General features: G+C 35.7%; 6 protein-coding genes, 3 long non-coding RNA genes and 1 pseudogene across 11 annotated transcripts; 6 read left to right on the top strand and 4 right to left on the bottom strand.

Annotated features, from left to right (window-relative positions):
- Positions 1-2807: 2807 nt before the first annotated feature.
- On the top strand, positions 2808-7311 carry LOC125207386 (calcium-dependent protein kinase 18-like). Its single transcript, XM_048106702.2, has 12 exons — positions 2808-3533; positions 4102-4232; positions 4321-4362; positions 4476-4587; positions 4677-4755; positions 4983-5152; positions 5373-5499; positions 5739-5854; positions 5940-6047; positions 6134-6196; positions 6298-6471; positions 6551-7311. Exons 1-12 carry the CDS (start codon positions 3138-3140, stop codon positions 6710-6712), a joined length of 1680 nt encoding a protein of 559 aa, XP_047962659.1. The 5' UTR covers positions 2808-3137; the 3' UTR covers positions 6713-7311.
- On the bottom strand, positions 7294-9633 carry LOC125207393 (Pentatricopeptide repeat (PPR) superfamily protein). 2 transcript variants are annotated; one of them, XM_048106716.2, is made up of 2 exons: positions 9405-9633; positions 7294-9016 (listed from the first exon to the last, which is right to left on the bottom strand). In XM_048106716.2, the coding sequence occupies exon 2, from the start codon at positions 8985-8987 to the stop codon at positions 7458-7460; it is 1530 nt and encodes a 509-aa protein (XP_047962673.1). In that variant the 5' UTR covers positions 8988-9016; positions 9405-9633; the 3' UTR covers positions 7294-7457. The 2 variants fall into 2 exon arrangements, with proteins under 2 accessions (XP_047962673.1, XP_088920503.1); XM_089064377.1 differs by lacking the exon at positions 9405-9633 and having other exon boundaries at positions 7294-8507; positions 8606-8766.
- A 5635-nt stretch (positions 9634-15268) lies between these two features.
- LOC125203080 (transcription repressor KAN1-like) lies at positions 15269-18680 on the bottom strand. Of its 2 annotated transcripts, none has more exons than XM_048101357.2 (6): positions 17809-18680; positions 17645-17721; positions 17265-17310; positions 17001-17166; positions 15784-15910; positions 15269-15661 (listed from the first exon to the last, which is right to left on the bottom strand). In XM_048101357.2, the coding sequence occupies exons 1-6, from the start codon at positions 18392-18394 to the stop codon at positions 15548-15550; spliced, it is 1116 nt and encodes a 371-aa protein (XP_047957314.1). In that variant the 5' UTR covers positions 18395-18680; the 3' UTR covers positions 15269-15547. The 2 variants fall into 2 exon arrangements, with proteins under 2 accessions (XP_047957314.1, XP_047957324.1); XM_048101367.2 differs by having other exon boundaries at positions 15784-15880; positions 17809-18678.
- Positions 18681-32909: 14229 nt separating this feature from the next.
- On the top strand, positions 32910-34262 carry LOC125187097 (beta-D-glucosyl crocetin beta-1,6-glucosyltransferase pseudogene; annotated as a pseudogene).
- Positions 34263-35488: 1226 nt separating this feature from the next.
- LOC125187091 (PHD finger protein MALE MEIOCYTE DEATH 1-like) lies at positions 35489-42710 on the bottom strand. The gene is made up of 7 exons (XM_048083608.2): positions 42679-42710; positions 42325-42501; positions 41679-42273; positions 41291-41399; positions 39475-39750; positions 39118-39361; positions 35489-37096 (listed from the first exon to the last, which is right to left on the bottom strand). The coding sequence occupies exons 1-7, from the start codon at positions 42708-42710 to the stop codon at positions 35551-35553; spliced, it is 2979 nt and encodes a 992-aa protein (XP_047939565.2). The 3' UTR covers positions 35489-35550.
- Positions 42711-43873: 1163 nt separating this feature from the next.
- Positions 43874-45441, top strand: LOC125206604 (uncharacterized). The gene is made up of 2 exons (XR_007173914.2): positions 43874-45055; positions 45117-45441. It is a non-coding gene; the product is annotated as an uncharacterized LOC125206604 (long non-coding RNA).
- Positions 45442-51379: 5938 nt separating this feature from the next.
- LOC125187073 (putative helicase MAGATAMA 3) lies at positions 51380-54273 on the top strand. Its single transcript, XM_089064843.1, has 5 exons — positions 51380-51490; positions 51569-52105; positions 52195-53340; positions 53431-53755; positions 53825-54273. The coding sequence occupies exons 1-5, from the start codon at positions 51380-51382 to the stop codon at positions 54271-54273; spliced, it is 2568 nt and encodes an 855-aa protein (XP_088920969.1).
- Positions 54274-67245: 12972 nt separating this feature from the next.
- Positions 67246-69136, bottom strand: LOC148931611 (uncharacterized). The gene is made up of 2 exons (XR_016135486.1): positions 68874-69136; positions 67246-67584 (listed from the first exon to the last, which is right to left on the bottom strand). It is a non-coding gene; the product is annotated as an uncharacterized LOC148931611 (long non-coding RNA).
- Positions 69137-73345: 4209 nt separating this feature from the next.
- Positions 73346-75092, top strand: LOC148931610 (uncharacterized). Its single transcript, XR_016135087.1, has 2 exons — positions 73346-73718; positions 74734-75092. It is a non-coding gene; the product is annotated as an uncharacterized LOC148931610 (long non-coding RNA).
- Positions 75093-84560: 9468 nt separating this feature from the next.
- Positions 84561-86535, top strand: LOC125206140 (protein FAR1-RELATED SEQUENCE 5-like). The gene is made up of 3 exons (XM_089064842.1): positions 84561-84961; positions 85102-85849; positions 86011-86535. The coding sequence occupies exons 1-3, from the start codon at positions 84561-84563 to the stop codon at positions 86533-86535; spliced, it is 1674 nt and encodes a 557-aa protein (XP_088920968.1).
- The last annotated feature ends 35361 nt before the right edge of the window (positions 86536-121896 follow it).

The raw sequence follows: 121896 nt of genomic DNA, 5'->3' as shown, positions 1-121896 counted from the left end.
AACCTAATTAAATTAAAGTATAGATTATTGAATTAGTTAGCCTTTCACTTTATTTCGAACTTGATTCAAAATAGGTATACTATATATTGAGTAAGAGTTTAATTATGCATATACGATTAATTGTACATTTATCAACTTTTCGCAATAATAACAGCGTATGAACATACATGTATTCAAAGCAACCACCGGCACACGTATATGGATTTCATTAAAAATTTTATTACTAGTACTATAATTAAAGAGGTGAAAAACTTTGTAATGTGAACTGAAAAATAAAGTACTCCCCCATCTCTATCTCCATGAGACTTTGACACAAACAGACACAGTAGTGGGAAAACTAATTCTGAACCCACAAGTAATTTTATTATTTCCAATTATTAATACTTGACCACCAAAGCTACAACACTGTTCTTAAAAAACAGTAATTAACACTGATCCAACTTCAATAATACTCCTCTATTACTTTTAGTTTGTGAAACTGATCACTCCAATAATAAAGTAGCAAATCCAATCATTTCAATGTCAGCTTGATTATACCTTACAATTCAAAACTAACTAATGTTAGAATATGATGAATTTATTTTTGGTTTGTCACTACATAAACTCAAATATTATGTAAGTAGTCAGTGTGATGACAAATCCTTATAGGAGTAACCTATAGATTCCATCATATAATCCATTGATGATGGGAATGATTTTTGTTCTTTTTATACTAGTGTTGTATAATACTTACTTCATCCATTATTAGGAGTCCCATTTATGGGCATCATAGATTTAGAGATGTTAAGAAAATTGAATGAAAAAAAATTAGTGGAATAAGGATTCCACTTGTATATATTAGTTTTAAATAAAATGTAAGTGAAAAGAGTTAATGGAAAGTGTTACTATTTATGGTAAAAGTGAACCAAGACTTTTATTCGCGGACAGACTAAAATAGAGATATGAGACTTCTATTTGCGGACATGGGGAGTATTTATTTGTGTTTGTGACAATATCCTCCCTTAAATCCTTCAAAGTGAATCTTAAAGTAGTTGGATTCTTTTATGATTGTATTGGACTAACTCTCTATTGAACTACCCAAATTTAAAATTTAGATATAATGTTGGGTTAGTTGAATGTTGTACACAATAAACCTGCTCTAATACGATAATAAAAATATATAAAATATTATTCTAAACCAATTATATGAAAAAAAGGAAGGATCCATAAAACTTACTTTTATGTTTGAATTATGGACACCTTATGCATACTTGCCTTTGATTTATTATCATATCTCAAACATATCTTATAGAAACTCTAGATTGTACTCTGAAAATGACTGTGGCAGTTAGTTCACACACTTAAATAATAATTGATGAAAACACAGTCAATGATACTCCCTTGTCTTGTTTGAATCCATCACCAATTTGAACGCATTTATACCATTTTACCAATCATAACAATGCTAAAAAATTTCTCTGTCTAAAAAAATGTTAATGCTAGCTACTTGTCACAGCGCATATTTGAATTTTCGCATAGATGAATAATTGAATAATAAAAATTCTTAGAAACTTCAGCGCATTAATAATTCATATATTCGTAGTAATTAACAAAGACTGTGAAGTTGACATAGTCACTAATCACTACGCAAAACCAAAAACGAACTAATTTAAAATTCAAAGTTGATGAAAACAAAAGATATAAATAGAAATTGATTTTCATATATTCTACAGTTGTTAAGCGATAAAATCTGATTCAAGTCTCCTGCTTACTCAAATGATTAGTAACAATTTAATGCTACATGCAGAATTTAAAAATTATTTAAAGTTCAACTGTTATGCTCGATTAAACAGGTATTTTACAAATTAGCTTATAAGCTCCATTCAACACTAAGTATATCAAACTTAATTAGAGCTCGAGTTCGAGTAAAATTAACTAATTAACTCAACACGATTATTAGAGAACATTGTCCACGTACTATTTTTTTCTATTCTATGTTGATGATATTGTTATGGGTTAATTACAGTGTCTATCTCAACCTTTTAGCATATTTTCAAATCTATTTTAGTTTTTGAAAAATATCAGTTTTATATTAAATTTTTTTTATTAAATCTATTGCTTGATTCAGTTTCCGGTATCACAATTTGTCGAAGGCTTATCACATGAGAGAATATACAAATAAAATTTTAACACAGTATGTCATCCATGATGGCTGAAAATTGAGTCTATTGTATTTCATAAAAACTGAGATAGATTTGCAGATATTGTAAAAAAGTTGGGATCGAAATTATGTTATATAGTTTAATAAATAGTTTGCGGTGATAAATAATACTAACACGCTTTTACCATATAACATGAAACATATATAACATTACTCATTACTCAATTTGTAAATCATTTATTTCCCACACAAGAACATGTTTGATTTACTTGATATATGTAACAAATCGATCTAAAATCAACTTTTAATGATCGAACGATCTAGATTTGAATCATTCAATTTAACACTACATTACCCATTTTATTTCCAACAAATTAAATTTTATTAAAGCACGTTGCAGATCTTATTAGAATTCGAGAATACGAATAATCTAATCTATCGTACAACAATAGGCTTAAATAGTTGACCAGAATGTCAGACTCTTCATTTTATAAATTTCGAAATTCATTTCGGAAATGAAATTGGTTATGGAATTTTAGTCAAAAACACATGCAAAAAAAGAAAAGAAAAGAAAATTCGAGTAATATTTTTCTCAATTAATAATAACAGCAATATTTGTGGCATCATAGATCATATCTTTATAAGCAGGCAACTAAAATTAATGAAGGTTAGAAAGGAGGGGAGCTTTAGGGTAATCCCCTTCTCTCTCATCCCTCTCTCTCCTAACCAAACCAAAAGTCTGTTTGACCATTGCCTTTCTTCATCTCCTTCTTCCCTTCTTCCTCCTCTCTGCTTTAATCTTTCCTCTTATAATAAATTATGTCTCATCATTTCAGATTATATTTCCTCCAATATATATTCCTTCCTTTTTGCTCAATTCATCCACCATGTCCATGTCTGTGTCTGTCTGATCATCGCCCCTGATCTTCCCATTTTTCAATATTCATAATTTTGAGATAAAGTTGGAATCTTTGGGCTTTTCTTCCGTTTTTGAGAAATGGGTAGCTGTTTTTCAACCTCAAAAGTTAGTGGTTCCAATAGCAACACCGCTACCACCACCACCACCACCACTGCGGTCAACAACCGCGCCACCGCAAGCGCTCCGGCGAGGAAGCAGGAGAGCTCCCACAATAATCATAATCAGAAGAAGGCAAGAGAGAATCACAAGAGTCAGCAGCAGAAGCCTTCTCACCATAATCTCAAGAATTCTTCCAAGAGGCCAAGTGGGGTGATTCCATGTGGTAAAAGAACAGATTTTGGATATGACAAGGATTTTGACATGAGGTATTCGATTGGGAAATTGTTGGGACACGGTCAATTTGGTTATACATATGTTGCGATTGATAAGTCCAATGGAGATCGTGTTGCTGTAAAGAAGATAGATAAGGGCAAGGTAAGATTTTTCGATACATTTTTTCTAGTTTGCTAAGCTATGTTTCTGTGTATTTATAGGAAGTTTTGAGTCATGCTTAATTCTTTAATATTATTAAATTGATTTATTGGAATTATTATGAGAGTGGGAATCTTGTTTTCCTGTTTGAGGATTGTGGAAGTTCGAGTTTTAAGTCATCCTACACTCTATAATGATGCAAGATTCAGCAAGAATCTTTTGGTTGCACTTTTCATTCACTGTGTGTTTTTGGATGTGAGTGGAATCACATGAGTGTATATGATCGATTGCCTTTGCTCTCTTGTTAAGCTAACATTTGAATGAAGAAAAGAATAGTGTAGGCCAATGGATAAATTCCGTTTCTAGACAGTCTGTTGTTGTACAAGTCTATTTTCTACATATGTTTTCCTACCCGGCCTTTTATGGAATGAATGTTTGTGTGTATATAGCATTGATTTGGGGCAGATGGCTTTCTTGCGAAATCTTAAGCATAAGGGATACGAGGTGTTCGGCTAATGGAAACCTATAAGCTGTGTAGCTAACACTTTCTTGAATACATATACATGACTAGATGGTTCTTCCGATTGCTGTCGAAGATGTCAAGCGGGAGGTCAAGATATTGAAGGCGTTGACTGGCCATGAGAACGTGGTTCACTTCTATAATGCTTTTGAGGATGATTCATATGTATACATAGTGATGGAGTAAGTTTGTACTCAAAACTTAAGTTTTCTGGATTGATCTGTTTGCAATCGAGATGTTGTTGACGTATTACCAACTTTGGTCGTTTAGGTTATGTGAGGGCGGAGAGCTGCTGGACCGTATCCTGTCAAAGTAAGCACTCCACAAGTTCTGCAATATCTTTCTTGTTGATTGTATTTGTTGAATGGGATTTTTGCTTTGCCTGAAGCATTTTCTGGTACTTAAAAAGCTTATTACTCTAACAGAAAGGAAAGCCGTTACACGGAGAAAGATGCAGCCATTGTCGTAAGGCAGATGCTAAAAGTTGCAGCTGAGTGCCATTTACATGGTTTTGTACACCGTGACATGAAGCCAGAGGTATGTGCTAGCGTTTTCATTGTTTTTTGTCAAGACAGTTCTTGACTGATGTCCTAATCTCTTTCTTTTTTTTTTTTCCTTTCCTGCAGAATTTTTTATTTAAGTCTCCGAATGAGGATTCACATCTTAAGGCCACAGATTTTGGTCTCTCGGACATCATTAGACCAGGTATGACTACTAGATCCCAGTCCTGAATATTACGAAGAACCTACTATTGTACTACCTAGATCACCACTTCATATTTGAAACTCCATTTTAAACAATCTACGTTTATTATTTTTTTTCCGGAGCGAATCCATCCACAAAGTGTTACTATATTCTATGTGAATTGTAAATCTATGGAGATTCTTTGAATTATTTTCTCACTCATCAGATTCCCTTCAAATTTCTATCAGGAAAGAAATTCCAAGACATTGTTGGCAGTGCATATTATGTAGCTCCAGAGGTATTAAAACGTAAGTCCGGTCCCGAGTCAGATGTATGGAGCATTGGTGTAATTACTTACATCTTGCTCTGTGGACGGCGGCCTTTCTGGGACAAAACCGAGGATGGCATATTTAAGGAGGTGGAATACTTGTCTTTTTCACTCACTCCATAATCTGGATTATATGATCCATTTTTTCGGTGGATATGAGCATAAACTTGAATTTATGGGCACATCAACTCGATTTCATTAATTCCCTGCTCTACTTTAATGACACGAAAAATGATGATACATGCATGATTTTTGGCTCCCGACAGTCCGCTTTGTTATATACTTACGACTGTGTCTTTCATGTTTATAGGTTCTGAGGAACAAGCCTGACTTTCGGCGTAAACCATGGCCCAAGATTAGCAATCCTGCAAAAGATTTTGTCAAGAAGTTGCTAGTAAAAAATCCTCAAGCACGACTTACTGCAGCCCAGGCCTTGTGTATGTCCTACGCCTCCCGTTTATCTTTATAGCTAGTAATTAATTGCTTCAGCTGTGGATGTAGCATTTAGAGCGTTTCCCATATCTACTATAACTCTTTATATTCTAATATTAATATCATTGTTAAACAACCAATTATGTAAAGGTTTCTATTAATGTGAACATCAAATGTTGTTTCTTAACGGGGTTATAACAAGCGTACACTTTGGGTCAGTATATTGATGCTTTAGCTTCTGCAGCACATCCATGGGTTCGAGAAGGAGGTGAAGCCTCAGAGATTCCTTTAGACATCTCTGTTTTATCTAACATGCGGCAATTTGTGAAATACAGTCGATTCAAGCAGTTTGCTCTTCGGGTTAGCCACTCTTTATGCTAGTGAGTAGTGGGTAGTAAAAGATAAAAAGATGAAGCTTCATTAATTGTGAATTTTAATGTGCCAGGCGTTGGCTAGCACGCTCGATGAAGAGGAGTTATCTGATATTCGAGATCAGTTTGATGCGATTGATGTGGATAAAAACGGTGTCATCAGTCTCGAGGAAATGAGACAGGTTAGTTGCTTGTTGGTGATTTTGCTAGACTGAAATTGCTTTGCTTATTTGCAGTGTAGTATTTACCTTATTATACGTGTTTACAGGCCATGGAGAAGGATCTTCCTTGGAAAATGAAGGACTCGAGAGTTCTTGAAATCCTTCAAGCGGTATGTCCTGTGCTCTGCCTCGTTTGTCGTGTCAGTATGGCTCGAGTTTTTATTCGTGCAGTTCTGATTTCTGATTGCTGTTGTCTGTTTCTGTCGAGCAGATTGATAGCAACACTGATGGACTTGTAGATTTCTCAGAGTTCGTTGCAGCCACCGTACACGTCCACCAGCTGGAGGAGCACAACACGGAGAAATGGAATCACAGGTCGCAGGCGGCTTTTGAGAAATTCGACGTTGATAGAGATGGATACATTACTCCAGAGGAGCTTCAAATGGTTCGTACATCCCCAAACCCCCTCCTTTTGATCTTTCAACTTATTGAAACCAAACTTATATTCTTCGATGGCTCCACAGCACACGTGTTTAAGGGGTTCGCTTGAGCCGTTGCTGGAAGAAGCAGACATTGACAAAGACGGCAAGATCAGCTTGTCCGAGTTCCGCAGGCTTCTAAGAACTGCTAGCCTGACCGGTGTGGCAAGCCCGTCTGCAGCTCGAACTACTGCGCTGAAGATGTAGCGGGCTGATGAGTCATGTATAGGTTCCTCCATTCTGCTGCAATTTTCATTGGGAGACTGCTCGTTTTTCATCATCTCCGTCGTCGTCGTCGTCGTTGTCCCTTGCCTAAGTTGTGGTAGTAAGAGCAGCCCACATTATTTCGGCAACGATGTGGACGGTTTGATATGCCTGTAAATGATATGGTGCTGCCGATGTTGTTGTCTGCTTTTATGTAAGATGTATGTCCATCGATGAAAATTTGTCGCCTTTTACCCTTATATCGGAGAACAGCCAAATTTAGACTTGATAGGCGGTGGCGGATTCATGATGTTTGAGTTGAGCTGGCGACACGGTGGAGTTGTCAACGTTGCGCCAGAGCAATCGGTGTCGTGTCGTTTTGTTGTCGAGCCATGTTATTGAGCAATTACTATGCTAATCATCTAGATGATTTAGAGCCCTAACCGATGCTCTTGATGTTTGTCTATAAAAATTGGAAGCATTACTACTACTTTCGAATGTATCTTTGTTATATATTCCACGCACTTATGAAATGTGGACAAGCTGAAACTGCTGCTATTTTTGAATGAAGAGACAAGCTACCATTGTTCAAGAGGTATAAACATCTGTTTATATTTAGAACTTTGCTAAATTACAACTGATGTATAGTTTAATTCTAAATTACAACTATTTTCTCTCATAACTCTACTTGCCATCAATAATTCTGACAACTAGAAAATTTGATGCAACATCATGGGAAATACAAGCCTTACTTTAGAAGTTGATCAAGTAGTTCAAATGCAGGCAGTAGCTTCCTCTCTCTACAGATTAAATCAATCAGAACACTCCATGTAAGAGGATCTGGCTTTAACCCCCTCTCCACCAACCCAAACAACAGCCTAACAGCGTCGTTCACCTTTCCTGCGTTGCAAAGACTAACTAATAACTCATTTGACGTGCCAACATGGGGCACGAAACCCCTGTGCAGCATCAGAGCCAGCAAATCCACCGCCTTCTCCAGTTCTCTTTCTTTGCACAGAGAATTCAAAACGATCCTATAACTAGCCTTATTAAGATAAACACCATCGTTGGGAAGCCTCTCGAGCATGTTAAGAGCCTCAATATATCTGTGTTCCCTACACAATCCACCAAGAATGACGTTAAACGTTACCTCATCTGCCTTGCATTCGTTTTCTTTCATCTCCTTAAGCAGCTCTATAGCTTCGTTAGTTTTGCTGGACCTACACAACCAATTAATCAAAGTGGTGTACACAACAGTATCGGGACTCAGCCCTGTATCTTTCATCTCATTCAACACTCCCTTTGCTTCCTCAAGCTTACCATCCTTACAGTACCCGTTCATTAAGGATGAGTAGTTGAATATATTGGGATTGCATCCATTTTTCTTCATAAAATCCATTATTTTCTTGGCTCTATCTGTTTTCTGTCCACGACAAAATCCATTTATCAGAGCATTATAAGTCAATGCATCCGGCACTATCTGATGCTTAGACACCATTTCCTCGAATAACTGAATTGCGTCTTCTAACCTGCCACTCGTACAAAGACCATCAATCACAGTTGAGTAGGTTATCAAATTTGGTGCAGAAACTTCAGACTTCTCCATCTCTTTCATCACTACAAAAGCAGATTCAATATCCCCTTTCTTGCAGTGATGTTTGACCACAATATTGAAGATACACGTGTTCGGCTTCAAGTGGAAGTCTTTCTGAGTACTCAGGAGAAACTTCCTTGCCAAATCAGTTTCATTTGCATCAACCAGAAGGTTAAGACATGTACTGATGGCTCTCAGGGACGGCTGCGAACGTACAATAGGCATAATAGAGTGAAACATTTCAAGCACTCTCTCATGCTTGGATGCTTTAGAGAAATGTTTCATGAGATTAAGGAATATACCTTCATGGAATCTACACGTCTCATAGGTCATCCGATGAAGAACTCCATCAAGGGCCTGATATTTCTTGCACTGGGCAAGCTTATGAAGAATTATCCCATAGGTGGAATTGTTATGCTGAAAACCCCTTTGTGCTGATGCTTTATTAAAGATTTCCAACGCGTCTTCTGGGCTTTTCTCACGTTTAATGAAGTTGATGACGGACTCATGGGAAATGTACTTGCTTTTCCTAGTAAATACTGTTTGTGTAGCTGTAGTTTCAGAAGGGGCATCTACTCCGTCTGGGGCAACCTTTGGGTTTTGGAGAGGAGAGATAAACTTAGCCGAAGATGACAAGGGTTCAACAGATAATAAGCGGCGGCTCTTTCCGGAAACAACATTCATTATATCATCCGCATAAATCACTGGATCTCCTATTATATCATTCAGAGAAGTTGCAAACATGATAAGTACAAACATCATAAAGATCTTATAAGCTGCCAGTTTCTACTACTTTCTAGGGCTATGTTAGAGCTTATAATAAGAAAAGATTGTGATTTTTCAATACTTTTGTATAACAATTAATACATAAAGCAGCAAAATCTAATTGTGAGAGTTCAAAAGATCATATTTTCAAAAATCATACCAACATTCTACAATATTTAGAACATTCTAAACTCAATCAAACGCAGAAAACTTATAAATGAGTTCATAGATTCAAGCACAGCATAAATTTATTAAGCAGTAGACAAGGTCAGACATTGAATTAGTTCACTGAAATTTGGAAATAGATGAAAACAACACAAACACTGCAAAACTTACAAAAGTAGCGCCGGACGGCCACGAGAATTTATCCTTCCCGCTCGCCTCCCCCTTCTTCCGGTTTCCCTTTTTCTGTTTCTGTGGTAATTTAGAATCCTATGGCTCACCTATTGCCGGCAGAAGTGAGAAATCGAGCTCCGGCAACATTCTGGTGGAAGAGAGAGAGCTTGTAGAGGTAATGCAAGGTTTGTATAGAGAGATGAAAATTGAAAATGAAACAAAGCAATCTGAAACAAATTTGGGGATGTTTCGATTTTTGGCAGAGGGGTAAATAGGTCATTTTGCCAACAATTCAGCCATTACTTGTATCTGGGCAAAATTGAACCAAATAGTGTGGGCCTGCTCATTTACATGGGCCTGAACGCATGAATTTGCTCAGTTTTCAGCCCATAACTGGCTGTAGTTTACTTGATTTAATTGTTTCATAATGTGATATTTAGGTTATGGTAATTGATTATAAAAATTCGTTTGGGCTTATTTTATTGTTATTGGGTTGCTATTTAATCTACAATTGGTCCATGGTTTTCATCTATTTGGGCTGTTTCAATATGAGATTCTAAGTTATTTCATACTCCATTCATTTTAATTTATTTGGCCTGTAGTTTTATTTCTTATATTTGGGAGGCTTTTTTTTGGCCTGATTTTATTTAACATAATTTATATAAGAGTATTATGAGAAAATGATCTATTTATTAAACCCTAGCACGAATCTTTTCGATTTTAGTCTCATATTTGTTAGGTTTTCACCAATATTTGAAACTCATTTAGAAATAAGCCGGTGGTATGGATCTGAAAACTGTTTTTTTAATAAAATTTGCGTACTAATTATGGAGATTTATAGAGTAGTATAATTCGTTGTCGTTATCCCCTCCGTTCACTATTAGGAGTCTCATTTGAGTTCGGTACGGGTTTTAAGAAATATAAAGGAAAGTGGGTGAAAAAAGATAGTGGAATGTGAGACTCATTTTTATATACTCCCTCCGTCCCAAGATAAGCGACTCACATTCCTTTTTGGGACATCCCAAGATAAGTGAGTCATTTCCTTTTTTGTATTCTATCTCTTACTTTTTTCTCTCCACTTTATTAACTCTCTTACTTCATTCACTTTCCACTTTACTAACAAAACCTCATTTCCTTAAATCTCGTGCCGAAAAATTTGTGCTCACTTATCTTGAGACAGAGGGAGTATTAGTTTTATAATAGATTATGAGTAGAATGAGTTAGTGGAAAGTGAGGTGTAACTACCATTTATAGTAAAAGTGAACCGAAACTCCTAATAAAGGACGGACTAAAATGGTAAACCGGGATTCCTAATGGCGGACGAAGGGAGTATATAGCTTTATTTTTGGTCCAAAATTAGTCCATTACTTTATTTGTGTCAATATTATTTCAATTTATATATGATTCTTTTCAAATTTAAAATAATGTTAGTATGTTAATTCTTATTAATTATTATTAATAAAACTATTAAATTCAAAGAAAGGTTATCTGCATTATTTTCAATGCAGATAATTTGTTATAAATTTAATTATATATCAAAAATTTTAATGGTAAAGTAAGAGAGAAGAGAAAAAAGCAAGAGAGAAGGGAAAAAATGTAAGAGAAAAGTAATGTTAGTGGAATGTGAGGTTCATATTATTAGTAAGAGAAAAAAGGAAAAAAAGTAAGAGAGAAATAGTGTTAGTGGAAATGTGAGTATTGTAATGTGACGTATGTACTGAAGTACGGTACGTTATACCGAAATGTCGGTAACAAAATTTGGTACTCCAGGTACCTTACTTCAGTACATATGTCACGTTCGACAATGCAGCTCTAAGAGTGATCCACTTGATACATCCATTCGACAACCATTTCAGTTTTGATAGTGTTCCACTTGAGAAACCTGGTAGTATTGATAGTGATTTATACGAGAGCGAATGCGTACTCAAATATGATGATATACAAATAAAGTGTGCATTTTCATTTTTCATTCGAAAAGGGGGCTCAAGTAAGTAAGATCACTTGAACCCCGAATCTACGCACATGGAATTATTATTTATATATCATTAACTATTTATTTTATTTTGCTATCTAGCTTTGTCATATCCGTAGGAATTCCCGCTGAGGCGAAACAGATGTGTGATATTATAGAACATGAGATATCTCGATTGGTTTTGTTTGGAAAGCATATTGACAGGCCTTGTTGATATCCCGAACTTCATTTAGAGAAAACAGTTCGCATAAAAAATTGCTTCGTGGTCAACGAGATTCGAATTTTGATTGAGCGTGATGTAGTGGGAGACAAAACTCAAATACGTCCAGTTTAAAGACATCAACCTAAGTATAGTGGGTTCGACAGATTAAAGATAAAAGGAACAGATTCGGTGATTATACCAAATCAAGGACAAGCATGTAGATATTTTATTGTGTCTTGATTGAATTTGTGTAGGTTTTTGTGTAGTTTGTTGAGGTTGTGGAAATGTTTTTTTTTTTATCCAACACACAACCCTTGAAATGAGTATTCAACGCAAACAGAATTCGAATTTCAAATTCAATTATTCTAGATTCATACACGACAATGATACAACACGAGATTAGTTGTAAATATGAAAATCATGATGGAAAATGAGAAATTAACTACACGAAAGTAGGTGACGTGTCGTCTGGATATGAATATTGATATAAACATGTCGAACTCACCTATCTCATTTTACGTTTTAATGTACTCTTGTAGATGGTCTAACTCATTCGAATTCAGATTTTATTATAAAACTAATATATAAAAGTAAGATCCACTTTCTACTCACTTTTTTGAGTCGTTTTCTGTTACATTTCTTTCAAGTCGCTTTCTATTAGGGGTTCGAAGGCGGTGTGGAAGTCATGAAAATCAAAAGAGTAAGTGAGGGTGCGGTTAGAAGAGGATATCATTAAATTTTGTTACCTCCATTTCGGTATAACGTACCGTAATTCAGTACATACGTCACATTATGCTGTGGGGTCCATATTATTTGAATGGGCACCATTTTTCGTGGACAACTAAAAATGACAAATGTGCCCTATTTTTTGTGGACGGAAGGAGTATTTAGTTGTTTTCAGAGTTTGAATACTCATCGAAGCCAATTATCATGCACAACATAACATAGTGCTATTTAAATTTTAATATTTTTTTATTAAAAATAATTACTTAAATATATATTTCCCGCGTTCCAAATAGTTGAGTTAATTTTTCATTTTAGAATGTTCCACTATAATAAAGTAGTGTTTTCTTAATTTTCGCGTCGAAAGAATATGACTTTACTACAACAGAACAGAGGGATTATTATTTATCTCATTTATTCCGACCCACGATTATCAATTTTTGGATCCGCCATTGCTTACAAGTCATGTACATCAGAGGCGGACCCACTAAGGGCCATGGGGGTCCCTTGGAACCCCCACTCAATTTGGATGTTACTGTATATGTAGTATTCATAATAAGACTGGCAAATGAATACATAGCTCAGTTGGTCAATTCGTCGGCCAAGTTACAAGGATGTTCACAGGTTCGAATTCTTGTGGTGGTGGCGAATATATATGTTGACTTTTGCGATTTTCTCAGAGCTAGGCAACTAAATAGATTTATTTATCCATTAATTTATTCATGGTTCTTTACTTTCTCATAGCTAGATTAATATATTTATGTTTTTTCTAGTTATATAAGTTTTGTTTTTTTTTAATTTGTAAAAAATTATTATTGTAACATTACAAAGTAGTAATTTTTATAATTTAAAAATAAAAACATTTATTTAGTTACATTAATAACCATATATATTCATATTATTTAATTTTAAAATTATGTTTTTTATTTAAATTTATATTCTTCAATTATTTCGACGTTGACACTATCTTCGTACGTATTTTAACTTATATTTCTCATTTTCAAATTATTTATCTCACGTCATCCGTATTGTCCATGTCGTGATTGTTTCTGGCCTTATTGATACTAAAAATACACAACTTGATAACGTTAGTTTGGGACCCCCAGTGTTAAAATCCTGCGTCCGCCACTGATGTACATATAAATGCGCAAATATCCCAGCCCAACTTTACCTACAAAAGAGAAGAAGAGATTCAGTACCAGTACCAGTTCCAATTCCAGATACAATAGGCGCAGAGCTAATCATAAAAAATCAATACACAGATTAAGGAAGAAACTCACAAACAGATTAAATAAGCAATAACAAAACGGAAGAGAAACAAAAAAAATTGGTAAAGGAGAGTGATGCCCTTTCACCTCAAACATTTGGGGCCATTGTGGAATATGATAGCTCCAAATCTAAATAGAATGAACATAAGAGGGCGCACTATTTCGTTTTATTTTCAGGATCTTTTGATTTGGGCCTCTTCTGTTCCCAAAGTTTATTCTGGTTGTCTACAGCACATTGGGCCCATCTTAAATTAGGAAAAAGAAAACATAGTATTTCAAAGAAAATCGTCAATTAAATAACAACTTATCGTCGACTTCCGATTTACACATAATTTACAAAATTAGCTGATTAAATCATGACTTGAACATTTTCGTAATTGTCTCATAACTTAAAATTTGCGGCGAGTATGTGGCATTACTTTGTCATATGACATTTATGTGGCATTATTTAATGACATTACATTCTAATGTTGTCCTGCAGAATTAAAAAAAATATGATCGAACCATTTTTGTCTTGTGAAAAAAAGCCCTAAATCTGAAAATGATGGAATGGTTGAGACAATGTTGTTTTAAATAAACGTCGTTTATGTTCACGTACGACAATACGGACATCCATGTCACCATATAATTGTTGGAAATTTAAGTTATTAGACAATTGCAAAAGTGGTATATAAGTTACAGTATTATTTAATTAGCTAACTTTGTAAGTTGTGGGATAAACTAGAAGTCAACTAAAAGTTGTGATTTACTCATTCAAAAATTTCCCTAGTATTTTCTACCAAAACACTTCGAATAGAATATAGGTTTTATAAATAATTTAATTTTGAGTTTTTAGTGCATAGCAACTATTTGAAATGTAAAGTTGCCAAAAAAAATCATAAACTTTGTTAAGGATGTATTCGATGTAAGTGCATCGCACGGAAGATTACATGACGAAAATAAAGTTGGCATAGCAAATCTAGATATCTAAACAACTTTATTTTATACTACTAAAAGCAAAATACAATTCATGAGATGAGATGCCAATATCGACTTCTTCTTCTTCTTCTCCCATCTCCCCATATCTTCGGCTCTTCCGGGTTCAAAATGGTAGAAATGAATCAAATGAGGTTTTAGGAAACGAAGACGACGAGGTTTCTATCGCTAGTCATACAATCCAGAATCGCAACTTGAAGCATGTGAGAGAGAGGGGGATGAGATTTTGAGGGTGTAAAATTGGATTTTAATTGTAAATCCTAAAGAAGCGAAATGACGTCGCCGTTTGATGAAACGATCGACGAGTCCACCTTAACATCCCGACGAGCATCAAATCAAATTCGGCAACTCATTGAATTTGTGGTAAATTGGCACCCATTACAACATTCATGATCAATTGTTTTGGCCAACTCTCAAGTTCATAGAAAAAGCACTTATTTTGAATAACTAATCGTCAATAATCCTTTAAATTTGAAGAACATGACATGTATAGCGTTTTTAAATCGATTTTGCATTCATAGTTGTGAAATTAGTAATTACTAACAAAACACTATACATAGGTAGCTAAAAATGCCTTATAAGTATTGATTTTAGTAAATATATATTCCCATCGTATTTTAATTATTTCATCAACAAAAACTATGTATATATAGTATCATCATTTTCTGCATACGATCACAAAGTACATTCGCTGGAGAAACATAAGTTGAATCGAATGTGAACATACAAAAATAAGCATTTTAATCTTATACCCAACCTCCAAACCAGCCAGAGGGAAAAAAAGGAAAGAAAGAAGAATGTCAAGTTAGATAAACCTAAAAATATATTTAACAAAAGAAAATTAAAATATTCTAAGAAAACCAGAATCACTTCATCCTCTTGATCTGCGATCCTACTGCCTAGCTCTTCATATACGCAATATATCGCCTTCTCAAATTTCAGTCGAAGGATCAATATATATGCATTTCAAAATGGAGATAAAAAAACAAGCTGCCTAATTTTGCTATTTTTCATCCCAATTCTGTCTGTTCAACCCCAATGTGAACTCTAGGCTCGGGCTCTTGTAACTTTCGTTCCCCGGCATCTCGTAGCTCTTTGGACACGAAGTTTCACTCTCCTGAAAATCATAGATATTGGTACAAGTGAGCTAATAGTCCTTTTTCCAAGCATTATTTTTTAGGACAAATAGTAATATGGTTGAAAACCCTTAAATTTTGAAGAAGAGATGAAACAATTTACCTCTATCAAAGGACAAACATTTGCATCAGATGGAAAGGAGGATGATCGTACCATGCCATGTGATTCACCAACACTATTGTTTTGTGCCCAACATTCCCTATTATTGATAACATTTAGATAACTGCATCTTTATAATAGTAAAAAAAAAGAGAAATTTATTAATTATTCATTATTTAAGAAACTACAAAAGTTCCACTAATTAAAATACAATGCTTCCACCCCAACTATTGCAAGACCTATAATTAAAAGATTTATGTTCTATGTGAGGGTAAATGTTACATACGTATAAGAAAGTATACAATATTTAATTTGCATGGATAGCATAAGAAACAAAAGGTATTCCATAAATTAAGATCCAATAAATAATTAATTTAGTTTATTTGCTGAATTTAATCTAATACTAATATTTATAGTCAACTTAGCTCCACATACCTATGTCAAATCATTTATTTTTATTTTCATCGTTATGGTCAATACTCAGAATGTGTCAGCCATTAATTTGTTAATTTTGACTGATAGTTGAATATGAAAGTGGAAAGTTTTGGATGGGTTGGTAAATTTGTTCCCCAAAATCAGACTTTGGAGATGTGAAAATTCAAACTGCTATATAGGGAAACTCTATATCACTAAAATGGTTAATAAACAATTCAAAAACAACCATTTATCTGCAAGGAAACCTACAATCTAGAAAAAAAATCAGAATCACTAGACAATATTCTAATGTACAATTCATCCAGTGCATGGTTTGAAAAATGCAAATATATTTGAAAATTTATAAAAAATGAAGAGAAAAAAATATTATAAGTCAAAGCACTGCTCCTGTTTTGGTTGTATATGTACAGATTTTTACCTCGTGAAGAGAATAAGAACAAAGAATTAAAATAAAACTTTATGAACAGAATGAAAGAAATAATTCAAACTAGAAAAAGAAAAAGCAGTACAGCAGCTAGCTGTGGAATTGCTTTCTTTTATCTTAATTCTGGCTTTTGATATTGGTGTTTTCTGACCTTTTCTTTCAGTATCCCATCACCCAATCCATGATCAGTATTAAATTTAAATCTCCCCAGAAATAAAGATTATACATAAACACATTCCTAAAGAAAAGAATCACCACAAAAGCAAAAGCTGCCAAAATTAATTAAGAAATAAAAAAAAACCCTTTTATTAATTCTTCACAAAATTGTTCACAATTAAGTTACCATGCAAAATTAGCATACCTGGAAGAGTTGCTCCACAATGTAGTAGCCGTGGTGGAAGGATAGTCACCATCTCGAGGCGAAGATTCGTCGGAGGCGGGCCCTCGTTGATCCATGAAAAGGCGAAGCCCGGCCGCGTCGCTGCTACCGCCGCCGATGGTGGAGAGATCGTCCTCGCCGGAGCAATCTACGTGGCATTAATTTGTTTAATTAAAAGATGGATAATGAGAAAACAGTTAAATGGGTAAGTAAAATTGGGGCTTTGCAATCCGAATTATAATGTACCTGAGGAAGCTGCAGGTCTGTCAGTGGTTTTAACAGTTCGATACATCTGCATAGAAGCAATTTATGAGAATTGGAAATTTAAATCAAATCAGCAGCATTAATAAAAGTTGAAGCATGAAAAAAGTAGTTAGTGAGTGAGTACTATTGTTTCTCTCTCTACTATATTATTGACAAATTATGACTTTGTCACTCTCCTTCTTCTTCTTCTTGTTTCGAGCCCCAAGGCTTCTTTCCTTCCCCATTCATTCATTCAGTCTGCATTCCTCGGCTACTGTGCCGGAGCAACAGACGGACTCTCTTTGTGTAATTATTTTTCTATTCTTTTCCCCATAGCTGCCTAACTAATCACTATTACCACTATTTTTAATTAATAGCTCTACCTGCAAATGGCTCTTCACATGAGCTAGAGTGAGATCCTTCACATCCATCAGCTCAAGCACCGACTTCGGCGTCGCCCCTACATCCAATCGCAACCAATTAATCCAAAACCTAAAATCCAGATTTCAAAGAAAAATGAAGAGATTAAAATGAATTTGTGGTTTACTTTCATGGCCGCCGAGGAGCTCGACTGCATGAACGAACCGCGCGTGGAGGGTGCTCGTCCAGCGCATCCGCGGGGCCCTCATGCTCCTCTTGGCCGGCAGCCTCGGGAGGAACCTCGATCTCACAATCGAGGAAGCCTCGTGGTGGTGTAGCTGAGGATGGTAAGACGGAGAAGTCGTCCCATTGTAAATCCCACTATACCTCCCTCCCCCGGCCCCGCCCCCAATCCTGTACCCAGGAAGCGAGGGCGGGGCGCTGGGGTGTCCGAGGAACTGCATCTGATGATGATGATGATGATCCAAACTGAAAGAAGGAGGCATTTGGTAGAAGCACATCTTTGGATCCTTTCCTTCGAGGGGAAGGAACGGGAAGGGGCGGTTCGGGTAGACCGGGATGCCCTTGATGGGCCTGAGGCCGTCGATCTGATTCAGGTAAGGGTTTTGCTGCTGTTGATCTTGCTGGTGCTGGTGCTGCTGCTGCCCCAACGAGAGCTCTGAGCCCTTGGATCTCGATGAGTTGGGCGGGCTGATTTGGAGCGATAGATCCGGAGAAGATGAGGCCTCCATGAATAATCCTTCCAAAGGCATATTTTGTTATGACCTAGGTTTTCGATACAAGAAGGCTCTCTATCTCATTTATCGAAAATCAAAAGATTTGTGTGAAAGTAGTGAAGAGACAATTGTTGGAGAGAGTTCAAAAATGAGAAAAGAAGAGGAAAAGGAGTGGTGAAAGGAGGAGAATAAGAGGGGAATTCCAGAAATGAATGGAAAGGAGGAAGGAGGGGATGGATTTTGTGTCTGTGTAATTCCTCGAGAGTATATCTTGGAAAATGACACTAGAAGAGAGAGAGAGAGAGAGAGGTGTCTGTGTAATTCACTAGTCAAAACACGCAATGGTGGCAATGAATGAATGAGAGATAAGATGGAATAAGAAAAATAATTAAATTAAAAAAAAATGTTTGATGAAATTGAAAATTTATTTTCCCCGTAGACGACGGGTTAAAAAATCTTGAAACAGAAAGTTACCACTCTTCCATGAGTCACTTTCTCTCTTACCCAATACAGACATAGACATACGGACACAAAAAAATACACACACGAACACACATTATTGTTTCTTTTCTGTGTTAAAAAACTCAGCTTGGATGCTTATTAAAGAAATCCTATTTTCGTGTTACCCATGGCCATGGGCCCTATTTCACATCAATTTTACTTACTCTCTTTTAGCCTAAATTACACTCTTTTCTCATCAAATGAAACACCATCCTAATTTATTACTCCCTAGCTACTTTTCAACTTCTTCCAGTTTTTTTAACTATTTATTCTTTTCACTTCATTGTATTGTGATGCCATCACATGTCTTTGCTCTTATTTGTGCTTTCTCCTTTGCAACTAAAATGTCTAGTAGGAATAGATATTGCTATAGCTTTAGGTGCTGCAAATTTAGTCACACATGCATTTATAAACTTTTATACTGCCACATAAAATATGTTGTAGTACTACTAGTTTTCAAACTCAAAAATGTTAATAGAGTTTTATCCTAAAATCAAATGGTAACAGTAGAAGTGGTCCAACTTATATAGTGGTTCAGTAGGTTGGATATCAGCCCTCTATCGAACTGATCCAAATTTAAAATCTTACTCCCTCCGTCCAACTTTAGGAGTCTCGGTTCAGTTCGGCACGAATTTTAAGAAATATAAAGGAAAGTTAATGAAAAAAGATGGTGAAATGTAAGTCCTACTTTTATATATTAGTTTTATAATAAAATGTGAGTGGAATGTGGGGCCTATTACCAATTATGGAATATTCCAACCGGGACTCCTAAAGTGGGACACCCAAAAGTAGTAAACCGGGACTCCTAAAGTGGGACGGAGGGAGTGTTATTTTTAGTTGCAGTCTAGATATATATACTACTAGATCAATCATTTTTTCGGTTTCAGTTAGATATATTGTTGAATTAGTTAAACATGGCCACAGTCGGCAACCCGTTTTAATACTATAATAGATCCATAAGTTCTATTATAATATTACTGGTGATAGAGGGATTGGTCCATACAACTTATGTATATAGCTATTGAGCTAAGAGGATGTATATCATGTCGAATTAACTATTGAGGTGAGACATTACCAACTCAGATACGAAATAGCTAGGATATTATTATAACATGCGTGATGACCAGCTTAAATCAATTAGTTATTAAGAACCCTGGATATGAATGAATAAAATATTGGAAGGTCATAATTAAGCTGCAGCATGTATATAGTTATTATAGTGTATAATTATTAGTATAATTTGTTATACAGAGAGAGGAGAGAGAGAGAGAGAGCATTGGCATTGACTTGTGTGAACGAGGGGAGACCCACAAATTAAAGGTTTGTTTGTTTGGTAGTGATGGTGTGGAATTAGCAACCACAATAAACCCACATTACCTTCTAATTCTCGAATTCTTACATACTCCCAAATATTCCCTTCTAATCTTTCAACAACTTTGTCTGCCATCTTAGGTTTTATTATGTCTTCACTCCATGATCAATACATATCAAATTGCTGTTTTAATTATGCCATGAATTTTGCAAAACCCTAGGTTGAATCTATAATATTTAATTAATACTACTAATATTTGTATTTTTAAAATATATATATTGCATGCAGTATTAATGGTGTAGGGGTCTTTGTATTGAATAGTGAATGCTTTGCACCTAGCTAGTCTATCAATGATTATTGAATGATGAGGTTATGGATGTGCTTTATGTACATTGGGAACAGCGTCTTCTTCATTTATCTCACTCATTTATATTCATATCTTTGTTTTGGATATTAGCCATCGTGTTTTTCTATTATATTTTCTTCAAACATTGCCTTTTATGAATTCTGTCTTTTAGCTCTACGGAGATTTGAGCTCCATCTTTCCCCAATTAATTCCCCAAAGTGTTTATATTTTTTTAAATTTTTTTATGGACAAGGAGTAGTATTTAAATGTTTCAATGGGCATGAGTTTTAAAAAAAGTAATAAAAATTGAGTTGAAAAGATAAGTGGAGAGTGGATCTACTTTTATTATATTAATTTTATAACAAAATTGTGACTTGGAATGAGTTAGTGGAATATGAGGTCCACTACCAAAAATGGTAAAAAGTGAAATGTGACAAATTTTGTGGAACGAACAGAAATGGAAAAATATAACAAAATTTAAGGGGACAAAGGTAGTAATAATTAACTAAAGATAATAGGTGACTTAAATTAATTACTAGACATTGTAACTTTAAACATGAGAAATAAATTAAATTAATTTAAATGGGAGTCCAGATTACACTTGTAATTTGGATTTGAACGGACAATCAATATTTGGAAATGTGTAAGAAGGTATATGTCAGTACAGATGCCGAGTTCTTGGAGGAAGATAATGTGAAAAACCATAAGCTTAGAAGTGTGATAGCTAATAACTAAGATGCTTCAGTGTTCCAGAAATCAAATAATGTATCACAAGAACAATTTGCACCAACTACGTCAATTTATGTACCTAAGAATGTGGAGCCACATCGTAGTGGAAGGTATCTAGAGTACTTGATATAGGTCCATTGATCTAGTAGTCTTCTAACTTGGTTTCTGATTAGAATGAGCATGATCCCTAGAACCACGAGAATGCAGTGATTGATTCAGATAGTCATTGGGAATAGACGATGAAATCCAAACTACAATTTATGATAGATAAGGATGTTTATGATTTTGAGATCTAACATGTTGAGAGCTCGCTGGGAGCAAGTAGATCTACAAGTGTAAACCTGGACCTATCGGGATTGTAAAAGTCATCAAGACGAGATTATTGAAAAATAATTATATCCTAGACATTCTCTTAGGCCGGTCTGAATCTAAATAGAAAGTTTAATGATTCTTACTTCGAGCGAATTATGAGATTATCTTCACTTTTGGTGTATAATTAACTATATATTCAACAAGTCCAATTTAAATGTTTTTAATTAGTCCTAATTTTTTTCATTAAATGGTATCCATAAAGTGAATTATGAATTACAAATTTAGAAGGAATATATATTCAGATATTACTATTAGTTTTCAATGTGAAGAAGCATGTAAGAATTATTTAATAATTTGTGATCACTTGACACGTCAATTTTATGAATCAATATTCACAATAGGGAGTAGTTATTAAGGAATGGCACGTGAGTGTGTCTCTTAGTCTGTTAATCAAGTGGCCCAAAAAAAGAAATGCTAAGAAGATTCTTCTTGTGCTTGGTATATATTATGTCTTCAACTCAAATTGAGTTCACAATGACTTTTCCTCTAACAAGTTCAAGTTGATGGATTATGATATTAGTATCACACCAAACCAAATCGACACATGTCACACATCGATATATATTAATTAGTTAAGTTTCATTATTGTTTGATAAAAACAAACGATATAAGTATTTCTTGGAGAGATGATGCATATGCAAATCTATTGAATAATATGTTTAATTCATCTGTGTTTTAAATGTTAGGTTTTCATTTTTTTTCATTTCGGTTTTAAACTAAACATATTTTTAAATTTATTACACACTCGATAAATATGGACCTCGTTTTTTTTATTGTTATCATATCCAAACAGACACATCATATATATTGGTCAAATTTCATTATTGCTTGAAAAAAACGAACAGTATAAGATATTCTCATCAAAGTGGATGATTTTTTTTCTTTGTGTTTTGGATGCTAAGTTTTATTTTTCTTTTTGGTTTTGAACTAAATATGGAGTATAATCTTTTATCAAATAAGAAATACGATAAATGAGGACCTCGAAATATTTTAGTACTCTTTATTTGTCAAAAGTCTCTCATCCGTTAATCAAAAGAATAAGAGCACCACTCCTAAGTCCTAATTTTAATCATACAAATAATTATTTTTAACAAAATGTTTGCCGCTTATTATGATGAAGAGCTCACACAAGTTCTTGCAAAAAGGTTAGATGAAACATCATAACGTAATTATCTTTTATGGGACGTTTCATCTACAGTGACTTATTTCATTTTCTTGTAAAAAAAAAAAGAAATACATCACTTTAGTCAGGACAATCTAAAAAAAAATACGAATCACTTAAATGGGAACGAAGGGAGCGTTACATTATTTTCAGTTGCTTATTTTATTCGTCAACCTTTAGACTGTTTTCTAGATCCAGTTATATAAAATTGAGAGTCAATGTTGATTCTTAATGAAGTGGAAGTAGTATGAGAGTTACGTATGCAATATTAGGACACGAGCAAAATATACGCTATTACTTTTTGGTCTTTTGATATTTAAATAAACATGTTCCAACATCATATTAAGATAAGAATGTGAGTTCCTCAAATAGACATTCAACACATAATAATTTAAAGATTGCACATGAGGAAAGAAAGCTCTCGTCCTGTGATATAGGGATCTCATAATTAATTATAGTAGTATATTTTTCAAGGGGGTTTTAGCTTGTTTAACAAAAAACATATAGACATACAAAATTGATTATAGGTCTATTTTATGGGGTCAAAATAATTATAAATGTGAAAAGAACATACTATTATCGTCCTTGAACAGTCACTATTATCATGCATGTGCAACATTTTTCATTAGGTCCCTCAAAATGTTTTGTAATTCTCTATCCCAAGTCCCAGCTGTTGTCCTCAATCACGGTATCTGATTTATTTAGGGTTATTTTCCTATCTTAATTAATCTGAACATATTGGGATGCTTTAAAAAATAACTAGATCTTATGTGTTAACTTACAAATAATCTAGACCACACAATTTTAATATTTCATGACTATAAAATGCCAAATGTCATACATTTTAACCAAAAAATAAGAAAACAAGGCTCTATGAGTCATTTTGTCACAGATCTGGAAATAAATTCTCTCTCTTAAGATACCTCAAAATATTAAATTTCTTATAATTTTTTCAATATAATTTTTTTATTTACCATACCATATATCAAATTAAAAGGCAATTTCAAATTTCAAAATTATTCTACCGAAATCACAATTGTATATGCTCCAATGATTTTTTATAGTACAATCAATGTAACTTATAGATAGTAATTTGTACATGTACATACACAATTTGTGTTTATACTAAAAAAATCTATATACTATGTATTATAGAAAATCAGTACATATAACATGCTCAGTCTGTATGTAATTAATCTATATAAAATACTTCATTAATATTATTTGTTATAGGGGAGTGTTATATTGTTAATTCAATATTTAATTGTTAACTACAATTAAATAATAGCCATTGGATATTCAAATTAAGGGCCTAGATCATTAGCCCCGGAATGGTAATACGTTAAAAAAAACGTCAATAAGGGTATTAAGGTCAATTTACAACAAATTAGTTGTAACTAACTTTTTGAAAAATATCTCATAACTTTAAAACGCATCTGACTTTCTCGATTTAAATTATTTTTCCGCACAACATATATCAAATTAAAGATAATTTAATAAGGATTCTAACAAGATTTCACTTGTCTATGTTCCGATGTCAAAATTTAAAAAAATTACGAAAATTTTCAATTTTTCGTACGGCAACGAATGTCAACATGATATATAAAATATATGTTAATATAATACATGTAGAATGTCAATATACGCAATGTGTTAACATTCTCAAGGCATTGTGTTGACATTCTCAAAGCATTGTGTTGATGTTTTCGAAACACTACATTGACATTTTCATCTAAAACCCTAATTTGGTAGTTTTTTTTTACGTATGTTTTTCTATTTAATTAATAAAAATGAAAATTACACGTGGCATATTGTAGACCACAAGTTTTCGAAAATCTTATGGTCTTAAATTAGTTGTAGTTAACAATTAAATGATGAGTTGACAATTGATCACTCTCCATTAGTTATATATATCTAATCAGCGACGCTAGAAATGTCTAATAAATAAAAAAATATCTCATAGTTACTTAAAATTTGCACATTGCTTGCGAAAGGTTGGGAGGGAATAAAAAGGCATTGCCTTTGGCCATGTTGTAATATTGATTGTATTGAACTTGAGTTTCACAGTGAACATAAGTAGCTAAAGACATATTGTAGGATTCTTGGTGAAGATGTACTAATTTCATAAGTTTATATTCGACCGATTTCCCCTTTACCTTGCTCTTGTTGTTGCTTGGATTGTATCTTCTGCAGTTTTCATTCAATAGATTAACTACCTCTGAATGTGTTAATTAGGATCAATTAAATCAATCGGGAGATGAAATAATTAACCTAGAAAAAATTAATTCACACTTTAATCAATAGAACTCGGGAGAGTTGATTGAGGTTTCACGTGAGATCATTGGTTTTAATTGTTTTTGGGAGTTAGATGTTAGATATTTAAAGGAGACTTTGATCCTAACTTCTAATCTATGGATTTCTCACCTTCGGAGGGGGTTTAATCTAAGTGACCGACCCAATAACTCTAGGACACTTAAAGGCAACGGGAATTAATTGGATATAAGCTTGGAATTGTGCATCATATTTTTTAATTCTACATTTTCTCCATATTATAACATTGGATCCCAACCTTGCATTTTTGCTTCCTTTCGTGTTTTGTTGTAGCACGTATTTCTTAGGCTTTGTAGTTGGCTAGTGTTAGCTCTTCTTTTAATTTTTGTTTTATTAGGATGGTGTTAGGTTGCCTCTTACCGGCTCGAGCCTTTTTTATTAATAAAAAAAGTATAGTTAAAGTTCTTGGTAGAGTTAAGTTGACATAATTAGTCTATATGGGATACGATACTCTTACTTATCATCACTGCAATAATCCCGTACACTTATTATGGGTAGCTTGACTCAACTTATTTTTAACACAAGTAAACCCGCAAGTGTACGGGGCTAATGTAGCAAATAGTAAGCAAAGAATATCGTATCCACAGAGACAATCAGTGTCAATCTAATTACCACGAACCAACCTCAACTACTATCTAGATGAATCGGAAAGTTTTGATTTTTCTAAATCTACTTAAAAGCAATTAAAAACAACTAGATAACTAAAAACAAATAGGAGAAAATGGGTGTAGATCAAGGATGAGAAAAGTAGAATCCCACGGGATCGATAATAATTATCCTATGCTCAATTAACTTCCAAACTATGCTAACAAAGGGTCTCAAGGGTTATTAAGCTATCATTAAGGTAAAACTATATTTGCCCTAGAAGCATATAATTTGTATATTGCTACCTTGAACCGAAGTCTCCTTCCTAGAACTAAGGCAACAACTCCTAATAGCTCCTAAGATACTTAGCTTCATTCAAAGGCTCAAATCTCTCGATTATATTGGCAAAGACGTCAATTTCTTCTCTTTCAAATTAAACTACTCACTTCTCAGTTCTTGTAGTAAAATTCACATGCATTTATAAGGTGATCAGTCAAATAAATATATAAGCACAAAAGAAATCAAAATAATCACATGAGTCAAGACATAGAAAAAGGAAATCAATTAAACATAAGAATCATTGTATCTCCCCCGTAGAACTCTACGAAGGATTTAGCTACTCATGTTCAACACAAAAGTCAAAGAAATATTCAAAGAAATATTCAAAAACATTGTTTGAACAAGAATAAAATTAAAAGATGAACTCCTAGAATCGGATTGGGCGGATTGGAGGTCTCGTCTTCAATCTTGCGATGACTACTCGTCCTCTGCTCGTTCTTCTCTTCTTCCTAGGTGAAAAAGTGGTATTTCTGGGGTAGGAGGCGTGTAGAATATTGTAGGAGGCGTTCCATGCATGGTATATATAATTAGGGCTCGAATTTCCTTGTTTAGAAGAGTCGGCCAAACCTGGCGAGTCGCCAGGTTCGTTGCATGTTGAAGCTGGCGGGTCGCCAGCTGCTCTCGGCAATTCTGGGCAAAGGACCTGGCGAGTTGCCAGGTTGGTAATGATGCGAAGCTGGTGGTTTGCCAGCTTTGTGCTGCAATTTCGTCCTTTTTCCATCCCGATGCTTCCTTTCGCCATTTAAGCCCATTTTCGATCCTTTTTCTACACATTCTTCACAAGATGGTCAAAATACCAATATCATAGAGAAGTAGCTACAACCATGTCTCAAAATACGCAATATACAATCAAATCCAAGTAAAACTATCCTCTGAAACTATGTAAAATCCAAGTGAATCATAGCTTTTATAGTAAAATTAAAACGAGTCACAAAGAATCTAAGGTTCAATTCAAGGACAAAACTTGTTAAACTGAAATATGACTACATTCATCATCTTTTGGAGAATAAAACCTTGAAACTAGTAAAGACTCTTGGAAGTGAAATCTAGCAAGTATTTTTACTAACATGGTGACATCGAAAAACTCCTCAGACTCTTAACATTAACTTCTGCCCCAGCCCCAAAATTCTTGCTTCACCTCAGATAGCATCCATTGCAATTGTAAAGTGGACCATATTCTCGTTAGAAATTCTCAAATGAAATACTATCTATGGCTTTAATTATATTGTTTCTAGATATAGTTTGTAGAGACAAATTTGAGTAACCGATTTTTTATGTAATAGTGCGTTATTTTCCAAAACTTTTAGACATCATGTTTAAATCTAAATGCATGATCTAAGAGGATTAATTTCATTAGATTAATCATTATGATAAATGTTTTCCTTGATTAGTAATAGTAGTAGTAGTAAACGGCATAGGTAGAGATAAAAGAAGATGAAAAGACCCATTCCTCGAAAACTGAGTAATAAATGAAAGGGGGGCAGAAGGGTACACCACCTTTTTTGGCAGAACAGAAAAGATGGATATGTTTGGGAGATTGTAAATCATTTTGTAATCGATTGCTTCATGATTGAATCAAAGTCCACCCAATACACACATTATTAATTAAATATATTTATATATATGTATTTTAATACTTGCATACACAACACAACAGACGTACATGTGACTGAAAGAAAGAGAAAGAGAGAGAGAAACAAAATAAAGTGGTGGTGGTGACTGGTGACTCTGATGAAAGAAATAGAAATAAAGGCCTTTTCCAAAAGAAAGGCTTTCTTGCCTTTGCTTTTTGTAAGGACAAAAGTTAAGACCCCCTGTGGGATGGGGGTGGGTTGGAGTGGGGTAGGGTAGGGGTAGGAGGTGTTATCATGGCGCTATGATTATCAGAGAATAGAATTGTGGTTTCTTTGCACTTGTATTTATTGCCACTATGCGTAGGTTAAAACATCCTCATCTACCATGGTAACTAATACAGTAATACTACTCCTACTAGTCAAACACTACCAAAACCTATCAAAACAATTCTCGATGAAGACTATGATTTTATTAATTTGGGGTTGTTGAAGTCATACATATATGGAGTAATTTCTTAAACTTCAACTATTAGAAACATATACTACTATTGATCATGGATTCAATTTATTTGTAATATTTTTTTGGAATGACTAGTGTTAAAATAGTAAAATGTGGATACGTTATGTATTGTTATAAAAAGAGTGTCCTCAATTATGGATAATTGTTGCGGCCCCAATCATCCAATATAGAGAAATTAGAAAACGTGCAAGTAATGTATAGTGCAACCCCTACTCAGTGTCTTAATAATAAATCTATGAGGGCTTAGCCAAAACGAACAATATCATACTATGTGATTTCACATGTGCATAGACAAACCCTCACAGTAGCATCAAAGCCCTAGTTTGGATCGGGTTTTTGTGTGGTTCGAGGTTCGGTCGATTACTTGCACGTTGATCAATACATTGTAGTGGTTCAAACAAATCCATATCGTCAAATTCAAAATGTGCAATCAATATATAAGTGCAACCCCACAATTACTGTAATTAAATGTACTTACCTTGAAAAAGTTAACAAAAATGTGGCGAGGACAATTTCTTGCATCAAAATCAACCTGACATATTAGGTCTGCTAATGCTGAAAATTGATCTCCAAGATGGTTTTTCATTTATAGTTATGAATTAATAGTTCATAACTAAAGCATTAATAACTATATATATATATATAGCTTAAAATGTAACCTATCCTATAAAAGACATAAATATTGATACATAGCATCTGAAGTCCAAATATGAGAAGTTGGATAGATGAGATATTATGTCTGGAAATGGAGTGGTCGAAAATTGAATATAGGAATGATGGAAAAGGAAAAACAAATAAATGGAAGAGACACCTTAGGTGTGTGTATAAATGTGTGTAAGATGATGAGTTTTCACATCAAGGATGAGAGTAGAGAGAGATATTGTCCTTGACGAAAGTCGCTGACCGTATTGTCTACCCCGCATTTAAAGCGCGCTATTTGTGCTAATTGACAATTCATGCATTGTCGCTACTCTCACATACTACTTCCCTTTTTTTTATTTTTTTATTTATCAAAATTAATAATTTCTTCATTATTATTTTATCACCACCATGATTCTATAATTATTATGTTTATCTGTTTGTTACGATTTCAAATGTGTAACGTAATTAAGTGGAGCTATTCCTTTTTGGAGAGAGAAGATATTTATTCTCATGAAATGCAACCAAAATTACTTGCTAAATATGGAAAAAAGAAATTCAAAATTGCCAACGACCAAGTTGGCTTGCCGAAAAGCCTGTGAAAGTTAATGCATGATAACGATTACCACTAGCTAGCATATTTAATTTTGTGTTAATTTAATTCATTCTCCAATTGGAGTTAATCCAAGTTTTATCACTTTATTCCCAAGATATATGAAATGATGTTACACCATACATGGCAAAATAAAGAAAAAAAAAATGTACATTTATAAACAGTTTCGTTTAAATAAAAATGTTGGAGAAAGGAATAGGGTTTGATGGGGGAAAATACTTTACCTTATCCCTGCAAATTGATGCACAAATAATTCCACATAATTGATGAGACGTATCTATTGATATGTGGAGTAAAAGGTGAATCTCAAAATGCTACTAAAATCTTTGTTTTTATTACCTAACTACATATCTTTCATTTCTAAATAAATGATATATTTTCTTAGAATTGTTTTTTAAATAAGTACCTTTCGTAATCTATGTACTATACCTTTGGTATAACACGTTATAAAGTAATTAAGGAAAAAAAATATGGGAATGCATATAGAGGCACATCACAACACATGATTTAACTTTGTGGCAATGTTTATTCTTATTCTCCCACAGTTTTATAAGTGGACCCAAAATTCCAAAATTTGGTAAGATAATTAAAACATTGAAAAAGTAGGGTCTCTGTCAGCCTCAAATATTTATGTGACACAGTGTACAAGGGGATGTTTGGAAGAAAATCAGATAGGGCCAAATGAAGGAATTGAAATAAGATGTTGAAATTTGGATTTTGGGAGAGAGAAGAGAGAGAGGGATTAATATGTTCAGTGCTGCAATTCAGTATTGGCTGCCTTCTCGAATTTCTTTGGTACTTGATGTGTGTGCAGATATTTGGATTTTAGTCTGTAATTAATAGTAGAATTTAATGAAATTATTGCAATAACTAGAAAACAAAGAAAGAAAAATAAAAATCATCTCAACTGATTTCCAAACATTGCTGTTGGGCCTAATTTGGATGATCTGTCCACTTGATTAATTTGGTCCATCGTAGTGCAAATCCATGTCAGCTATAATGGCCCAATGCTGCTACAGATATACTCCACATAGAATTAGCCCACAAAATGTAAAACAGTAGTATTTCATTAATTAACTTTTGTCTAGTGGAGTAATTACTATTAAGGCAAATTATCACAAAATTATGAATTTTGGTCAAATTTTGGTCCACCCTTACAAATTTATAATCAACAATACAATCCATGAATTTTAATATTTTTAACAATTTGCCGAGTACAAAAACTTAGTTTTTCCTATTTATAATCTGTTGTAGATTTGACACATATTTTTCAAATTGGTGACTTAGTTGATTTATTTGTTATGAGTATGGAGAAAAATGATAAAATCCACATATGGTATTGTTTTCGTTAAATTTTTTGGATGTCACATTAAACATAATTTCACCAAGATAAGATCACGCGAAATTTGACAAAAATATTAAAATTCTTGATTTTTCGGTTGATTTTAAATGTTGCAAGGTGGACCACAGAATTTGGCAAAATTTCATAATTTTACCTCAATTTACCCATTATTAATTTATTATCTATAATCATGGTTAGTTATTCTAGCGGACAATAAGTATTATATCCGATACTTCGTTTTGTTATTGTCTTTTTAAAGTTAGTAAATAGTACTCCTCTATCTCAATTTAAGTGAGACGTTTCTATTTTAACACAAGAATTCAAGTAGTTGTGTTTAGTTTATTAAATTGTTAATAGTAAAGTAAGAGAGATAAATATGAAACATTTAGTTTATTCGGAGATTGGTCGGCCTAAAAGGAAGATTAATTTTTGGCTCGACATGCACATACAATTGTAATAATAAATGTGTTGTAATTATTTAGTTTTTCATGGTAGCAATCAGGCCTGTAAATTCGGGTATACGCAAGTACCCAAACCCGAAAATTCGGGTACCCAAACCCGAAATCTCAAAAATATCATACCCAATATCCGACCCGTATGTGAATTCGGGTACCCTAATACCCGATGCGGGTACCCGAACCCAACTAATCGGGTACCCATAAACCCAAAGTTATTATATTTCAAATTTATTCTTTTATATAAATTATATTGTGATGAGCATAGAAATTATTAAAAATAACACAATACTACTATACTATTTATTGACTATTATATTGTGATGAGCATAGAAATTATTAAAAATAACACAATACTACTAAACTTAATTCTAAATTTCTAATGTTTTTGCTTTCTCTAGATTATGATTCTATGACTATATATATATAATAGACATTAGACAAATAGTAACTACTTAATTATAAAATAAAAATTCTTTTGGCACAAATTGAAACATAAAAGAGATTAAAAATAAATTTTTAAGATATTATATGAACATGTAAATAAAATGGAGAAAGCATAACTATATATTTTCTAAAGATAACAAGTAAGAACATAAATATTTATCATAAATACATAATTAATCGGGTTTAATCGGGTATTAGTCGGGTACCCTAAACCCGAAAAATCCTAACATTGACTTCCCAAACCCATACCCAAACCTATACTTTCAGGTTTCAGGTACCTAAAACCCGTCGGATATTGGGTCGGGGTTGAGTATACCCGAAACCCGTGGATTAAGTTTTCAGCCCTAGTAGCAATGTGTTACCTAACGTACGATATCATTGTCGGTATTACAAAGAGGTTAACATTTACAAACATACTATCAAAAAACTTGATATGAATGTTGTACTAAGTACTTAATATGTTATCTTCTTATTTGAATTTAATATAGTTTAACGTAAGTATGTATCTCATGATTATCGGGCACGAGTTGGATTATGGGTTTTGAAAAGGCCCGATATGAGTTGGTTTTGAAAACGCACGATAAATCATAAATGACCTTTACACTAACATAATTGATTACGATTTTATTGCAAACAGTTACCATATCTTAGACAAAAATAGCATTATAATTTTCGGTTGGAGTGTCTAAATATGAAATTCCATTGACCATATCCACATAAAGATATATATATATATATGGATAAAACAAAGATTTTGTAAGATGTATATTTGCTAATAACGCAAGAATATTCCATCATTTATCGGAATATACCAAATGCCTTAACAACAAATAAAGTAGCAAATCATCCACTTAACTATAAAAAAATTCGTTTGCAGAATCCAATATATCCATAAATCAAATGTATCCCCAACCGCCAACACCCCCTCACCATGCATGCAATAAACACTAGTTCGTGACTCGTTCATCCTTAACCAAATGGTCAGAGGTTCGATCTTATTGAGTCCGCCGGTGGATACCTAATAACAGAAAAATATATATATTCCGTTATCTTAGTTACTACTATAATTTATAAACCTTCCATACACAAATGGATAACGAAAACTACCAAATCCCCCTCACAAAGAAAAAAAATATTCACACAAAGATAGAAATCAAATTAACATCATACCTCCCTAATTATAGAAACTCTCCAAATCCACTTATAAAAATGCAATGGCTCATTTCCACTTCCTTCATCAAAACCTCAACCATTTTCAACCTTGAGCTTTTTCATTCATTAACAAAAATGGAAAGCATTCACAATATCCTAATGTTCCCATGGCTGGCCCACGGCCACATCTCCCCTTACCTCGAGCTCGCCAAGCGCCTCTCGCGCCGCGGCTTCGTCGTCCACCTCTGCTCCACCGCCGCCAACTTCAAGTCCATCGAGGGCAGCCTCACCGCCTCCAATATCCGCCTCGTCGAGCTCCACCTCCCGGCCTCCTTCCTCCCGCGCCGCCTCCACACCACCAACGGCCTCCCGCCGCCGCTCATGCCGCGCCTCAAGCAGACGCTCGACGTCGCCCAGCCGGAGCTCCGCCGCGTCCTCGCCGACGTCCGCCCCGACATCCTCGTCTACGACTTCCTCCAGTCGTGGGCGCCGCTGGTGGCCGCGGCGCAAGGCGTCCCCGCGGTGGAGTTCATCACCAGCAGCGCCACCATGATGGCCTACCTCTTCCACTACTTCTCCACCCCGGCCGTGGACTTCCCGTTCGGGGAGATCTACTACCGGGACTACGAGATCCCCCACCGCGACCAGCTGCTCGTGGTGGACGAGAAGGTCAGGAGGAACGCGTTCGATGGCGTTGACCGGTCAAACAACGTCGTCTTGATCAAGGGTTTTAAGGAGATTGAGGCAAAGTATAGTGACTATTTGATGGAGTTGTTGGGGAAGAAAGTTGTGGCAGTTGGTGCCCTAGTTCAAGAAACTAGTGGTAATATTAGTTGTGAATTGGAAGAGGGCTCAAGTTTGATTAATTGGCTAGACAAAAAGGGGAAAAGGTCTACTATTTTTGTCTCTTTTGGGAGTGAGTTTTTTCTTGCTAAGGAGGATATGATGGAGCTTGCTCATGGTTTGGAGCTTTCCAACTTCAACTTCATTTGGGTGGTTAGGTTTCCAAAAGGGGAGGGTGTCGTTCTAGAAGATTCCTTGCCACTAGGGTTTCTTGAGAGGGTTAAGGGAAGGGGTTTGGTGGTGGAGGGGTGGGCCCCACAGGCTAAGATTCTAGGGCATGAGAGTGTTGGTGGTTTTGTGAGCCATTGTGGGTGTAGCTCAATGATGGAGAGCATGAAGTTTGGTGTGCCAATCATAGCTATGCCAATGCATCTTGATCAACCCCTCAATGCTAGGTTGGTTGAGCTGATTGGTGTGGGTGTGGAGGTGGTGAGGAACGGCCGAGGGGCGCTTGAGAGGGAGGTGATCGCGGAAGCCATACGCCACGTTGTGGTGGAGGAGGGCGGCGATAGGGTGCGGAAGAGTGCCAAGTGCATGAGCGAGAAGCTCGAGGCGAAAGGAGATCAAGAGATTGATGAGGTTGTGGAGGAGTTTCTCAAGCTTTGCAAGAAGAAGAACAAGAAGATCAATGGGTTTCATTGAAATTTTCATTGGTTTCGGAATAAGGGTTTTTTTTATCTCTTATTTTTCCTTTTTTTGATAGCCGCTGCATAGTTTTAAATTGCAGTTGGTAGTATTGTTTTTAGACACCATTAGCCGTAATTAATGTATTGCGCTTGGTGATATAAAAATTTTGGGAACAATAAGATTTGTCACATTGATAAATGATAATGCCTTCCTTCTTAAATTTACGCTTAATTTTCTCTTTTTCACTGAATCAAAACATCATTTCCAGTCAAGTATTCTCTTGCATACTTTTTTACACTTTAATAGGTGTGAATCTTGAAACTGCCCATTCTAATGGAATTAACGAAATGCATAAATTCCGACCGAAATGTAACTTATGGCTATGATTTCAATAGTAGATACAGAAACGTTTACAATGAATAAAGAATAGAATATTGTCTTTTCCATTTAAAAAGATTTAGTACTATATTTATGCTGTATATTAATTCCGTAAGATCTTCATCATACGGTAATGTATTTAATTACTTTTTAATACTTTTAAAATGAATCATATACTAATATACCTTGCGAAAATGTGTCAGTTTCCATATATAAATAAAGAAGATGAGCTTTTAGAGAAAAAAGAAGAGGGTGTCGCTAACAATGATTCGGATACAAAGTCCAATTATTTGATATTCCTTATTTTATTTAATGCAATAAAGTCGAGCATTATTATAAACTTTTTATCGAGTTTTTCTTGTGAGTTCATTCTTGAATCGCATAGAGTTATGAGGTCTGTATAAGTACTAGGATCGATTTCGTATCTTTATTCTTTATATAGTCCAATTATTTGATTCTCCTACTCATCTCTTTATCTTTCTTCATTTTTGTGTGTCAAAAATATCTTAATTCGAAAAACCTAGTCGCCAAAAATCTTAATTCGCCAACGCAACTACTAATCTTGCATCATAGAGTCATATCAATATATAGTGCTTAATTCAGATTAAACTAATCATTAGTTAGTTTACATATCATATTATCAATATTAATTATAATAGTTCAATTTGATTCATAAGGTATGTTTGTATTGTAAGGCAAGTAACTATATTTTTCTAATAGTGAGAAGACTGCATTGAATTTAGTCCATCTTATCATACTTTCTCCTGTAACTTTCTTGTTTATAATTGCTCAAAATTGTAAGATCAATCACAATGACTCTGATTTACAAATGCAATAGCTCTGTTTCAAAAGATATGAAACAAATATGTCAGTCTATACAATGTAGAATTTACACTGTACAACAAGTCACGGAGGAACAACCTACTCAGGCAAATGACTCTTCAACAAAGGAGCCCTCACACGACTCGTAGTCATTAGTCGAGCCACATGGTCTGTGCATCGTTACAAGTGAGGTACAACACGCCTCACACACGAACAGCCTTGGCACGGTCTCAGCTTCTCCGATGCCACAGCAGTGCGTGTGCTGCCACGCCTCACATATATCACAGGCAACCATCCTTTCCCCATCATCGTCTCTCGCCCCACACTTGCATCTTACAGTCCAGCTCTCTGTCCCGCCTTCGTATCTCAAGCTACTCTCCATGTCCGATCCATGTCCCTTCACATGAAGCTCCATCCCCGACTGAACGACCCCAAACAGGACTTCCCCATCCTCCACTTCTTCAAGCTCCAAAATGTCTGTCACTTGTAGCCTTTCCAGCACGCAGTATGTATCACGAAACGCATCCTCCACCGCCATCTTGAGATCACCTACTGTAGCATATAGTGGAACATCGACATGCTCCATAGCTGTGAATTCATAAGAGAGATCGGCTTTGAGATCAACCGAACTCAAAATCAGTATGCAAATGAACATCAATGACTCAGCATCATCATCCCTAAAAGGGAACTCCTTAACAAAGTGTTTACTGTGAAGAATTATCTGAGCAGCAGATTCCACAGATTCACACTCTGGATAGCCGAGTAACACATTCTTATATAGGTATGCGATGTCATTGTAGACGCTCCTCCCGGGACCAAGACAACATGTCCAAACCGGCTTCTCAATTTTTGAGGGGCAAAACAGTTTCTCATCATCACACTTGAGATCTTGAATCGTATACTCGAGCACCTTCGTGGATCTGTTCACTGAACGGCTCACAATGTGATCCCCGACAATGACATTGTTCATCGCCTTGAGGACGTGATCTATCAACCCCGTATCACCAATGTGGAGGCGTGCTGCATCACGCGCCTCTTGCCTAGTCATCCCGCTGCTGCCAGTGTTTTTTGCTGCTCGCTTCTCCTTCAGTGCTTCAGCAATGACCTCTGCAACGTGCTCGAGCCTTCTAACCGGCCATCTACTATCCATCTTCGCAGCAACATTGGAGAATTTTCTGCACTTTGTGGGCTTCTCCTTTCTGAACGAGCTGGTCGTGAGAGCAAGCTTAGTAGGGAACTTCGATGAACATCTTCTGATATGGGTAGTGACAGTGACTTTATTTCTCTCAGGCCATGATGCAACTGTGGTGGAATATCTTGTGGTTGGAGTTGTCGACTTTACCGTGAACATGAATCTGAACAAGTCTCTAACTGTAACCAAATTGTTCCCACCCATGTTTCTATAATACTGGATCATCTGCTGTAGATCAAAGCCTGCCTTCACACAACTGAATTTCTGAATTACTCTATCAAGCTCCAACGAGCTGAGCAGATTGATGGCACTTTCATAATTGTGCTCCTTTACACCGAAACTCCCATGGCAGAACCGGTAACCCCATTTACCAAACCAGGAGTGACCATAGGAAACTCCATGCAGCAACCGAAGCTCCATTTTGTGCTTCTTCGACAAATCCTCAACTGTAACTTGCCTACAAGAATAAGTAAATAGTCATTTTCTGTTTAGTTTCCTATAAGAGTGAGGTGTTTCATCCTAATCACTTTCAAATAATGAAGAATACATTCATCACGTATCACACAAGAGATTCATACAAAGTCACAGTTATATTTCAGTCTAACACTTGGAATACTATTGGTATCATTGTTGAAAGAGATTCAAGCATTTCATCACTTATCAAATGCAAATCAACTTAACATTTCAAACATCTCTGCAGTTACACCACCTTCATCCCAAATTATTCATTGTGTAAATGAAAGCAAGAGCGGTTTAAGATACCAAACAGTGTTAGTAGACATTCATAAATGAACATTGCCTTTAACTTAGCACATAACCAGAGGCGAGTGAACTATACATTCTGCAGACTCAACAGCCAAATCATTCTTTACGTGGACCTAAATAATCTATCAGAAGCTGTGATGATCGATCAAATTGTACAAAATACAAATATATAGTTCTAAGTATTTGCTTCCTATCAGTTTCCATCACTTAAATGAGCTATTCACACAAATCAAATCCTCATGGTTTCACACCTACTTCAATTGAAAAAAGCTCTCAATCATTCAGCTCAAACATCTCTTCATTATATCACCTTCATCCTAATTTAATCACTGTGTAAATGAAACCAAGAGCAGTTTAAAATCTCAAACAGTGACAGTAGACATTCATAAATGAATATCGCCTTAACCTTATCATATAACCAGAGGCGAGTGAACTATAAATTCTGCAGACTCAACAACCAAATCATTATTTACACGGACCTATATAATCTATCAGAAGCATTGGTGATCGATCAAATTGTACAAATATATATAGTTCTATCCTATCAGTTTCCATCACATAAAAGAGCAATTCATTCAAATCAAATCCTCATTGTTTCATACATACTTCATTTGAAAAACCCCCTCAAGCATTCAGCTCAAACATTATATCACCTTCACCCTAATTTATTCAGTTTGTAAATGAAAACAAGAGCAGTTTAAGATCTCAAACACTGTCAGTAGACATTCACAAATGAATATTGCCTTCAACTTATCACATAAGCAGAGGCGAGCGAAATATAAATTCTGCAGACTCAACAGCCAAATCATTCTTTAGCAGACCTAAGTAATCCATTAGAAGTTGTGATGATCGATCAAATTGCACAATTTATATTTCTAAATATTTGTTTCCTAACTGTTTCCATCACATAAAAGAGCAATTCACACAAATCAAATCCCTATGGTTTCACACCTACTTCAGTTGAAAAACCTCTCAAACATTCAGCTCAAACATCTATTCATTATATTACCTTCATCCTAATTTAATCACTGTGTAAATGAAAACAGGAGCAGTTTAAAATCTTAAACAGTGTCAATAGACATTCATAAATGAATATCGCCTTCAACTTATCACATAACCAGAGGCGAGTGAACTCTATAAATTCTGCAGACTCAACAGCAAAATCATTATCTACACAGACCTAAATAATCAATCAGAAGTTTTGATGATCGATCAAATAGTACAATTATATAGTTCTAAGTATCTGCTTCTTATTATTTTCCATCACATAAAAGAGCAATCGACACAAATCAAATCCTCATGTTGCACACCTGCATCATTTAAAAAAACCTCTCAAGCATTCAGCTCAAACATCTCTTCATTATATCACCTTCATCCTAATTTAATCACTGTGTAAATGAAAACAAGAGCAGTTTAAGATCTCAAACAGTGCCAGTAGACATTCATAAATGAATATCGCCTTCAACTTATCACATAACCAGAGGCAAGTGAACTATAACTTCTGCAGACTCAACAGCCTAATCATTCTTTAGCAGAGCTAAATAATCTAACACGCGTTGTGATGATCGATCAAATCGTACAATTATAGCTCTAAGTATTTTCCCCCTATCAGTTTCCATCACATAAAAGAGCAATCACACAAATCAAATCAGCTCAAACATCAATCATCATACTCAAAAGTTGAAAGCAGATAAAATTTGCAGAGAAGCTTACCTAACACTAAGAGTCATACAGATACGATCCCATAAATCCATTATCTCTCTACCACATATGAATTTGGAACCACCTTCAATCCCATTTATACAGATCAAATGGCCAAACCCATTGCAATGGATCAAGCCGTGCAAGAGGTGAGTTTGTAGATCAAAAACGCCTTCATCAATCGGATCATCCCACTCCTCGTTCGCCGGAATTATCAGGTGATATTTCCTCTTCGACACGAAGTGATGGCTCCATCCTACAACCACGAACGAGAAATCAATTGCAAAACACAGGAAATTCACAGAAAATCCCAAAATCCAAAAGAAATTTCAAGAAAATGAAGAATAGGGTTTCCAATTTCGCACTAACCAACCGAGCGGCAGTAATCGCAGAATGGCCGGTCAGAATCCTCTACCTTTTCTTCGACGGTGTAAAGGGGGATGACCGTGCCTTTACTCTCGTAGACCAGAAACGTGCGCCAAATCGGCATCCCGGCGAGGTCATGATCCTCGAGGGAGGCGCACTCTTGAAGGAAGCGGCGAATGTTGTCTCGGAAGGCACCGGTGAGAGAAATGGGGCAGCCGGGCTCTGCAAAGGTGTGGAAGCCGTAGAATTTGGGTGGAATTTTGGAGTGCGATTCGAAAACTGGAAAATCCATTGTGTTTCTGTGATCTCAAGATTACATTGATTGGGGGAATTTGTGAGAAGAAGGAGAAGAGAAAGGGGATTGATTGAGGGTTGAGGGTTTAACAGTTACTCTCAGCTGAAGTTTTTTCAAAATTCAGTTTTGGTTAACTGCTTCTTCCCGCGCACGCGGTTTGGATGTTTTTGTATGGTTTATTTAATTAGTTTACATTTTTTTTGAGAGAAATCGTAATGTGTTTGTATGGAGCGCAGAAAAAAAAAAATTCTGGCCACTTAAATGTCGTTTAATTTTTTTAAAATTGCCAAAATAAAAAAACTACTACTAGTATAAAATTTGGTCAATTCCATAAGTTTCAAAATTAACTACTAATATAGTAATATTATGATTTTGACATTTTTGCAATTACATGGTGAAAAATTAATATGGCCTACATATCTTAAATCAATGATACTCCCTCCGTCCCACATAATTTTACACAGTTTCACTTAACACGGGTTTTAAGAAATGTAATAGAAAGTGAGTTGAAAAAGTTGGTGGGATGTGAGTCCTACTTTTAAAATATTGGTTTTATAATAAAATGTGAGTAAGAATGAGTTAGTGGAATATGAGTTCAACTACCAAAAATGGTAAAAGTGAAATGGGTAAAATTATGTGGGACAGACTAAAATGGATATTGGGTAAAATTATGTGGGACGGAGGGAGTATAGTATAGTGCGCACATGTCTTGAAACAAATGACGTGGCAGACTAGGTGGTGAAAATGTACACTAGTGACTAGACGCTGTCATTTTTGTGGTGAAATTAAAAATAAAAACTAAAAAAAATTGCAAAATTTCTAGTATTATCGTATGCAATATGCATCTCTATCTCTCTACTCACTATTGAAGAAATTGCCTAAATAATGATGAAAATATTTTCAGTCCTACTAACTAGGGATGATGCGATGACAGCTCTGTGCAGTTAAAATTTAAATTAATCTTGAATCCAAAATCTAATTTTGAATTCAATTTAAATTTTGATCAAAATTAATGAAATGATTGAAATCTTAACTTCACTTTTCGAAATCAATTAAGTACAACAGTGTATTTTTGAAACTAATCCGCCATTAATTAGAATACAAATCAATTTTTGAAACTTCCTATCATCATCTAGTAAGCGCCATAGAAATTACCGACACAAAAGATCCAGACTCACAACCGATATTAAGCGTTGAGCATTGAAGTACAAAATTTTTCCAACTTAAAGAGTATTTTGTTTTAAGCGTTTCATCTAATTATGCAAATGAGTCCATTACTGTCAGTATCCATGTCAATTTTATGCAAAAATAATTCGATGTATAGTTAAATCAAAGAAAGATAGGAAATTTCAGATTTAATATGCATTTTATTTGTAGGGGTAAATTCTAAATCTAAACTTGTTCATTCGTTCTTTTATCTGCATTAATTAACTAAAATAACAGAAAAAATAGGCTAAGCATCAAGATTTTTAATATATAAACAAGCATCAAAGGTACTTCTAACAAAACCTAACTTCTGCGTACATGTATTAAACTTGATGTTCCACTGCCTAGGAGACTGTTTTAAACCATATAAGGCCTTTTTCAGTAAGCAGATATGATTGGGAAACTTGGGATCAACAAAGCCCCCAGGCTGTTTCATGTAAATATGCTTATCAAGATTACCATGCAAAAAGGCAGTCTTAACATCCATTTGCTTTAATTCCCAATCAAAATGAGCACACAAGGCAAGCATCATCATGACAGTAGTGAATTTAACAACAGGGGCAAAGATTTCTATGTAATCTACCCTCTCTTGTTGAGTAAAACCCTTTGCCACTAATCTGGCGTTGTACCTAAGGCCCTCCACCTCATTTTTCAGTTTATAAAGCCACCTGCAGTCAACCACAGATGCACCAGGAGGCAAAGGTACAAGAATCCAAGTGAGATTAATATTGAGGGAATGCATCTCCTCCAACATAGCTTTATGCCACTGACTCCAGAACTTAGATTTAGTAGCCTGCCTATAAGTTTGGGGTTCATCCCCATCAGATTCATATACATTGAAAACCAAATTTATAAGAGCAACTAAACCAACAAAGCCATCAAACCTAAAAGGTCTACTTACATTGACCCTTCTAGTTCTATCTCTAGATAACACATAATCCTGCAAATTAGTATTATCAATGGCATTCTGGATGCCACTAGGTCTGTGTATCACATTCTGGGCAGGAGCAGGGGAGGGATTTCTAACAGGGCTATCATGCACATTGTCAGTCACATTTTGGGCAGGCATATTATGAACAATATTTGGATTCCCTTCATCAGGAGTCTCATTAGGAGTATAGACTGGATAGGTGTTCCAAAATGGCTCTTCCACCTCACTTGGAGCATCACTAGGATGCTCCACTCCAGTGAGGGTATCAGTGGACTCCACCTCATTAAGAGGTTCATTATCCACATCTATAGGATCTGGGTTGCTTGTCAATCTTAAGCAGGGGAATTCATCTTCATTGAAGACTACATCCCTACTTATTATGACATTGAACCCAGGTTCATCTCTTAGCTAGACTCTATACCCTTTGACACCCTCAGGATAACCTAGAAAAACACTTTTCCTAGATCTAGGCTCAAGTTTATCAGACTTAGTATGCACAAAGGCAGTACAGCCAAAAACCTTTAGGTGGGAAAAGTTAAGAGGTTTTCCATAGAACACATATTCAGGACACTGACCAACCAGAGGCACAGAAGGAGACCTATTGTCACGACCGCACTTTCTAAGGATAGAAAGCTCGGTTGATCGCGACTAGGGGAGGATGAAAGACGCGGGGAAGAAAGGGGGAAAACGGTGGCACAACTGAACTTGAACTGAAATAACTTGGAATAATATATATCAGAATGCATAATACAAGGAGTGTAAACTCGACTTTTACATTGCAGCAGAAGAGTCAAGAGCAGATGACATCGTGTATGGAGACACGACGCATCCAAGTACTATTCTATCGAAGGATCTTCATTTGTCTGTGCTCAACACCGCCCGCCGTCATCACTGCTCAACCTGCACATTTTTAAGACATATGCAGGGCTGAGTACTTGGTGTACTCAGTGGACACGTGCCGAAATATATTTTACTGAAAAGAAAACTGGTTTTGTCAAGCCACTACTGAGTGAGCTCGGGGTTTTATCTTAAAAGGCCCGAGGACACTAAAAGCATTTCTATATAAAAACTGTGACTGTAGTCTATTTTTCCTGGAACAAATACCATATCTGAAACTGAGTGAATCGGGTATATATGGGCTGACCCCACTTAGAAACCCGCATTCACTAATTCCTGGTGAATCGAAATTCACGAACTCTTGGTCTAGTAGGGACGTCGCCCTTGCTAGACAAACAGATAGGCAAAGTTCAAAACAAAACTTGGCAAGACAAAACATACTGATAACTAAAATAGCTGAAAGCATTCGTACTGAAAATGTAAATAACTGAAAGCACATTCGTATAAGGCTCACGTAATATCATTTCACAATAGCACTTTTCATAAAAACTGTACTTTAAATATAAAGGCATCGTCGTATCTTAAATAGAAAGCCTACAATCATAGTGTAGGTTAGAAAAGCCCACCTCATTAGCTTAATTTCCTTAACCTGAATTTCTCGCTCTGATCTTAACTTGCGGAGATAGTCCTTTGTGAAAAACATAACATAACAACATACTAATTAGACTAGAGACAAAATCTCATTAGAATGCATGCCTCCTATTAAATTCTCAATATTCTTTCATTCATCTTTAGAGAATTTCTGGAAACTAGCATATTAATTAAATTTAGGATTTTAATTAATTGCGTTGCTTTACTAAAACTAAATCTTCCTTTGAGTTAATTATTTTGGGAAAGACTATTTTAATTTCTGTAAACTTTGGACATCGTCCCCTTCGTTCGATCTTTCGGCACTCCATAATAAAATAGCACCTCATTTTAATTTCCTTGGCCCATCCTCCTCCTCTCCTTCCTTTATTTACCTTGGCCCAATACACATTCACACTTCAGCCCAACATTAGTTAAATCATTTGGCCCAAATACATATACTCCCTAAATTCTATCGTATCTCTCCTTCTATTGCAGTCAAAATTTCCAAATAGAGGAAATCCCTAACTCCCTCCATTCTTTTCCCCAATCCGAGAAACCTAAATCCCCAATTTAGACTCCAGAGCCTCCATCGTTTTCTCTCTCTCATTCTCTGGCCGGCGTTCAAGGTCGCTAGCTATTCACGCCGGACTTTCTTTTCTCTCCCATGTCTCTCCACAGTCGACTGCTCTGCGACTCGCCGCTGCCTCGCCGACTGTCCGGCTGAGACACTGCGGCCTGCTGCCGCCGTCAACAGCTCGCGCCAGCCAACGAGCACCGTCCTCGTCGCTGCCATCCATGACCTCCGTCAGGCTCGTCATCGTGTAGCGCTCGGGGCAGCTTCTGTCCGAGAGCTTGAAAGCTGCTCGTTGCCGCCGGACAGCTTCTCTCTCTAAAGCTAAGTTCTTTTAACCCCCTTCATTACTTAGCATTTTGTTGGGACTTGGGCAGTAGCTATGTGACTAACGACTTGATTGTGGAGCTTAACTCACTGGAATGAGCTTGAGTTGTTTATCTTGTTATGTTAAGTGTTGCTTCTATGATTCCAAGAGTTGGAGCTTTACTGGGGCTTTACTAATCTGCAATTACCCTATGAGTTTGGCTAAGAAATGTTGATCCCTTGATTATTAAAGCTTGCTACTTGTTGTGAGGCTGAAATTAGTGTAGTTAACACTTGTGCTACTAAGTTCTTGTACTATGTTGTGATTGTTCTAAACATGATGCAAGATAAGGTGTTGGGGTGTGGAGGTGTTTACCTCTCGATATCATTGCTGCTTCGAGAAAATCCGCCTTTGGTCTCAGTTTTTCTCCCTCTCAAACTTGCTACTGCTTGTTCTTGGTTCTCACTAGAGTTGCTGAATTTTGAGATGTGTAGGAGGGTTGTTCAAAGGTGGTGTGGAGGGGATTTTATAGGCTGAGCTGTGTACTCGTGAGGCCTTAATTGGAGCTGTTGTATTCCTTTGTTCTCTTCCTGCAGCAATCCTCTTTATTATGATTCTGCAGCAAAACTTTAACTGAAAATTGGCTCCATATGGGTACCTAGTACGTAGCTATTAACTTCCATTGTTTGCTTGTGGCTGGTGAGAAAACAGGTGCTGCATTAGTGTGGAGGATTTGCAGGATTGACTTGCCCCTTTTGGGTAAGTCTTTGGTCTTCCAACTAAAGAGAGGTTGTCTCCTTCCTCATGGTAAGAGTTCCTTTTAATTTCTTTTGTTCTTTAGTAACTAAAGCTGGTCTCTACTTTGCAGGTTGGGAGAGGACTTGGGCTGCCAAGCTGCTGTCCGAGACGGGCTTGATGCCTCGGGCCCAACGGGCTGATCGGATAGGGCCAACTTATTGGGCTTAAAAAGGGCGTGATGCGGTTCACAAGATTAGGCCCATTGTTCATAGTCTTGTGATTATAGTCATGATCTTTCTTTCTCAAACTCATAAATTCATGCACTAAATTTTGTATAATCTGAAACATGTTCTTGATCCATTATTTATCTTGGGCTTAACTTCTCTTGTATTAAACGAAATTTGAAAATACTCTTGATCAATCTTAAATGTCCAATTCTCCTTTGATCGTCTTAACGATTATCTGTAAAAAAAATTTGTCTAGCCATTCGGCGTCTCTTCTATAAGATCTTAAAAGATGTCAAAAACTTGGGGTGTTACACCTATTTACCAAATAAGTTGCAGTTAATAAAGCCTCATCCCAAAACTTTTTAGACAATCCAGACTTAGAAAACATGCATCTCATTTTTTCAAGAAGAGTTCTGTTCATTCTCTCAGCAACCCCATTTTGCTGAGGGGTATAAGGCACAGTTTTATGTCTTTTTATTCCAAAACCATCACATAAGTCATCCATCTGATGATTACAAAATTCCAAGTCATTATTAGTTCTTATAGCCTTAATTTTCTTGCCAGTCTGAGTTCAATTAACACTTTCCAGGTTTTCAGTTTTTCAAACACATCTGATTTATGTCTCATCAAAAAACACCATACTTTTCTGGAAAAATCATCAATCACAGACAAGAAATAGACACATCCAGAGTGAGAAGACACAGAAGCAGGGCCCCACACATCTATATGCAAATATTCCAGAATACATGTACTCACATTTGCAGGTGCAGGAGTAGTAGGGAAAAAAACCCTATGTTGTTTACCCAGCACACATGAATCACAGAAAGGCAACTCACTATGAACATCATTATCAGACAGGATGACATGCTTTTTTAGAATACTCAGGCCTTTAGCACTCATGTGACCTAGCCTATTATGCCACAACATGGTTCGATCAGTTTTAACAACATTGACATAAGCTTTTTCACATGAAAGAGGCACAGCAGTACAGGCACATAGATCCTTTGGAAATTTTCATACAACCTTCCCCCCACTTCCCTCCCATACCCTAATTTTCAAGGGTAGTACAAGATATCAAATTATAGCACAGATCTGGAACATATCTAACATCCTTGAAGTTGAGTACATAACCATTTTCAAACTTCAAACACACAGTGCCAATACCAAGAATTTCACACTTCTTGTCATCAACCATTGACACAAAAGTTTTAGTTCAAGGTTTCAGCTCAGAAAACACTTCCTTGAAAGGACTCACATGATAATTACATCCAGAATCACATAGCCAATCATTAGATGTAAAAGGACAGGCAGGAGAAGCATTCACAAATTGCAGATCATGCACCATAAACACAGAATCATTGACATTATCATATGTAGCCACATTGACAAGGGTTTCAACTTGGGTGTTGTTGTTGGGAAACTTATTCTTCTTAGGTTTAGTGCATTCTTTCTTATAGTGCCCAACATCACCACAGTTGAAACACTTCATATAGGTTTTAGGATCCTTGCTTCTAGACCTGGACCTAAACTTTTTCCTAGAATTAGAGCTATTTCCAGAACCTCCATTGGGCTCATTGCCCCCCTAGATTTAGATCTACCTCTGACATTTAAAACTTTGTTATAGGCATTCTTATCAGCAGCTCTCTCCCTAAGCTCAAGTTCTTTAGATTTCAGGGAGCTAATGATATGGTCTAGAGGAGCAGAATCTTTATCATACTTAATGGCAGCCTTCACATCACTATAGGAATCGGTATGACATTCATAAGGGCTATATTAGTGTATTCATCTATGGTTTTATCACCTGATCTCTTAATGTCCTGGACAAGCTTCTGAAACCTATCCACATTGTCATCAATATCTTTTGCAAGATCAAGTTTAAACTTAACAACTTTTCAAGCAGATACATTCTTGAAGACATAAAGGTTTCAGTATACAGAGTATCAAGCAATTTCCATATTTCAGCAGCAGATTCCTCATTATCAACTTTCCTAATCACAGAATCAGACAGATTTAACACAATAGTAGTCCTAGCCAGATCATTCATTTCATCAATCTTATCCTGAGCAGTATCCTCAGGTAAAGTGCCATCAACAACTTTGAAAACCTTTTGTTGAATCAAAACGCATTTCATTTTTTGTTTCCAAATAGCAAAATCATTTTTGCCATTATAGGGAACCAGACCAACAGGTTGAGCCATTTTAGCAAGAATTTTTGCAATAACACAGGAAGCAAGACAGAAACACAGAGCCTTACACACCTGGGAGCACAGAGACATACACAAACAAAGAACAAGGGACAGACACACAACAATCACACAACAGAGAGGACCTCAAATCCTTGACTGTCACGAGCAAGACTGGCCAAGGCTATCCCAGCTTGCAATCACTCACTACTGGAGGGCGCAGGGGGTCACTTGGGCAGTGCAAGATGCTTGGTGGTCAAGTAAAATGAGATCACAAGATCACAGAGAACAAGAACCAACGAAAGCAGCACAGAAAGTCATAAGTCTTTGCCGGAGACTGTCTACCAGAAAACAAGAGCCCAGGCCTATATTTGGCACTAAACAAGGAAAATAAAACCAGAAGATGCAGCCAATTTACCAGGCGAATCCCCCCTCGAAGGAGGATTCCACTTGCCCACCTCCTTTTGCGACTTGGCGTGCCGCCCTAATCCCCCCGTTGCTCTGATACCACTGTAGGGATCAGATTAGGTGCGGATTCACTAATTACCAAGACCTCTTTGTTCTTCATTAGGAGAACTCAGTCAAACTCTAACCATGCGACTGATTTTGTTGAGTTATCAAGATTACAACCAAAGAACTATCAACTATTACAACTGTAGTCAATATGCTAATCTAGGGTTCTTGAAGTATCAACAAAGTTCTCCTAAGAGAACTGCACACTGAGTAAACGGATTAGTGATAACAAACAAGATCCTCTCGGATCAAAGAAGACATACACAATCCGGTTAACACAAGAAAGAAGAGAGAAACTGAATAGATCAAAAGATGGCTCAGAAACTCGCCAATAACCAGATCTATTCAACCAGAAACCAATCCAAGGGAGCACCGTTGAAATATGACCAGAGATTAACCTCTCACTGCAAATATCAACACCACAGAACTCCATCACACAAGAACTGGACACCTCAAACACAAACTCACACAGAAAAGCTCACACACTAAACCCTAGGTCTTCACCACACACAACAACCGAAGTAGTTGCCTTCTCCACAACTCACACTTAGTCAATCACTGAAGAAACCGTGAAAGATGGCAGGACATCCATCGGAGAAGAAAGGAAAATAAAGAGAGAGAGCTAGGTCTGCAGAGAGAAGAGAGAGAGTTCGAATGAATGAATGAGAGACTCAAGAGTCTCTCTTCTCACATAACAAACACACTTCACAATCCAACGGCTCAGGGCCGTGATCCGGGTGAGAGTCCACGTGGCAGCATCTAGAGCAAGAGGTTAGTCATCTGGGCTCAGCCCAAGCAATAACACATGGGCCTAAATAAAATAACCAGCCCAAATAGAAAGTCCACCAATATTCAACACTTGTGAAACAGGGTGACGAGAGATCAAACACATATAGTTTTTACCATGGTGTGTGATGAATTTCGGACACCAGACATCGTTTAAGAAGCAAAATCAAAATTTTATTATTTTTTTAGCTTTTTATAATTTCTGTAATTTTGTTTTATTTCATTTTGAGTTAATAGGGTTCTTATTATTATACTTGACAGTTGCTGTTTTTTTACAATCAATTTGACGATTAAATATATATTTTGAATTCAAGAAATTAGGAATTGTGTTTTCTTTATTGGTTCGGTCATTCTTGAGGCATGTTTGCATCGAACTATTGTGAAACGGACAAAGTATATTAGTTAATTAATGACATAAAACAAAAGGAAATAACATGTTGAAAAATCAAATGAAAATTCTGTTTTTTCTTGTTGTCAACTAGTCCTTTTAGGTGGGTAATTTGGTCACTCAGATACAATGATTAATCTTCATTTCCATTCTTTTCTCAAATCTTAGCACGTAAGAAAGTTTGACAAACTCACAAATTCACCACTTATATAACTTGCTTATCCTAGCTATATTATTCGATCTCCATCAAGCTATCGTCCACATATTTTATCATCTAAGCCATGATGAATCAAAAACACTCAACATACAGATTTTCTTCAATTCCCTTGTTAGGGTGTGTTTGGGAGTCTCTAATATGCCTATTTCTCGGTGCCAATGAAGAGGAGAAATCCGAAGCTGCAACTCGTGTTAATGTGGCCGCACATAACCATTTTCGACAACATCAACACATCAAGACGGCATAACCATCATGTCATGACTTCGATTTTCATCTATATATATGTGGATTTACTGAAATATTGTTGTTATCTTTTTAAGCATTTGAGTTGAATTAGAGTGTAAAAGTTTAAGTTTCTTGATGTCACTTATATTACAAACTTTGTGTTTATGAGTAATTGACAAATCTTTCTTTGCTGGTATAATCATGTGTTTCGGAATAATTGATGAGTCTTTCTCCAATGTTGGAAGCATGGGCATATGCATGATTTTGTTTCGTTGTAATATAACAAAAACAAAGAACAAACGGATAGGTATGAAGAATCTTTAAACATTATATATGCAAGTTTTTCTATAAGCATTAACTTACACATGATGTGGATAACAAGTTAAATGATGCATAATATGATGGCTAATGATACAACCAAGATCGATAATCATGCATATCATAAATAATTTTAGAAACAGTAAGTAATTAATTCTAAGGGCATGGGTATTTGAAACAAGATTGTTTAGGGTTTCTATCGTTATTTCTTTAGTTTTTATGATTATTTTTATTAATTAGATAATTGTTGTATTTTTGAAATATAGGCGATCAGATTTAAGAACATAAGATAGATGAAAAGGATATGTGAAAAAACACACGACAAGAAAATTGTAAGTGTTTGAATTAATTATTGATTTCGTTTTCTTCTTTAAATTTGAGTTTCTAAATTCTTAGTTAATTAATATTGATATTCTTTCTTTTTATTATACTATAAATTTTCCTTTTAATTTATTTTCTTTCTAGTTATTCCATAAATTAGGATTTTCTTTGCCTATATAATGGTCCTATTGTTGAACTATAAAGACTGACTTTGAAAATGAATATAATTATGATATTTACTTCTTTACTATACTCTTGATTTCTCTTTTATATTTCCAATTCATTGAGACTTTTATCCAGACTTATTAAACGATCATTCACAATCGTTTGTGGCATCAATGACTGCACTTAACAATTTATCAATGACTTCGATCCGTCGTTAAGCGTCAAATCTAGAAAGAGCATCATATCAATACATATATCATTGGAAGATCAAACCATGGAAATTAAAATTAAAATTTTAAAAACATTCATCATGATTTCTGCCAAAAAAAAAAAGTTTATTCGTTATTAAATTGCCAAAAAAAGCAATCCTTGCAAATCTAATTACTACCTCCATCCCCCAAATTTTGACACAATTTACTATTTCGGTCCGTCCCTGAAAATTTGACACACTTCACTTTTTACCATTTTTGGTAATGGACCCCGTATTCCACTAACTCATTCATATTCACATTTTATTATAAGACTAATACTTTAAAAATAGGACCCACATCCCACCAATTTTTACAACTCACTTTCCATTACATTTCTTAAAACTCGTGCCGGATCAAAGTGTGTCAAAATTTGGGAGACGGAGTTAGTACAAGTTGTTTTTTTTACTATTTATTTAATAGTAGTAATAATTGTTTTCTAAGTAAAGAAACTCTACATTTTCCCTCCACCACTGACTTGATTGGAAGTAGTATTCCAAAAGTCTCAACCAAATGTATAAGTGGCCGTCTCTTCATTTTCCCTCACACTTATTTGAATTGCAAGTTAGAACTGAAAACGAGCTTGTATCACTAGTAAGTCTTCTCTTCTCTTTTGTTTATGAATTTAACATGTGTGTTTTTTTCTCTATCTTTCACCAATTTAATTGATGGATTTTGCATGGGAATTCATATGATCATCTTTTCTTTTTTCTATAACTAAAACATGGTATGTAGCATGGATTAGGCATTTATATATTTTTTTGATTGTTTGTATAGAAAGATCAACAACAAAAGGGAAGATCATGGCCTCCACAATATTGAAGAAGAAAGAAGATATAACCCCACAGTTAACTGATTTCATATTTTCATGGTCCATTTCTGATATAATCAACAAGGATCTTTACAAAGATAAGGTATCATCATTGTTCTTGCATTCATTGTTTTTCCCAAATTTAAGATACTATGTAATAAGTAGTAGTATTTCATTGTAGGTTGATAAAATCCCAACTACATTTGAATCTGTGGATCATTACTTGAAGTCATTTACAATACCCCTCATTGAAGAAACACATGCTGCTATTCTTTCAAATGTGACTGCATTGCACTCTGCTCCCTCGCGCGAGGTCTACAATGTCAAGAAACCGAAATCGACTAAGCCAGATGATCATATCTTGCTATACAACGTAACGTTGAAAGCAGGGGAGTTGCATTCGACAAAACTATATGAACCTCAGTTTTTGGATTTGGTTGCATTATCAGATATTAGGCCTAAGTGTGTTAGTGATTTGGATAGGCCTAAATCACCGTTCACTCTCGCAATAGTCACACGTGCATCTGATGACGCCTCTGTCATGATACGAGTCGTGTCTTCGAAGCCAGTCTTGTTTAAGAATAGCAAAAATGGAGATAAGCTCTTTGTTGTCTGTTTAGCAAACTTGAACACCAATGATCGGATTTGGGGCGCGTTGCATGCTCGCAAAGAAGCGAACACGAGCATCTTCACTTCTGTGCTTTCAATTAGTCCATCTGTAAGATATATCCTCAACATTTGCTTCTTTCATTCTTGTTGCTATGTGACATTCAACTGAATTGTTTGTGGTTTTTGCAGGTAGAAGAGAACTGTGATGTTTGCAGCTCCAAGAGAGTTGAGAGCGCCAAAATGGCAAATTCGAGGGAGATTATCACCTCATTCGGGCTTGATGATTCGCAGAAGGCTGCAGTTTCAAACTGCGTCGCGCTAACAGAATGCAGGCATAGGAACAGTGTGAAGCTGATATGGGGCCCTCCAGGGACGGGGAAGACAAAGACCATTTCCTCTTTAGTATACACATTAATGAAGTTGAAGTGCAGGACTGTGACTTGTGCTCCCACTAATGTTGCTATTTTGGGAGTGGTGAAGAGGTTGATGAGTTGTATGAGTGAGAAACTCGGGCATGAGGCCTATGGGTTGGGAGATGTAGTTTTGTTTGGAAATAGTCAGAGGATGAAGATTGACGAGCATCAAGAGCTTCGTGATGTGTTTCTTGATCTTCGGATTTCTGAGCTGGGACGCCTCCTTGCTCCTGTCATCGGGTGGAAGGGCGTTGCAAATGAAATGATCTCCCTCCTTGAGTACCCTCAAGGAGCGTATGAACGCTACTTGGAGCAAATTAAAAGGAACAACAACGCAACAGGTCTATCCCTAGAAGCTGTTTTGATTGGATTGTTTAACAAGAATACACAGAAGCACAATGACAGCAGCACTAATGTGTGGACATTGGAGGAGTTCTTCGAAACTAGATTCGTTTCTGTTAAAACGCGATTAGTCAGTTGCATAACAGGGTTGATCAAACACTTACCTACTTCTTTGCTACGTTTGGGAATGCAAGAGAAAATGACGAGAGCTTCTAATATGCTCCAAACACTAGAAACATTTGTGGATCACAAGCAGCAATTTATGCAAAATGAAGCTTTCTGCAAGTCCAAAACAAAGTGTTTGGAACTAGTGAAATCCTTCACTTACAATTTACCACTCCCAGAATTGGAAGAATATAGTAGCATCAAGGAGTTTTGTCTCAAAAATGCTTGCTTAATCTTCTGCACCGTCTCAAGCTCAGCGAAGCTGCACCACATCAAGGAAATGACACCATTTGAGCTGGTGATCATAGATGAAGCTGCACAGGTCAAGGAATGTGAGTCTACAATCCCCCTGCAGCTTCCGGGGCTGCACCACGCCATACTAGTCGGAGATGAGAAACAGCTCCCTGCGATGGTCACGAGCAAGGTTGAAACTTTCCCCAACTTACACACAATATGCAGAGGTGGTATGACCTTGTTTTTGTCACTAACATGATCTTGTTATGTTTCTTGGCAGAAGTGCGAAAAGGCGGGATTCGGGAGAAGCTTATTCGAGAGGCTTGTGACATTGGGGCACAGCAAGCATCTCCTCAATGTGCAGTACAGAATGCACCCTTCTATAAGCTTGTTTCCAAATCAAGAATTCTATGGAAACAAGATCAAGAATGGGAGTAATGTCAAGGAAAGAGGCTATAACAGAAGCTTCTTTGAGAAAGAAAGCTATGGCTCATATTCATTCATCAATGTAGCAAATGGGAGAGAGGAATTCGACAAGAGGCGTAGCCTTATGAACAATGCAGAGGTGTCTATGGTTCTTCTGTTAGTATCCAAAATCCATAAAGGTATGTTCAACATTTATTCGAAGTTGTTCATATTTGGACTATTGCTTATGTTGTGTATTTGTTTGGTAGAATGTGTGAAGTCGAAGAAAAGGGTGGGGATTGGCTGCATATCTCCATACAAAGCTCAAGTAAATGCGATGGAGGAGGTGCTAGGGAAGGCCTACAGCAGTGATGCGGATGCAGAGTTCTCAGTGAGAGTGAGGTCTGTGGATGGATTTCAAGGAGGAGAGGAAGATGTGATCATAATATCCACGGTTAGGAGCAACGGGAGGGGCTTGGTTGGGTTTCTTGATAATCGGCAGAGGGCTAACGTGGCCTTGACTCGAGCGAGGTACTGTCTGGTAATAGTAGGTGATGGTGAGACTCTGTCTAGGAGCTGCTGCGTTTGGCAGAAGCTAGTCGCGGACGCCAAGAGCCGTGGATGCTACCACAACGCGTACAAGGAACTGACAGGTGAAACTGATGCATGCGGTGATCTAGCCACGAAACTAGCAGCAATGATGTTGAGGAAGTGGTGAGGTTAGAAGAAGCTCTCTATGTTCAAGTTGTAAGGATTTTGGGTTCAAGATTGCACCTTCTTTTTGAAATGTAAATTGTTATGGTCTCTTGAGGTGCCAAAGCTGGTATATTTTGGTGATGTAAGTGATGCTACATTGCTACTTAATTAGAACTTGATATTCTGTTATTTAAAAGCATATACCGGAAGGGGAGTGATCAATTGCTAACTAATTAACAATTTCAAATTAATACCAAATCTTAGATATTAGATTAGGAGATCTAGCGGCTGAAATAATGCCACATTGATTATATTTTTAATTGAGAAAATTATTAAATAAAAATAAGAGGTATTAATGTCAGTTCTGTCGCCCCTCAGTCCTCACACTTCACACCGTCGCCCAACTCGCCCCCAACAGTTTCACGCCTTCGTCTTCACGGCTCCAGCTCCAGGTAAAACACTCCGTCACTATCCAAACCTTCAATTGCACAATTATTTGATCCATTTGCCTCTCTCTCTACTTGACGTAGATGCAGGTCCAGCTCTTGCTCTTATCCATTTCACTTTGTATAGCTTATTCTTCTAACCTTAATTCATATATGGATTAAATTTTGTTTCTCAATAGACAACAAAATCTAAGTTAAATTTCAGTTTAATCATGAGTTTGTATTGTTTTAGTTCTACACAATCGATTAATTACCTAAATTATGTTTGTACTATATTAAGATAGGACAGTGATCAATTGCTAACTAATTAGCAATCCCAAACTAAGACTAAATTTTAGCCATTAGATTAGAAGATCTAGTGGTTGAAATAATGTCACATTGATTATATTTTTAATTAAGAAAATTATTAAATAAAAATAAGGGGTATTAATGTCAATTCTCTCTCATTAAAATCATCTTAAAACTTTAAATTTACGTAACTCTCTCGATTTAAATTATTTTTTCACAAAAAATATATCAAATTAAAGATAATTTTATAAGGATTCCAACGAGATCTCAATTGCATATGTTCCGACGACGTTCAGATGATAAAATTTGATATTTTTTATTTTAGTTTTCGTAAATATTGATAACCAGATTTTTATCAACAAATACATCAAAAAAATTCAATAGAATGCATATAAAATCTCAATAAAACCATGTAAAAATGAGGGGTCATTCTAATGCTTATAGCACCATAATCCAAAATCAAGACCAAATCTCCACTCTTAGATTTTAAAATGAGTGGATGAGATTAAATCTTACGAATCTCAATAAATAGTAGACAAAATATCAACAAAAAGGTAATATCGTCATTATGTTATCATATGATAATTTCCGTGAATGTTTTTTTATATCGACATAGTGTATTACAAATATCAACAATATGTCATAAGAATATCAATGCTAGTACAAGAAAATATGAACACATATTTATTGAGATATTTACATGGTTTTATTGAGATTTTTACATGGTTATATTGAGATTTTTTGATGTATTTGTTGATAAAAATCTGGTTATCAACATTTACGAAAACTAAAATAAAAAATATTAAATTTCATCATCCGAACGTCGTCGGAACATATGCAATTGAGATCTCGTTGAAATCCTTATAAAATTATCTTTAATTTAATATATTTTTTGCAAAAAAATAATTTAAATCGAGATAGTTACGTAAATTTAAAGTTTTAAGATGATTTTAATGAGAGGGAGTTGACATTATTATTTATTAATTTTCTTAATTAAAAATATAATCTATGTGACATTATATCAACCACTAGATCTTCTAATCTGATGGCTAAGATTTAGTCTTAGTTTGAGATTGCTAATTAGTTAGCAATTGATCACTCCCCTATATGGATGTATTCACATCATTATGCTAAATATTTGGAAAACGCAACACTACTTTAAACCCTTGGATATTTAAATCTGATGGCTTGTAATGATGCTACGTGGAATTATTAAACAAACAATTAAAAATTGAAAAGCCCATTCTAGATATTTTGCACACAACATACACGGTTATGCTCTCCTATTTTCCATTCTAGGTATTTTGCACACAACATACACGGTTATGCTCTCCTATAAAATAGCTACCATGATTGTTTTTCTTATTTAAATCATAACTACCGTATTATGTTTTGATTAATTATAATACTTACCTTCATTATTTTATTCACTTATTATGACAAGATATTCCTATACATACTTTCTATTTCATCTATTTTATTTTATAATGCTAACAATTTCTATTTTATTCACGCATTATGACAAGATATTCCTGTCCATAAAATAATGTACGCGTAATGTCTATTAATATACGGTCTGAATTTAAATAATGAATGTATTTCAGGAAGTAATATTTAGGCTAAGTAGAACTAAATAATGTACGCCAAGTGGGATTTAATGTACATGCGTAATACTAAATGATATACATGTGTATGTATTTACTGTTTGACTAGAGTTGAATCCATATCCTTTGGATTTTGCAATCCAGGTGGCTAGGTTATACTACACACTCACAAACGAAACTATCACCAAGGGCAGGGAGTTTGAATTATTTCCCTTGGGTTTCGCAAACCATGGGGCTAGGGTATAGTACTACTGTTAGGTTTGGTATACTGAAAAGCATGTTTCGAGCAAGTTTTGCGCGAATAGAATCTTGCTTGTATACGTAAAACTCTACAATCCACTTTTAACCCGATTCAGTATTATTCGAGCAGTCTCGCACGAATAGAATCACTATTATTATTACATTGTGTTTGCTTTTGCATTTATAAGATGTTTTACAAATATTTAAATGCATAAGAAGTAAACAAAGTCTAAGTCTTTTGCTTAGTAGACCGGTTGTGGGCGTCGTCCACTTTAAGGTAACACGGTCAGATCTATGCAATGCTTTGCAAAAGAAAAAGAAGAATTTCACAACCTAGATAGGCTTTGGCTAACTATCGTGAAAGGTTGCAATGTCAGTCCGGATATTTCTAAGCCTTACTGAAATAAGATGACATTGGTGTGGTATAGCACTGAACGGATCTAACAGCAAGACGTGTCTTTATGCTATCTACTGAAAGACTAGGTCTTGATAAAATACTATTTCTTAATCTACATATGGTAGCATTGAGCATACGGTATTGATTATGAACTACTTTGACTTATCAAATGGTTCGGGTTTTTCGCAACCCAATAATCCTGATATATTGGGTAGTGGTGATTAATATCTAGCGGTGCTACGATTGCTATTATGTTGAATCATGCGCGAGGTGAGTCTCGTTTGATAATGTCCTCAAGAGGAGCTCGAACAAGGTTTTATTATTCGGAAAACTGGCCAGTTGGAGTTTTATTACTCTATGAATAATAAATAAATGTTTCTTGCTAAGTCCACTCTTGGAATTAATAAGATGTTAATTAATTAAGTCCACAACAGACATTAATTAATTAATGGTCATTTATATCTTAAGCTCGGGAAATAAATAATAAACAACGGAAACCCGGATTACTTGTAATTTCGGATTTGGATGGGGAGAGTTCAATATTACTTCTGTAGTGGCTGCTCGTAATATTCCAATATAAGCTTGTATTAAATCGTGGGTTCAATTTAATTAGTAAAAAGCTAATTGGGGGAGCCCATATCCAAAACCTTCCATAGATCCCTGTCTGGGCCCATAAGAAACTTAATATAAATAGGAGAATAAAGGAGACATAACGATCACAATTTTATTTCTTGTAATTTTCGAAATTTTCAAAAATCTCCAGCTGAGGAGAATTTCGAATTCTACTCCTATTCCCAAAAGGATTTCTTCTATCTTCTTTATTCGAGTCCTAGTATTTTGATAAGATCAGCCCACCCTGATATCGAGATACAGTTCGGGAACCAGACAGAAGATCCATGGTCTAGTATTGAAGATCATTACGTGGAAAAGGCGCGAGCAATTTTTGGAGAATCGAATCGGTAACTCTAAACCGTAGAAATCATGTTTAGGATTTATTTTCTATGAGCATGAATTATTTGCGTTCTAGCATGCAATTATCTGTTTAACACAGTGTTTTAAAAACCGGACCGGACCGGCCGGTTCGGCCGCGAACCGGTGAGTGGTCCGGTCCGGTTCTCTCCATAAAACCGCCAGCATGATGAGCCGCCGCGAACCGCCGAAACCGGCCGGTCGAACCGGTCTAACCGGGAACCGGAAACCGGTTTTCTTCATTGTTTAAAATTTTTGTAAAATAAGTGCTTTTGGTGGGGATCGAACTCATGACCTCTTGGTCAAGAGACCAAGTCCATTACCACTCCACCACAAGCATTTCTTGTTAATAACATGAACATTAGTTATTATTATATTAAAACATTTTTTTTATTTACTCAAACTAATCATTCAAGTTTAAATTTATATTATAGTGAGTAGGTATTAATATGATAATATATTTATCATCTAAAATTCACTCTTTTTTACTAAAATTAACTATTATTTGTATAATATAGATACTTATGTAAATATAAGTAGTTATACCTAAGGTTTATAATAAATTATTTACTATATAGTATATTTTCATCAAAAACTAATTAAACATTCATATTCATTTATATATTTTGTCATATAATTTTTTGAATTATTATGATTTATCTATTTTTTATATCTAAAATATTAAAAATTTTATCCATACTAACTTGTAATTTGTACATTTAATAATTATGGATACAAAATTTAATAAATTTTATCATTCATTGAAATTGAATATATTTTATATATTATATATAATTTGTAACAGTAAAACGGTTCGACCAGTGATTGAACCGGTTGGACCGGTTGAAACGTGAACTAGTAGCCTCGCCGGTTCACTGGCCGATCCGGTTTTTAAAACATTGGTTTAACATGTGAATTGATTAATCGCATAATCGGTCAAATGGATCCGTATCTGATTTATTTGTTTTGTACAAGTTTTCCGCTGTGCAAGGGGCACCAAACCCCAACAATTGGTATCAGAGCCAATTTTTGGCTCTGATTATGTGGATTAATTTCATGTTATGTGAATTGCATGATCTTATGTTTTTTCGTTGCTTGTTATATGTTTATAATATGCATAGTTCGAAACCCTAGAACAAGAAGATGTGGCGTTTTATAATGCGACGGGAATTTGAATGTTTCAAATTTAATTGCGCATTTTTTGATTTCTCATGTGCGATGATTATTTAGATTCATAATCTTGTAATTCGTTACATTCTTTTAACAATTTGATATTGTAATCATTGTTTTCTTGTAATGATTACATGGAATTCATCTTGTATTAAAAATTGGAATGTGAGAATCACGCCATGAAGGCTACTCGCGTTGTATCACGGGGCAAATTTCGTTTGCGGAACACCAGCGTAGTACAGACGGACAGTAACGTGGAGGCTAGGTGTCTTCGAGCAGCAGTGCTGGCGAGGCACGGGCTCCCGGAATTTGCGATGGCGGCGGCTGTCTTTGATGGCTGTTCATGGTCCAGAATTCGGCTGGGCTTGTTGCGGTGAGAACGTCGCTGATGCAGCGACTACACCGAGGCAGAACCAGCAGCCGTGGCAAGGACGACGCAGCAGAGCTGGAGACGGAGCAACAGCGACAGCAGCTTCGAAGGAGCGACGTCGACAGCAGCGTCGGAGACGTCAGGCTCGGCGAGCTCGCGAGACGAGTGTGGGAGCCCAGTAGCGGCTGCGGTTCAGTGGGAGTACGATGACGCAAGATTAGGGTTTCCCTATGCGTGATGTCGTTTTGTCTCGTCTCACGACTTCACTTTCCAAATTTTGATTAGGATTTTCAAATCCTTGGATTCAATTTCGGAAATAAATCAAGATTAAATTTAGAAATAAGATTGGAATATATCTTTTGTGGATTTTATATATTATATGTGATTTGATTTTATATTAAATCATGGATTAATTATAGATTTTATCCTTATTTTATGGATTTGTAGGGATTTAATTCCTAGACGAAAATCCTAGTTAAATTTGGATTAATGTGGATTTATCCTATATCCTATGGATTAATGTGGATTTATCCCTAGACAAATCCTAGTTGGATTTAGATAATGACTATATTATTTTATTCTTATCTTATGAGTTTATATGAATTTATTCATAGATAAATTCTAGATGGATTTGGATAGTGATAATATAATATTTTATTTTTATCTTATAGATTTATATGGATTTGTTCCTAGATAAATCTTGGATAGATTTGAATAATTATAATATAATATTATCTTATTCTATGGATTTACATGGATTTATTCCAAGATAAATCCTAGATGAATTAGGATAAATATTTATATTAATTTATTTTATCCCATGGATTTCAATAGATTTAATTTTATTGAGACAAATCTTAGATGGATTAAAATAAGTATTAATCCAAGTTATCCTTATCTTTTGGATTTATATCCTAGATAGATTAGGATAAAGATGATATATAAGAAATCCTTAATTAATTGGATTTAGATAAATTTATTTATCTAAGAAATCCTAAGTAATGTTTGATATATTCTAGATGTCTATTCTAAATAGAATTAAGATTTGTACAAATCTTTATTGATTGGATTTTATTTTTATCTTATGGATTATGATGGAAGTGTTTCTATCTAGTAATATCCTAGTACGATTTAAATAATGATAATCCTAGATCAACGTTATTTTGAATTGTAGGATTTGATTTTATCGAAATAAAATCTTGAATAATCCTAAATGGATTTAGATAGTTAACTCTATCTTGATAAATCCTAAATAAATTTGGATAATTATTATCCACGATAAAACTTAATTATTTAATTGATTCTCCCTTGACTAGATTAAATAATTGTTGATAATTATTAGGTGTGTTTAAATGCCATGCATTAAATGGATTTATCTGTTTATTTGGTGTTTATCTATTTTAAGTGGATTATCTGCTTTATCTGCTTATGTGATAATTATGCAAAAACCATACAAAATATCTAAGTGATGATTACAACAAGTGCGTTGTATACGGTCTCCATCGGTTGGTCTGCCAAATTTTGTGAAGCTGATTTTCTAATATTATCGCCACCTACAGAGTAGGGACGATAATCCTACGAAAACAACAAGTTCATAAGGGCGGAGTTCTCACATAATAAATAGAATGAATTAGAAAGTGGTTCCCAATATTATTGCCACCTGCAGAGTGGGGAGAATAATCCTAAGGAACTGTGAGTTTTAGGGTTTAATCAGAATTTATGAGATAACTTGGTTTTGTTGACAGCACATAAACATTGTTATGGGAGTGTGTTGTAGAAATAAAATTCTGTAATGCTAAATCTGATGGTCGTGCTTAGGCAGCATTAGACGTATCAACCTCCAGAGGAGGAAGCAATTGATGCGTCGGTGTTGTGACCAGTAAAATTGTCAAAATTTTAATGCGTATTAACCTCCAGAGGAGGATACAATTTATTAATTTTGCTGTTGTAAGATACATAATTGTTTTGTGGTTATTTGTGATTATGTATTGAGCATGAGTATGTGATAATAAGTTTATTTGCCAAATCTTCATTATGTCATTTAATATTTGTCTGCGATCCTTAAAGAAAGAAAACTCGAATGCCTAAATTATGTAGACCGGAAACGAAAATGGATAAGATTCTAATCGCTAAAAGCTTGGAGTTTATACTCAATGATTCATGTCCTCCATTTCCTCGACATAATTCCACGAAGAATGTTCGAGAATGCATTATGCATGTACTTGACAAGCTCTTTGAGGAATAAGGTCAAGCTATTTTCCTTTAAGTAGCTCGACAAGTCTTGGTTAATGACGATGAAAGATAGATATCAATAGAATCTGTCAAGATGATTCGATTGGAATATCCTAGAGTGACAGAATGTTTTGAGGATCTTTTGATCACTCAAATAGTTTCTGACACAAGTCATCGCCTAAAGTAATAAGAAATGACTACAAGAAGGTTTAACTGAAAAGTTGAAAATCTTTAGAATAATAGTCGTTATATTACTGTTAGAGGAAAGTAACATAATAGATGACAAATTCATAAAGGCTGCATTTTTCTTAAGTCCTAGTTCATTTGAACAAAAGACTAGATATGGAAATGGGAGAGCCTGAATTGTCATCAAAGTTTGTTTAAAGCGAGAAAAGATGCTTTGTGAGTTGGATTGACCTATTTTATGGAAGGACAATGACTTACATGACAATGCAACTTCTAAGTAAGAGATCTTGATCCAGTTAGGTTTTTGTTGCAGTGGGAGCTATTAATGCTCAACTATTGTTTTATGGTTGATGCTTAAGGCATCATAGTATTAAAATAATATAAGTGCGACAAGGTTGAGTATTCAACAACACATCAACTTCTTAATCATTGAATGATAAAGTATTTATGGCTCTTAGCCTTAAGGCCAAGAAAATACTTAGAAATTGTTCGAACTGATCTAGATTATCAAGATTTTAACAATTTGTTTGTTAAATAGCTTGAAAGTCGAGAATATCTGTTTGATGCACTATGAGTTAGAATCGTTTGATTCAGAACACTTATAGAAGTGCAACATAGAAAGACTAGCGAGTCTTAATGGTTTACACCATAAGAAGACGAGCAAAGGGTTATGATCAGTAGTGGGAGTCTAATCTCCGTTAACGAATCCAAGCATTCATCTAATGAATGGGATAGTTATGTAAGCAGGAATCGAAGTCTTTCTAAGACAAGTTTGATTGTGTGATGAGTTGTACTCATTAAAATCTTATCATTGGTGGGATACACATTAAAGAAACTACATACATTAGTACCTTCTACAAAACACGAGTTGTGGACTAGAGCGTCTCTAGTCTAGCACATCTCAAGGTGTAATGTTGTTCCAACACGTGTTGGAAAAGTGTCCAAGAAATTGGAGTTGAGTACTTGAGGCATGTTTTAAGGTTTGTCCCAAATGATGTAAGGTTATTAGTTCTGTAATCTTCAAAGATAGAATTCTTGTATGAAGATCAAGAGAGGAACTACAAGCCTAACAACATGATAACTCTCAAGATAAAGAGAGAGATATCGGATTTTCCATTACCAAAGAATTATACCATTGGAAACTTTTGCACTAATAAAATCAACTTCAGGACCTATGATTGTGAGAACCAGGTCGTAGTGGGAGCGTTCTTAGGAACACACATGGGTCTAAGAGTGTCGTAAGACTCAGTCTTAGATTAACTTGAACATAGTCCCTTTAACTACAATGTAGTATTGGTTAATTTGGATAATCATCTTTGAGAAGGTGATAGATTTCATATTACAATCTAAGATAGACAACATGTTTTACAAGACTTGCAATACTACCTACAGGCTGTGTCAGTCAGTGGGAGCAAGTATCTTTGCAAGTGTAAATATGGATCTCAAATGGCTAGACAATGACAATGGGTTATGCCCAAAGAGAATTATCTTCTCGCTATCGTTGTGCCAGGATTTATTCGATCATATTGTCTATTAGAACTTACATAAATTAGAATGTATGGATTATGTTTGTCAAGACAACCTTCTATAAATAGAAGTCTTAAGGAAATCATCTACTAGAACATTCTAAAGGGATATGTGATTAAGGGCAAGAAACGCATGATTGGAAGCTTATATAGACCTTCGTGGTCTTAGGCAAGCATCTAAATCAGAGTATATGTGTTTTATCAAAATTGTCAAATATTTGTAATTTGACTTGTGTCCTTAACAGTGCTGTAAGCACAAGGAAGTTGAAAGTGCATTACATATGGTATTATTGGTACTGTACGATGATGAAATCTACAAAAGTTGCAAACAACTAAGATTGGCATCTGGCGTAGGAAACTGGTTGTCTACCTAGTTTAAGATAAATGATCTAAGAGAAACTAATTACATTCTTAGCATCTAAGTCCTTTTAAGATGCTAGAAAGAATGTTGAGATTCTCTTAGGAATCCTATATCTACACATTGCTTGGAACATTTAAGCATTAGAAATTCCATGAAAAGGTTTATACCTCTCAAGATGGAATTGTCTTGTCTCTAGTCAAGTGTCGTTTGACGCTTATTGAGATCAAGAATTATGAGACTAGTTTTGGAGATAGTTGTCTCATGTATGCTATAATGTGTACTAAGTTTGATATTAGTTGTGCTTATGCATAGCAAGTATATATATATTAACCATGACAAAGGATTTTGATTGAGGTAATGAATATACTCTAGTGCTTGAGAAAGACTAGTAACTATATTCTAGGTTACCAGTCATTCATGTAATGTCCTTGGGGTTACACTGTCTTAGTTTTATAACTAATCAGTGATCGAGTAAGTCATCCTCTGAATATGTGTTTACCTTAGGAATATCTTCCTAATAGCTTTAATCGTAAGTTTGAGTACGCCTACGAGTATTATTTTTTTGATTACTCTAGTAAAGGCTAACTCAAGGACACACGAGTTTATTAAGCTAAGCAATCACATATGGGGATGAAATTAAATAAAGATCAAGTACGCAACAAAGACATTATGGTGAAAAAGATATAATCAGAGAACAACCAAGCAGATTCTTCTTTCACCTTGTGAAATGAATGGTAGTTCGATATATCTAGCATCAATACCTGCTTTGTGTATAAGTGAGAGAGTTTTTGGCAGTGGGTATACTCGAAAGCATGTTTTGAGTATAAGTGGGAGATTGTTAGGTTTAGTATACTGAAAAGCATGTTTTGAGCAAGTTTCGCGCGAATAGAATCTTGCTTGTATACGTAAAACTCTACAATCCACTTTTAACCCGATTCAGTATTATTCGAGCAGTCTCGCACGAATAGAATCACTATTATTATTACATTGTGTTTGCTTTTGCATTTATAAGATGTTTACAAACATTTAAATGCATAAGAAGTAAACAAAGTCTAAGTCTTTTGCTCAGTAGACCGGTTGTAGGCGTCGTCCACTTTAAGGTAACACGGTCAGATCTATGCAATGCTTTGCAAAAGAAAAAGAAGAATTTCACAACCTAGATAAGCTTTGGCCATCTATCGTGAAAGGTTACAATGTCAGTCCGCATATTTCTAAGCCTTACTGAAATAAGACGACATTGGTGTGGTATAGCACTAAACGGATCTAACAGCAAGACGTCTCTTTATGCTATCTACTGAAAGACTAGGTCTTGATAAAATACTATTTCTTAATCTACATATGTTAGCATTGACCATACGGTATTGATTATGCACTACTTTGACTTATCAAATGGTGCGGGTTTTTCGCAACCCAATAATCCTGATATATTGGGTAGTGGTGATTAATATCTAGCGGTGCTAGGATTGCTATTATGTTGAATCGTGCGCGAGGTGAGTCTCGTTTGATAATGTCCTCAAGAGGAGCTCGAACAAGGTTTTATTATTCGGAAAATTGGCCAGTTGGAGTTTTATTACTCTATGAATAATAAATAAATGTTTCTTGCTAAGTCCACTCTTGGAATTAATAAGATGTTAATTAATTAAGTCCATAGCAGACATTAATTAATTAATGGTCATTTATATCTTAAGCGCGGGAAATAAATAATAAACAACGGAAACCCGGATTACTTGTAATTTCGGATTTGGATGGGGAGAGTTCAATATTACTTCTGTAGTGGCTGCTCGTAATATTCCAATATAAGCTTGTATTAAATTGTGGGTTCAATTTAATTAGTAAAAAGCTAATTGGGGGAGCCCATATCTAAAACCTTCCATAGATCCCTGTCTGGGCCCATCAGGAACTTAATATAAATAGGAGAATAAAGGAGACAGAACGATCACAATTTTATTTCTTGTAATTTTCGAAATTTTTGAAAATCTACAGCTGAGGAGAATTTCGAATTCTACTCCTATTCCCAAAAGGATTTCTTCTGTCTTCTTTATTCGAGTCCTAGTATTTTGATAAGATCAGCCCACCCTGATATCGAGATATAGTTCGGGAACCAGACAGAAGATCCGTGGTCTAGTATTGAAGATCATTACGTGGAGAAGGCGCGAGCAATCTTTGGAGAATCAAATCGATAACTCTAAACCGTAGAAATCATGTTTAGGATTTATTTTCTATGAGCATGAATTATTTGCGTTCTAGCATGCAATTATCTGTTTAACATGTGAATTGATTAATCGCATAATCGGTCAAATAGATCCGTATCTGATTTATTTGTTTTGTACAAGTCTTCCGCTGTGCAAGGTGCACCAAACCCCAACAACTACCACATAATTTAAATTTCATTTTTTAATGTGTGTTTAAGATTTGTTACAATAAATTATGTACCAATAGTATTAATAATGTACATATTGAAGAGCATAATATTTAAAGGAACTTGAATTCATGCCATTTGGGTTTAGCAATCCATGAGGCTAGGTTGTAGTACCCACTTACAAACGACACAATCACCAAGGGGAGGGAGTTTGAATCATTCCCCTTGGGTTTAGCAACCCATGGGGCTAGGGTATAGTACTACTACATGAATTAAATTTGATTTTTTAATGTGTGTTTTAGATTTGATACAATAAATAATGTACCAATAGTATCTAATAATGTACTTTTCTATAAGTGAATAATGTACAAATTGAAAAGAATAATGTTGAAAGGAACTTGAATTCATTCCTTTTGGGTTTAGCAATCCATGGAGCTAGGTTGTAATACCCACTCACAAACGAAACCATCACCAAGAGTAGGAAGTTTGATTCATTCCCCTAGGGTTTATCAATCCATGAGCTAGGTATAGTACCACCACATGAATTAAATTTTATTGTTTTATGTGTGTTTTAGATTTGATACAATAAATAATGTACAAATAGTATCTAGTAATGTACATTCGTAACTGTTAATAATGTACATATTGCAGAGAATAATGTTGAAGATAACTTGAATTCATGCTCTTTGGGTTTACCAATCCATGGGTCTAAAGTAAATAGTAATATAAACTTATAACATAATAATAGTTTATTATGTCAAACCGATTCAAGTATTTTTTGTTATTTTTTTTATTATACCTGAATGTTCTGAAGAATTGAAGCAAGTATATAATGTAATTTAGATGTATGTTTGTAAATGAGTAAGTGCATATAACTGTAAATTGGGCTCAATATCTTACACTATTTGTTCGGAAATGCTACATTATTTAATTGATGCTCATACATTAAGTCAAGCACGAACTTCGATGTCTAGGTTGATACAATGCCCCATCCCCAAGGATAGCTTAACCCTAGGGGATGAGAACTAAGTTCGATCCATTGGGGTTTCATACGAGAAGTTGTAGGTGCTGCCACATCATTGTCCTCCATTTTTTCACGCATCTCTTGTCGTAGCCGGTGCGCTAATTCAGTGGGCATGTCATCGTCGAAGTCGTCATCGTAATCGACTCTGACCATCTTTGTACCTATTCAGAAACATATACATTTATTAGTTAAAATGGTACTCCCTCCGTCCCACAAAAGATGTCACACTTTCCTTTTTAGTTTGTCCCACAAAAGATGTCACATTTTCCCTTTTGGAAAAAGTTCTCTCTCACATGAATATAAAAGTTATATTTTCTCTCTCCATTTAACACACAAAACAAAACCTCCTAAAATCTCGTGCCGTCCCACAAGTGTGACATCTTTTGTGGGACGGAGGGAATACATTATTAGTAACTACAGAATTACATTGTCATCAAATTAGAGCTTATATTATAAAGGTAACTCAAAAAGTGTATTATGCATTTTAAATATATAACCCACAATAATGTACAACATAAAATAATGTAAATTTTTGTTTAAATAATGTACACGTGCTCAATGTAAACAGATATGCTCCAAATAATGTACCATAAATGTAGAACATCATAGTGAAGTAATGTACGAATGGATCACCATAATGTAGCATTTTTGTCAAAATAATGTAGAGAAAACAAAGTTCTTTCACAATATCATTTAATGTACATATTATGGCATAATAATGTAATAAAATCAGTACAAATATAGCTATATTATGTAGCAAAACATGATGTATAAAAGTAACATCTATAATGTACTAATCTATCTAAATGATGTAATAATCATAAATGTTTTAAGTCATGTACAAGTATGCGTGTATAAAGTAGCATTTTTTAACACAATAATGTACAAAAAAGCAATGATGTACAGAAACAAAGTTAAAATATGATGTAGCATTAATCAATTCGATAATGTAGTTTATGAAAACAAGAGTATAAAAAACCAGAGCATAATATAAAAAAAATGTACAACATCAGACTGAAGAAGCTTTCAAACTTGATTCACTACTTTAACAGCCCAAACAAGTATGAACAAAGAAAAAACAATGCCTAAAATCTACGAAATCAAAACAGCAATTGCGGAAACTGGCCCCAACTTTTACACAAATATACAATTTAAAACTTTAGTTGATGATATTTACAGTTTACAAATTCAATTTTGTACATCTGACACAATGACAACAACATCGGATAAACTAATTTACAGTATGAACACCCAATCGACGCCCAACTATAAAGCACCTACGTTTTCTTGGAAAACTTGACAACCAAATCGACGACTCAATCTCATCGAAATCAAATTTACAATTAAAATGAAAAAAAAGGAAACTTCTTTTGTTATAATGTAATTACTGAATGAAAATCAATTTCAACATTTTCAACACACAGCGGAGTGAATCACGTCGAAAAATTACCTGTGTTTTGAATCTAAAATCGTCGATCGAGTTCAAAAAGAGCCGATTCGAGACTAATGAACTTAGGTTTTACAAAATTGAACAATGATTTTGACAGAACGATCTTGTTCTTCAAGCCTTGAAGCGGAGAGAAATTAGGGTTCTCGAAGGGAGAGGCGGTTAGGGTTTGGATAGTCAGAATTGAGGGAGACGAAGGAGTGAGGGGATGGTGAGAGGTTGAGAATGGCAATCGTTTCTCAGAATAATCATGCTTCAATCTCGGATTTGTTGTTTAGAAACTGCTACATATAATTATTTGTTTACTATAATACCCTTTAATGTACAAAATCGGTGCAATAATGTAGGACGTGGAATTTAATCACATCCATTAGATTCTTAAATCCAATGGCCTATATTAATGTTGTGTTTAAGACTTAGAGGGTGTTAGGACCCTAATGCACCCCTATATATTATGGTCCAAGTGGACCTTAAGTGTTAAGTTCAAATGTATTTTCAGCCTTAGGATTAACTTGATGGATGGTTGAGATTCATATGTATATTCTTCTCCGTGTTACATTATTAGCACTTCCGAATTACATTATAGGGGTATATTTGGAACATCACCTAAATCACGCGATTTCAAAATGGAAGTTCCGAAATCTGCGGCAATTCACTACAACCAACCTCCCACATTCCCCTCACTCTCGATTTCCCACTCCAAAAGTAGCCCAATCAACTACAAAACCTAGTTCTCCCCAATTCTCACCGGGAAACCGAATTTACTCCCGTTTTTCACAATCAACAGATGGATATCGTACATTATTCCAACATACGACAACCTTTCAACAATAGACGATCGATTCCACTGATTTCTGCATCGGTCTACAATAGACTCTCGATTTCAGGTAATTTTCGAACATCAATTGTTTGGTTTTTGCAAATGGGTTTATGTTCATTACTGATTTCTTGAGTATATGGTGATTATCGATTCCAATAGTTTGTGTGTTTGTTCATCAATTATATTTTGGTTTTATGATCATTATCTATTTCAATTTCTAGATTTGTGTTCAAAGGGTAATTGTTGAGATTCTGTTCAATGGGTAATGAAGTGTGTGTTATTGTTTGGTTCGCTATAATGTAACCATTTAGTGGCGAGTAATGTATTGTGTTTTAGAAATGAGGTTCAATAAATAATTGAATTCTGTGTTGTTCTACATTATTGCGTTCAATGTTGTTCTATTCAACTTATTTTTTATCGAATGTTGGTTTCGGTGCATTGGGTATGGTTTAGGTTCTACTTCTTTATTGTTTCTATTATTTGGTTGTCAAATCTACATGGATAACTATTCAGATTTGCTTAATAGTGAATCGAAGTGTAATTTTGTGTAATTGTGAATCAATTTCATACATGATTTGTTTGGATGTGCTTCCTCGTTTAATACATGTTCATACAATGTTCCTCATTGATGTGCTATATTTTTGCGTAGTAATATGCTTTATTACATTAATACACTTCTTTGGAGATACATTATACGCTTAATACATGTTCATATAATGTTCTTGAGTGTGCTACATTATGTGCGTACATAGTAGTACATTATTGATGCATATATTTTACATTATGACCTGTTCTAATTTTTTACTAGTATGGTACATTATGTGCATTCACACTATAAAATTATTTACATTATGCTAAGTGTCATTTTCATTAATTACTATGTGATATACGCTACTTATTAGTGTAAGAATTTATGCACTAATAATGTAATTTGGAATTTACTGATAATGTACCATTTTGACTAATGAATGAATTTGCTTTTGAATAGATACAAAGAGGGTCAAATTTGAATTGGATGACAACTTCGACGATGACATGCCAATTGTAGCTCACCAACCGCGGAAAGAAATGCGTGAAGAGATGGATGGTGATGATATCGGGAAACCTAGTTGCAGCAAGAAAGACATTTTAGCACATCAGTAATTATAATGTAAATGTACATAAAAGTAATGTACACTTCAACAATGTACTAATGTACATCTACAAAATAATAAGGTAGCCTCAGATTACATTATTTGTTGTAAAGCGTATACATTATTGATGAACATAGATAGTTTGGTGCCTCAAATTATTGTAATGTAATGCCATATCATAATAATGTAATTGTTTAGCATGCGGTAATCTAGAAATCTAACATAATATCAAATACCTTGTTTGCGCTTGTCAAACAAGGGTTAGTAATATGTTCATGTACATTAAAATGCATAAGGGTCACTTATATGATCGTTGATTTTAATACTACATTATTTGATAGTGTAACTTTACATTATTATGCAGTAAATATTCATTATAAAAAAAACATTCAATTACCAAGGCACAACCATTCAAAAACAAACATTCAAACCACCCCAAGTGCTCTACATTGTCATAAATCTAGAAAAAATACCCTTAAAATCCATTTCAAATTACATAGTACGAAACCATGGTTATAAGAATTTAAGCTTCGACTTGTCTAGGGTCCGGCTTCTTAGTCATGTTCACATACTCTGTCGCCGACCTCCTAAAGCCTTATTATTGCGCTTCTTTGCCTGTGCCTCGATATCTGCCTCCAATAGTTGGCGCATCTGGTGGGTTAATCGTACAAATGTACAAATGGAAAATAATGTACCACATCAGTATAATAATGTACAAATACAACACATATAAATGCACGAGAAAACTAGATAATGTAGCTCATTAGTGAAATAGTGTAAAAACAAAACACGTACAAATACAAGATTTAAGATGAACACCCAATCGAAGCATCAAAATGCGACACAATAAAATCAGTGATAAACATAATCCCAACTGTAAAAACAGAGACAATCAAGGTGGAAATCAGTGATAAACAAAATTCCAACTGAAAAAAACAGAGACAATTATGTACACATGTAGATTTGATGATCAAACAATTGAATGTTGAAGTTATGACAAAATACTACCAAAACGCATACCCAATGCACCGAAACTGACAAAAAATCATCCAAATATTGACGAAAATCACTAAAAATCACAGATTCACATAAACCCAATTGAAAAACGGGCAAAATTAAGTGAGATGAGATGCAATATCAGCCACTCATTTTTATTAAATGAGTGGTCCAGATTTTTCCACATGGAAAATATCTTTAGATTAATTAATTATGAAAGGGCAGAATGGTAATATCATGGTACATTTTATTCAATAAATATTTTTTTAATAAAAAAATTTAATAAAAAAAATTAAAATTAAAAATTAAAAAAATATTTATTGAATAAAATGTACCATGATATTACCATTCTGCCCTTTCATAATTAATTAATCTAATGATTTTTTCCATGTAGAAAAATCTGGACCACTCATTTAATAAAAATGAGAGGCTGATTTAAATTAACTCCTATACAAATAAACTCCTATATGAAGGAGGAAATTACAACTGATGTTAAGAGAGCTCGAACTCGGCACCTCATACATTGATGTCTAAGCTCCTTGCCGCTAGGACAAAGGCTCTGGACATAAAAATGAGAGGCTGATATTGCATCTCATTTCTCAATTAGCATAAAAAAATCTCAATTGATCACAATCCTATATATATATATATATAGGGTCTTGTTAGGATGAGATTTTTGAGCATAAATGAGAAATGAGATGCAATCTCAGCCACTAATTTACAAGATTAACTTAATGTCAACAACTATCACATTATGTCAACATGGGGGTATAATTGTCTTTTCATTAATAATGTAGAGGACAAAAATAAAATACATTTGAAATCATTTTCTAAAGTTTTCAAATCTTCAACATTCAAATCTTCAAATCTTCAAATCTTCAACATTCAAATCTTCAAATCTTCAATTTTTCAACATTCAAATCTTCAAATCTTCAATTCTTCAACATTCAAATCTTCAAATCTTCAAATCTTCAACATTCAAAATCTTCAACATTGAAATCTTCAAATCTTCAAATCTTCTTCAACATTCAAATCTTCGAATCTTCGAATCTTCAACATTCAAATATTCAAATCTTCAAATTTCAACATTTAATTAAATAACACTTATAATTCACATATCAATAGCGAGATTATCGAATGTCAACAACTCGTATTAAAATGTCAACAACTAAAAAATAACACTTATAATTCACATATCAATACCGAGAATATCGAATGTCAATAACTCGTATTAAAATGTCAACAACTAAAGAATAACACTTATAATTCACATATCAATTGACATGTAGTTGACATGGCTTGAAAGTGTAGTTGACATGGCTTGTGCATGTAGTTGATTTTTGATTTTTCCCCTTCACGGTGCTTGATTTAGATCCGTGGCTGCCAAAACGGTTCTGGCAGAAATTGTCGACAGCGACATCAGCCGTCGTTAGCACGACGTTAATTGCGTTGATTTTCTAGCCTTTAGATGCCAGATCTATGAGATGTTTTTTGGTGAGAGATTTTCCAATTGAGTATGAATCTTCGAGGATCTGCTTGTTGAGGTGGAGAGGGAGGGATAGATTTTTGGAGGAGGTGAGGTGGTAGTACTTCTCCGCCTCCGGCCAGCCCCGGCCAGTACCTGCATCTCCGCCTCCTCGACCGCCGCACGGTCCTTGCCATCTCCTCTCCTCCGTCGATCGCCGCCTCCAGTGGCGCGTTCGAATTTCTGGTGAAGCCTATCGCCGGCTCCACGGCGGAGCTCCTCTGTGAGCTGCACAGAGGCGATGTGGTTGAATTGAGTCAGTTGGTGGCGGTTTCGATGTGGAATGAATCTCGCCACTGGAGAAATATCAAATGGTGCTCATCTTCGCTGGAAATTGAATGGAACCACTGTTGCTCTTCCGCGTGGCTATTCTGGTAATCGTGATTGCCTTTTTGCTAACCTCAGATTTCTGCCGTTTTTATTTGGTTGATTTTGCGAAGAAATGTATGAAATATTGTCTGAATTGAGTATTGAAAGATAACCTAATTTCTACGCCCAATTCGTTCGTGTGATGATTTCATAATTTTGGAATTTGTGCTTTGATTCACATTATCTGCTGTTTGAACCGATTTCCAGTAATATGAAATCTGATCAAATTGCTTTTATACTGATTTTATACATTCATAGGTGTTGTTTCCATGGTGAAATGGAAACAAAATTGCCAACAATGACTTTACCAATAAATGTGGTGTTATGTAATTGATATTTTTCAATATTAGTATTAGTGAATAAATATAAATGAATTTATTAGATTAATGTTTATTAATCAAGAAATGTGGTGAACGTGAAATTGGGTGAAAATTACAGAGTATATTTTTCATGTATTAGATTAAACTAGTACATTTTCACCTATAAATGTACACCTTAATAATACTCCATGGGTGTATTTATGGCCATGTCAAGTCAATTATACTGTAATTTAGCCATTGAATTTGGGTGAAGCTTGTGCTTCCTCGTCATATGTAGTTTAAGCATGGCTTTTGCATTTTCATTATTAGTTATTAAGGTTATTTCAATTGTAATAGGTTACAGATTATCACATAGTAAACTAGTTTGAGCGTTGCAAATGAACCTATGACCCATTTGCTTTTGGCATTGGTTTTAAAAGAGAGAGAGCTGAAGGGCACTAGAAACTTTTTTTAAGCATATAAATGGTAAGCCTTTTTTGCAATGTATGCTGAAGGTGTTTGCTTCATCTTTTTTTGGATAGTATACTAGCTATTGAGTGATTACTGATTTTGTTAAGTGTGTTTGAAAAAAGCTCAATTGGATTATGCTGTAATTAAATTTGATGAGAGTTTTTGAAACTTTTCTTTTTTAATCACATTTAGCTTCAAATGAATGTGCTATAACTGTATCACATTTAGTTGTTGACATTTTGCAATGAAGCTGAAGGTGTTTTGCCTCCGATATGGAAGGCAAAATGGAAGGCTTCTCGATCGACGCTGCCGAGTTCCCCGATTTCTTAGGCGTCATTCTGCTCGATTGCATTGATTTCAACGATCTCTTCCTCGGAATCGAAGACGGCGACGTTTTGCCCGATCTCGAGATGGATGCCGAGAGCTCCTCGCCGACAGCATTGATTTCTACTCTTTGTTGTATTTTGTAGTGAGATCTGCAATTTTACTCATTTTTCCTGAATTGGAATTTGTAGATCTAAAAATTGGAACAATAAGATTTGTGAGATATTAAATCCTCATGTCGAAATTGTTAGATTTTTTAATTGACTAATAGATTTTGTGTATGTTGGTGGAAGCTCTGCGATGTTTCTGAATTTGATCGGGATTTATTCATGTTTATTGATGAAAGTAAGTGGTGAAAGGAAATGACAGAAAAAAAAATCTAGGTTAATCTTAATGCACTCTAGGTGTTTGGTGATATTCCCCAATTGGTAATTAGTTGCTAAGAGTTAGATTCAAGATTTAGCTATCTCTCTCTTTTTTTTATGTCAACTACGCACGTATAATGTCAACTACATATATAAGTCATGTCAACTACAGTACATATCGTCTCAACTCCACATACAAGTCATGTCAACTACGGTATATAATATGTCGGCTACACGTACAAGTCATGTCAACTACACGTACAAGTCATGTCAACTACACGTACAAGCCATGTCAACAATTATAAGTCATGTCAACTACACGTACAAGCCATGTCAACTACACGTACAAGCCATGTCAACAACAATTATAAGCCATGTCAACTACACTTTCAAACCATGTCAACTACACGTAAGCCATATCATATCAACTGCACACACATATAATGTCAACTATGTGTACAATCAAATGTCAACTACACATCAAATGTCAACAACTACACATCAAATGTCAACAACATGTTGAATTATAAGTGTTATTTTTTAGTTGTTGACATTTTAATACGAGTTGTTGATATTCGATATTCACGGCATTGATATGTGAATTATAAGTGTTATTTTTTAGTTGTTGACATTTTAATACGAGTTGTTGATATTCGATAATCTCGCTATTGATATGTGAATTATAAGTGTTATTTTATTAAATGTTGAAGATTTGAATATTTGAAGATTCGAAGATTTGAATGTTGTAGAAGATTTGAAGATTTGAAGATTTGAATGTTGAAGATTTGAAGATTTGAATATTTGAATGTTGAAGATTTGAAGATTTGAATGTTGAAGAATTGAAGATTTGAATGTTGAAGATTTGAAGACTTTAGAAAATGATTTCAAATGTATTTTATTTTTGTCCTCTACATTATTAATGAAAAGACAATTATACCCCCGTGTTGACATAATGTGATAGTTGTTGACATTAAGTTAATCTTGTAAATTAGTGGCTGAGATTGCATCTCATTTCTCATTTATGCCCAAAAATCTCATCCTAACAAGACCATATATATATATATGTATATATAGGATTGTGATCAATTGAGATTTTTTATGCTAATTGAGAAATGAGATGCAATATCAGCCACTTATTTTTATTAAATGAGTGGTCCAGATTTTTCCACATGGAAAATATCTTTAGATTAATTAATTATGAAAGGGCACAATGGTAATATCATAGTAAATTTTATTCAATAAATATTTTTTTAATTTTTTATTAAATTTTTAAAAAAAATTTAATTATTTTTTAATTTTTTTTAACTTTTTTTAATTTTTTTTTAATTTTTTTGTAATTTTTATAATTTTTTTTAATTTTTTTAATTTTTATTTTTCGTTTTTTTATTATTTTTAATTTTTTTTAATTTTTATTTTTCAACTACATATACAATTCATGTCAACTACACACATATAATGTCAACTATGTGTACAATCCATGTCAACCACACACACAATTCATGTCAACTACACACATATAATGTCAACTATGTGTACAATCCATGTCAATTACATATACAATTCATGTTAACTACACAATATAATGTCAACTACATGTACAATTCATGTCAAATACTCCCTCCGTCCACGAAAATTTGTCCCAGTTTTCCATTTCCGTCCGTCCCCCAAAATTTGTCCCATTTCACTTTTACCATTTTTGGTAATGGACCTCATATTCCACTAACTCATTCCTACTCACATTTTATTATAAAACTAATATATAAAAGTAGGACCCACAATCCACTAACTTTTTCAACTCACTTTTCATTACATTTCTTAAAACTCGTGCCCGGTTAAACCGGAACGAATTTTCGTGGACGGAGGGAGTAGTATTTATTGAATAAAGTTGTTGACATTTGATGTGTAGTTGACATGAATTGTACATATAGTTGAAAAAAAAATTAAAAAAAAATAATAAAAAAAAATGAAATTTTTTTTTTAAAAATTTAAAAAGAAAATTAAAAAATTAAAAAAAATTAAAAAAATTAAAAAAATTAAAAAATAAAAAAATAGTAAAATTACAATTATGCCCCTCTGTTGACATAGACTACACGCTGTTGACATTTCACAAATATTCTGGATGAGTGGCCCATATTGCATCTCATTTCTCAATTTAACTAAATAATCTCAACCTAACAAGACCCTGTATATATATATATGTATATAGGGAGATGATCAAAATAAGTATGTGTTTAAATCCAGAAATGCAGCCCAAATCTTGGCCCTAGGATTAGATGATCTAATGGTCAATAATTAACCAAAAATACGGAAGGTCATAATTAAGCAGTTTTAGGTCATATTATAAGATTTGGGTTTATGTCATGTTAAGATCATTTTAGGTCATGCTTTGTTAGCATGACCTAAAAATAAACTAACTATGACCTAAAAATGCCCTACGTATGACCGCGTTCTGCGTTTCTGTATTTAAATCTGGTCTTCATAGATCAAAACCCTATGTATATATATATATATATATATATATATATATATATATATATATATATATATAGGGATGTGATCATATCATAACCCCCAAATCACATAATAACTCTATGACCAAATCTGGACCACACATATTTGATAATCTTGTGGTTGAGATTCAAACTTAGATTTACTTCATAAAAAAGGCGCATGGGGGGTAAAAATGTAATTTCCTCATTTAATTTCTGAATTTTTCTCCAAACTCGTTTCAAACTTTCATTCTGTTGGAACTCAATTCTCTCACCTTCTAACAGATCGATTCTCTCATCTTCATCTTCCATATTTCTCGCCTATTTTATTTCAACATCTCCAGATTTTCTTCGATTTGGTTCATTATTCCATAGTCTCCAGATTTTGTTTCCATATTTCTCGCATAATTGTGATCGCGGAAGATGTTTTCAATTTTGCGTTCTTATTTTCATTGATTACCTCTTCAATTGCTGTCAGAATTTGCTTCGATGGAGTCTGTAGCAAATAACGAAGGTAACAATCATTATCTATGTACATTCCTGTTTGTGATGATGCTTTGAAGCCAATGATTGGTATGAAATTCAGTACATTAGTAGAAGCAGTTGATTTCTATGAACATTATGCTCGTTCAGTTGGTTTTTGGCATTCCTCACGTATTGAATTTGATTTTAGATTAATATTAGTTGTCGATTGGTTTATGTTTCTGATGTACTGAAATTCTTATTTGATTATATTACGTATTGCCGTTTATGTGTTAAAATGATACTATGATAAAATGATACTCTGAAAAATGATACTATTACTGATTTGTAGGTATGTACATTCCTGTTAGTGATGATAGGTTTACTGCATAACATGATAGTTTTGTCGGATAAAATGATACTATGATAAAATGATACTCTGAAAAATGATACTATTACTGATTTGTAGGTATGTACATTCCTGTTAGTGATGATAGGTTTACTGCATAACATGATAGTTTTGCCGGATAAAATGATACTATGATAAAATGATACTCTGATAAAATGATACTTTTACTGATTTGTAGGTATGTACATTCCTGTTTGTAATGATAGGTATACTGCATAACATGATAGTTTTGTCGGATAAAATGATACTATGATAAAATGATACTCTGATAAAATGATACTTTTACTGATTTGTAGGTATGTACATTCCTGTTTGTGATGATTCTTTGAAGCCAATGATTGGTATGAAATTCAATAAATTAGTAGAAGCAGTTGGTTTCTATGAACATTATGCTCGTTCAGTTGGTTTTGGCATTCGTAAAATGGGCAACAAATCAGTTCAAGGTATTACTAAGTGGCAGTATTTGGCTTGCAACAGACAAGGCTCTAAGAATTTTATACCTGGTCATGCATCCCAATCAACTGAAGTGTCTGTTAAGAAGCGTAGATGTCGGTCATTTAGGTGTGAATGTCTTGCTAAGCTCAACTTGAGATATTTTTCAGATGGCATGAGCAGAGGATATGAGGTTTATCAGTTTGTTGAGTATCATAATCACTTAATGGTTGCGGATGAGCATAGGCATTTTATGATGGCCAATCGCAATCTGGATCCTATCCATCGGAGGTTTATAGAGGATTGTGGCAGGTGTAATATTGGTCCCACTCTCACATTCAAACTTTTGAAGGAGATAATGGGTGGACCTGAAAATGTTGGATGTGATATTATTGATATTAGAAATGGTTATCGTGATATTATGTCCAATATTGATGGTTCAGATGCTCAAATGATTTTTGATTATATGCGTTCTCAAAAGGAATCATCTGATGCCTTCTATTATGAAATTGAGATAGGATCTCATGGAAAGTTAACTAGACTCTTCTGGGCTGATGCTATTTCAAGACGAAATTATCATATGTATGGAGATGTAATTTCATTTGATTCAACATACAACACTAACAGGTATATTACTTTTGTTGCTAATAGACATAAAATAATACTTTTTGCTGATTAAATTATATTTCAGTTGATAAAATGATACTTTTGGCTGATAAAATGATAGTCATAGCTGATAAAATGATACTTTTCTATATGCATGCAAATATAATTCATTTTTATGTTATATTCTGAAGGTATTTCATGATTTTTGCTACATTCACTGGAAAAGATAACCATTCTAGACCAGTTACATTTGGAGCTGGCTTGTTATCAAGTGAAGGTAGAGACTCCTATTCTTGGTTGTTTGGCTGTTTTGTTCGATGCATGGGAGTAGCACCCAAATTGATTATCACTGATCAAGATTGGGGGATCAAACTTGTTGTTCAACAAGTACTTTTACAAACAGGGCACTGATGGTGTATGTGGCATATCATGGTTAAGGTGTCAGATTAGTTGCCCAAATCTTTACTTGGTAATGAAGATTTCAAAAAAGAGTTGAATGCATGTGTTTGGTCTGATTTGTTAGAGCCTGATGAGTTTGATATAATATGGAATGATATAATGGAACGGTATGGATTAGAAGACGTGCGCTGGTTTGGATCAATGTTTGAAGATAGAGAATTCTGGGTTCCTGCTTATTTTCGAGATTTTCCCATGGGGTCGCTTCTTAGGACTACATCGATGACTGAATCGGAGAATAGCTTTTTTAAAAACTACACAAAGCCACGTGCAAATCTTGTACAGTTCATCAATTTCTTTAATTATGCTGTGGGAGATCAAAGGAATGCCAATTCACGATTGAACTACTTGGATTACTCAACTATTCCTGATTTGTCAACCCAATTGCCTATTGAGAAGCATGCATCTACAATCTACACTGATTCTATTTTCAAACATGTACAACAGGAAATAAGTATGGTATGTGAGATTGTTTCTATAACTGTTGAGGATAACATCAAGATGCATCAGGTCAAGGACCAATATGGTAGAACATGGGATGTTAAGTATGAATGTAAGCAAGACACATTCGACTGTAGTTGCAAGAAGTTTTCCAGAATTGGTTTGTTATGATGTCATATATTTTGTTTGTTGAAGAATAAGTCTGCTAATCTCATTCCTGAGAAATATTTTGGTCGAAGGTGGTCGAAGCTGTCTTACCATCAGTTGCATAATCATTCTTTCTTTTCTTATTTCTTATATGTTCTACTTCTTCTGCTAATGTTCTATGTTCATCATCATCATCATCATCACGAATATTCTTTCCTAATAAACAAAAGATGTCAGTGTGTTAAACAGTTTATGTCATTATATAAAGTCAAAGTATCATTTTATCCCATGAAACTATCATTTTATAATGTAAACCCATCATTTTATAATCTGAAACAATCATTTTATCAAGGGCAATTATCATTTTATCTTCTGAAACTATCATTTTCTAAATTTCAATGAGTTCAAAAAAGCAGAGAGGGCATAACTTGTCACTTAAGTAGAACAAAACACTATTCACAAAGTATCATTTTATCATTTTCAGAAACTATCATTTTATACACCCAAAGTATCATTTTATCAAGCAAAAACACAATTTCTACATTTAAACAAATCATCCAAACACACACACACACAACAAAACACACATAAACAAAGCAAAACACATACACAAACACAGAAAAACACACAGCAGCAGCACACATAGCAAAATGCAAATCTAAATATATAGATTGTTCTCAATATTGTCATGCATGAACGATATTGTATAAATATAAGAAATATCTACACTAAAATACTACAGAATCGAAAAAAAATCGAGAAAATCTCCAGCAAAATGATAAATCGAGCAAAATTAAAAGTGAAATAAGTAATAAACTTCATCCAACCTTTCTTCGATGATGCTTGAGCGTTTTCCTTCGACATATTCCAGAATCGGATGATTTTTCCTTCGATTCGTAGGCTTTGAAACACGATTAAGAGGGTTTGATTGTGAGAGAAATTAATGCAGGGTTTGAGTGTGAGAGAAATTGAATGACGCGTTTGAGTCAAGTTTTCTTCTTTCCCACCAAATTTTAAAATGAAATGACAATTTAACCCTCAATATATCCGAAAATGATAGTTTTATTTGATAAAATGATAGTTTTGTTAGATTAAATCTAGACCACATATTTTAAAAATGTGTGGTGGAGATTTAGTTATAGGGTTATCACACAAATTGGGGTTATCATTATATTGTGATCAATGTCGAACCCTTCTTAAAGATCAAACTAGAGACTAAATTTGGGCCACTCATTTTTCTCTATCTTACGGTTATGATTAATTTAGAATTAATTTAATATTTTATTAAATAAAAACGTTTTTAATTTATTTTTTTAAAAAAAATATTTTTAATTTTTAAAAAAAATTTTAAATTTTTTTTTATTCGATAAAAACTTGCTGGAGTAAATAATGAACTATATTCACTACATAATTAACTAAATGAATGTATGTTATGAAGTAATTTTTCAAATTCATTATATACTGAATTACTTCAACTGAAAGATAATTATGTCATAACACATTATGAAGTAATAAACTAATAAAATGAAGTAATAAACTAATGAAATGAAGTAGTAAACTAATGAAATGAAGTAATAACATATCTTAATGAAGTAATAGCATTAGTGAATGAAGTAATAAACTAACGGAATGAAGTACTAAACTAATAGAATGAAGTAATAACATGACTGAATGAAGTGATAAACTAACGGAATGAAGTAATAAGCCTAAACCCAACTGAAAGATAATTATGTCATAACACATTATGAAGTAATAAACTAATGGAATGAAGTAATAGCATGACTGAATGAAGTAATAAACTAATGGAATGAAGTAATAGCATGACTGAATGAAGTAATAAACTAATGGAATGAAGTAATAGCATGACTGAATGAAGTAATAAACTAATAGAATGAAGTAATAGCATGAATTAATGAAGTAATAAACTAACGGAATGAAGTAATAGCACGACTGAATGAAGTAATAAGTTCATAACATACATTCATTTAGTTCATTATGTAGTGAATATAGTTCATTATTTACTCCAGCAAGTTTTTATCGAAAAAAAAAATAAAAAAAGAATTAAATTTTTTTTAAAAAAAATCTAAAAAATAAAAAAATGTTTTAATTTAATAAAATATTAAATTAATTGTAAATTAATCATAACCATAAGATTGAGAAAAATGAGTGACCCTAATTTGGTCACTAGTTCGGTCTTTAAGGGTGGATTCGTGGTTAATAGGACTCTATATATATATATATATATATGGTCTTGTTAGGTTGAGATTTATCAACCTAATTGAGAATTGAGATGCAATCTCAGCCACTCATCCAGAATATTTGTGAAATGTCAACATCATGTAGTTTATGTCATGAGAGGGGCATAATTGTAATTTTATTAATTTTTTTTATTTATTTATTTTTATTTTTTAAAATTTTTTTTTTCATTTTTTTTATTATTTTTTTAAATTTTTTTTTTCAACTACATATACAATTCATGTCAACTACATATCAAATGTCAACAACTTTATTCAATAAATACTATTTGACATGAATTGTACATGTAGTTGACATTATATTGTGTAGTTAACATGAATTATATATGTAGTTGACATGGATTGTACACATAATTGACATTATATGTGTGTAGTTGACATGAATTGTGTGTGTGGTTGACATGGATTGTACACATAGTTGATATTATATGTGTGTAGTTGACATGAATTGTATATGTAGTTGAAAAATAAAAAAATTTAAAAAAAAAATAAAAATAATTTAAAAAATTTAAAAAAAAATTTAAAATTTTAAAAAAATTTAATAAAAAATTAAAATTAAAAATTAAAAAAAATATTTATTGAATAAAATTTACTATGATATTACCATTCTGCCCTTTCATAATTAATTAATCTAAAGATATTTTCCATGTGGAAAAATCTGGACCACTCATTTAATAAAAATGAGTGGATGATATTGCATCTCATTTCTCAATTAGCATAAAAAATCCAATTGATCACAATCCTATATATATATATATATAGGGAGTATTCAGGTCATTAGTATTTGTAAAACATAAAACAAATCCCAAACCATTGATTAATTCAATCTGATGGCCGAATTTTATGCCATGTGTAATTAATAATATTACTTATAAATAAAGAAAAGGTTAGTTTAGGTATAATTCTCATTGCAACGGTTATACACATCCCTTGATTTTCTCCATTCCATCTACACGTATATTTCATCCTTTATTTTCTTTGATTTTTTTTTTTATTTTCTACCATATTCTGATCTCCTATCTACAAAAAATCACGCATCTTCATATTATCATTAATTTTCAGAAAAGTCGCGCAATCTCATTTTATCATTTATCTTCATAAACTAAGCGTAATAGGAGTTGCAACCATTTTTGTGTCTACCTACACGTTCTGATATCGATTGTTTTCTCATAGTAAAACGACGATGGAAGAAGGTATGTCGCTGTTTAATTTTAGTGATCATATGTGTGAATTTGAGTTGAATGTATGTTAAACTGTTTTTGTAATGTATGCCAACATGTGTTTAATGTATTCTATTAATCGTCTGATCATATTTTCGAATCATACAGTTAATGTTGTGCCTGAATGTTCAGCAGAACTGAAACCTGTTGTGGGTCAGTGTTTCCAATCACTTGATTTTGCAATTTTTTTTTACGATGTGTATGCTCGAGCAATTGGTTTTGACACGCGCAAACAAGGAGTAAAGAGAGTAGAAGGTGTTACTATTTGACAGTATATTGTATGTACTCGTCAAGGTAAGAAGAGGACAGAGGAGGAGGATACGGTGAACGCCAGACATAGTTTCATGCTGAAAAAGGAGACGTTTATCCAACCGGTGTTGCTGCCCAGCGAAGATATCACTTCGTTATTTCTCCGAAGGCGGACGTCCCGAATATAAGATTCATGAGTTTGTAGAGGCACATAACCATACCATGGTGGAGGTGCAACATAAGCCATTCATGACTATAAATCGAAAGTTGACTGAAGTGCATGAGAAATTCATTCTTGATTGTTCAAGGGCTAATATCGGCCCCGCGTTGACTTTCAAATTCCTGAAAGAGGTATTGGGAGGCTACCAAATGGTGGGGTGCACCATTGGGGATATCCGTAATGCATCTCGAGACATTAAAGCTTACGCTCAAGGTTATGATGTTCAGATGGTGTTGGATGAGATGCGTAGGAAGAAGGAACTATCTGATGCATTTACATATCACTATGAAGTTAATAGTGAAAATCAGTTGGTAGCCTTATTTTGGTGCGATGGTGTCTCGAAAAGGAATTACCACATGTTTGGTGACATCGTTGCTTTCGACTCGACTTATAACACCAACAGGTACTTCATTCTGCTGATGCATCGAATTGTTACATTATATTCAATAGTAGTTACATTATAATTAAACAATATGCTCTCCTTACGGTTGTACATTATGTATAGTTTTTGTTTACATTATTTTTGTTGGTTGGACATATCAGGTACTGTATGATTTTTTGTCCATTTACTGGTAAGGATAATCATGGGAAACCTGTTACATTTGTTGCTGGTCTAGTTTTGAATGAGAAGACAGGTGCATTTGCTTGGTTGTTTAAACATTTTATTGAGTGCATGGGTGTCGCAGCCAAAATGATGGTCACTGACCAAGATTCGGGCATGCGGTCAGCTATTGAAGAAATTCTAGTTGGCACTAGACATCGGTGGTGCATGTGGCATATAATGCACAAGCTTTCGGTCAAAGCTCTGAAAAGGCTCTTCACAGATGAACATTTCAAGAAGGATTTCCATGCTTGTGTGTGGTCCGAATTACACGAACCGGAGGAGTTTGAAGAAATGTGGAATGCAATTATTGTAGAATATGGTCTAGAAAATGTGGGTTGGTTCAAAACCATGTATCGGCATAGGAAGTATTGGATACCTGCTTATTTTCGGGATTTTCTGCTGGGATCGATGATTAGGACCACATCTGTTTCTGAGTCTGAAAACAGTTTTTACAAAATCTTTCTTAAGCCTCGGTTAAATCTTGCTGAATTCTATTTGAGTTTCAATAATGCGTTGGAATCTCAACGTAATTCTAATGCAAAGCTGGACTATGCAGATTCTATTCTTGTGCCAATTTTGGCCACTGACCAGCCTTTCGAAAAGATGCATCCACATTGTTTACCGACTCTATGTTCAAGAGAGTGCAGGAAGAAATTGTGGAGGGTTGTAACAGATGTCGGATTGTTGGTATGTCATCCGAAGGTGTAATTGATTGCTATAAAGTAGTTGACAACCACCTAAACACATTTGTTGTGACGCATGACAAGACGGACCAGTCTTATGTGTGTGAATGCAAGTTGTTTGGCAGGCAAGGGTTTTTGTGCTGCCACATATTTTACCTATTCAAGAACAACGAATTGAAGGTCATTCCAGATAAGTACTTTGAAAGCAGGTGGATGAAGACGCCATTGGCAAAGGCTGTACATGGATACACGGCTGATGTGTTTCAAAACACTGATGCCCAAGATGAGAAATTGATTTTATCAAATGAATTGACCTCTATTTTTTTCAGTTGCCTTGCTAGTTACCAGTCAAATATGGATACATTACGCACTTTTGCTGGTGGTATGAGAGATCTGAAGACAAGTATAGACACTGATTCTCCACCTATATCTGCACTTGAAAAAAGAAGGATGGTTGAAGAGTTTTATGGAATGGTCAGACCAGAAGTTGTTGAAGTTCACCCTCCTGACGTTATCCAAACAAAGGGGTCTTGTAGTACAAATAGCAAGCGTATAATTTCAAAGAGGGAGAAGGCTATAAAGGAGTACAACAGACCTTTGAGGAGATGTATGAATTGCCTAGAGATGGGCCATCACGATTCCCGGAATTGCCCAGAAAACGCGAATTTTAAGGGCAAGGAGAAATGCTGAATGTATGTTCATAAAGTCGATCCAGAATTATGTTTTGTTTGAACTGTCGTATTTATGTTTTGCAATAAACCTTTTTTTTCGTATTACATTATTGTAAGTTAAATGCTACATTTTTTCATGGTTTTTTGTTGGACATATTACATTAATTCCGGTGACGCTACATTCTTCATTTTATTATAAACTATTTAGCTGGTACATCATATAACATAGTGGAATTCGGTAGAAGTATAACTGATGAATCAGTAATGTCCATATTTTGTCAAATAATATAACTATATTGGATATTTGGTATTCGTTCCAGCCTTATATGTTGATTTTTATTTCTCAAATAGTTTAATCGTTGTTGCCTATTTATGCTTCGTACCGAAATTTTGTCTTCGGTTGTTGTGATTTTTACATTATACTTCGCGGTCCCAGATTCAACTGATTATTTTACCAATTTATTACTTCACAAATTTCAATTCCAACAAGCTATTATTATGGATGGAATAAACACAACTAAAAGTGCTTCAGTGCATTAAAACAACTTTCCTCATGAACGAAGTTTACATTCATCTAAAACACTCTGCATCATTGGTCACTAACATTAGTATAACCAATGTGTTTAATTGCAACAGAACTTTCCTGCATAGTAATGTGTACATTAGGCTTTTCCTCAGTCTTACAATTCTTCCTTTTTCATGGTCAACACATATATGTAAAAACCATAATGATAGTACCCCCAAATCTCCAATAATGTAATAGAGTAGGGCTTAACAAAAGATGTTTAACATAGTTCATAAATAATGTATGTCCCTAACACAGCACTCCGAAATAGCAAACGTACAAAAGGCAAAAACTGTTTTTAATCTGCTACCCACCCAAAAAAAACTGCATAACATACTTTGTGTCGCATAAAATAATTCAGACAGGCGCATCACTCACTCCAAACCATAATTTTGAACAAACTTTTCGAAACTAAACTTTGCAGGCTTCTCTTTCCAGTGTCGATCTGCTGCAATTTTATTCACCTTTTCTCTGATATTATGCTCAAACGTGAGTAAGGCCGTGTTGAACTTAATCCTTAAGATTTCCACGTTTTTGTTTCCCCTTGCTGTGAACCCGCAGTCCCAATCTTTGTCCTTATCTCTGAAAAAGGTTTCCATATGGCGCATCAGGTACACAACACAGTCCACCCTGTTGAAAATGCCTCTCCATGGCATACTGAGTAGATGCGTTGAACATTTGCGAATCATACCCGCTAGCTTGGGTCTTCTGAATTTCATGAGTGCATCAGCAAGGTACTTCCTCTGCATAATTTCAATTACATTAAATTATAGTTCTCAACCATAAAAACTATACAATTGTGCAATTACTTATGCAACAACAATAGCATGTACTCTGAATCTGTACCAAATATAACACCATGGCTGACTCAGATAATGTACCTTGTCAGCAAATTAATGTACGTACCAACAAAGAAGGTGTTTCCCCATATTTTGCGTTAAAGGATTCATGTGAATCAGCAACAACATCGAAGCACAAAAGATATACATGCTCGGGTCCTTGAATCGGGAAGAAAATCTAACATATTCAAAAAATTAGATACTTAAAATTTGAATATTAAATAGCAGCTTAGTTGGTCCAGTACACCTCACCAGTTCATAGTTATTCCATTCAAAATCTTTCACAACTAATACTTCACCCAGAACCCTGGTGTGGAATAGATCAAACAACCTTTGTTCTTCCCATTCAGCTGGTGGATCCACAATGGTTATAAAACTCCATCAATGTCATTAAATTTATGCAAACTAAATGCTAGTATTTTACTCACTCATGGTCCGGTAGAGAAACACAGCTGATACGCTCGGATTTTGCACTGTTTTAAGACCGTTATTTGGTCCGTTTTTTATGTCAAAGTCACTCTACACGTCCATTATTTGCATATTTTGTCTATTTTGGTATTTTGACGTGTTTTGTGAGAAATGTGCATAAATGAGCCGAAAAAGGGAGCCAAAACGCCAAGTTTGGGAATCTGGGGTCAGACGGCGACCGACGACCGCCGCGGATGTGTGCGGCGACCGCCGGCGCCCGGCGGGCAAATCAATGCAGCGGTCCGTCTCGGAAAAATGTGCTTGGAAGAGAAATCTCGTTCGGCGACCGCCGAAAGATGTGCGGCGGTCTGCTGCCGAGGGAACAGACTCTCTGGACTCCAACGCGGCGACCGCCGGCCAAGGTGCGGCGGCCCGCCGGAGAAAGGCGGCGAATCCGAGAAGCCCTAGATTTGCGCCCAGATTTACCATATTTTGGAGATCTTTTCCTTCTACAACAAAGAATGGCTTTCCCCTATAAATAAGACCTCAAGCTTCATCAAAAAAAGAGAACTTCTACTTGCAAAATACTTCATAGAGATCAAGACCTAGAGTACTTCATTGGTGCAAGGAGTTGGAGAAGGATTTTAAGAACATCAAGAATGACAAGGATTCAACCCACGGGTTTTATTTGCTTTAGTTTTATGTTCAAATTGGCTTTCCATCAATCTATGTTTTTAGCTTATTCAATTATGTGTAACTAAACTCATAGGATTCTAGGGATGTGTTAGTAACGACTTTGGTTATACAAATTCCTTTTTCTATCTAATATCCGTTTTGTTTTTACTTTGTTTCTTCCCTAAGTAGTTTTGATGCTGCATGATTGAGTGACACAGTCATTTATGATTTAATATAACTTGCTTCATAACTGTGACAGAGTTCTAGCGAGTTAGATTCACTTAGTAGACTCTACAGTTAGCTTCCCTTAAAACGGCACTGTTAATTGAGAGTGAGGAGTTTTCAAGGGTCTTAGGAGCTTTTTGGAGTAACGTGTTAGGATTGACAACCCTAATCTTGTAATCAACATTTGTATCGCATGAGCATAAGCTAGGTGACTCGTCCTTTCAAAGTATAAACTGTGCTAGGGTATTGTAGTTGGAATTTTGTATAACCATAACTGTGAACACACATCCTTGGGATTCCCTTATCTCTATCGTCTTTCGCTGTGTTTTATTCGCTTTTTAGTTGGTCTATGCTTTCTATTGTTTTTAGTTTTTCAAAAGTTTTCAAAACCCAATTGTTTTTCCAGATAGTATTTGAGTCTTAGTAGAGGATAGACACTTTGTGTTCGTCTTCCCCTTGTTTGATATCCGGTACTAACCTTTAGCTATACTATATATACTCTGTATACTTGCAGGTTTATTTAGTGCTAATAAAAAGTGCATCAAGTTTTTGGCGCCGTTGTCGGGGAAGACAATTCACTTTGGAGTGATATCTTCAAACGGATAATTTTGCTACTTTGGACTTTAATTTCTTTCAGTTTTTAATCTTAGTTTTTAGTTCCTTTTTGTTTTTAGTTCTTGCAGGTTTTGTATGCGAACGCGCTCTGGGAAGGACAACCTAGAACCGCTCGATTTAGAACTTGAGAGAACTCGTAGGAAAATAAGAAGTGAAAAAGGATTAGGAACAATGGGTGATCGAACGGACATCGAAAAACTGCAGGAAATGGTGAAGCTACTGATGGATGAGAGAGATGCGGAAAGGGCGGCCCGAGAGGCTCTGGAAAAGAAGAATCAGGAGATACAACCCGTGATGAACATGTTCAATCATGGGAATATGATTACCTTTCCTGAAGGACCTCGTATTGACGCTAATAATTTCGAGTTATGCATGCCCCTTATTCAAAGGGTCGAGCAAACTCCTTTTGCAGGTAGGGCTACAGAGGATGCTAACCGCCATCTCTCCAAATTTGTGGAGATCGCAAACACTCTCAAACAGAACGGTGTCGACGACGATGCCATAAGGGTAAGACTCTTCCCCTTTTCATTAACTGATTCTGCTAAAGAGTGGTTTGAATGTATGCCCAGAGAAAAGGTCTCCACATGGAAGGACATTGTAGCTGCCTTCCTCGACAAGTATTATCCGCCGGGCACAATTTTGAAGCTCAAAAGCGAGATCTTCCAATTCATCCAAGGCCAGGACGAACCCCTCTATGAGGCGTTTGCTCGTTTCAAAGCCCTTCTCCGAAAGTGCCCTAACTATGGTTTCACCGTGGACCACCAGGTAGGGATTCTCTATAATGGGTTTAACGAGAAAATTTGTGCTATGCTTGATTCAGGTTCAAATGGAGGGTTCTTAAGGAAGTCAGGTGAGGAAGCCATGGCAGTGATAGAGGAATTCGCCACCAACAGCAGGGGGTGGTCGAAAGAAAGGCATAGCCTAAAAAGGATAGCTGCAGTTGAAGAAGCCGAGGAAAGCTCCTTTGCAAAGGAATTGGCCGAGCTTCGAGTTAGGGTGGACCAAATGGATTCATCAAGGAAGGAGGACCCAATTCCACCAACCTCCATTATAGCAGTCTCTAAGCCTGAAACTCCTACCCCGACAGTGGAAGAAATCAACTACATGCAAACCCCAATAGAAATTACAACAACAACTATCGCCCTAACCAGGGGGGCGGTAATTTCAATAATTATAATGGAAACCGACCTCACCCTAATCTCTCTTATTCTAACAATAATTACTTGCAACCCCCCGCAGGATTTAATGTTAGTAAGGGAGGAGTAGTTGAGACACTCAAGAAGGAGGAAAAGTATGAACAAGGGATCACAAGGATCTTGGAGGTAATCGCGCAAGACAGAAAGGTTAATGAAACCAAGATCGGAGTGGTTGAAGCCAGAATAAACAACCTCGAGCAGGGAATGAACAAGATCTCGACTGCCATAACCAACATCAACGTGCTGATGCACTTTTTATTTGCACTATAAATACCTGCAAGTATACAGAGTAGGTATAGTATAGCAAAAGGTTAGTACCGGGTATCGAACACGGGGAAGATGTACACAAAGTGTCTATCTTCTACTAGAACTCAATTACTATCTGGAGAAACAAGAATTTTTTGTAACTTTTTGAAACAGTAAATATTAAAAACAATAAACAACTAAATGCAAGCAAATCACAGAGAGAAAAGTATAGAGATAAGGGGAATTCCAGGGATGTGCTTTCGCTTTTATGGTTATACAAATTCCAAACTACAATACCCTAGCACAGTTAATACTTTGAAAGGACGAGTCACCTAGGTTATGCTCATGCGATACAAACGTTGATTACTAACATTAGGGTTGTCAATCCTAACACGTAACTCCAAAAAGCTCCTAAGACCCTTGAAAAGTCCTCACTCTCAATTAACAGTGCCGTTTTAAAGGAAGCTAACTGTAGTGTCTACTAAGTGGATCTAACTCGCTAGAACTCTGTCACAGTTATGAAGCAAGTTGTATTGAATCATACATAATTGTGTTACTCAATTATGAAGCATCATGATTAACTTAGGGAAGAAACAAAGTAAAAACAAAACGGATATTGAATAGAAAACGGAATTCTATAACCAAAGTTGCTACTAACACATCCCTAGAATCCTATGAGTTTAGTTACACATGACTGAATAAACTAAAAACATAGATTGAAGGGAAAGCAATCTGAACATAAAACTAAAGCAAATAAAACCCGTAGGTTGAATCCTTGTCGTTCTTGATGTTCTTGAAATCCTTCTTCAACTCCTTGCACAATTGAAGTACTCTAGCTTTTGATCTCTATGAATGTGTTCTTGTTGTGTGAAAAAAAACTCTCTTTTGATGAAGCTTGAGGTCCTATTTATAGGGGAAGATTATTCCTCATCATAGAAGGAAAAGATCTTCAAAATTTGGTAAATCTTGGAGCAAATCTAGGGCTGGTCGGATTCACCGCCTTTCTCCGGCGGGCCGCCGCACCTTGGCCGGCGGTCGCCGCGTTGGAGTCCAGAGACTCTGACCCTTCGGTGGCGGACTGCCACATGTCCTCCGGCGGTCGCCGGGCGAGACTCTTCTCTTAGCGTAAATTTCCGAGGCGGGCCGCCACATAGCTCTGCCCGCCGGGCGCCGGCGGTCGCTGGTCGCCGTCTGACTCCAGATTTCCAGACTATGCGTTTTTACTCCCCTTTTCGGCTCAAATATGCACATTTCTCACAAAACAAGTCAAAATACCAAAATGTATAGAATATGCAAATAATGGACATGTAGAGTGATTTTGATAACAAAAACGGACCAAATAATGGCCTTAAAACAGTGCAAAATCCGGGCGTATCACGTGCAGATGGAGCAAATCCAAAAGAAGTTAGATGAGGACAGGGCAAAGGCAGCCGCACTAGTGGACGACGTCAACAAAAAGTGGGTGGCAAAGCAGAAAACTGGGGACTGCCCAGACGCCGGCGAACCGCCGCACACCACGCGGCGGACCGCCACTGAAGCCCAGAATAGAGTCTGCCCAGCCGCCGGCGGACCGCCACACACTACGCGGCGGGCCGCCACAGAGAAGGCAGAAGCACCTGCTCAGCAAGGACTCGTGCGGCATAATGGGATTGTGCTACCTTTCCAGCCAAAGAGGAAGTTTAAGCTCGAAGAGCAGTTCAAACATTTTTTGAACATGTTTTGTAAAGTTCATACTAACATTCCTCTAGTTGAATCGTTGCAGTAAATACCTAAATATGCGAAGCTACTAAGGGAGGCAGTGATGAGAAAGTGAAAGCCGACAAAAGCCGACCTTAAGCTACCACATCATTGCAGCGAGATCATCCAATAGGAGAAGGCAGTGAAGGAAAGAGATCTGGGCCAATTCATTATCCGATGCCGGATTGGAGAAGGAAAGGTTGACAAGGCCCTATGCGATCTAGGATCTTCCATCAATCTCATGCCGCTGAAGTACTACGAAAAGCTCAACATTGGGCCACTCAAAACTTCAGACGTAACACTCAGGTTGGCCGATAACTCGACCATAAAAACTTTTGGTATGATTGAGGATGTCTTAGTGAAAATAGATGATTTCATTTTTCCCGCCGATTTTATTGTGCTTGACATGAAAGTAGACAAGAATATCCCTCTAATCTTAGGGAGAGATTTTCTCGCTACCTGCAAAGCTTTGATTGATGTAGGTCGTGGCGAGATCACAATTAGCGATAACCATAGTCAATCCACCTATAAGATCGAAAGCGAGATGCTCAAGTTTGAGGAAGCAAAGCAGGCAAAGATGGAACAACAGTGTAGGGCAATCATGGTCACGGATTTGACCAAACCTCAAGACCCCTTTGAAGTGGAAGATCCTACTACCTCCACTATCTACATTGTCAACAACGTAAGACGTTCTCCCAAAAAGGACGATACTAACCCCTCCACCTCTATCCCGCAGAAAAAGAAGCAAAAGAGGAAGAAGGCAACCAAGGAGGACCCCGAGATTTATGTTATCAAAACAAATAAGGGGAAATACAAGTGGTGGAAGAAGCTAGGGACCAAGTTGCTCCCTATGCCCATTTTCAATCGCTGATCCACCCAATTAGTGGGCCACTACAAGTCAAGCTAACGACTAAAAACAAAAGCGCTTGTTGGGAGGCAACCCAATTTTTCGTTGATTTATTTATTTTCTTTTATTTTTTTGGAGTTCGTTTTCGTAAAAAAAAAATAATAATAATAATTCAACGCGTGGCGGTCTTAGGGCGGGCCGGATGAACCGCTGAATGGGCCGCGGCGGCCCGCCAGAAATCGCTGATTTAGAACGCTCGTGCGGCGGCCCCCCGCGCGCAGTCCAGAAGACGGGAATGCAGTTTAAAAGGTAAGTTTTCCATTCTTTTTCTCATTCCTTCTCAAATTCCTTCCTTGCACACAACCCCCACCTTTATAAATCACCAATTTCACACACCCACACCATAATTCTCTCAATTCTCTTCAAGTTTAGAGTTCTTCACTCAATTCTTAATCAACACAAGGTATGCATCCTAACTAAATTTCTGACACCCACACCATAATTCTCTCAATTCTCTTCAAGTTTAGAGTTCTTCACTCAATTCTTAATCAACACAAGGTATGCATCCTAACTAAATTTCTGAGTTTTGTTCTACTTCTTCCATGGGTTTAAGCTTGTTTTGGATGAATTGTTCAGTGAAAACTCTTATTTTATGATGGGGGGTGATTGTGTATGCTTATTTATGGATTTCCATGGTGATATTGTGTTTTGGTTTTAAGTTTTGAAGTTTTGTGAATAGTGATTCCTTCTTGTTTCTACTTGTTTTTATGTTGCAATCATGTTCATAGCATTATGAGGCTATTATTACTTCCATGAATTGCAATACTTAGTATCCTATAGAGATTGTTGATATGTATTGATCTACCGTTGATACGTCTCTGCATGGGGGATGAATTCACGTTGGGGGATGGATTTGTGTTTCCTAGTTTGGATAATTATGTTCTATATGTTTCCACGCTACCATCTAGGAAGTTTTATACACCTAAGCTTGCACTTACATGTCTTACATGTTGATCCTTTGGTATTGATTAGAAGAATGCAAATTTGGGGGAACCTTTGATTTTCCCATTATTGGTATACTTTCTAATTGTTGTACTTCTCGTTTATAGGAATATGGGATCAAAGGGAAAGCCCGAGAACGCGAAGAACTATGGCGTTAGCCTTGCCTTGGACGAGCAAAAGGCTATGTGGAAGAAGTTGTCGGCGCGAGAGTCAGCGCCTTCACGGTATCCCCACGACTTTTGGGCATTATGTGATGTAGGTGACGGGAACGGCCTCCGGTACATGCTTGAGAGGAAGTGGCCGTCGTTTAGGAAGTATACTCTCGAGTTCCTAAGCTCGTTGAAGGTCACAAAGGATCGCCGGCAAAACATCCTGCTTAGCATCGATTTCCGCCAAAGCAACTGATGGCACTCGCTCACCATGGAGGAACTTTGCGGAATCTTCCATTTCTTCGACCCCGACCCCGAGACCGATAATGATTACGACTTTGATGAGGTTTGGGGTGCGATGACGAATGAGCACGAGCATGTTGCGGGCTACGCCAAGTCTTCCTCAATCCGCAACCCGGTTTTGCGGTACCTCCACCGAGCCATGACCCAACTTATGTTTGCTAGGGTCGACGGGGGAAGTGTCTCCCAAACGGAGTTAAATGTGATTTGGTGCCTCCTCAACAAGAAGGGATTCGACTATGGAACCCTTTTTACTATCTATGTGGATCGGATCACGAAGAAGGATGGCGGCGTCATATGTTGTGATGGTTTGATCACGGCAATCGTCGAGCATTTGGAGATGTCTTTCGCGGGTTTGACAGAAGATGGCGGGGAGCGCTTCATCACTTATGAGGTGCTATTTTCAGTGGGGCTCTTAAAGACCGATTATTGGGGGAAATGATTTTTCCTACAAGTGGCGGGGGATCACTTCCCCGTTCCCATCCCGCAGTTGACTAAGGTCGACGTTTAGGAAGAGGAACATCCCGACTCGCATTCCCATTTTTGAGGCCGATGATGACTCCGCCTTCGATGCTATCGATCACTACACTGAAGAAGGGGAGCACTCGCACGCCCAAGAGAGTCAAGTGCCTCCGCCACCGCCGCCCCAACGCCGCCATGAAGAAGAACAAGAGAAGGAAGTCGAGGGACATCGCCGCCGGATTAGTGCAAACCGCCGCCGCGGAAGGCCAAACCCCGATGAGGAGTTTCAAGCAAATACCTCCGCCCAACTAGGAGATATCTACTCCTACATGCAAAACGTGTCCAACACTTGGGACACCCGATGGGCGGAGCAACAAAGAGAGAACGCCTACAACCGCCAAGGATGGACGGCTCAAGGCGATTGGCGCACGGCGGAGCAATAATTTTGGGAGCAACAAAGGCTAGAAGACGTGCATCGCCGTCAACAAATTGAAGAGCTCCAAAGGATGGTCGCCGAGGCTCGACAAGAGCGCCAAACAATGAATGGCGATATCGCCTATCATATTAGCGCATTCAACGACCACAATGCCCGTTTCCCTCCTCCTCCTCAAGATTGAAGAAGTCAAGCTCAATAACTATAAATGAGCATTTGTATCATTTTTGGATGTTTTTAAGACAATTTGTTTCCTTGTTTTTGACGATTTTTGCTTTTTTAGTTAAGTATTTTTGGGTTTAGTTTAATTTTGTGAATTGAAATTTTTTTCGCAGGCTCTGACCTCTACGCGGCGACCGCCACCTGCTCGCTGGAACATTCTGTTGTCGCGCGGCGACCGCCGGACATGCTGCGGCGGGCCGCCGCCTGGGCGTATTTTTCCAGCGTGATTTTTTCAAAGATTCTCAACTTTCGCCCGGTCAAGCCTCGACACAAGAATTTTCAAGGTACTTTTTTTTTCCAGTAGATCACTCACGTCCCTACCGACTCTGCAAACTTATTTTACACTTTGTTGTAAATAAGTTTGGGGGGATGAAGTGGTGGACCGTGAGTTTAGGATTTTTTTTTTACTTTAAGTTTTGTTTTTGTTTCAATAACCCCGTAGGTTAATTTTGTGTTCTAAAAAATATTTTCTTGAATCCATGTCGTGAACTTAACATGAAGAACTTAGAAACACGCATGCTTAGGGACACACTTTAGATTGAGTTGTCGATGATATTACATTCCATCTATGTTTAAGTGTGGCTTAACGTTTTGATTTGATGGTTTGGTAAAAAGGTGCATAACTAGTGAATTGCTTGTTCGCCTTGAATCATGCGTATACCTTGTGAGGATTTGAGCCAAAAATTTATTATTGTGTGATTTATCTGCATGCATGTATATGTTTCTAGAACTTGCTCCTAGTCTTGCCTAAGTTTACATAGTGTTTAAGTAGATTTAGGAGGATGATTGGCCATCTTTTCTTAGCCTACTTTTATCTAAAAACCATGACCCTCTAAAAAATTTTATATTCAAACTTTATCCCTTCGGAGCCAAGTTTGAGCCTTTAAGCCTATTCTTTGGAAGCCAAAATAATGGGGGCAATTCCTTGGGTTAGTTAGTTTTTGCTATCTTATTTTGTAAAGGAATTGGAGAGATAAGGAGGAGAGTATAAAAAGTAGTGTGCTTAATATAAAGAAAGTACAAGTTGTGAAATTGAGAAAAATTCCAAATATGTGCTTGATCTTAGAAAAAAAAAGAAAGGATGTGTAAGAAAGAAAAAGAAAAAAAAAGAGAAAAAATGTGTGAAAGGTTGTGAAAAGAAAAGAAAATCAAAGGATTGGAAAGTGAGTTGAAGGAGATAAATGAAGTGTTAAAAGTGCCTTGGGTTTAGAAAAGTGGAGTTATCTTTACTCTGCTTGGGATATTTTTAATTTTAGGCACTTTTTAGCCAAATATTTCTCACCTACCAAAGAGCCTACATTATAACCAAAGATAAAGACCTTTCGGACTTTTGAAGCTTAATCACATTTAGTAGAGGAGGGAGTAGACTTTGAGCAAGCCTATGGTAAACTTTGCATGATGTATGATTTGAGTGCTTATGTACACATTATCCTTATACACTTTGAGAGTGAGAGAACATTTCCCATCTTTGGAAGTTTGCCACATGCGAGGGCTTGAATTCAAGGTGTTCCACGAGTTAGTAATGAAAGTGCACTAATAAGCCTTGCTTGATTTGATTGCGTTAATACATGTTTAAACTGTTTTTCCATCTTTTGAGGCAATTATTACATCTAGTCCTTGTGCATTTCGTGCGTCTATTCTTGTATCTTTATTGTTTTGTTCGAGAACAAACAAAAATGTAAGTTTGGGGGAGTTGATATGCTCAGATTTTGCACTGTTTTAAGGTCATTATTTGGTCCGTTTTTTATGTCAAAGTCACTCTACATGTCCATTATTTGCATATTTTGTCTATTTTGGTATTTTAACGTGTTTTGTGAGAAATGTGCATAAATGAGCCGAAAAAGGGAGCCAAAACGCCAAGTTTGGGAATCTGGGGTCAGACGGCGACCGACGACCGCCGCGGATGTGTGCGGCGACCGCCGGCGCCCGGCGGGCAAATCAATGCAGCGGTCCGTCTCGGAAAAATGTGCTTGGAAGAGAAGTCTCGTCCGGCGACCGCCGGAAGATGTGCGGCGGTCTGCCGCCGAGGGAACAGACTCTCTGGACTCCAACGCGGCGACCGCCGGCCAAGGTGCGGCGGCCCGCCGGAGAAAGGCGGCGAATCCGAGAAGCCCTAGATTTGCGCCCAGATTTACCATATTTTGGAGATATTTTCCTTCTACAACAAAGAATGGCTTTCCCCTATAAATAAGACCTCAAGCTTCATCAAAAAAAGAGAACTTCTACTTGCAAAATACTTCATAGAGATCAAGACCTAGAGTACTTCATTGGTGCAAGGAGTTGGAGAAGGATTTTAAGAACATCAAGAATGACAAGGATTCAACCCACATGTTTTATTTGCTTTAGTTTTATGTTCAAATTGGCTTCCCTTCAATCTATGTTTTTAGCTTATTCAATTATGTGTAACTAAACTCATAGGATTCTAGGGATGTGTTAGTAACGACTTTGGTTATACAAATTCTTTTTTCTATCTAATATCCGTTTTGTTTTTACTTTGTTTCTTCCCTAAGTAGTTTTGATGCTGCATGATTGAGTGACACAATCGTGTATGATTTAATATAACTTGCTTCATAACTGTGACAGAGTTCTAGCGAGTTAGATTCACTTAGTAGACTCTACAGTTAGCTTCCCTTAAAACGACACTATTAACTGAGAGTGAGGACTTTTCAAGGGTCTTAGGAGATTTTTGGAGTAACGTGTTAGGATTGACAACCCTAATCTTGTAATCAACATTTGTATCGCATGAGCATAAGCTAGGTGACTCGTCCTTTCAAAGTACAAACTGTGCTAGGTATTGTAGTTGGAATTTTGTATAACCATAACTGTGAACACACATCCCTGGGATTCCCTTATCTCTATCGTCTTTCTCTGTGTTTTATTCGCTTTTTAGTTGGTCTATGCTTTCTATTGTTTTTAGTTTTTCAAAAGTTTTCAAAACCCAATTATTTTTTTAGATAGTATTTGAGTCTTGGTAGAGGATAGACACTTTGTGTTCGTCTTCCCCGTGTTCGATATCCGGTACTAACCTTTAGCTATACTATATATACTTTGTATACTTGCAGGTTTATTTAGTGCTAATAAAAAGTGCATCAACAGCCTTGAAGCAGTTTCTGGTGCCTTTACTAACTCGATGTGGTTTAAGTATGAGCTCCATGCATCAAGCACAACAACAGAGACTTCATTAAATGGTGCAAGAGAAACAAACTCTTTTTTTGCAGTCTTAGCATAGGTGTCTTGATAAATTATTGCTTTCCTGTAAAGACACGTACATTGTTTTGGTGAGAAGTAATATTCTTCAATTCATACAATGAAAGTAAAAATACACTGCATACGACATACTCATGCTCGTTCTTTGTGTTCAAAACCCAGTAGTACATTTCCTTGTCAACTTGATTTGCCCTTGCTGTGATTTTCACAGCCCTGTCATTGAACGGAGATCTAAGCACAAGGCTTGATTTCTTTGTTCTCTGAATTGGATTCGTATTTTCAACCTACATGATGAACAAATGAGCACAGATTGAAATCAATCCAGTAATGTAGATTAAACCAAGCAACAATGTACACCAAAACTAAATTAGATGCCACAAAAGGGATTGGTAAGAGGCAATTTAATACATTTGCAAAAGCAATGTTACATGTTTATAATTGATGGCCCACCTCAACTTGTGGATCTTTCAAAACTCCTTTCCCCTTTGTAGCATCCGCTACTGCCTTCCCCTTAGACTTACCACCTCCACCAGCATTCTTGTCAGCAATGTAGCGCTAAACAATCAATAATGTACAATGAAATGAAAATCAATTAACAGTACTCTATTGGCAGAGTTAATGTTGCATAATCATGTAACGGATGTAAAGTTGAAACAAGTGATGTCCCACCTCAACTTCTTCCCTAATCACTACTCCTTTCGCCTTTGTAGCTCCTTTGAAAGTCTTACCACAAACTTTTTTCCCATCATTATCCTTGAGGATCTTGATGTCCAGCCACGTTTGCAACTTCTATACTGGGTTTTGACTGAGCCTGTTTTCCACTGTTTCCCACTTGATTTTCCCCTACTACCTTATTGGGGATAGTCTTAACAAGACCACCACCATGCTGCTCAACACTTGCCTGTAAATTTTTAAGAAATTAGTTCTCATTATGTTTATGTAATGTACATAGATGTACTCAACATGTACAAACCTAATCTAAGCAAAGTAGATTAAACAACTACCGTACGAATTGACCTCTTAATGTACACCGTTGCAATCGTGACACTTGGTACGGTATCCACATCCATGCCTTTAGTTGCTCCGTCACCAGCTACATGATGAACCGGATCACCTGCACCACTTACTGGCCCGTCCCTTCTTGTACATCGTCTCCATCTTGCTGCCCTTCAGCTCTCTCATCACCACCACCATTTCTTATTTCATCACTCTTATATCCGTCCATATGTTCATTACCACCTGACTCGGGCACGAGTTCAAACGATGGCCTCTCAAAGTCATCTTCTATCTTCAGCTTTTTGTCGTACGCCTGTATCATCCTTTCAATTGCTGCAATCCATTCAGGATTGAACTCCTCTTCGTCTTCCTTAGCTTGAGTTAGTGTCTCAACAATGACTTCGTCTGTTGGTACTGATACGTCGGCTAGCCCAAGTAGTTTTTTTTCCATTTGTGTTCCTAATCGGAAGCAACTTTCTTCCATAAGCTCGATTGGTATTTTCTTGAAATCGTCTACCCAGCCCACAACAGCAGTTGCCAACTGAGATACACGGGCCGTCCACTCATCACGGATACGTTTTTCTCCGTTTCAGCTAGGCTCTGGCCGGTCCTCAACCACAGGTTGTTGCTGCCTCATCCTTTCCTCCTCTCTCAAATACTCCTCTTTGTTTATTTGGTCCTCTTTGCTCCCACATCCAAACATACCGTGTTCACTTCTTCTGCTTGCCGTTTATGGAGTGTTTCCCTTGTCCAACCTTTTATGGTTAGGCAGGCACGAATCACCTTACGTCTGCAGTGAACAACTCTATCCACATAGCAGCTCTGTGAAGAAACCAAAAAAAGAATCATGAATTAGGGTCTGAACGTAATTAAAATGCAGTACACTATATTATTAGTACATTACTTACCACCAGTAAGTTGATTGGCCCAGTGAATGAAACACTTTCCCCCTCTTCTTTCCAGTTGTTGAATGCATTTTCCAAGACTGAAATAACATAACCACACCAGTTTAAGTTCCTGATCTGATCAACGTCATCAATGAAGTGCAGGATCTTTGTCTTGCACATTGAGTCTCCGGGCGTCTCGATAATTGCATTATCCATAATTAACATGAACAGCTTCTTGAACTCGGGACCACCATCTATATCGGGTCTTTTTTAACTGGTGTGCCACTGAGTCCATAAACACAAAGTTTGACTGCTGCTTCGGTCGTTCAATGTACAGATGCCCCTTTGGGAAACCAAACGTTAGATGCACATCGTCCTCACCACTGTGAAGGGACTCATCTTCAGAGAAATTAATTCTGCACCGAGCTTTGTCGAACACATATAGAATCCAGTGTGCTAAATCGCGTGGAATATGTGTGATACTGAAGTGCAGGATTCCCCCGAACCCTATTTCGTGGACAGCTTGGATTTGTCTCGGGTTCAATTTCTTAATCATCTTCACAAACTCTTCTGACGTCCTCCTGAAATAGAGTACATTGTCCTTCTTATTTCGCTTATGTGGTTGTTGTTGCATCTCCCCTGGTGGGTCGACAAAGTCGTCATATTCATCAACTCTTGCCCTCTTTGAACCTATTCACATTGTATAAAGATTTAGTGATTACTTCAGTCAAATCATGTACACACAAATCAGATACTGAGCCATGATGTAAATAATAGATGCTTTTATGTACTACAGATATAATGTAAGGTATTCATCCGTATAATGTATTGCATAATATAATGTAGTTAATCTGCCTAAAAATGTAGACAAACAATAGATAATGTAGCATAACAGTCAAACTTTATTTTAGCTTGCAAATGTAGCTTACTAAGTGAACAATGTACTTTATTGAGTTATGTGGATAATGTAGCCAAACAAGTATAAAATGTAGAAAACATCACAACACTTAGTTTTCCTAGATGAATGCAGCTTCTGACTTAAATAATGTACACATTACATACAAGAATTGAGTCTCCAAGATGATGTAACCAAATAATTATAAAATGTAGAGAGACATTATACAAAAGCAGATACAATGATACGGGGTAGATGAAGTAGCTACACAAGTAAAAAATGGTGTTGGCTATATAATGTAGCCTAACAAGTACAAAATGAAGAAAACATCACAGCACTTAGTTTTCCAAGATGAATGCAGCTTATGACTTAAACAATGTACACAGTACATACAAGAATTGAGTCTCCAAGATGATGTAACCAAATAATTCTAAAATGTAGATACACAATATACAATAGCAGATTCAATTATACATGGTAGATGATGTAGCTATACAAGTAAAAAATGGTGCTAGCTAGATAATGTTGCCTAACAAGTATAAAATATAGAAAACATCACTACACTTAGTTTTCCAATATGAATGCAGCTTATTACATAAACCATGTACACATTACACACAAGAATTGAGTATCCTCAATGATGTAGCTAAACAATTCTAAAATGTAGATACACATTGTACAGTGTAGATACACATTTCAAACTTTATATTTATAAGGTAAATGCACCATATCAATTGAAAAATATACACATTACATCAAAGAATTCAATTTTCCATATGATGTAGCCAATCAAGCTGAAAATGCACCTTTTTATATTACCAAAGACAATGTAGCTAAACAAGCATAAAATGTTGCTACACATCACAAACAAGCATATAATATACCCAATCATCGAATAATTTGGTAGACACTATACTGTAGTTTATTAGCCGAATAATGTATTCAGATATGCAAATACCATTCCACAATTCTATATATTATTCAGCAAAATTTTACGAAAAGAAAATACACCATACACATAACACAGCTACGAAGCCAACACATACTAAAACAATGAAAGTTACTTTCTCTGATCCAATTAATTTTGTACTCACTTACATCTTGGATTGCTTGCTGCTTCAAAGTCTTACCCTGCTTCGCCATTTTCTCAAAATTCAACCTACCTATTCAAGAAGGATTACAGAGTATCAGTTAAATAATGTAGCAATTGTTTAGACATGAAACAAGACTAATTCAGAGCAAACAACAACATCAAACTGTAATTTGTACCGTATAAAAGTCACCTTTTATACACACCTATTCGAATACAAAAACATTAACCATAACCAAAAACAAAATGAGGTTTATGGACAAACCCTCGTGCAAGGCAAGTGACAATCTTGTTGATAATGGACTGAAAAAAAATTCTTTACTTGAAACTTTCGAATCAATGACAGGAAACAACAAAAACACAAACCAAATGCACCGAAATCGTTTCAAAAATACTGGAAATAGTTGAAATTGAGACCGCATTGTAAACCCAACTGGCAAAAAATACCACCAAATGTCTCTCACAAACACAAAAAACAAGTTTGTGTTCACTTAAACAAATTTCCACAAGATTCGTGGTCAACTACTGTTACCTTGTTCGAATCACGCGTGAACCCTAACCAGAAAGCCGCCCCAGATGATAAAATCAACACCACTACGCCAAATAATGTATAAATCTGGAACGATGCCAAACAAATTCGCCGGAGCCAACGGGTATTGAGTTTCGATTGTGAAATCTAGGGTTTTCGATTCTGAAAGGGGGAGGTGGGTTGTGAGTTTGATTTGAGAGAATATGGGGAGACGGAATGAAGCAGTGATGGAGAGAGAGTGAAACGTATCGTGGGTTTAATTACAATCCCGAAAATTATGGACATGCAGTTGGAACGACAACAATTAATTGAAATTATGTCATTTTTTCCCTTATAATGTATCCGAAAATGGATATTAATGTAGCACATTGCTTTTAAATCTACACCATCCGACACAATCATCTAATGGATGATATTAGTGTTATGTTTAAGACTAAGGGTTAAAATTGAAATTTAACCCCAAAACGTAGGACTTTCATTTGAAAACCCATGGACCTATTTAACCATTTAACACAGCAATTTAAAATTTTCAGGGGAAATATTGCAGTTTTGTACAATTTTCGAAATTTTGTTTAGCACTCCACAAATATTGAAAACAAAGTATATACCGTCATCAAATTTGAGAACAAAGTATATAAAAAATACTCCGTAAGTATATCAGTAGAGTCATTTCTCTTTTTAGTAAAAATAAATAATACTCCGTAAGTATATTTTCTCACTCTTACTTTTTCTTCGCTTTTAATTCGTTCTCTATACTCTTTTCTCTCTTCTACTTTGTTATTTTTATTTAATATAATATATTTTTTTCTTAATCTCCATGCTCGAAAGAAATATTTCCACTAATATAAAACGAAGGGAGTGTAAAAATAATATTTCTTCCGTCCTAAAAAATACTAGCTTTAACATTTTGGGTCGTCCGACAAAATTAGAACAAGTTTAAATATGAAAAGTTTTCAACAAATAATAATCCTACTCGTCATTGATAATGTGGTCCACAATCCACTAACACTCATTTTACTACATTTTCCTTTTCTATCTCCTACTTTACCAATTGCACATTAAAACTCATATCATTTACAAGTTGTCTATTTTTTAGAATGAAGGGGTACACAAAAGTAGCTCTCACGATCTACTAACTTTTTTCATCCAATTTTCTTCACAAAGTTAAACAATTTTTTAAAACTTGCACCAATTAAATGTGAGACATCTATTTGTACCGAGAGAGCATATAAATATATGAGACTTATACTTTCCTAACTTTTTCCATCACTTTCCTTCACAATTCTTAAAACTCTCGTTAAATCAAAGTAGAACTTTGTATCGTGGACGAAGGGAGTAATACATTGTTCGTTCTATAAAAACAAACCATTTCTATTTTAATAATTTTTTTTCTCTTTAGTCTCATTTTCTATTAATAATTTTTCATTATTTTTTTTTCTATTTTTCATATTTTATTAATTTTATTTTCCTTCCCTCCTACAAGAGTATGCACTCTTTCCTTATTCGTCCTTCCCATAAGAGTATACACTTTTTAATTTTAGAAATTTTTCTCTCTATTGGAAGGAGACTCATTCTCTACTAACAATACCTTTAAAATATAACACAAATTTTAATACTCCTCAAGTTCCACGTTAATTGAGTCATTTTTCTATTTCATAAAGTTTCAAGATAATTGAGTCATTTTTATTCGTCCCAAAATAAGAGTCACATTTTATCATTTCAGTCTGTGCTATTATAAGGGTCACATTTCACTTTTTTACCATAAATAATAAGTGGGTCTAACATTCCATTAACTCACTCCACTCACATTTTATTATAAAATCAATATAAAAAAATAGCCCCATGCCACTAACTTTTCCAACTCCCTATTATTTATATTTCTTAAAACCCTTGCTTACAACAAGAGTGACTCATATTGTGGGATGAATGACGTATTTTCTTTAGTTTATTGTTTCTTACTTTATTATCTTTTATTTTATTCAGCATCCATTTAGTACACTATTTTTTAAACTTTGCATCGAAGGAAACTACTTCCTCCGTCTGTAAAATTTTGTCCAGTTTTACCATTTCAGTTCGTCCGCGAAATGTTATCCACTTTGCTTTTTATCCATTTTTATTAAATGGTCTCTACATTCCACTAACTCATTACACTTATATTCTATTATAAAATTAATATATAAATGTGAGATCTACGTTCTACTAATTTTTTCATTGACTTTTCTTTGCATTTTTTAAAATTCGCACTGAGACAAATTTGGACAATATTTTAGAAAGGAAAGAAATATCTCAAATATATAATATAATATGCATTTGACTAATGAAATCTTTGACGGGAGTAACTATTTGAGAGATACAATCATACAAATGAAAATAACGTGGTAAATAGATTTGACGGCGAATAACTTTGGACTGTGAATTGCGCAGAAATCTCATTTGACATGCAAGGATATTTTCATACTTTTAAGATTTAAAAATGTGGTTCCAAGATAATAGTAATGTCAGATTTGAAAGGTTGCAGGGTACTTGTTTGGATAAGCCCCCTAATTTAGTGACTAATTACGGAAATGCCATCTGTATAATTATTCACCGGATAGGATCTTATGTGTTTAGATTAAATTACAGCAGGAGGTGTTGTGCCAAATGCTACGTCGTTTTATACCTTTTGTTCTTTACACTATTTGACTCTCTTCGTGTTCCCAAGACATTAGCTATACTTCCAATTTGAGTTTATAAGAGTTACTTGTTGGACACTAATTATCATCATATATTCAAGAATCTATAATTGAATATAAATAAAGCAAGATTTTCAAACAACATGTATTTCACGTAAACCATAAACATAATAGGATCGAGACATACCTTGGCTGATGTGGATCCAAGTATTACAAGATCCATTTCCCAAGAAAAACTCAAATTGTTGGTGATTGATCTAATATTTTTGTGAAGTAGATTTTCTATTAATCATTAGAAGGCAATCCAACAAGAATTAAGGAAACTAAGATGAACAAGAAGGAAATAACATTGGATAGGGTGGAAATTGTGATACATAGTCATTGATGAAGCAAGCTAAGGCACTTACAACATAACTAACCTGCATCCATGGCTAGATCTTCAAGGGAACCACAAACCTCAAAGCATACCTCTACTTGATCCATGCTTGAACTAGCAATTGATGGAAATCCCATGCTTGAACTAGCAATTGATGGATTCAAGCAACCTAAATCTAGGAATTGGATAGAAACCCTCTCCAAGAGGAAACAAAGCTCTCAAGCATCTAATTTCACCAAAGTCTAAGGAAAAGAAATGACATCAAGAGGTATTTATACTATGGGTCCAAAAATAGAAAGTTGGCCCACAAAATCTAAAAATCGGCATAATCGCCCGGTCGGGCATTTTTCACATGCCAAAATGCCCGGCCGGGGCGTTTTCCCTGTCTCCGGGCGATTTTCACAAGCAAAACGCCCGGTCGGGCGTTTTTCCCAAAGCTTCCGGCCTTCTCTGCGCGACTTCCGTAAAACCGCCATAACTCCCTCATTCGGACTCCGATTGGGATGTCCAAGATACACACGCGAAGCTGTTTCCAAGACGAAGACAATGGTGGTAGTTTCATAGCTTTCGGATGTCATCTCAATAGGAAGATTTCCAGTTGAATCCAACTGTAGTTGAAATCCTTGACGCACGGCTTCCATGATCGTATCATCCTCCCCTTCTTGGAAAGGATTTGTCCTCAAATCCAAGCCATCTCTATTCATTGCCACATCGGAAATCCCTCTAGCTTTGTTGGACCATTGGCTTGTCTTCTCTTTCATCCTTGGGCCCCAATCAACCCATGGCTCATGCCGAAATGAAGACCCTTGACGTCGAGCACCCGTGGTCATATCATCCTCCCCTTCTTGGAAAGGATTTGCCCTCAAATCCGGGTTCCGTACACCTATAAAATAGCACGAGATCAAATCAAATATCCAAGTAGGCTGATAGAGATTAAGACCACTAACGACTCTAATAGAAGTCACCATACCACGACGGTGGACACACTCTAACAAGCTCAAAACTAATTCATAAGCTATGTTGAAACAAATACCTAGGCAATCTTTTACATTGAAGTCCCCAACAAAACCATGTGATGGATAGTCTTTGACAAAATGACAATAAAAGATACCAACCCCACTAAACGGCTTGATTGTCATGCAATGAAAACAAGTATTATGCCAGACACAAGCTTCACACAATTTGACTCTTTTTGCCTCAAACATTTCCACATTATCTATACTCATGTCCTTCAACATATTCACAAAAGATTTGACATTCTAATCAAGACAAGGCATATACAAGAAAGGGTCCTCATATGGTTCAAAATGAAAAGTTATCAAGAGAGGCCTAAGCACAAAAATCTTATTCTCACGTTCATGCAACGAACAATCATTTTCAATCATTAACACACCATTCTTGCTCAAATAAGAAGTTCTCTTCCACAAATTGACAAACTCTTGGTCAGAATCTAGAGGTTTATGATAATTCACATTAAGTTTGCAAGAAAGTGTCTCAACCAACAAACCAAGTTTATTACAAGGGATCTCACTCAATTGTCCCAACAATTTCAAGAAATGATCAAAAATATATGAGCAATGCATCCATATACCTTCATGCACAACATGTAGAGTAAGAACAACATCATGCATGGGGAACTTATGAGAAGCAACATCAAGTATCAAGAGAAATGTTTCCAAATTACCCCCACGCAAATGCTCCAACAATTTTAAAATAATACCACAAACATGAGAACGATGCAATTTTATGTCATTAATCACAACACCATCCACAAGAGACATATGAGTGGAAAAATCCTTCACAAAACGGCCATAGAACACTCCAATCCCATTGAAGGGTTTAACCACTTTGCAATGAAGACATAGCAAACACCAAGTTCTAAAGTCATTATCCATGTTACTCTTCTTGGTCTTACTATCCTCACCCACATACACATGAAGCTCAAAATTACCAACAAATGAAAGCTTAGGCATCTTAGCATGCAAGGAAGTCACTCCAACATTCAAGGTAGAAGCCTCAAGAGAAATGTCATGTCTCTCAATGCTTGATTTTACCAAGAAAGGATCAATATATGGTGCAAAGGTAGATTTAGCATTCAAAGTTTCGCGCTCATGAGACCACTTTTTACACAAGACATCAATAACAAAATTATCAACACAAAGGGGCTTCTTTAATATAATCTCATTCAATGAAACATCACAAGGAGATAAGGGTAGTGCACTTGAACCTTGGGCAAGGAGTTCATCCACTTGCCCTCGTTCCTCTTGTTCCTTCTCCGGGTGAGTAGTTTCCAAGCCATGTACAACATGATGCCTCACTTCCATGCCTTCAATTAAATTTCCTACAAATTCATGAACACAAAAAGACATAGAAGAAGTGTTAGTGGGTAAGGGTTTAGTTTCCTCACCAAGGGCAAGAGGCAAAGGATCATTTGGTGTCCACCCAAGGTTGACCTTAGAATCTAACAAGCACTCTTTACTCACTTGTGCTTGTGGTTTTTCTCTCATTTGATATTTTTCTTTTCTCTCACCCCCACCACTCCCTCTTGACTTTTGCACCTCACACTCTTGTCTTTTATCACGCTCCCTTGGCTTTTTAGACTCACATTCACTCTCAAGACTTTTCTCTCTCTCTCGTTCTTTTTCTCTACTAATTTGGATTAAGCTCATCGAAGGGGAGACATTTCCATATACATCAAGAGACTTATGTGATAAATGGAAAGAAGAGGATGTAGCCAAATTACTTGATGAGTTACCTCTTTGGTTTGTGTCAACACCACCATATGGGTAGGTAGGCCTCAATCGAGCTCTATATGAGACTTCTTCTTCAATTGGCCTCTCAAACCCCTTATGGCTAACTTGATCTCTCACCCTCCTAGAATACCACTCTCCATGAGACTTGGGAGCTCTTTTCCCACTATATCCTCTATCAAGCCCATCTCCATGGTACCTTGATTCATAGTCACCTTTAAAACGGCCATGGGCACCATTTCTTCTCCCAAACCGATCATTCTCCATGTGATTGACTATATTTCTATCATTCCCCCTTTGCCATCCCTCATACACCACTTCTTCCATCATCTCCTCCGAGGTAACATTAGGTAGATGGTTGCCCCTAGGTGTAGGAGTCCTAGATGTGCGGCCTCCCTTCAAGGTGTTGAACTCTTCAACTAGGGTGTATTGAGGGGGAATCATACGATCCTCGGACTCCTTCATTCGTGCCTCCTTCCGGGTGTCTCTTTCTCTAATCTCAAGTTTGAAATCCGCCATCATTTGAGTCATCATGCTCACAAGGTCCCCCTTGGATGTAGGATGGATCATGCTTGTTTCCTCCCCTTCCGCACTTGTCCCCGTCATTTTGTTGGACCGGGTGCGAGGAGGCATAGAGTAAGCACCTACAAATCAAACAAACTCTAGGAACTAGTCCTAGAGGTTAGTAATAAAAGAAAATAGAATTTAAGAAGATGAACTCAGCCTTGATGTCCCAAACCCCTCTCAAATCACTCCCCAATAACTCTCGACAAAGGCTTAGAATATTGTGAGAAAGGTGGATTCACTCACACTCACAACTCCAATTCCAAGATTTAAGTGCTTGAGGTGGATCAATCAAGGTATACTCTTTGGTCAATAAAATCAAGAAGACAAAGCCATAAACACATATTAGCAAGATGCAAGTCAAAGAAAAACAAACAAGGGGTGACACTTTTGTTGAAATCTGGCTGATCTTTATGATTTTTTTTGGTATTTATTCCCGCGCCCAATTTCGATGATTTTTGGTGGATAGATTCCCAAGAAAGTCTAGATCAAGGGGAAAATAGCCATATATAGTCAGATTTGATAATTGGATAGGTTTTGTATGGTTTTCCCCAACTATGCCAAAACAGAACAATGATGTTAATCTCCACGGTTAACTAGGCAAACGAAGGAAGTTTTTGATGAAATTTTGCAGGTACGTAGGTCACATAACATAAATCATACACACCAAATTTCAGCTTAATCTAGGCAAAACAGAGCAAAAACAAAGGACAAAAGGAAAAATAACCCAACCCAAAGCAACAATAGATCAAACACCTAGTGGGTACTAGGCTCTGATACCAAATGATGTGGATCCAAGTATTACAAGATCCATTTCCCAAGAAAAACCCAAATTGTTGGTGATTGATCTAATATTTTTGTAAAGTAGATTTCTATTAATCATTAAAAGGCAATCCAACAAGAATTAAGGAAACTAAGATGAACAAGAAGGAAATAACATTGGATAGGGTGGAAATTGTGATGCATAGTCATTGATGAAGCAAGCTAAGGCACTTACAACATAACTAACATGCATCTATGGCTAGATCTTCAAGGGAACCACAAACCACAAAGCATACCTCTACTTGATCCATGCTTGAACTAGCAATTGATGGAAATCCCATGCTTGAACTAGCAATTGATGGATTCAAGCAACCTAAATCTAGGAATTGGATAGAAACCCTCTCCAAGAGGAAACAAAGCTCTCAAGCATCTAATTTCATCAAAGTCTAAGGAAAAGAAATGACATCAAGAGGTATTTATACCATGGGTCCAAAAATAGAAAGTTGGCCCACAAAATCTAAAAACCGGCATAATCGCCCGGTCGGGCATTTTTTCACATGCCAAAATGCCCGGCCGGGGCGTTTTCCCTGTCCCCGGGCGATTTTACAAGCGAAACGTCCGGTCGGGCGTTTTTCCCGAAGCTCCTAGCCTTCTCTGCGCGACTTCCGTAAAACCGCCATAACTCCCTCATTCGGACTCCGATTGGGATGTGCAAGATACCCACGCGAAGCTGTTTCCAAGACGAAGACAATGGTGGTAGTTTCATAGTTTTTAGATGTCATCTCAATAGGACGATTTCCAGTTGAATCCAACTGTAGTTGAAATCCTTGACGCACGGCTTCCATGATCGTATCATCGGCGATCCATAGCGGAAGCGATTGAGGAATGAGGAGACGAACTTCCTCGGACTTTCTTTGGCGTAGTGGCGCAACTCCAACTCCAAGTATTTGTTTCTCTCTCTTTCCCTCGTTTATGTGTTATCTGTAATGTGTGTGATTTGATGGGATCACCACACTTGTATTTATAGGCAGAGAAAGGACAAATCCTAATTATCAAACCCTAAAAGCTCTTTCCATCAAAGAGGCCCAAAATAATTAGTAAATATGTTTCTTATTGACCAAGAATATAATCATCTTTCTATTAATATTACTAATTGATCACAATCAATTCTAATCAAATCTTAATAATATATACGCACATTTCTTTACTTGATGGCCAAGGGAATGAATAATCATTCCATAAAAAGATTATCTAATCAATCTTTTCCAATCATTGGCAATCAATCGGCACACACACACACACACAGTGGCGGATCCAGGTGGGGGCAGGTGGGGGCGGTCGCCCCTACCATGCGACTAATTTTCTCTTATCCCGGATGTATATTTTCCATATCCGCCCCCTCCGTTGCCTCCGATGTCGCCCCGTTGACCGAAAAAATAACCATTATCGCCCCAAGCTCAATTGAAATAACATCCACAGACTTGCTAAGTTGTATGGCATGCCTCGATCCAAAAAAGATTTCGCTGCTTTTAATATTGATAAGCTTGTTCATCTTGCTACTCTTTACCCATAGGACTTCACATGGACTCAACATACTGAATTGTTTAAACAACTTGAAACTTTTGTTGATATTGTGACAAGAGATACACGATTGAATGCTATTGAAGATTTGGCTAGCCTATCTCAAAAGATTGTTGAAACCAAGAAAGATAAAGTTTTTTCGTTGGTTTATCGTCTGATTGAGTTGGTATTGATCTTACCCGTAGCGACTGCATCTGTTGAAAGAGTATTTTCAGCGATGAAATTTGTCAAGACTGACTTGCGGAATAGGATGGGAGATGAGTGGTTGAATGACAGTTTGGTAGTATACAATGAAAGATCCATCTTTGCTAGTGTTTCTAATGAAAGAATCTTCAAACGTTTTCAAGATATGGATACCCGTAGAAATCAGTTGTCTCGGTTAACAGATGCTAGAGCTACTTGAATTGTAATAGACTTTCATTTTGCTAAAAAAACATATTGAAGTATTATATTTAATATTTTATTATTTTATTCCGCCCCCTCCATTTTTTAATCCTGGATCCGCCACTGCACACACATATATGTATATGGGGGGTGTGATCAGGTCTATAACTCATTTTATGTTAAATATCCAAGTCAATCTCATCTCTTCAATTTATTAATCTAATGTACTGTATTTTTCCATGTGGAATTGCTGAAAATTATTTAAAAAAAATCAAAAAGGGCATATATGGGAGATTATATATTGGATTGCAATCCCTTAAATCTCTCATTCTTTAAACCATTATGTGATGTTATTTTAGTTAACTTCTAGATTAGTTACCTTAATTAATTTATTCTCATCATTTTATATATTTCAAATACAGATTGCAAAACATTGGCATTCTTTCATTTAACATTTCTGATCGCATTAATGAATTCTACATATTGATATTTTATACTGGTATCTTGTTATTCCATTATTGTCCAACCAAGTATATAATTCCACATGACTAAGCTGTAACGACTTATATTATTGATAACGTAGGTTCACATTATTTAAGATAACAAACTGTAACATAATTTGTTAAATAATGTAATATATTCCACAAATAATGTCAACATAGAAAATAATATACAGTACTACATTACATTTGCAATACTAAATGGAGTACAAAATCATGATACACTGTTCATGTTCTCCTAAAATAAAGTACATCATCCCTTTTTCGATGACCTCCGTCCCCTACATCCTCTACATCCATCTCCTTAAAGTAATCATCAAAGTCATCTTTATAATCTACTCTTGTCCTCTTCGTCCCTGTTCAAAAGTTCATAATAAAAGTGAGATTACAATCGAATACTGAACAATATATGTCATATATGTGTTAAAATAATGACATGCTGAAAATGAATAATGTATCTACATACCAACATGAAGACTTATGTCGTTTACATTATTGTCGTGGAGAGCATACATTACTACATAATGAATATGTTTTAATGTATCAAACTGGGGTAAATAATGTAAACAACAATTCACAATAATATAGTACAAACATGGCCACTAATGTATGCTGACTAAGAAATAATGTATACAACAACCTTGAGTAATGTAACGATAACAAGTACTCCCTCCGTCCCAAGGAAGATGACCCCTTTCTTGGGTGGCACGGGATTTTATGCAAATTTATTTTGTGTATTGAGATGAGAGAGTAAAGTAAGAGCGAGGGAATAAAGTAGAGATAAAGGAGTTTCCATTTTAAGTAATGAGTCGTCTTAGTTGGGACAAACTAAAAAGGAAAGTGGGTCATCTTCAATGGGACGGAGGGAGTACAAAAAATGAACATCAATAATGTACATAACCTTGCACATTTGTTTACATTATTGCTTTTATTATCATACATTACTGTCTAAGCACTGATTTAATGTATTGATTGAGCTTAATAATGTAATGTATGTTAGAGTTTGTATACTAGAAATCACCTTTCGAGTGATTGAATATTGTTAAAACTCTTATTTTATTTTCCAAAGGAATAAACAGATTATTTTTGTCATAATGTTGTTATGTTTTACATTTAATGGATGTTTATTACATGTTTAAATGTATAAGTAACTTAAAAAAGTCTAAGTCTTTGTTTTAGTAGACCGATTGTGGGCGTCGTTCACTTTAAGGTAACACGGTCAGTTCTAAACAAAGAAAAAGAAGAATTTCACAACCTAGATAGGCTTAGACTACCTATCGTGAAAGGTTGCAATGTCAATCCGATTATTTCTAAGCCTTACTGAAATAAGATGACGTTGGTGTGGTATAGCACTGAATGGATCTAACAGCGAGACAATCTTTATGCTATATACTGAAAGACGAGGTCTTGCAAATTATCATTTCTTAATCAATGTACGTTAGCATTGAGCATACGGTATTGATTATGCACTACTTTTACTTACCAAATGGTGCGGGTTTTTCGCAACCCAATAAGCCTGGTATATTGGGTAGTGGTGATTAATATCTAGTGGTGCTAGGATTGCTATTATGTTGAATCATGCGCGAGGTGAGTCTCGTTTGATAACATCCTCGAGAAAACCTTGAAATAAAGTTTTATTATTCGGAACCTAGCTAATTGGAGTTTAATTACTCTATGAATAATAAATAAGATTTTCTTGCTGAGTCCTCTCTTGGAATAAATAAGATATTAAGTAATTAAGTCCATAGCAGACAATAATTAATTAATGGATGTTTCTATCTTAAGCGCGGGAAATAAATATCAAGTAATGGAAACCCGAAGTACTTATAATTTCGGATTTGGATGGGGAGTGCAATATTACTTCTGTAGTGGCTGCTCGTAATATTCCAACTATAAGCTTATATTAAATTGGGTTTAATTTAATTAGTAAAAGCTAATTGGAGGAGCCCATATCCAAAGCCTTCCATAAATCCCTGTCTGGGCCCAATATGTGACTTATTATAAATAGGAGAATAAAGGAGACAGAAAATACACTTATTTTTATATAAAATTTTCGTCCCCCTCTCTACTTAGAAGAGGGACGATTTTCTCTCCTCCGAGGGAAAGGATTTCCGTCTTCTCTATTTAAGTACTAGTACACTGGTGAGATCAGCCCACCCTGATATCAGTTTACAGTCCGGGAACCAGACAGAAGATCCGTGGTTTTGTACTAAAGATCTTCACGTGGAGAAGGCACTAGCTATCTTCGATTCTTTGGAGAATCATCAAGGTATAATGGCTAAACCGTAGAAAAACATGTTTTAGGTTTCAATTAATTTAAAGCATGTTTTATTTGAGTTATGAGCATGATACATGTGATAATTACGTGAATAGAATTTGTCTAAATAATCTGCTAAATAGATCAGAATTATTATGTAATTGATTTATGTGAGCGCTTCTGCTGCCAGTTCCTTCAACGTATAGCACAAACACTTTGCATTCCAGACCTCGTACGGATGACAACACATATTCTGGATTGCCTATTGTATAATGTATCAGTCTCTTGTGAACAATGAAAAAAGGGCATATGAAAAAAATATCACCACAAGCCTTAATCTGTTACATTATTCAGAGTTCAAGATCACAATCCTTAACAGATAGACAAACCTTACCATCTTCGGTGTTCGAATAGGTGTTGAATGGTCGCCCTCTTTTGACCATGTTCTTCCCTCTTTCCATCGATTAGAACTGTGTGAATAAAACATTATGTTGGTATTATAAAATCACAATACTACAATTAATCTCAATAATGTAAAACAAAAATTCAATCTTTGTATAAACTTAGTCGAATCAATGGACTATAGTGCAGAAAAAAAAAAAAAAAAAAAAAAAACCTCAATCACCGCCGCTGCTTCGATTGTAAAGACTAGGGTCGATTCTACCGCCGTCGTGGCCGTGTAAAGTGGAGAAGGATTCGCCTAGGGTCAGCGATGCTAAATTGAGAGTGAGGGAATGTAGTGATAAAGAAGACTGGGTTGAATGCGTAGAGATTTTTAGGGAACTAGGTTTTGTAGTCGATTGGGCTGCTTTTGGAGTGAGAAATCGAGAGTGAGGGGAATGTGGGAGGTTGGTTGCAATTAATTGGCACAAATTTCGGAACTTCCATTTTGACAACGTGTGATTTAGGTGATGTTCCAAATATACCCCTATAATGTAATTTGGAAATGCTAATAATGTAACACTGAGAAGGATGTATATTATGAATATCAACCATCCATCAAGTTAATCCTAAGGCTAAAAATACATTTGAACTTAACACTTAAGGTCCACTTGGACCATAATGCTCCCATATATATATATATATATATATATTTAAATATATATATATATATATATAGGGGTGCACTATGGTGCCACCATAGATAGGATAACACAATACCACCAATATAGCCCGTTAGATCTCATCTATGGACGGCTAGGATTAAGTTTCGTGAAAAAACACGGGTTTGCAGTCTACTGTATTAGATATTGCAGTCTACTGCATTAGATATTGCAGTCGTGGTAAGACTGCAATATTCAATGAACAGCACTGCAATCTGGTAACGTAAAATTAAAAATTTCCTATTTTACCCCTCCGTGTTTTTACACGTGGCAGCATGACAAGCACACGATTTTCAGATCCAATGGCCTAAAATGGTGGTATGATGTTATAATAAAGAGTGTTGTCATCTTAGTACATCCCTATATATATATATATATATATATATATATATATATATATATATATAGATGATCAAAATAAGTATGCATTTAAATCCAGAATGTAGCCCAAATCTTGGCCCTAGGATTAAGTGATCTAATGGTCAATAATTAACCAAAAATACGGAGGGTCATAATAAAGCAATTTTAGGTCATATTATAAATTTAGAGTTTATGTCATGTTAAGATCATTTTAGGTCATGCTTTGTTAGCATGACCTTAAAATAAACTAACTATGACCTAAAAATTCCCTACATATGACTGTGTTCTGCGTTTCTGTATTTAAATGGAGTTTTCATAGATCAAAACCCTATATATATATAGGTCCATGATCAATTGAGATTTTTTAGGGTAATTGAGAAATGAGATGCAATATCAGCCACTCATTTTAGTTAGAGGAAAGGCCAAAACTGGTCCTGAACATATGGTCATTTTACATTTTTGATCCTAAACATTATCTTTTGGATTTATTGGTCCTGAACATATGGAAATTTGATCATTTTGGTCCTCCGTCAACATTTCCGTTAAAAACTAACGGTCAACGGATTTAATCCCGATTTTGACCAAATTAAACTTTTAATTCTAATTTTTTACTCCCTAATTAATTCTCTAATTATTTTTATAAATATTCTTTAAGCATTTTGCCTCAGCCAAACAACATCATTACCTAAAACTTTTAACACCGGAAAAGTCAAGCATCATGTACTCATTAAGCTCTGAAAGGACTAATATACAGAGTGACAAACAAGCCTTAACTTCATTAAAAAAAAGCTTAGAATTTAGTCTAAAGATGCAAAGAGTGAAAGGGTAGTAACTGCCAGGAGATTGTCGTCGCGGAGGGAAGTGACGCCGTTTCCGGGCTTGCAGGAGCTGATGCTCCAAGTGGCCTTCTTGGCCATACCGCGAAGGTCATCGTCCACCAACAGCTGCGGGTTTCCCCCGGTCAGCTTCCTTTCCTCCTCCCCCTCCAACGACTCAGCCATTTTTCACCGTCGCACCTTATTTGGGTTTTTAGGGTTAAGCCCTAAATTCGAAATTTTATTTCAACCTATACGAATTACTAATTCAGTGGAGCAGCAAAGCAGGTGGGCGGCAAGGCGGCGAGACAGGCGCGGGCGGTGGGTGCGGCTGGTGAGGGAGGCGGGGCGGTGGACGGCAATGCAGGTCGGATTTCGCCGGATATAAATATTTATAAAAATAATTAGGAAATTAATTAAGGAGTAAAAAAATTAGAATTAAAAGTTTAATTTGGTCAAAATCGGGATTAAACTCGTTGACCGTTAGTTTTTAACGGAAATGTTGACGGAGGACCAAAATGATCAAATTTTCATATGTCTAGGACCAAAAAATCCAAAAGATAATATTTAGGACCAAAAACGTAAAATGACCATATGTTCAGGACCAGTTTTGGCCTTTACTCTTTTAGTTAAATGGGTGGTCCAAATTTTGCCACACAAAAAATATTTTTAGATTAATTTATTATGAAAAGGTATAATGGTCATTTCGTGTTTTAATTAGGTTCTTCATCTTCACCAAAAATCCCAATCCCTCTCCCCGCCACCCTCCCCATATCCGCCATCGAAGCCCTAAAATCCATAAACGGATCCCTTGAATTCATCGCCACCACCAACGCCGCGCTTTGATTCTCAACCTCCGCCAGCGCAGAACTCGTCGCGCCGGGCTCGAAGAAGAGGCGCTCCGATCTCAGCCCGCTGAGCACGGCGGATTCCCTAGCTCGTCGTCAGACGCCTCGAGCAAATAGCCTAGATCTGGGCGCGATTCGCCGGAATCCGATGCCAATTCGACGATTCCTTCCTCAACCGCTCCGAATTCGCCGCAATCCGACGATTTCCTTCCTCAGCCGCTCCGGATCCGTGACCGGAAGCGGGAGATGCAGTGATTTCCTCCTCGCTGAAGGAGATTCTATCGTCGCGGAAGGAGATTCTCCAGTACCTGTCGTCTTTGTTCATGTTGTACAATCTTCCTTCTTTGTAGATGGATGAGGTCGGAAGGGGGAAATCGCGCAGTGTAGAATTATGATTCTTGGCGTTTTTGGATGAAATTCACTTCAACTTGGAGATGACGCGAGTGAACAGATTTTCTGTTTGTGGATGTAAGATCTCGATGCATACGTTTCGCAATTTCGGTAAACAAAGGCCTATTGATAATTGATGTATGTATACAATTGCACACGAGCAAACGAGGCATAAATTATCACTCTTATTTGTGAAGGAGAGCTGCTAATTAAGCAGAAGCGCTGCTGATTTTAATCAATGCTTTTTTTAAAAATTTTGTTGGTGTTTTTTTAGTGATAAGTTTGGATTAGAGGCTGAATGTTTGTGTAAATTTTCTGAATTTGTATATTGGGGCGATTTTTTTTTATTTTCGTTGTTGATATGAATTATGTGTAAAATGTTATTGTTGACATGAATTATATGTAAAACTTTGTTGTTGACATAAATAATATAGGTTGTTGACATTAATTATTTGTAAAATGTTGTTGTTGACATAATAGTTGACATAAATAACGTTTGTTGTTGAAATCGTGGTTGCCATAAATAACGTTTGTTGTTGACATCGTAGTTGACATAAATAATGTTCGTTGTTGACATTGTAGTTGACATAATGTCTCTGTAGTTGACATCGCGAAAATGCCAATTATGCCCCCTAGTTGACATAATGTCTGAGTAGTTGACATCGTGCGAAAACTGTGAATGAGTGGCTGAGATTGCATCTCAATTCTCAATTAGGCCTAAAAATCTCAACCTAACAGGACCCTATAGATATATACAGGGATGTATTCACATCCTTTTTCCATCTTTTTTTCTTTTTCCTTCTCAATCTCCACCCTCCATTTTCAAGATCCGATGACCGAAAATTAAGCTTGTTTTCATTATTTATATTATTAAATTAATTGGAAAAGGGCATTGTTGGGAGTGATTTTTTGCACGGTTATTTCATTTCCTTAGTTCTCTCCATTAAGTTTGGTAGTTATATTTTCTAATTTATTTTCTATATTTAATTCTTCTTCTTCTTCTCTCCTCCATCTTTATGGTTTACATTGCTGTAAATCACAAAATTCAAATTCCATTACTCTGCCATAATTTTGAGCATCTTCTATCGATTTCCTTCATAAGTTTTGGTATTTTCAATTATGGAAGAAGGTTTTTTAGTTTGTTTTTATTTCATATTCCTTCGTAATTTCTCTTTCTTCTCTCACGTAACTGACTCAATTTTCTACGTTGAACACGTCTAGTGGTGTAGTTTCTCGCCTAAACCCGAATTCTGAAAGTATTCCCTGATTGGTTTTGTTTTTTCAACAATAAGAAAGTAATTTAATTAATCCGTTCATTGATTTACAGATTTTCATGTTATCTTTTCGTAAGTTACAGTTTGTAAACTTTCGACAAATAATGTAATATATTAAGTGTATAATGCAGATTGTATTAGTGTACGATGATAGTTGTATAATGTATATGCCTCTTTGAATAATGTACATTACAATGAGTTTAATGTGTGATAGAAGTTAAATCCATTCCCCAAAGGGTTTAGCAATCCATGGGGCTAGGGTGTAGTACCGACTCACTAACAAAACCTTGACTATGGGAAGAGAGTTATAGCCATTCCCATAGGGTTTAGCAATCCATAGGGCTAGGGCATATTACTAAACCATACATCAAAATTTACAGATTGAAGAACTAAATAATGTTTATTCACTTGTTGCACATTCAGTGAATAAATGTTTAGGCTAAGTTGAACTAAATAATGTACGCCCAGGGCAGTGAATAATGTACAAATTGAAGAGAATAATGTACTTGCGTAAGTATTTAATGTTTGGCGAGTAAATAATATTATTTAATAATGTGCACGGATCAGTGCATAATGTACAAATTGAATAGAATAATGTTGACAGAAAATTGAATTCATGCCCTTTGGGTTTAGCAATCCATGGGGCTAGGTTTTAGTACCCACTCACAAACGAAACCATCACAAAGGGCAGAGAGTTTGAATCATTCCCCTTGGGTTTAGCAACCCATGGGGCTACGGTATAGTACCACCACATGAATTAAATTTCGTTTTTTAATGTTTGATTTAGATTTGGTACAGTGAATAATGTATACTAGTATCTTATAATGTACATTCGTAACGGTGAATAATGTACAGATTGCAGAGAATAATGTTACAACGAACTTGAATTTATGCCATTTGGGTTTACCAATCCATGGGTCAAACGTATATAGTAAACTTATAACATAATAATAGTAGAGATAAAATTATAAAGTAGGACAACTCCAAAATAATGTAATACTTAACTACTAAATAATGTACGTCTTAAAGCAAGTATAAAAAATAATATATCTTGAAAACAAACTAAAAAATGTCAATATTTTCTCTTCCACGTATGATTTCTCTTTGTCATTCTCTATATCTTTCAGTGTTGTAGAGTTTCTCAAATCATGGTGGCCCATCTGATCACAAACAAAATCAGAAAAAACATACATTAAAATATTATATTCGTACATTACTC

The sequence above is a fragment of the Salvia hispanica genome, chromosome 2 (genome assembly GCF_029641045.1).
Source record: "Salvia hispanica isolate PSC_SH4W2 chromosome 2, Shi_PSC_v1, whole genome shotgun sequence".
NCBI classification, from domain to species: domain Eukaryota; kingdom Viridiplantae; phylum Streptophyta; class Magnoliopsida; order Lamiales; family Lamiaceae; genus Salvia; species Salvia hispanica.
The sequence above is the reverse complement of the archived record's forward strand: the minus strand, read 5'-3'. Positions and strand labels throughout refer to the sequence as shown.

Bases quoted from the DNA above. Each gene is read 5' to 3' on its own strand.
- LOC125207386 (XM_048106702.2), top strand. From the start codon at position 3,138: ATGGGTAGCTGTTTTTCAACCTCAAAAGTTAGTGGTTCCAATAGCAAC. The intron at 4,363-4,475 runs GTAAGCACTCCA...TTACTCTAACAG, and splicing joins CTGGACCGTATCCTGTCAAA to AAAGGAAAGCCGTTACACGG. The intron at 4,588-4,676 runs GTATGTGCTAGC...CCTTTCCTGCAG, and splicing joins ACCGTGACATGAAGCCAGAG to AATTTTTTATTTAAGTCTCC.
- LOC125207393 (XM_048106716.2), bottom strand. From the start codon at position 8,987: ATGAATGTTGTTTCCGGAAAGAGCCGCCGCTTATTATCTGTTGAACCC.
- LOC125203080 (XM_048101357.2), bottom strand. From the start codon at position 18,394: ATGCCTTTGGAAGGATTATTCATGGAGGCCTCATCTTCTCCGGATCTA. The intron at 15,911-17,000 runs GTATGCTAATTT...ACTATTATAAAG, and splicing joins TTGTGGAGCAACTCTTCCAG to ATGCAGTTATCTAAATGTTA. The intron at 15,662-15,783 runs GTAAATTGTTTC...TATGATTTTCAG, and splicing joins ATGTTTGTCCTTTGATAGAG to GAGAGTGAAACTTCGTGTCC.
- LOC125187091 (XM_048083608.2), bottom strand. From the start codon at position 42,710: ATGTCATCTGCTCTTGACTCTTCTGCTGCAAT. The intron at 41,400-41,678 runs GTACCTTTGCCT...TACATGAAACAG, and splicing joins TTAATCTCACTTGGATTCTT to CCTGGGGGCTTTGTTGATCC. The intron at 39,751-41,290 runs GTACGCAGAAGT...TGGATTTTCCAG, and splicing joins GAACATCAAGTTTAATACAT to TTTTCGAATCGCACTCCAAA.
- LOC125187073 (XM_089064843.1), top strand. From the start codon at position 51,380: ATGGCCTCCACAATATTGAAGAAGAAAGAAGATATAACCCCACAGTTA. The intron at 51,491-51,568 runs GTATCATCATTG...ATTTCATTGTAG, and splicing joins AGGATCTTTACAAAGATAAG to GTTGATAAAATCCCAACTAC. The intron at 52,106-52,194 runs GTAAGATATATC...CAGGTAGAAGAG, and splicing joins TGCTTTCAATTAGTCCATCT to AACTGTGATGTTTGCAGCTC.
- LOC125206140 (XM_089064842.1), top strand. From the start codon at position 84,561: ATGGTGGAGGTGCAACATAAGCCATTCATGACTATAAATCGAAAGTTG. The intron at 84,962-85,101 runs GTACTTCATTCT...TGGACATATCAG, and splicing joins TCGACTTATAACACCAACAG to GTACTGTATGATTTTTTGTC. The intron at 85,850-86,010 runs GTATGTCATCCG...TACCTATTCAAG, and splicing joins TAACAGATGTCGGATTGTTG to AACAACGAATTGAAGGTCAT.